Below are 143,865 nucleotides of genomic sequence, written 5' to 3' on the forward strand. Positions count from 1 at the left end.
AATTCTCCGTGATCCCTGGGGTGGAGGCAGGAGGCTCAACAGGGGAAGACGGCTCTGAAATTCATGTGCTTTACGCGTTTCCTTTCTCGGTGGCCCCTTTCTCTGTGCCCCGCTAATCAGCTTTCTTTCACTAAACGCTTTTGGGAAAGCCAAGAGGGAAGGTGTGGGTTTCTGGATAGCATCATCTTCCTCTGATTGATCAAGTCAGCGGAGTGCTTCCCTGCTTCCATTTTGGGACACATTTCTGCCTCTGTGCAGAAGACGGTGCCCTGTTTGCCCCGGGGCCTGGGGGCAAGCTACGCGTCACCGTGTGAAGTAAGGGGTCTTTTCAACCCCAGAGAAGCGAGAGGGATCTCAGAGGCCCAAGCCCAGCCCTCCTGCTCACAGATGACTAGTCCTCCTTCTCTCCAGCCAGCCGCGGTACAGCCTCTTTGCAAGTCAAAGGATGTGCGGAACATTCTGGAGGCAAACTGAAAAGTGCCCGTATTCACACACCATCAGCTTCATGCACGTCAGCCTCAGAGATCTGGCACTTACAGGAAGCAAGCTGCCTGGGCTTTGAAAGTGTCCAACGGCAAGAAAGAGCAAAATGAATGGACTTTTCCGTGCATTTCTCAAGCGAGGACAGTTTCCATTCACCGGTGCCTCCTTCCTTCCTAGAGTCGTCGGCGCCTGTTTTCCTCGGCCGTGCTTTTCCGGTGAAGTCCACACAGCCGTGTGTGTACCGATACCTTTTCTCATTGGAAACAGACTTTAAAAAGGCCAAGGGGGCTACTGACAAAATTAAAGCACCCAGAATAATTCCTCCCTGCTTGTTGCTGAAGCAAATATGCTGATGGTCGGAGTCAACTAAGGAAGCAAGGGACACACGCCCCGAACCCACCCTCCCACCCCCACCAGGCTCTGCAGGCCTCTCCGGATCTCAGGAGCTCCTGGCTGCTTGGAAGTCCCTGGAAATCATGCCCCGGTGTCTCCAGTTCCCACTAGGCACAGGTTCTGGCATGAGTTAAACTTTTACTACTATTTCTAAAGCAAGGAGTCTCTCTTCCGATGGCCAGGCAGAGGAAATAAAGGAGGGGTTTGGGCTCCCCAGGACCCTGGGCATCTGTTCTTCCAGATGCTTCTTTGGCCCCGTGGTCGGGGCTGGGCCCGAGTCTGGGGACAGGATACCCGCTGTTCCAGGGAACAAGGCATGGACAGGCTGTGAGCTGGCACTGTTGGACGGGGCACAGAAAGTCTTGGAGTGCACAGCAGGAGAAGACACGGCGTGGCCCGGCCCCTGCACCGCAAGGGCCCTGGATGTGAGTGAGTTGAGGCTGGGCTAAGGGTCTGGGGGCCTCCTCCTGTGCTCGTGAGGGTCCTTCATCCCCAGGACCTGTGACAGGGACCACCCTGCTAGGGAGGGACTACACCACAAGCCCACCCACGCTGACTGACAGGGAACTTCGGCCCGGCCCCCCACGGCGTTCCCCTGTCCTCTCCCCAGCCCGGGGCCCCCCACTGGTGGGAAAGGGACGTGGAGGCACCAGGCCGCCTGCTCTGGACGCCCTGCCGCGAGCGGGTGGAGAAGTGGAGGGCAGAATCCGCTGGGTTGCCGCACTCACCCCACACAGACGCCCCAGTACGGGTACTCCAGAGGGGGTGCGGGGGGCTGGGGTCTGCCTGCTCGGCGGTCGGCTAGCGGTCCCACAGGTAAGGGTCGCAGACATCCTTCCTACATCAGTCACTAGCCTTTGAAGAAGACAAAGAGAAGGAGGGAGAAAGACCCAGACCCACTCTGGTCCAGCTGGACATCCGTCTCCGGGGAAATGGCAGGTGCTTTCATCGGCCTGCGTTTCCTGCTTGTTTTGCTTTTCTGTGGACCGTGGAATCCAATCATTCATTCATTCATTTATTCACTCGTTCGGCGAATATCTGTCAGGGCCTTCGAGGCAGAAACTGCACGTAAGCCGGGGTGTTCTGGAACATCCCGGGCAGCGACAAGGACAGCGAGGGCTGGTGCACAGAGTTCTGGGTTTGAGACCCTCCCCCAGTGTCAGAAAGGAAGCACGGGCCTCTGGCCCTGGCGAGGGCACGTTCACTAACCAGCACCAGACACCAGGTGGCCGCTAACCGCGGGGAAATTACTGTTTTAATCATTAATTACCAAATAAATGTCACTTTGCTGGTACAATATATGCAGTGATTTCTGTCATAAATTGACATCTGTAAGTCATAAATTGCTTAGTTTTAGCTGCTTTTAATTGCTGCATTTTCCCCAGCTACATGGCGCACGCATTTTGGATGTGGTTCAAACTTCCCTGGCGCTCCGGCGGCTTCTGAGAGCTGGCAATCAATTATGCAAACACTGGGTTCTGAGGGTTCAGCAGCGAGAGGAACGAGCGCCCGCACGCGAGCGTGGGCCTGATCACAGGAAAGAGGACTCTGGGACGCGGGAGGAACACCTTTCATCAGAGAGGCGACCCCAGCCGGTCTTGGAGAAAGCGTCCGTTCCCACCTCTGAAAACGGAAATCAAAGGGAAGTGATGTCTAATAGGCGCGAGAGACCCACACAAGGCGTCTGCATTATTCAGAAACATCCCGGCTTCTTCTGTTTGATTTCAAACAGGCTATTCCTAGAGGAACCTACGGCCCTTTCTGCCCAGAGGCCTAAAAATACACGCCTTTGAGAGCATGACTCGAGTAGTTCAGAATAAAGACGGCTTTTGGAGCGTGGCAGAGAAATGCAGACTTTTCTTCCTCGGAGCACAGAGATGGTCACGGGAGTGCCAGGCTCCCAGGTGCACACGCGTGTGCTTCGGAACCTGTGCTGTCCGCCCTCCCAACACAGGGCCGCTCGTGTGTAAATGAGGTCCTTGCTCGCAGAGGGTCCCTGGAGCCTTGGCAAGTGTACAAACGACGTGCGGAGGCTGGGACTCGTCGCGTGTGGGGCGGGGGCTCTGCTGTCCAGGGAGGCAGGTCTGGGTGGCTCCCGGAGCCCCACAGCACCTGCGGCTCTGTCTCCCTTCCTCTGTCTCTCTGGTCTGTGGGAACAGACCCGGCACCGTCTCTACCTGGGGTCCCAGGTTCTGGAACCCTGCCTGCCCCACTCCGTGCCCCCAGCCCCGGCCAGCGGCCTCCTTCCTGGCTGCTTCCTTGCGGCTCCCGGCCTCTCCCCCGCCTGTACGATCAAGTCCCTGCCTTCAGCCCCCTGTGTTGAAATGCTCAGAGTGGGTTTGTTCTTTCGTTGGGACCCTGAAAGAGCTTCCAATACTCTCTTTCCTAGACTGCACGAGATGAAATTTTCATTCAAAACCCAAGCCCAGAACCTCTGCCTTGTCACCCACGGACCAGCATCCTCCCCCAATACAGGCTGTGACCTGCTGCCATTCCCCTGCAGACTGAGGTCCTTCTGGCTCCGGGCGCCCCCCCAGGGCTCCGCCCCCACCCCATCTACTCACCCGGCCCCTCCCGACCCCGGTGTCCCTGGAAAACCATGCCCCCGGCTGTCCCAAGCACGCAGCTCTCCTGCGCCAGCCAAGCAGGTGGGGTCCGAGCTGGAGCTCAGTCTCTCCTGGTCCCCGCGGCGCCTGGCGCTCTCACCCGCGCTCCTATGGGGTCCTTCCAAACTCCAGCAACACGTCAGGGGTCTGTCTTCGTCTCGTGTCTACAATAAGCTCATAGTTTCCCCATTAAAAACACATGTATCTTGAGGACAGCTTGTGCTCAGTTGTCCTTCTTAACAAGAATGGGGGCTAATAACGAACTGGAAGCCATAAGTGTACTTCTGGGAGCAGATGAGACACTGACGTGGTTGGGGGGGGGGCGGGGAGCAGGTGCACATGTGAGCCCCCGAGGCCCTGTCTCCGTCCTCACTCCATCCTGGCTCCCCAGCTGTGCGGCCTTCCAGGCCCCCACCGCCAGCCCAGAGGAGCCAGGAAACCCGCAACCCAGGCTCGTGCGGGGCACCGCTTCCCGGGAGGGCTTCCTGAGCACCCATGCGGACCGCCCGCCTACGCCCCGGGTCCTGCTTCATGTTTCCTCATAACCATCATCACCTCCTGATGGCACGCGCTCGTGACCGGCTCATCCCGCTAAAGTACAAGTCTTGTGCCTGCCACACACGGTGTTGTCCGGACAAGGCCGGGGGCAAAGTAAAGTGAGGTCCCGAGGGCTCGCCCAGGTCCGAGATCTCCACGGCCTGCGTCCCCCGGGAGCTTTCACACCCTGACCCCTGGCGCCAGGTAAATCAGGTCTGAAGATCCACCAGACGGCACAGCGCCTGCAGCTAATGATGTCGTGTCGCCCACTCCCCGCTGCTGAGAGGGGTGGTCGTATGTTGCCCGCTCTCACCTCAAAACAGTGACACGATTACCAGCAAAGGGGGCTGGAGGGAGCTGTGGAGGTCTTGGGCGCGTCCACGGCCTTGGTGGTGGTGGTGGCTTCGTGGGTGTGTATGTGTCCCCAAACTATCGAGCTGTCTGCATCAAATGTGTACAACTTTTTGTAAGTCGATCGCACGTCAATAAAGTAGTTAAAAAAAAGAAAGAAAGCGCAGCAATATCATATCAACATTCAGCCGAGAAGGATGCAGGTTTTGAGGCCAGCATCCTCTTTGTCGGGGGCTCGGGGGCCCCGCATGGAGATGCCTGTGGTCGTGTTGGGGAGAGGAGACGCTGGTCAGTGAGGCTGCAACAGGAACAGGTTTCGGCTGCTGAATCCTGCAAACGCTTGCTCGCCAAGCTGGTCCTGGCCACGGGCCCGGTTACCACTTCCTGAAAAGCCAATGGGCGTCGTGGGCCCTGTGTTTGCTCGGATCCTGCAAATGGCTCGGAGCAGAGGGTCCCCGAGGCAGAGGTCACCGGCAGAGAGTGTAGCCTGAAGGCCAGAGGACGCTCACTCCATTGTGAATGCCGGCTGTCTCAGAACATGTGTTCCCTCTGCGACGTGGCCAGTGAGATCGGCTAAGCCGATGGTCACTTGGGGCACAAGTGCTGAGTAACAGAGTCTGGTGAGGACCCAGCTGGTGACGGGGCGGGGACAGAAGACTGGCCGGGAGAACAAATTACAATCGGTTACTGCGCGGTTTTGCTGTTTATCTACTACGGATGGTTGAGAAAATGCAAGAACATTCCTAGGATTCTCTGTGGACGGGACACATGTCTTCATCCTGAGGCTACAGGCCTGAGGAAGGGAGACAATGAACACAAGCACTGCCCGCTGGTCTACCATCTACAGCTTGGGGTGGCAGGCCACTGCTGACCATCTCTGCCTCAGTTTCCCCATAGTACAGGGTGAGGTGGGTGTTGGGAGGTTGTCACAAGGCTAGAGAGAGTGTGGGCGATAGTGTCGCTTGCACACGGCTGTCCAGCCCCTGTGCTCACTGTTCTCGAGTCTGTCTTATCAGTTTCCTCCGGCACAAAGAGCTCCTATCCCCCTTCTCCCGCCCCCGAGAGCACCTCGTGCTTCGCGGAACTCCCACCAGCCCAACTTAATCATGCTCTCAACCCCTTTGGCCGCTGAGACCGGAAGACGTAGTTAATGAAAATGCTGAGTGAAAGAGAGATCACTAATACAACGGGGGACTTTGGTCCCCCTTTTCTTGTGCTCACGCGTGCACACATGCAGTCCCCTACCTCCTGCACAAAGTTAAGGTGGGGGGCAGAGAGGAGCTCTTCCTGGGCCTGTAGGACATTACGTTTTGTAAAAACTCATTTTTTCAGAGCAGTTTTAGGTTCACAGCATGGATCTCCCACACCCCCCTGTTCCCACACACCTCAGCCTCCCCCACTATCGACATCCCCACCTGATGGTACGTTTGTCACCAGGGATGAACCCGCACGGACACGTCACTGTCATCTGAGTCTGCGGTTTACGTTAGGGGTCACTCTTGGTCTCGTACATTCTGTGATTTGCAGAAATGTACGGGGACACGCGTCCACCATTCAGGTGTGATAGGGACACCCCTGGGCTGTGCCATTCATCCCCTCCCCCAGCCCTGGCAACCACTCATCTGTTTGCCATCTCTGTGGTTGTGCCTTTTCCAGAGGGTCATAGAGCTGGGGTTCTACTGCGTGGAGCTCCTCAGATTAGCTTCTTTCACTCAGTGATAGGCATTTATGGTTCCCCCACGAATGACATTAAATTTTGATGGCATCGTCATTGGTCTTTTATTTCTGTCATTCTATTAAATCCCGTAGCTTTGTAATAACATCAGTATCTGTTGATTTAGCAACTCCTGACTTTCGTGGGCTGCAGTGTAAATTCAAGATTCCTGTGATCTCAAGCACCTGATTTCAAGAGAACGTGGGCACCAGACCCTCTCGGCCCAAACCTCCTTCTCCCGTCCGTATGACCCACAGAAAACAGCATGCGCGCTCTCCCTGGCCTGCAAGGCTGTCTGCTCTCTGGGCTGGAGAAGATGTCCCCGCCGTCTCCCCAGTGTGCTGACGCCTGGTCTCCCGTCAGAGCCCTTGTGAACACATGAGGCGCTGGCCCTTGCCCTGCACCACGGTCCTTCACCTGCCCCACGATCATTACCTTTGGATCCCTTTATGCGTTACTCTGTCTTCATTATACTGAAACTTCCTGGCTCTATTTTGTGTGTGTTTGGTTTCTATATTTGTTTACGCTCTTGATAGGAACAATCTCATACCCCACAAATGTAACCCTTCTTCCTCCACCACTACAACCCTCTGCCCTTTCTCTGCGTACTTGGTCTACGTCAGCTGTCTCTTCACACCCAGGGATGTGTTTGGAGCTTGTTCGGTGTAACGTAACATATGTGGGGAGAAGACATCGAGGGGAAGGAGAAGGAAGACAGAAAATCCCTGGGGCCACAGAAATAATCACAGAGCACCTTTGAAAGGCCTCTACTTCCTGCCACCCTGGACAGGAGAGGATTTGAACCCTGGGACTTGGGTCACCTACAGTAATGTGCCCTTACTGTGCAGGCTGTCTGTCTGAGGGCGAGCTGCTCGGTTTGTTTCTGTCTTTCTCCATTTCCCACAATTCAGCCGGGATAACTGTACAGTGTATTTGGGGTAGCCCAACGCACTATGGCGTCAAGGCATTGAGAACTAGTCTCTTATCTCCAGGAGCTTCCGGGAGAGAAGAGAAAACTTTCAGTCTCTTGTCTTGGAAAGCTGTAAATTGTGAAAATACTCCCACGCGGGTTGGGGTGCCTGAGGTCTTGTGATGACCTCTGGGGCTCTGCAGAGCCGACCCCCACACCCCCATCTCAGCCACATTCTGGTCAAGAGCATGGAGCCATGATTTCGGGCACCTTCACCTGGATTGTTCTGAGACTGAGAAGGGAGACTCTCACTTCTTCTGTGATTGTTATTCCTCTTCTTGGTGAAATTAGTTTGGTAAAAAGAAACAGAAACTCTGTGCACATGTGTCTGTGCAGATCACTGGAAATATTTAATATTTATTTGTGAGGTTGGTTTGCTTCACATAAAACTTTGACTCTATCCCATATATGTATGGTGGCAGGTTGTTTGGTTGGCTAGGGACAGACCCCACGTACACCCCTCATGTCCATTTCATTTTTACTGGTGTCCCCGTGGCCAGTCTGCAGAGTCCTAGTCTGGACAACGAGTACATCGTCACCTGAGACGTATGTCTTATTTTATTTTATTTTATTATTTAATTTTTTAATGTTTATTTATTTTTGGGAGAGAGAGAGACAGAGCGTGAGCGGGGGAGGGGCAGAGAGAGAGAGGGAGACACAGAATCTGAAGCAGGCTCCAGGCTCTGAGCTGTCAGCACAGAGCCCAACGTGGGGCTCGAACTCACAGGCTATGAGATCATGACCTGAGCCAAAGTCAGATGTTCAGCTGACTGAGCCACCCAGGCACCCTGACATATGTCTCTTTTAAAGCACAGTTCTAAGAAATCGTTCTTTTCTTCTGGAAATTGTGCTTTCTTTCCCCAAGCTGCTGCTCTAAACAGCAGGTGCCTTGGAATCCTGACTGTTCCCTTCACTAGACGTGCACGTAAGTTTTAGCGGCTAGTGGAGAGTTTTCTTGGGGAAGGATAAAGGGTGTTCCTTTTGGTAAACCAGTCACCGGGCATCTTGGTGATGCTTACTTTCCACTAGCAGATGGCTGGCTAACGAAAAGAAATGCAGCTCTAATCGTTAGCCAAAGACTAGTGTCACTTTGTTGGGTTTAGCCGTTTGTGCTCTGAACTGGAAGTTGAAAGACACACACTTTCCACTGATACCTATTCCGTACACGGCCAATTCTGTGGTGTAGGCAGAGCCAATTCGACTGCTAAATTCTTTAATTACACTAACGCTGTTCGTTCTTTTTCTTTAAAATCTGCTTACATAAAAACTATACTCTTTTACATTCTAAAACCTAGTTAACGCCTTAACTTTTCATGAGCATGTAAGGATATGAATATGACTGACTCAAAAACGGTTAAGAGAAGCAGATATATAAATACAAAAGACTCCCATCAGGAAAGAAAATAAATGCCCCGGGGTAGAAGGCACACAATGTCAGTAAGAATTCTTTCTCTCTTAGGCTTTAGAGCTGATGTGTAGAATTGCTGACTTTAGAAAGAGCGGGAGTGAAGGACTAATGCTATCATTAAATCCAGCCATTGTAAGCCTTGGTGATTCAAGACTCTTCTGATAATCGCAAGAAATCTAGGCGTCCCTTCTCGAAAGACAAACCTGACAACTGTGTGTGTACATTTGGAATTCGTTGTCTGGTGTCTTGTAAGCCCACCAAGGACTTCTGAATGTTCTTCTAAGAAAACCTGACACAGCCAGCGCATTCCAGGCTTTCTTTCTTCCAACGTTTGTTAATCCTTGGGCACATCCGCTCCCTAGTGCGGTGCCGTGGATCATGCCGGCCTCCACCTAGACAACAGGAGAGGGTTCCCAAGACCGGGTGCCTTTCCACAGCCTTGGCTTGGCCTTCAGGGTTCCTGAGGTGCCCCTGCTCTGCCCCCTGCCGCCCCTGCTCTCCACGAACAGGTAGCACTCCTCGGGGAGGCACAGAGTGCCCTCAGTTCCTTGCAACTCCCCAGCCCTGCCTCGGCGCCTACGGGGCACTCTCACGAATGCACTCAATGTGACGTGTTAATGAGGTCACTTTTGTCATCCTCACATCTAATGCTTGGCATCTTGGAAGACAGAGTTTCACCCTTGCTTCCCTACACCTGTGTTCCCTGCAAGGACTCATGAATCGTCCCGTGCGTGGCAGGGGCTCAGAGAGCGTTTGCCGAAGGGGTGGTAGCTTCTCAGGGGAGGAAACCAGGTCCCACAGAGGCGGAGTGCCTCATCTGAGTCCAGTGGGGTGGCGGCTGAGCAGACACTCACTGGGGTCTCCGGTTCCTAGAGGCCTGGTGTCTTAATGACACTGCAGATGCCGGCAGTCCCCAGCACAACTCCGGTCTGTACCAGCTCCCAAACCAGAGGTGTGGCACCCACTCTGTTAACGGGACACATAACAGGTTAGAAAGAGCCTCCACCAGGAGAATTATTGATCATATCTCAATGACCGGTGTCACCAGGCCTTAACCTGAGCCATCGCCTACAGAAGCTATTTAAACAAAGCGGGAAACTTTCAACGGAAGTGGCTGGAGCCCAGAGGTAATAGCAGAGGCCGGGGTTTGACTCTGGGTGCACTTTTCTAGAGGAACGCTGGATCAGAAAGTTAATGCTTGGTTGAGTGGGTTCCCTCCAGCAACAGAGAAAAGGGTCCCCGGAACAGCACCTGCGTCAGGGTCTCTGTTTAGAGGGCTCCACGCAAATTCAATGTCATACCAACCAGCTTGGGTGAACTGAACCCCAGAGCGTGTGGTTTTAGTAAAAGGCCCTTTGCCAAGTTACTAGTTTAAAAACTACAAAAGAGAAGGAGGAGGAGGAGGAAGAAGAAGGGAAGAAAGAGAAGAAGGTAAGGGAGGAGGGGGAAGGGAGGAGGGGAGTAAGGACACAACAGGCAGGTGGTCTTCAAGGAGGAGTTACCATGTGACTCTTTCCTGATGAGTTTGAAAGCAAATGCTCAGGAAACGGTATGTGTGATTCGCTAATACCTGGGCCAGACTCCCGAAATGTTGACTTCTGAATCTAAAATGATTTCCTTGGTGTTGGTATGGAAACCAATTTGACAACAAATTATATTTAAAAAAAAAAATGATTTCCTTAAATTTTTTTTATTCTTTATTTTTGAGAGGGAGACAGTGAGACAGAGTGTGAGTGGGGGAGGAACAGGGAGAAAGGGAGACACAGAATCCGAAGAGGAATCCAGGCTCTGAGCTGTCAGCACAGAGCCCGACGCGGGGCTTGAACTTACGAACTGCAAGATCATGACCTGACCCGAAGTCGGACACTTTACTGACTAAGCCACACAGGTGCCCCCATAAAATGATTTCCTTTTTTAAAAACTGATGAACCAGATGGACAAAGCACGCGCGTTAGGGTCACCTTTTATCTCGGAGCCCTATGGCAATTTTAGTCCCCCCAGAGGAATAGGGTACAATTGACCTGATGATCTGGAATGGCTTGCATCAGGAGAGGGGTCAGTGGAAGGAGACGAGAGAGACAGACGGAGATGGACAGAGAGACAGACGGAGACACATACAGGGAGAATTAGATCTTGAATTTATTTACTGGCTCTGCAGGGGCGTCTCCTAACTGCCTCTTACGCGGCTCCACACACACATAGCCTCTCTGGTGACGCCTGGGCAGGCAAAGCGCGGTGACCGCGGGAGCGGCCGTCCCTGTACCGGTGAAGCAAGGCTGGCAGCCAACATCTGTAGAACATAACGAAGCCAACGGCCTCTGGGCCCCCACACTGTCTATTTTTCAGCTGCTAATTTTATTCTTAAATTCTATCCTGATGAGCTGCAGAGGAAGAAGCCTTAGGAAATGAATATTTTTACCTTAGCACCTGTCTCCCTGTTAGAAACTAGATGTATCCGTTTGCCTATCTTTAAATCAGCTAAGGATTTAATTGCCTATAAATCTGACCATTTTTACCTTGGTATTCTAGACACAGGCGTTGTTTTCAAAGAATATCAGATTTCTTTTTCCTTTTTTCCTATGTTGCTGGTTTTGTAAGATACTATGGTCAAGACATTCTTGTAAGTGACTTTTTGAAAGAATGACAGAATTGGGGGCTGCTTGTTTTTTATCCCGTCGGGTTCCACATCCTGCCTTGGGAGACTGGCAATTGCTACTTAAATCAAAAAGGAAGCTAAGAATAATTTACATCATTCGTCGTTGTTTTCTTCCTTGAATAAATTACTAAATCACCACTAAGAACTCCATTTTGGAAATAACAGTTCATTCTGTGCATAAAAACTCACATATTGGTTTTTAGCAGCAAGAATGAGCTTTCTTTTCTCATGCACACATAACTGTATATGTATTTTTACATTACCGTCAAACGTTAGTGTAACACATGCTTTTAGACGCGCCCGCTATGATGTATTCATTAGTGAGATTTTGTTTGTTAGCGGTATTTTTGGATGCCGAGTGGGCCACTGTTCGAAGGGGTTTAAGGTTGGCAGCTGTAGGGCGGGATTTGGTTCCAGACTGATGTTTGGTGACACGTACTGGGAGTGCTTGCTCACCGATCTGGTCCCTGCCCCGGGACTGTCCTGTGTGGGCCTGGTTAGCCATGACTGCCTCATCTCTGACTTTTCTCACACTGCCACGGGAGCCGCCACCCAGTAGGTCCCCGGGGGGATTTTCAGTGACAAGGTAGACATGGCCCTGGGAGACACGTGCTTCCCGGCAGGTTCCAACCACCTTCCTACGGGCGTGTCTCTCTCCAGTTGATGTTGGCAGAGCATTAACTGGTCTTTTCCTGGAGACCCGTTTTGAAGCACTAACTTATCACCTTGGGGAACACAGACACGTGGCGTCACATCTGGGTGCCTATCCTCTGGGTTAGCACATGGGTCGTGACCCATACAAGACAGCGGCCACACTCCCGAAAGGAACGGCCAGACTGGAGCTCAACAGGAGAGGGTGGCACAGGGTGGGGGCAGATGGGGCGAAGGAAGGTGGGAGTGCCGCACTGCTGGGTGATGCCAGCCTCCTGGCGCTCCTGGGAGGATCTGGGGTGCTGCTTTCCTGGAAACATTAGCTGTACGATGTTGGTGACAAAGATGAACAAAGCTGCTGTCATCGTATAATTAAGAAAATCACGTAACAGAGATTCTGGGCCCATAACTCGGAACAAATACCCACTGAGTTTTGGGTGGGAAGTCTGCCTCCCAGATGATACAGGTTTTGGGTCTTCCCAGTTACATGGAATTGAATCAATTCCTTTTATTTATCCCAATAAGTAAGCACTGACTGATGTGAACAAATCTGCATTTCTTTTCTTTCTTTCTTTTTTTGAGTTTATTTGAGAAAGAAAACATGCATGAACAGGGGAGGGGCAGAGAGGGAGGGAGAGAGAGAGAGAATCCCAAGCAGGCTACATGTTGTCAGCACAGAGCCCGATGCGGGGCTCGAACTTGCGAATTGCGAGATCATGACCTGAGCTGAAACCAAGAGTGGGTGGTTTAACCGACTGAGCCACCCAGGTGCCCCCAGAAACCACGTTTCTAAGAATAACGTCCGATGTGCCCCAAATCAAGATACATTTGAAAGAAAGAACACGTCCCAAAATTGCTGCTTCACGGATCCCACCTGTGGGACACGTGTCCATTCCCTGCAGGAGAATCGCACTCGCCCCGTGTGACGACGGGAAGGAACTGGTACTTCAAGAAGATCGTGTATTCGATCTGGCTTTATTTTTTTAAAGCCGGCACAACAGGTTCTGTTTGCGGCTTCATAAACATATTTTCAGAGCGCTTGCTGTAACGTATTCCAGTCCGGCCTGCTTTCGCGGATACTTTCTGTTTACAAATTTAGGAAGAGGACGAGAGGGGAACGTGTACTCTCCAAACCACCACGCCGCTGGGATCTGCCATGTGCTGCCGCTGGAGGTTAACGGGGTTGTGGATACTCTGTCGCCAGCACGTTCTCCAAGGAGCTGCGAAGCCAGGGGTGTGGTGGGGGCCTCACTCTGGGGCCTCTTTCCCTCCGCAGGCTGGGACCACCGTGCTGTCACCTTCCACGCGTGCTGGGGAGAAGAACTGGCAAGTCTCTCCCCGCCTTCCTTTGGGAGGAGGGAAGGAAGACACCAGGCCCTTCTGTTCAAGCCGTGGTTGGTGACGCAGAACCAACCGGGCTATAAACCAGGCACCACGTGACCCCGGAGGGAAACCGAGTCAGCCAGCCTGGGTTCTGATCTGCGCAGCATCCCTTCAGAAGGCCACCCGTGGCCTCGTCTGCCGCCCGCTGAGCCCCCTGTAATCTGTTCCTGCAAACGGGAACTGAGGCCCCCGAAATGTAACGGAAGCAATCGGGGTCTGGCTGGCAGCCCTCCTTCCCGTTCGACCACATCGCTTACCCTCCTGGGGCCCCCGTTCTAAAAAGTCCTCCTTGATGTACTTCCTGGCTGTTTTGTTTTGTTTGGGAACCAACATGTCTTACGTTTGAGCGAGCTCTTGAGAAGAATCGAGATGTGCACGCAGGCAAGGGCAGCCATTGCCATTACCTGGGCTGCCGAAGGGCAAGCCAGGGCCGCTCAAGGTTTTGAAAGGGAGATGAGAGGGCCTTTCCCAAAGGGAGCCCACCTCAGCGTTCCCCAGGACTGTATGTTGGCAACCCGGCCAGGGAAACCCTTCTCTAGCTTGTCCCTGGAGGTAGCCGCTCCTGGACAGGAGGGAGGCTCCCGTGAGACCCGTCCACGCCGGGGAAACCGCGTGCCCAGCAAGACCCAAAATACCACGAAGGCAGCGTCACGCGGACCAGAAGCCCCACGCATGTTCCAGGGGGCTGGTCGACCCAGGAGCAGCACAGGGCAGCCCCCGCGGGGAGGTGTGGGGGCGGGGTGCAGGGCGCCCGGCCAGTCTGGAAGGACAGGAGGGGCCGGAGGCACAAGTGGGTGGGCGGTCAGGAAATGGGGGGTCGAGGGCCCGCCCAGCGCCCTGTCCTGCTCACAGCCGTCAGGCCTGTACCTGTGTGTTCTGTGCTCCGCAAACATTTCCGGGCGAAACAGAGGGGACCCCCCCCCCCCCACTGCTGCAGAGACAAAGGGGCAGCCTGGCTCTGCTTCTGGCTCTGGGGCTGCAGATCTCTGCGAGGACGCCCCCAACCTCCCGCCCCACAACCAGCCTTCTGCTCCCAAAGTCTAAGGCCCATCGTGATCTTGGTTGAAAGAGAGGAAAGAGGTGTCAGTGTACGTGCAAAACAGAGAAAGTTTCCAAGAGGACGGGAGTGGAGGCCTGGTCAGATCTGAGGCGTGAGGACTGCGTGCTCTACAGGGAGGCACCCGGCGTTCCTGAGCGGGGACACCCGGCGTTCCTGAGCGGGGACACCCGGCGTTCCTGGGCGGGGACAGGTGCTGGCCAGAGCTGCGGGGAGGGAAACCGGCCAAGCAGATGCAGGGGAGGAGAGGAAGCAGGGAGACCTTAGGAGGTCGCCGGGGCGGCTGTAACCAGCACCCAGAGCGGGGAGGGGGGGGAGGGCTTAACCACAGACCGGGCGGCTGTAACCGGCACCCCAACCTGGGGGCTCACACAGCGGACAGTTGCTGTCTCCCGTCCTGGAGGCAGGGAGTCCAGGATCTGGGTGTGGGCAGGGTCCCTCCTGAGGCCTCTCTGCTGGACGTGCAGATGCCACCCTCTCTCTGTGTCCTCACGTGGTCGTCCCTCTGTGTGAGTGCGTGTCCTGACTTCTTCTCACAGGGGCACCAGTCATGTTACATTAGGACCTACCTCGTGACCTCATTCTACCTTAATCACCTCTTCAAAGACCCTGTCTCCACATGCAGTCTCATTCTGAGGTGCCGGGGTTAGGGTTCAACACAAGAATGTAGGGGACAGTTTATCTAGGGACAGGTTGTTCCTTACCTGGCACGCAGTGGGAGGGGCCTATACCTGTGGCGTGGAGGGGAAGCCAGGGTTCGGGGGATGTTTTCTGGGCTGCGTACGGATGCCAGGCCGAACACCGCAGGACTGCACTGACAGGCAGGAGAGTAGAACCCCGAGAAAAGTCTGGGAAGTTATATTTTCGCAGGCAACTCGGGTCTCTAGCTTCCTTTTACACATTATTAAACTGAATTGGTTTCGTGGATGAATTAAGATTATTGATAGAGCAGAATGAATCAATGGCAGTAAAACCTTAATAAGTAGTGCTAATTAATTCACCCCTCATGGAGTGGCTTGTCTGGGCTCGGATTTTATGAGGAGAGCGATTCTGCTGTTTTTGTTTTTTCAAAAAAAAAAAAAGAAGAAAGAAAAAAAAAAAGGAAAACTAATATATTCCCCTGGCTGCTTAAGAAGCTGCTATAAATTAATGGCCAGTCTGCTTAGCTCATTAAAAAGGTAGTGGTTTGATTCTGTATTCTCACCGCTGATTATTTTCTGGTGGGGAGAAATGGATGGCTGGCAGGTGCCAGCTCACAGGTGGTAATCACGGGGAATAATGGGTCCTAAAGACGCTGGAGCAGTGCGTTTGGCAGCCGAGAGGTAGGCAGAGGGGGTGGAACCCGCAAGTCGTGTCTGTGTGTGAGTGCCGGCCGGGTCAGCGAGGCCGCTGCACCCGTGCCCGCACCCCCGGTGGCCCGGCTGCGCCTCATCTCCCCCCTCGTCCTGACTGCTATGCACCTGCAGGGGCCGTTCACCGGGGGGTGCCCTCGGGCAGGTGGAGGAGTGTGGCCGGGGAGGCGGTCGTAGTGACCGTGGGAGTCAGGAGAGCTGGGGTTTCCAGACAGGACCCCCAAGACGAGAGGGGCGGCGACAGTGTCGGGAGTGGGGCCAGGGCAGGGCCTTGTGTCTCCCTGACCCACCCCCCTTCCGGCCCCCTGGCACTTCTGCTGGAGACCCTGTTCCTGTCGGAGTGCAGCGCCACGGGGACCAGTCTCTCAGAGCCCCTGGGGCTCTGGGTGCCGTGGAAAGGGAGTGGGTGGGTCCCTCCTACATCCCTCTGGGAAGTTGCTGGAAGGTTCTGGGAGGTGCTGGAAGGTGCTGGAAGGCCCTGGGAGGTGCTGGAAGGTGCTGGGACGTGCTGGAAGGTACTGGAAGGTGTTGGAAGGTGTGGGAAGGCCCTGGAAGGTGCTGGAAGGTTCTGGAATGTCCTGGGAGGCAGTAGAAGGTGCTGGGAGGTTCTGAGAGGTGTTGAAAGGTGTGGGAAAGTGCTGGGAGGCCTGGGAGGTGCCAGAAGGTGCTGGGAGGTGCTGGAAGGCCCTGGGAAGTCCTGGAGGGTGCAGGAAGACACCAAGAGGCCCCGGAGACTACTGTGTTGGGGTTTTACCTGGCATTTTCTGGGCTGTTCCATGGCATGCCGGATGGTGCTAAGGGAAAATGCAGGGCCTGTGTGAATGGTGTTCTAGAAACTCTAGAATCTGGAGTGACCCCTGCTCCTCCAGAGCCTGTGGGGAACTGGTGTGCATGCTGCAGCCCTAGCAGGACCCACTGTGTCCTGCGTTGCATGAAGCTGCTTACCCACAGGCCCCGCTCCCCCTCCTCCCCTCCCCATCTTCAGGAACATGTGGCATGTGGCACTTGGGGAGTTATGTTCCGGGTCACACCCCCAAACGTGAGTTGGGCACTGGACTCAAACGTGGTTTGGGCTCCATTCTGCTACCAAGTACCGTGGGTCCTGGGGCAGTTAAACCCTCTGGGTTTGTCTCCCACTCTGAGATGGGGAGATGGGGGGAGCATTTGCACCAGGAGCTAGGAGGTAAACGAGGTAACCAGCTGAGCCCAGTGTGGGGCTCCGTGAAAGTCTCCCCCGTGGGGTTTGCAAGACGACGCCAGAAAACAGCAATTATAGTATCAGCAAGTTAGCAAAGAGCCTCTTCGTGCAACCAATCATGCGTGAGCACTGAGGCTCCCAGACTTAAATAAAAATGCAGGACGCCCATTTAAAACGAGTTCCAGGCAAACAACAGATAAATTTTAGTAGAAGTACGTTCCTAACGCTCACTCACTCTCCGCGGCAGCTCTGTAGGGATGGAAACCATGACATCCGTTGTAAATGTGAAAACAGCAGCCTAGAAGGTTACCCAACATTCCCCAAAGTGACACAGATAGCTTGTGGCAGAATGGGGACTCAACCCCGGGCCCTCCAAGGAGAGGAAAAAAAGCAGGTTACAAAGCATTATTTAGAGTTTTATCTCAGTTATCAATAAATATTACACAATTTTTTTTGCTAAAATGTTATTTTTCTTCAATGAATATATGTAAATTGTAATGTTCAAACAATTTTTTTTTTAATTTTTTTTTTCCAACGTTTATTTATTTTTAAGACAGAGAGAGACAGAGCATGAACGGGGGAGGGGCAGAGAGAGAGGGAGACACAGAATCGGAAACAGGCTCCAGGCTCTGAGCCATCAGCCCAGAGCCCGACGCGGGGCTCGAACTCACAGACTGCGAGATCGTGACCTGGCTGAAGTCGGACGCTTAACCGACTGCGCCACCCAGGCGCCCCTGTTCAAACAATTTTTAATGTTTATTTATTTTTGAGAGAGAGAGAGAGAGAGAGTGCCAGGTGGAGGAGGGGCAGAGAGAGAGGGAGATACAGAATCGGAAGCAGGCTCCAGGCTCTGAGCTGTCAGCACAGAGCCTGACATGGGGCTGGAACCCATGAACTGAGATCATGACCTGAGCCGAAGTCAGATGCTTAACTGACTGAGCCACCCAGGCATCCCAATCTCATAATATTTTTAAATTAACAAAAAAAAAAAAAAAGAAAAAAAAAGTGAGCTACACAGTTTCGGTTCGTTACTGGCAGCAACTTTGAAATACGTGGAGCGTTTTGTTTTTGCAACAACCTTGAAGTTCAGTTACTTGGCGGTAGGATTTTGCATTGGGTCAAAGATGCTATCACACGGTGTGCGCCCTTTCAGTTGCCCCAGGGACCTTAGTGAGAATGGTTTCCTCCGTGTGCGGAGTGTGTCTCTGGCGGCTGACTCCAGACCCTCTTGTGAGCACGGGGCCCCTCCACGCACGAGGGCACCCACACTCCCTGGTCGCAGCCACTGTAGGACCTGGACCAGGGTGTCCACGGGGACCTAAGCCTGTGGCCAGGCTGAGGGGTTGAGGTGGGCTAGAGGGACTGGGAGCAGAGACAGACGTCGGGCAGCGGAGGGCTCAGAGCCACGATGGCTCCGGACCCGAGCCGGGAGGCCCACAGTGCCCTGAGCTGCCTCAGTTTACACTGCCTTCCAGCCCCCTCTGGCTTGTGTCCCCACAGTGCATCACCTTCTCTGCAGCCCTGAAGAGGCAGAGATGCAGAGAGCTCACTGGACCCTTGTCCCCCCGTCACTGCTGACAGCTGGTGTTTCCCTGTAGACCCAGAGGCCCAAACCGGCAACACACCTGAGACGATGTCTGCTCCCTCAGACCACCGCCTCCGTTAGGCCCCGCTCATGCTTATTTCCACACTTTATTAACAGAAGGTGAAAACAGGGAATTACAGGATACACGTGACCTCAAGTTAATCATCACTTTGTGACCACATCTGAGATGCCGCCATTCAGCGGCCAAGTGTCCGCAATGGACCGCGCGTCCAGTGAAGCGGATTCCTTTGGATTCACGCTGACACAGTCACAGGCACTGAGGCGGACCCCCAAATACTCTCCATCTGGGCGCCAAGCTGCTCAGCACCCTGCTTGTCCACACGGAGCAGAAACCCCTCACGACGAGTGAGATGAAATCTTCAACTCTGCGCTGGCAGAGTTCACCAACGGGGAAGAGTGACAAGACAGGTTCCCTTGGCCGAAGGAAACTGGACTCTGGGGACAGGTCTAATATTCCTACCCGTGTGTCCCCCCCAAATGTGATCTCTGATTTTGCAAACGCTCCTGAACAGGATGGCCTTCCTCTGTTCCGTGTGACATTTCTTCCTGAAACTTCCGACCCTGTCCAGGTGTCTGCGGTAGCCACCCCTCGCTTTGGGACCCTCTCTGGTCACCGACCGACATGCGTCATTCCCTGTTGATAAACACTCTGTCTCCACTCTCAAAGGATCTGCAGTTTGGCGGACCATCTACTACGGAACAACGCATCGTAGTTGCTTAAACTGTTGCCATATTTCCGAAATAGCGGACACCTTGCTCCGCTGTTGGTGTCCCTTCCCTGGTCTTCCTGTCTGAGATGACTAGCTGTGTTAGGTTCACAGCAAGATTGGGTGGAAATATACCCGTATTTCCAGGTTTCTATGTCTGCTTATAGGGGCCTGTCCGCCATCTCCCCTGGGTGCGGGGAGCTTGGGAGTCATGTGGGGCCTTCACCTGATCACAGCACTCCGGATCCAGCCAACCAGGTTCCTGGCGTGACTCCACTTACAGCTGTGACCTTGGACAGGCTCGTAGCCTCAGGAAGTCTGTAAGTTGGAACAACACCTGGGGGTAATTTCGGAGTATCCCCACATGGGTTTATATGTTTGAGTCGAAATGACTCTGTGTGTGTGTGTGTGTGTGTGTGTGTATTTCTTTTTTATTTTCTTAAATTCTTTTTTTTAAATGTTTTTTATGAGAGAGAGACAGAGCACAAACAGGGGAGGAGCACTGAGAGGGAGACACAGAATCCGAAGCAGGCTCCAGGGTCCCAGCTGTCAGCACAGAGCCCGACGCGGGGCTCGAACTCACGGACCGTGAGAGCATGACCTGAGCCGAAGTCGGACGCTCAACCCAGGTGCCCCTATATATTTCTTTTTTTAAATTGAAGTAGAGTTATTGCATTTTGTTCTATTAGGTGCAGGTGTACAATGTATTGATTCGCTAATTCTACCCATCACACAATGCTGACCACAGTAAATACAGCCACCGTTGGCCACCACACAGAGTTAGTACAATATTATTGCCTATGTTTCCTATGCCGTACCTTTCATCCGATTACTTATTTATTTTCTAACTGGAAGTGTGTACCTCTTAATCCCCCTTTTCTATTTCGTCCATCCCCCCCATCCACCCCCACTCTGGCAACCACCAGTTTGTTCCCTGTATTTAAGAGTATGTGGGGTTTTTTTATCTGCTTGTTTTGTTTTCTAGATTTCACAAATAAGCAAAATCGTATGGTATTGGTCTTTCTCTGTTTGATTTATTATACTCTCTTAGCATTAGAGTCTCTAGGTCCATCCATGTCGTTGCAAATGGCAAAATTTCATTCTTTTTTATGGCCATAAATATTCCATTGTGTGTGTATGTATGTATGTTTGTATGTATGTATCTATTCTAAATCTTTGTTATCCATTCGTCTACCAGTGGATATTTCGGTTGTTTCTATAGCTTGGCTATTGTAAGTAATGTTGCTACAAACATAGGGTGCATATATCTTTTCGAATTAGTGTTTTCATTTTCTTTGGGTAAACACCCAGTAGTGAAATTACTGAATCATATAGAAAGTACTATATGAAATTGGTATTTACTATTACTTGCTATTTATTTACTATTTATTACTATTATTTACTATTACTTACTATTACTATTATTTACTATTTACTATTATGAAAATGGTATTTCTATTTTTAAGTTTTTGAGGATTCTCCATGCTGTTTTCCACAGTGGCTGTACCAGTTTGCACCTGTAGCAAGCAGACAGGAAAAAAAAGATAAAAGGGAACCGAATTGGCAAGGAAGAGGTAAAACTGTCACTGTTTTCAGATGACATATTTCTACTATACGTAGAAAACCATTAGACTCCACCGAAAACCTATTAGAACTGATACATGAATTGATCTAAGTTAATAAATCAATGCAGGATGCAAAATCAATCTACAGAAATCTGTTGCATTTCCCTACACTAATAACAAAGTAGCAGAAAATGAAATGAAGAAGGAAATGAAGGAAATGAAGAAAAGAATTCCATTTACAGTTGTACCCAAAAGACTAAAATACCTAGGAATAAATTCAACCATCTGAAAACTGCAAGACAATGATGAAAGAAATCAAGGAGGACACAGACAACCGGAAAGACATTTCATGACCGTGGATTCAGAGAACAAATCCTGGTAAAGTGTCCATACCACTCAGGCCAACCTACAGATTCAATGCAACCCCTGTCAAAGTGCCAACGACATTTAGAACGAATAATCCTAAAATGTGCATGGAACCACAAATGACCCCGAAGAGCCCAAAGCGGAAGAACAGAGCCGAGGCACCACAGTCCCAGATCTCAAGTTATGCTGCAGAGCAGTCGTAATCAAAACAGTGTGGCCCTGGCACAAAATAGATCAGTAGAACAGGAGAGAGTCCAGGGGTAAACTCATGCCTACGCGGTCAGTCCCTCTACCACAAGGGGGCAAGAATGCGTGTACACGGTGGAAAGCGCCGTTCTCCACGCGTAGTTCCTGTACGATGCCCCTGCTGAGAAGCGTCTTAGCCGCCTTCGTGGCCTGAAGCGGAACACCGCCTCCCTCTCGTGGCCCCCCCCCCCCCACCTCGGCCTCAGGGCTTGGTTGACACCCAAGCTGCACCGATGGCCCTTGAACTGAGGTTGGAGATGACCTTGCTCATCAGGCGGCTGTAAAGACCTTGCTGTAGAGGCCGGCAGCCTCTCGAACGAGCGTGGGTCTCATTTGCAGCCTGGACCTGACGCACATGTGGGCCACGGGGACCCATCTCAGCCTCGGGTCCACCCCCGCCACGCCAGCTGCGCTGGGAAACGGCACGCTAGGAAAGCATCACGAAGCCGCTATCAACGGGAGGTGTCACTAGGTCTCAGGCTGGGGCGGGCTCCAGGTCACCACCAGGCTCAGGTGGTGCTTGCCCTTCTCTGAGCCGCGGCGGTGACCCCCACCCGGCTGCGTGGGCCATGCTCTCTGTGGTCCTGACGGACCCTGCATCCCTGCAGGTGTGTGTCCTCTGGGGGGAGTCTGATGGTGTCGGAACTTGTCACCCCATGCAGCCTCTGAGGAACCACGTAGGCCCTTTAGGACAAAATAAACCCATGCATTTATTTACTCCTGATATGTTCTCCTTCACCTGAGAATAGGGACAGTTAGTAAATTGACTGCCAGGTCTGCATGGAAGTTCAGCGGCGGGGCTCCATGGCCCTGGCCCTGCCCCCGGGCACACGGGACTGTATCCTCAGCCTGTGGTTTTCCTCCTCATGAACTGCTCCAAATCCCAGCTCACAGGGAAGCCTGGCCGTCATAAAGCCCAGCTTTGATCAGACCATTTTCATAGGCCGGTGGCCCCGTCATGGCCAGCTCATAACCACGTGTCCGGTCAGGTCTGGCAAAGCGTAAGAGCCCTCCCTGCTCCACTCACCTTACTAATTGTGTGAAAGATCAGCCATGAGCCCCCTTTGAGAGCACACCCCCCCACCCCCCAACCCACGGGCTGAGTCTGTTGCCGGACCACCTTCCCACAGATACGCACTTTGTACTCCTTGTGATCAGTATCACTCTTTTTTCCCAGGAGCTGCTGGGTCCTGTCCTTCATCGTGAAGTAATTGTTGGGTTGTGCATTAACGAAAGGATGATTGATTCGCTAGAATCACAACAAGTGCAGCTTCCTGCCTTAGATCACCACTGATGAAGCCTACGTCCGCTGAGGCCACATTTCGACATCAAATGCTCCGAAAAGTTTGCCTCGCAGGAGGGAAGAGAAAAATGCCACACAATAAGATGGTGTGAGGGTCACCGTCCTACAAAGGTTGGTGGAATTTTATATCCCGACAGGACCAAACATGATCTTGAGCATCTACAGGACTTTACACTTTACAAAGGGCCTTCACGTTTGATCTGTGATTTGGTCCTCACCCCTGCCCGGTGCGGTAGGTAGAACAGCGTTCTGTAGACAAGGGTACAAAGGCCTAAAGAAAGCAAGAGCCTTACCACGATCAAAACTGGAGCCAACAAAGGACCCTGGTGTCCTACCCCCAGGCTGTGATTTTCCATTCCTGCACCAGGTACAAGATAAATGAGGCAGCAAACAGCAGTGGCCAAGGGGACTCGGAGGCCATGCCGGGCCTGCAGGAGTGAGCCGGGAGTCTCGAACCTAAGGGACGTTGGAAGGACGGTCAGCAGCCGCCCAGCTGATTTGACGTGTCTGATCTCGCTTTACTACCAGAGGCGGAGGCCCTCACAAGAGCAGATCAGCACTGGTGGGTATCTACAAGTTCTTGTACAATGGGGCCATTACCCTGATTCCTCGTTGTCCTGCGATCACCTGACTTTCTGGGTCCAGGGGGGTTCCTTCACTCACCACCCACCAGGTGGTGACCAGAAACTTTCTCAGCACCTTCGTCTTTCAAGTGAAAACTGCATTTGGTTTTGCTTGGAAAGCCAGGAAGATGGACCCCCTCCCAAACAGATAATGGATTCCTGGCTTCTCCTTGATTATTTGGTGTCGGTTAAGCAACATAGTCGTTATTATAGTCAGAAGGAAAAAAAAATGTGTTGCACAAATGTGATTTCTATTCAAAAAGTAGCTTGGGTTTGTAAGCAGCAGAAAGGAATACATAAAACCGCTCCTTTATTAACTCGTAAAAATGTGAAACAATAAATAGAAATGAAATACAATGTAATGAAATCAATATATAAGCTGGGGTTGTTTTTAATTATAACTTAAATTAACCAGAGTATCTCTATTGTGGAAGAATTAATTTCCAAAACAAAAATGAAGTCTATAAAAGTATACTCAATTACACTGGGGAATTGCAAATTTTCTGTCTTCTGGCACTCAAAAGATTTTGCTTTAAATTCTGGTTAAAATTATTATAGCTACTTGTATATTCATTTCCCCTACCAAGGGTTCTCATCTCCTTTCTTGTTTACACATAATTTGGCTGTACAATTGGTTTTCCCGTAAGCGATGGTTTTGACCTCAAAAAAAATAATGATTTCTGGTATGAAGCCTCCTGAGTATTAATTGAGTTCTTTGGACCTTCAGGGGTCCCTCTGGCAAGAGAAGGAGCTACTGAAGCTTTATCCTCACCCAGAACGCAGAGGAGCTTGGTTTTATTTGTTTTAATATTTTACTTTCTTGCTTATCTTGGAAAATAATTTTGAAAAACACTGCGTCCACAGAGCTAATAAGGTTTTAGCTAGAAGAAAAAGTTAAGGTGGTTGCACGTGAACGGGGCGGCACATTTGGTGCGTTTTGCTGGGTGGTTTGGTTTTGAGTTTTGCCTTTTATCCGATGACGGGCGCTTACAAAGCAATGGCAGTGAGCGCTGGTGGTCGATGTGCACATACGGAGGTGCAGATTGAGGACGCCCAGTACCTATGCCTTTCTGGTCCCTTAGCTGAACAATTTGGAACCAGACACATTTTTTTTCTGTGCTCACCACTATTAGGACAGGGGAAAATTAGCCTAGCTAATCCTTGCGTCCAGATGATGAGACTGTGGGCCAACTACCATAGTTACCGAGACTGCACTGGCTCACCAAGGCTCACTTCAAGACTCTCCGCATCTGCCAACATATTCTAAGTCCTGAGGTCATGAACTTTGCCCAACCCAAAGCAGGTGGCCGCCCTGCAGGCTCTGCGGGACAGTGAGCTGACCCAGGGCCTGAAACCCTGCAATCCTCCAATGCCCCCAATGCCCCCATGAGACCCTACAGGTAGCATGTCAGGGGGGTGTTCTCTTCTGTAGCAGGTGTAATACACTTAGCTTTGCTTGACCATGAGGTCCTCTTTTGTTTTTTCTGGGGAGTCAGCCACCAACGTCAGAAACCCGATAGGTCAAATAGCGGGTAACCACGTGCAGGTGGCCTCGAAAAAACCCAGCTTGGTAAGGTGGAGGGGGGGAGGCCGGATGGTGTCGGGTTAGGAGGGTTTGCCCGTGAACAGGTAAACACAGCTGCTGGTCAAGGGTCTGGCGTGCCCCACGTCCATCCTTTGGCAGGAAAAATGTCAGTGGGATGAAGGCGGAGAAGATCTTCCTACACACGAGGCCACGTAAGGGAGACAAACACCCAGGGGAGCCGTGGAGGGTGGGCGGGTGGGCACCGAAACGCAGATGCCTATAGCCCCTTCTTCCAGTTCAGCCCCTTCTTCCGCTCAGTCAGCGGACCACACTTTGAGCAGGGGCAGAGGCTGTCTTTCATTCTGATCATCGTACCTTAAGAGACAGACTTGTAAAATTTCACTGTGGCTGTCTGCACGGGCAGCTGGAAGCCTGGGGGATAGGGCAGCCAGGTAGGGCGGGAGCCTTCTGCTCAGTGCACAGAAGATCTGGCAAGAACGTGATTGTGCAGAGCGAGGCCGGGGGAGGAAGGGGCCGAGGCTGTGTAATCTGTGTCCAGGCTGTTGTGTGGGGCTTGGGGGCTGGAACAGAGTGGGGGCCCCAGGAACGTTCCTCCTCTTCCTTCCCCTCCACATTGTCCTGCCTGTGAATATTACAATTCAGTCTGGGGCTTGGCTCGCATCTTCCATGTATCAAAATGGTATTTTGGGGCCGGGCGAGGTGACTACGGTGAGTTAGCTACCCACTAATTCAAGACAAGTTGGAAAGGCCCTCGGAGGCCACCTTGATCACCCGAACACGCATGGAGCACCTAGTGTTTGCTCGGGGCCAGAAAGGACTACGTGGGCAGGTGGTGCTGAGTGGCAGAATGCCTGTCCGGCGGGGAGTCCCAACGGTGGCACCAGGGATCCTGCAGGTGGACCGAGCCCCCGTCAGAGGCCAGCTCTCCCACCCACCCAACACGTAGGAGCTGTTTGTTCCCATCCTGCTGATTTGGTTTTGAATGAACGTAGTGGAAGAAGTCCCCATCATCTTACGGTAACTCAGCCCAGACCAGAGACACTTGGGGAAGAGGGTTCGACGTTGGCACCGGGTGACAGGGCCTCATGTCTCTTCCTGCCATGGGGTCCCCTCCTCGGGCCAAGGCCCCAGCAGACCTGAAACCCTATCTCTCTGTTACATGCTCCAGAAAATAAGAATTACCAAGCACTCTCCTGTTCCTCCAGGTTACACAGTGACTCACCTTTCTTTTCTAAAGCAGCCGACTGGACACTTAACTATCTTCCTGCTTGGGGGACGTCAGCTCTGGACGTCCAAAGCAGAGCAGCTCCGGGGTTTTCCCAGGTTCGGTTAAGAGGAGAAGTGGTGTCCACAGGTGCTCTGACCACACCCCTGACCAGGCTCTCCCTCCTCCCTGTTCCCACGTATCACCTCCCCCCACTTTGCAGACCACGGAGGACGGCCACTCCATCAACCCCTCCATCTACTGTCATTTCCAGCATGAGCTGATGTCCAACTTCAAAGTGTTTTCCTGCCCGCAGCCCAGGCTATGGAAACGCGCGGGGCTCCGGGCCACGGACACCTGCGGATGCCCCGTGGGTGTGCGATCCCACAGTGGGTCTGGGGACGGTTCCCCCAAACTCGTGGGCACAACACTCTGCAGGCATCAAGGAGGACCTGCCAAGATGCTGGGGAGAAGCCACACGTGGGGGGAGGCCAGATGGGATAGTGGGGCCCACGGTGTGCTCATCGCCAAAGGAAGGGAAGCAAGGTCAGTCCCGCCTGAAACTCCTCTGTGGAGACCCAGCTCCTCGCAGCGGCCCCACGGGGTACTCTGAGCATTCGGCTTCCGGAACACGGTGCTGTGGACACACTAGCACCCCCAGACTCTGGGGACTGGGGCCGGCCCAGGAGGTTTGCCCGAAGTGCCTTCTGAGGTGAGGGGCCCCAAGGGTGCCGGCCAGTGCTCTGCCCTGGGTTTTGTGACGGCCACGTCTGCAGCCCAGCGTCATGGGCTTCAGCTTCAGGCAAGGTCAGGCCGTGTGAGGTGGGACCCTCTCTGGCCAGCACGGGGAGGCTCCTTCCGAGAGACCAGGGAGCCCCCGAGGTGCTGGTTTTGTGGGAGAAATAGACCCTCCCCTGGAGAAGAGAGCTTGTTAGTAAACTCAGCAGCAGAAATAAGTTCCCAACCCCGAACTAAGTTCCTGTGGCACGGAACGCTGCACACACCTCTGTTTTACATGGAATATTATGTTCGAAGGCACCAATTACTAATATGTTTCTGAAAATTCCACTGGGATGTTATTTGGCCCATCCTGTCCTCCTTTCTCTCAAATCTGAAAATCTCCCAAGTTCTGGACTCTGGAACCTTTCAAGGGCTGGGATGGCGGACTGTGTCTCTGGATTTTTAGGGACTGGTATCGCCAGGCCAGAAGCTACCGACCCTCAGCCCAACCATCTACCCGCAGCGTGTGTTATAGAAGGTCTAAACCACATGGGGTAGTCGGCGAGTGGTCTCCCCGAGATGCTTCCTTTCGTGGCCTCAAATCCCAGGGCCCTCCAGCTCTCCCATCCACACTCACTGACCGGCGGCCCCTAGATTTAAAGCTTCCCTTCCTTGTCTGTTGATGTCCCTCCTTCCCTCCTTGCTTTGGAAGGTTCCTCGACCTTCCACCTAGGTTGGGAAATGTGTGTGGGGGCTTGTGGCTCAGACTGAGTCACCGGAGGGGAGGACAGAGCCCACCAGGGTAAACGTGGTGGGCCAGTGACTCCATCCTGAGTGTCAGAGATGAGCTCAAATTTCCACCTTGCTATCCCGCATCCGGCGCCCTGTGTGGACAAACGGGGAACCGGCTTCAGGGCTGTCTGGGATGCCACTCCCCTCCCTTCTGTCGTCTCACCTCAAATCGCCTCTTAACGCCCCAGAGGAGGTTCCATCCCTCCCAAGCGCTGCTATGTGTCAGCTCATTATTGTCTACCATTGGCAACTGTTGGCGAGTGTCTGAACCCAAAGATGTTCAGGGCTCCCAGAGCTGGAGTTGTATTTTGGGGGCAGAGGTTTTCCCTGGCGCCTTCTGCAGTCACTCCATGGTCTTGTAGGGTGATGCTGCTCCTTTCTTACCTTCAGTGTCCGAACGATCAGCAGACCCCACTGTGTGCCACTTCCTCTCCCACATTAAATTAACCCCCAGCCTCTGGCTCTGTTTCTCTGTCTCTCTCACCCACATTCGCCAGGAATCCCACCCCATCTTGCCTGATGGCAGGAGGATTGTGTTGTGCTTGTCTGACATGATCCCACATATGCTTCTGCGTGGAAGGCTCCTTAGGGCAGAAACATGGTTCGGCACAATTCCATCCATTATTCAGCAGTCTCTCTGTAGCTCTGGTGTCTTGTAAGTGATAAATTAGTATAATGAAAGAAAACCAGCTTGCCAGTTAGTCTTGGAAAACGAAAGATCAAATTCTTACGCCAACGTTATTCACCTTGCTCGTGGACCTACGACAGAGGGGCGCTCCCAGGCCTCCTGGGAGGGGGTATTCTAGTCTACGTCTGACCCTGTGTATGGGGTATTTCACACCCTCCTGTCTTCATGTTACAGTGGGATTGCTTCACCGCGATCCTGTTTAGGGATGCTCGCGAGAAGATGTTGAGAGCATCAGACACCAGAGGAGAGAAGTAAAATCTTCCATGACAGTAACACACTCAGGCTCTCTTCGGTTCGAAAAGAACCAGCCAGACTCCAAAACCAAGCTGTCTCCCCATGCAGCTTCCTCCGCCAACCTACACACGTTCATTTTCCTCTTGGCGTTCAACGGAGTCAGGCACGCCAGACGCTCGATAGTCTCGATCTTATTTAATTTACATTAAATATCCTCTAGGTAATTTGTAAACAAGGAGTAAACATGAGAAATAAAAATAGTGAGAATAATTTAAAAAATTATTGTGATCTCCAAAGCACGTTCCATTGTATACTACTTCCATGAAATAGTGAGAGCTCACAAGAAGGGAGAGTGTTTTTAAGAGTTTGGAAAAGTCTTCCTTAAGGTGGTTGGTAGATTATCCATTTCTGTGGGCTCTCAGCCATGTCAACATGCCAATGTGAGTGTGTTCACAAGAAAGCTCATTGGGTCCATCTTTGTCTGGCCCCCACTCCTCCCTCTTCTTTCCCAGTGCAGTGCTGGTTTTCTTTCATTATAATAATTTATCACTTACAAGACACCAGAGCTACAGAGAGACTGCTGAATAATGGATGACATTGTGCTGAACCCAGTGCATTCCCAGTGCAGAACAGTTTGGGAAAACTTCACAGGACTAATCGCTTGCCAGAGACCATCATTTGACGACACACAAAATGCTTCCGCAGGCACATCTTGAATAGGACCCCATGGCACCGAGGCTCAGACAGCTGTAGGACACTTGTGTGCAGCAGACCCAGCCTGAACGTTGACCTGTTAAGGTACAGTAAGTGTTGCGTATCTGCTGACCTACAGGCACGCTGTTATTGCAGGGAATGATGTGTCTAGGCATCTACACAGCCACCGTCTTCTTCTTCAGGTCCTCAGGGATGCAGCCGTTTCCATCGTAGCCTCCAAGAGCCAACGCTGTGCACCAAGTTTTGCTGGAAAGGATTGTGAGCTGTTGCTGCTAATTAGTGGTCAGATGGCCCAGACTCTCCGAGTGGGCAGAACACTACACAGTCGAGGCTCCAAGAGCTTCTCAGTGCCCCGGAGTGTGGCACAGGAGCTCTGGCAATACTTCACGAGGCCTTTAGTGCTCCTGGAAACGTTTGTTCATTCTATTGGCCGACCAGAAGGCTCCTTTTCAAAATCAACGTTTAAAACAGCTTAAGCCACCAGAGCAAGAACAAGTAAAAGCTTTGGAAAAGTCCCTAAACAGTCTCAGCTATTTTACAGCTGTATGAGTTTAGATCCTGAAAACCCCGTGAGAGGAGAGTTGCAGAACGTTAGATTTAGGGATCCCGGCTGTCAGCCCCTGCACCATATTGAGGAATCCAAGGCCCCAAAGCGTGGCTTGCCTGTGACAAGCCTGGTCCATCCTTTCGATTGTCCCCTCATCCGGGTGACATTTATGAGCATGTACCACCAATTAAACTTCGCAGGAAGTTGTGGAGAAGCAGTGAAAGATGGTGAGAGACGGTCTTTCCTCAGGGAGCTGGGAGCTGGCGGTGGTGGTGAGTCATTCACGGACACTCCTGCTCAGCGTGGACAGTGTGGTGCCAAGTGCGGTGTGAACATTGCAGAAGAACTCAGGCTTGGGAAATAGGGGAGAGTTTGCAAGGGGAGGTCTCTCATGCAGCTCACCTTTGAGCTTTTCGAGCATGAGTGGAAGGTGGGCGTAAGGACCGCACTCTGACTCACAGGAAGGATGCTATTTAAAGTTGAGAAAGGCTCTTGACCTTGGCCAGTCCGTGCCTGTCCGTGCGGTTGGAGGCACCTAGTGACGGAAGGCATCAGACATCATGACACGGACTCTGGGCTGCCCACACACGAAATCTAAGAATATTTTGGGAGGCGTCATCCCCATCAGAGTTGCATTAGACTAAGTCGTGTGGACAGTGGCCTCGGTGGGTAAGATGGTTGCCTTGGAGCCATAACTGCCGTCAGGGTGGGAGCTGAGGTCCGAAGTTAGTGGTCACTACGGGAATAAGGTGGGTCTGACCTTTGCCTCAGGGTAACACTCTTTTCCTACAACGGTACTCAAGGATCTGATGGTTCTGTGAAGACCCCAGAGGGAGCAGAGAAGGGTTACCATCCAGCCAAGAAGACAAAATTATCCTTAGTGATGCATGTTTAGAACATTTTGGCACTGAGAGGAATTGACTTCAGACTTGGTTATTGGAGATCTACGTCGAGATTAGAGTCACTCTACTTAAAACCTTGAGGGTCTACTTTAGGGGAGCCTTACTGCATAGAACAAACCTCCATGGCTGTCTTGCTTCACTCTCCGGCTTTTGCCTCATTAATGTTCCTTTGAGGTCCCCAACAGTGAGTTGTGCCTGCCCGTGGCTGTGGCATCTTCCTTGGTATCCCTTCAAGATTTGTCCAGACAGGTAGAAGATTTGTCCTTCATTTGACACGCGGCAGTTTGGATTACTGGCTTTTGTGGGCTGCTGAGTTGTGCATATTTTTAGGGCATTTGTCTTCTAAGATTTCGTACTCACAAATAACAACAGAAGTCTGAAATGGCACCCAGTGACAACGATACTCTCAGACAAGAAAGAGAAGTAATAGTGAAAGATTCTAATATCACAACTGTGTTTCTTGTATCACGTGCTCTCAAAAAAATGACAAATTTATCTTGTTTAGGGACAATCAGCTCAAGCCTAAAGAGAAGTTAACTGTATATGATGAGGGATCCTTTTTGCCTCCCTGCAAGGGTTATTGCTCTATAAATGATTTAATAACACTATTCATAACATCAGCAGGTAGGAGAGTAAAAACTGAAACCGGGAAAGAAGTGTTGCTTCACAAATATTCACGTGCTAAGGACTGTGCAGAAGCACAGGGGCAGAAGCCTCACGGACGAGAGCCTGCAGTACAGAAGCCCACCCAGGACAAGCCCTCTGGGCTGTGGGTGGCCCCAGGGGGTGGCCAGTGACGGTAGGGCACCGGTGATGGTGAACACCAGCCTCACCTGTTGCCAGGGCTAAGGGGACAGAAGAGGGTCGCCAGCACCCAAGCACAGCACGACTGGCTGTTGGCGCTGGGCTGAGGGGCCCACGCGGTTCAGGGAGCCGAAAGAACAATTTAACGGCAGGAAGGGACACGGTTCACTGTAGGGCAGCAACCTTGGCCTTTCCCCATTCAACTCCCCGTCTTTGGTGCCAAGCTGGTCTTTTGAAGCCTGAGTGAGTGGAGGGCTGCCTTGACGTGATCGTCTGGATGGCAGTGCCTTCCGTTAAAGGTAAAATGAACTTTGCCCAGTACCGCCAGACCCACGAAGGTCCCCTGGCACCGCTGGCCGCAGAATTAAGGAATCATGATTATATAAGCAAAGAGCATAAAATGATTACGCATTATGCTGACTGTGGCTTTCTTTTGAAGAGTTGTAAGGCTTCATTAAAATCTTACAAATGACAGTAATGAAAGAAAATAAAGCCTTTCAACTCAAGCCCTCTGGGTTCTTTTTTTTTTTTTTTTTTTTTGATATGTGTATTAGCAAAAATAAAGTTGATGTTTAGGCGACTGTGATACAAACTTTTTAAAGTCATCTTGAAAACAATTCCTTATAACCTGATCTTGCTCAACAGTCCACAAGTAGCCACAGAACCCCCCTAGAAACCGGGAGAAAATGCCACGGAACCCCCTAGAAACCAGCGGAAAATGTGGTTAAACGTCCTGCACGTTCAGTGCTGAGCTGCGCCCTGTCTCTCTGTGAGCCGCGTAGATAAAGAAGCCGCCCCGGCGGTGGGGGCTCCACAGGCGACGGAGCAGAAAGGTCTAGGAGGAGGAGGAAAGCTAAGTGGGACGCCATTGTAGGGCCACCGGGAGCCAGCTGCAGGGGAGCGTGGGGCCCAGTGGTCACTCCCTCACGAGGGTCAGAGCCAGCCGTGGCTCCCATAGGGTGGGCCTGCTCAGGAGGCCGGAGCCGAAAGTGGATGGAGTCAGACGGGGGCAGGGACGTCGGCAGCCCACAGGTGGGGACGGTGGAGCCACATCACGGAGCTAGAACCGGGGCCCTCAAAGCCCAGCCCCCCTCTCCCTGTACCGCCCCGTGTGCTGGTTGTGCTGAACGGGGGCAGCGTGTGCAGGCTGGGCTTCGAGAGAGCAGCGGACACGTGGCCTGCAGGGGTGTGTGGGCTCCGTGCTGAACACACCTCTCTTTCCTTTGTCGTGCAGTCAAGCGTAGAACTCACGGGGGTTAACAGAGATCGAAAAACAAATTTTGTTGATAAATTTAGAAAACACATTTTGTGAGCTGATAGCACCTCTTAAACATACAGGTGTACCTTTTCAGCGTTTGCCTTGGTGCTGACCACCCCCCACCCGTTTGACTCGTTCGGTAAAGCGTCCTGGGGTCAGAGGTACGTGGGAAACGGACATCAGGATGCAGTGATGCTCTCACCGTGCTGTCATCAGGGGTGCACCCACAGGCTCAGTTTGCTGGCGTGCAAAGCAAGGATGATAATGACCCAAGTTCATAGGGTCTTGGGAAGATCAAGGGAGAGAAAACACAAAGTGCCTAGTGCGCTGTCTGCCTTAGAAGCGCACAGTAACTCCTGGCGGGATTAACGTTGGTGGTTGTGTTGTGAGCGCCATTATTGCCACGAGGACCTCACGATCCCTACATAATGCATGCACACGCCCCAGACATCGGGGCTGAGGTACAGGGTGTTGGGATGACACGGGGTTTCGGCAGTGTGTGCTCCCAAGGTGACTTTAATTAATATTTTAATACACTATCGTGGTGCCACAAAAGACGTCTGTGGGTTCCTCGGAGGATGTAGCCCTCCCAGACTGACCCTAAAATCCCAGCAGAAAAAAGGCCGACCTACCAAGCTGTCTTGTTGCGTTCTCTATAGTCGATAATAATTACACCAGAAATCATGACTTGAGGTAATGAAAAGCCAACATGCTATACTTTCTCCCAGCCGCTGTTAGCAATCTGTCACTAAGGGGGATGCTAGCTTCGGGACAAATTGTGCCCAAATTTCTGGTTAATGTTTTGAGTTTCTGAGCAGAGGCTACCCCATGAAATGTACATGATAGAATTGATTGACTCATTCTATTGTATTATGATTATATACGTAGTATGTATACGAGGACATACACAAATGCGTGTGCCAGTAGGCTCACAGAAGATGCGTACAAGTTCCCTGGACTCTTCTGTCCCCGCCTGTGAGGAGCTGCTGGTCGTGACATCACGTGACACAAGCAGCCATGGCACAGGGAGACCGGGAAGAGAAGGTCATGTTTAACTGCAGGCAGGTCACGTGTAACAAAGTGGCTGAGAAGTATGAGTCGCAGGAGGTGTACCTGTGTGTGGGGAGAGGTGGCAGCGGGGGATGTCCTGTTGGGGACTGATTCGGGCTTAGTCGCCAGCTCCTAGGAACTGGCGTCGGCAGTATTTCGTGACTGATGGATGGAATGCTGTTCTTTGTTCTACAGACCGATGTGACTATACACACCCAATATGACAGATGCTGAGAGTCAAGCAGGAAACAAACACGAAACTGCACGCTGACGGATGGCTTGGCTTGAAGGAGTCAAAGTTTGCTTCCACTCCCACCTTCTGCCTCCCGACTGTGTGTTTCGCGCAAATTCGGGATCTGTCCGCGCCACGGGCTCCTTATCTCCGACACAGTGAAATCACAGTACCCCCGTCACGGGCATGGGTGCAACACCAGGTCTGAAGCTGCGTGGTTCCCAGAGCGGATTAGCTACAGGTGGTGGCGGTGACCACGAGAACAGCGGCGATAACACACTGCTGTTAGGAGCAACGGCAGGGCCTTATTCAGTCGCAGAGGGTTGATACTAAATACAACTTGTTGGAAGAAACAGTGTCCGGGTGTGTGGAGCCTGCGGTTCGCACGGCCAAATCAGACAGGTTTTCGCTGGCCCCCGGACCGAATGCTGAGAGCAGGAAGCCAGCGCACCTGCTTCCTTCCTCCTCGAAGGTCCTGATGTGGCTCCAATGTCACAGAGGCGCTCCAGAATGGTTCTGAACTTGAGAAACATCACCCTACAGATTTTTGGTGGACGTGTGAATGGTGGCCAGAGCCCAAGGCATCAGTGACCAAATGGTGAATATTGTCACGTACCAGATGGGTACCACCAGGTGGGCGTCAGGTAGGAATCACGTGGGTAACAGGTGCGTGTCAGGTGGGTAAAAGGTGGGTAAAAAGTGGGTTTCAGGTGGGTGTCAGGTGGGTGTAGGTGGGTGTAGGTAGCCATCAGCTGTCGTGCAGGGATTTGTCAATCCTCCTTCAGCACACCTGTCCTCTGCAGGATGGTCTCTCTCACCATCGTGGTCCCTGTTTCCCATCCCAGCATTGTCAGGAGCTGTTGATCTTTTTGAAACAACGTGATTTAAAGCCTCCTTTCTTCACGAACACTCGTCCTCGTCTTCCCACTCTCCAGTCTGCAGTAGTATTCCCTTGCTTCTGACAATCTCACAGCAAGTTAGCTTCTCTCTTGCCAGTATCTACATTTGTATTACATACCTTTTATATTTTGTTTGTCCTCTGTGTGCTTATGTATATTTTACTTGTATGTGTATATGATACAGTTATATGTGTTTGTGTTTTATATTGTATTATTTATGTTTTATATTTGTATTACACGTGCACGTGTCTTATATATATTCATACTTATGTTATGGGTATTTTCATTTTACATTATGCGTAGTGTATGTTTTACTCTGCATCGTAGTTTAAGGCCATGAACTTGGGACTAAGCCCCCTGGACAGGTATCCTGGCTCCTCGCAGGCTCTCTGTGTGACTTTGGCTTTACCTGATGTCTTAGATGTCAGTTTTTCTCATACTCTGGGGATCAGAGGACTCGAGAGTGTGGAATCCCTCACAGAGGCCACGGGCGTCATATCACCCTTTCGGGGTTAACTTTTGTCTCCCACAGATGGTCAGCCTATTGAGGGCAGGCCTGATGTCACTTCTTTTTGCATAAAGCTGGGCTGCCGGACCCACACTGGTGGGGTCAGTAGCTCACAAGGGCCAAGCGCTGGCTGGAGCCGGGGACTCTGGCAGCGAAGGCAGTGTGTCCATCACAAGGACCCCTATCCCAGTGCCCAGGCCACAGGTGGCCGTCCCGGTTTTGGGATCCTTGCGGATGTCTTTCAAAGACAGGTTTGGAAAGGTCATTAATGCAATCCTCATAGATTGCAGTTAGGACGTTCATTCTCGGAAGAAAACTGAGCCAAAGAGAAGAAAAAATCAACTGCAGAGAGAAGTCATTCCCTTCTTAGAAACCGGGGCTCAGAGCAAAGCCGGCGTCCGTACCCGAGCCCCTTCCCGTGGTTAGTTCTGCACCTGCACTGTCTTTGCGCTCATTTCTGCGGGACTTCAATCCCCCAGCGTTTGTTCCCGACAGCCTCCAGACGCAGAGTCACCCCCAGGGAGGGACCTCTGGGACGGTGGAGGGGAAGGGGCTCTTCCTCTGGTCTCTTGGCTTCATCTCTTGACACGTCGGCTCTGTCTCTGGTGACGGTGACAGCCAGGGAGGAAGCGCCAGCCTCTCCGTCACCGGTCGTTAGCACCCGCCAGCCCTGGGCTGGAGAAGCGGACCCGCTCCTGGGCCGTGGCTGCAGGAAGACAGCCGAGGGCCACCGTCAGCGGAAACCCCCGGGGGGAGCCAGCGGAGATAGAGATGAGACATCACAGACAGGAGCGTGGTGACCAACCTGGGGGGCACACAGGCCACGTGTGGGGCAGGTGGCAGCCGTTCTGGCTCGGATGGGCCACGCTGAGGCCAAGGAGATGCTGACGACTCACAGCCCTGGGGGCCGGACGTCCAAGATCAAGATGCCGACAGATTCCATGTCTGGTGGCAGCTGCTCCCTGGGTCAGGGACGGCTTCTCTGGGGCCGGTGAACGCCCTTGGCCTTTCCTCATGATCTCATTTAATCTTTGCGAGAATTTGCTGGAGAAGCGGACCCACTACTGGGCGGCCCCACAGCTGTGGAAAGAAAATCCCCCGACGTGCTCCCTGCAGCCCTTCCCTTGTCTTCCGGGGGAGGCCTGTGAGCCCCCGAGTGTCAGGCGTCTGTCTGCCACCAGTGCCTTGCCCGCGTGTCTGGTGCCGCCGACTCCTCACTTCAGGTGTGCAGCTGACAGGGTCCCTCGCAGATGGGTCCGTTCTCGGGGGTGTGGGATCTCACAGACCGTCACATGCACGGTGACTGCAGACACGTTGACGGTTTCCACCCGTCGCTCTAGCCCCTTCAGGTTACACGGAGTCCAAACAATTCGGTAATTTTCTTAGTGGCAAACGACAGAACAAAACAAGCTGCCATCAGTCAGCCTTCATTCCGAACTTTCCGGATGAGCAGAACAGTGTTCAGATACACCCCAGGCCAGCTCCCTGGGAGCTCACCCCCGAAGTGGCCACAGTGTTGGGGGCTTCTCTGGGGCCGGTGAACGCCCTTGGCGTTTCCTCACGATCTCATTTAATCTTTGCGAGAATTCGTCACTGGTGGCTTGACTTCTGCTGCTTACAGAAGAGGAAGCGACATTGAAGGCTGAGGCCGCCTCCCTGGAAGGGCCCGGGGACAGCAGCTGATGCAGGGGTGAGGCCCCGGAGCCCCAGGCCTCAGCACCTTAGCACGACGGAAACGGAGAATTAGGAAGATAGGACAGTAATCGCTATCTGGTCAGCTCTGCCGCTATTTCTAGAATTAGATGTTTTCGCACAATTTAGGTGGAAAAACACAAAAGACCCAGGGTTTGCAGTATCTTGAGTCCTATATCTGGCATTTACTCGTGCTGTGATTTCGCAGGTGACAACCTCCCGCAACCCTTGGTCCTTTCTCTGCAAAGAGGAGCCATCGCCCAGCTTGCCAGACTCGCCTTCTGCTGAGAACCAAACCGAAGGTTACGTTTCAGTGCCTGTGGTGCAGTAGGTGCCCTCCAGCCGTCACCATTACAGAGTTTTTAAGGGGTCACAATTATCTGAAGGTGGAAATCATGTTTAGAAATTGTTCTTTTAATCGATACCCACCAGTGTCACCGGACAGTCTCAAAGGGGAAGGTGAACGGCCTTCCCTGTGAATCAGGTAACCGGCGAAGTGGCATGTCACTTGAGGTCCAGGGGAGTCTGGTACCGAAAGGGCGTAGGACCACCCGAAGTCTGGCCAGAGTGTGACGTAAGCCTCGAAATTGTTTTGCAGCTTTAGAAAACCAGTCCGCTCGGATTAATTCTGTTTCTGACTCATCTAGTTTGCTCAGAACACCTTGGGGGACCTGGACTGGTGAACTCACGATGATTTCTCCGGTGGATGATGTGGTCCGGTTCTTGTCTCAGCCTGTCCACGTGACGCTGGAAGTGGGGGGCACAGTGCCCACACACCCCTCCTCCCTAGCGGGAGTTTCACATTGCTGGCAAGGGGGGGAAAGTGCTTGAAATACAAAAATGGGGCTTCACATGATACCAGCACAAATCTGTGAAGTTATTCAAGAGCGTTTACCTGGAGAACTTCGTGCAAAAGATTGTACACGCAAATGCACAGACAGAATGCTCTGTAGCGTGTGTATATGTGCGTGTGCAGTATGTGCGTGCATGTGTGTGCGTGCACGTGTGTGCGTGCACATGCAATATATGTGTACGTGTACGTGTGTGTGTGTGTGTGTGTGTGTGTGAGGTGGGTGTGGTGTGAAATGATGTTCCCGACTATCTCTCTCCCCTCTGGTGTCCTGCTTTCAGGGTAACAGGAACAGGCAAGCAGGGGTGGGGAGAACGGTCCTCTTTAGATTCTACAACACGGAAGAAACACTTGGCTTCACTTTCAAAAAACTCTCAGGCAAGATTACTGCTGGAATCAAACAGACACACATACATTATCCACACACATAAATATGTCTGTACGTGTGTACACACGTATGCACGCACATATTTGTGTATATACAAATACATGCGTATATACTGTAGGAGACTAGACCATAAATAAAATAAGCATTATTCTCAGCTGATTATTCTGAGACACAGCAAACACAGGAGAAGCTCTGAAGGCAGAGAGCAAGTGACACTTGGAAGGTAAATTTGCGTTTATAAAGGAAATCTCCTGTCTGTAAGAGTGTCCCCTCTCCACCTGCAGAAGGTACAGGGTGCCTAAGTCAGGAGACTCTTATCCTTGGAGGAAGCGGAACTTAGGCTGCAAAACAACTTAGGCTTGTTTCCTGGGCTCTCCTGGTGGCCTCCCCCCACTAGCCTCCCCAGACCCTTCTTCCTCTTCAGCTAAAGATGGTGCTGGAGCCCGAGACCCAGCCACCTCCCTGAGTGGCCCCTCCTGCACGGGAGGGAGGGAGTGGCCCCGGTGTAGACAAGATGTGCATGTTAATCCACTTCTGTGTTTTCCACTTGTTAATCTGTCTTTTGTTACAGGGGCCCCAGCTGAGAACCTAGAGAGACAGACGAAAAACAGTGTCCTTCCCATCAATGCACAAGTGCACACACACACACACACACACACACACACACACTTCTGTCACACTAAAGGTCAAAGCTAATTTTAATAATGGCAACTGGCATCATATTAGGGGTCACGTAGGGGGGCCTGTGGACAAGGAAGATGAGGCTGGTCCATGCTAACCCCAAGGTGAGACGGGCATCTTGTTAGTAGTGTCAGCTAAGATCCTTGCTGGAACAGCGTTGGGGTGGCATGTGAACACATGAGACAGGTTTTATTAATTTTTAAGCAGCTTGTTGCTTAAACTGTCTTTTCTCACGCGGAACTATGTAGTACCTTTTCCTGATTGCTAGCCTCAAAAGGAAAGAACCTGAATGAACGTATTGACTGTACATTGATCCTTACCTCTTGTTAGACTATTGTTCTTGTGTGGTCACTCCTCATTAATGAATGAAAATGGCAGACTAGTTAAGGTACCAATAGAGTAGATGGTGTGTCGTGTTTGGGTCTGGATTCAAAGGTCACCCAACACTTCTAGCGACACTTTGGTGAGCAGGTTTGTACACACCCAGCTCTAACACTACAGTTCCCTCTGGATTTTATCATTTGTGCTTCGCTGAGGAAGCGTGGCATTTTTTGTCTGCTTGTCCTGCCATCCTAGCTAGAACTCAGAAGGCTGAGCTAGGAAAAAGGGCAAAATATTATGGCCGGAGAATTCAGAGGCGTATTTTCCCGCAATTATTTTTGTAATAGCAGAATAAACCCATTTATATAATGGAGTTATACTAATAAATAGCATATTACACTTCCTGCTGGGAAAATGACTTAGAGATAATGGGAGCCCGATCTATATAAAAACCAGGCAGAAGAAGCCGTTTCCCGACGGATTTCCAGGGGAAAACTAATCGGCTGTTCAGATTCTTCCTCCAGGTCTAGTGCTCGCTGGCAAACCCAGCTCTGTGTCTGTGACCTCAGGGTCCCCGTCCGCCGCATCGCGTCAGCTGGCGGTTCGGAGCGGACCCTCAGAGGTCTGCTGGCTCCTAATTTAGCCTGGGCTTCTGATCATTTGCAGACACCAGTGTAAGGATGTCATTGTCCCCTTGTATTAGAGACACCGCAGGGTGGGGCACGGACGTCTGCATGACACCTGTTGGCTCTTTCTAGCGTGTCAGTTCTGATTCGGGTTCATGTTCAGGGAGAAGTCCCCTCTGGGGAAAACGGCCAGTAAAATGCCCAGGGCGGTCACCTCACAGGGGCGGCCTGGCGCCTGAGGAGGGACAGTGCCCGTGCTGGTCAAGGGTTCTTTGCTCACACATCCTGCATTGACTTGTACTTTATTGTTAACATGTGCAGGTTCTATTAGGGTGAAGAAAATACACCTTCTGAGAATCATAGTAATTTTTGGCTAACGTAAGTATTTTCTCAAACAATCTATGCCCAGCGTGGTGACTATGGTTAATGACTCTGTACTGCGTACTTGAAGTTTGCCCAGAGGGAACGTCCCCAGTGCTCTCAACACGCTGGAAAAATAAGAAAGGAAACTGTGTGAGGTGATGGAGGTGTTAATTAGCTTGATTGTGAGGATCGCTTCACGGGGGAGACGCGTGTCCAGCCATCGTGTTGTGCTCCCCGCGCATATACAGGTCTTGTCAGTTTTGCCTCCATAAAGCTGGGAAAAATAGCAATGTGGGCACTACCGTCCAAGGGTGCAAAGATTCCCAACACGGAAAGAGGTCTCACCTCGGAGAAGACTGGAGGTTTGGCTCCAGCCGGCTCAGGAACGGGACCGGCACTGCCTGGGGCTCCGTGAGGACCCCGACCCTGTGTGAGGGCGAGGGCTTGGGAGGAAGGGAGGTGCCTGACCCGGCCAGTCCTGCAGCTGTCTCCAGCTAAGGCACAGGGTTGCAGGGTCCCCTGGGAGCTCACTAGAAATGTGGCTCTGGGCCCCCACCTCCTGATCTCGAGGCCCCCTCCCTCCCCAGGAAAACGCACAGCCCGGAAAGGGGGTTGAGGGGCGGACAGGTTAGAGCCAGTAGCTGGGCTGGGGCGAGATGCACCCCCAGCTGGACACCCCACAGTCCAGGCAGACAGAATGGCAGAGAAGGGGCAGGTCCTTTCTGGCTGCAAACGTGCTCCCTCCGAGTCTGAGGCTGAGAGGTGGCCAGAGGGGCTCAGAGAAGGAGCTAGGGGGGCAGGCAGGCAGGACCCCGTCTCTCTGGGGAGGAGCAGGAGGGAGCTGGGCTCTGGAAGTGCATCACGAACATGCTGGCCGGAGGAACTGGGCTCGGGCTGCGGAGGCCTCCAGGAGGGGACATGTGTGTCTGTCTGGGACAAAATGTGGGCAGACAGACCAGGACTGCTGACAGAGGGTGAATCCCTCCATGGTCAGCTTGATTAAAGTGCCTTCCGGGGGGCGGTGAGAGTTGTGGACTTAGAAACAAAATGAAACAACAAGAAACTGGAGAAGAGGTAAAAGCCAACACATGCTATTTTGTAGATATACCCCCAACGGGCCGTTGGTGACAGCGGCGGGCCTGGAAAGGCGTGGTGAGGAATGGCAGGTCACATGGTCTCCGGCCCCTCCGTGAGGTGACATTCGGGTGGAAAGAGCTCCTGATGGGCGAGTGGTCTGCCCGGACAGACGGAGCCCGAGCTGAGCAGAATGTAAGCAACCGAGCCCAGCTGGCTCCCGAGGTGCCGACCGGTCGGTCACCCCAGGTTCATGCCTCGCGTGTGCCGCGTGGGTCAGACTGTGGGGCCCTGGAAGGAGGTGGCACGGTCTCTCCCGCCAAGCGCCTTGCCTTCAGTTGGTGAGATGGGGCAGAGGGCGCGTTACGACAGTAAGTGGGCGTCCACAGGGTGGCCTGAGAGAGCGGGGACACAGCGGGAGGAAGAGCAGTGACAGCATTTTCCATGCATCCCACTGTTAATGTCACGGAGTCATGCTGACTGGGTCCCCCTCGTCCCCCAAAGCTGATGAAGAGTCAGTGTGTCTGTGCTCAGCATCACCACTTGTCCCAGAGAATTTACATTGTAGTTACCAGCAGGAAATACAGGATATGCTGTTTGGAAAGGTGCCTCCATGGTCTCTCTAGGGAGGGAGGGAGGGGGGGAGGAGCGGGAGGAGGGAGGAGGGGACAGGAGATGGAGTGGGAGGGGGGAGAAGGGAGGAGGGAGGGGGAGGAGGAGGAAGAAGGGAGGAGGGAGAGGAGGGAGGAGGAGGTAGAGGGAGGGGAGAGATGGAGGGGGAGAGGGGTGGAGGAGGGTGGAGGAAGGGAGGGGAGAAGAGGATGGGGGGTGGAGATGGAGTGGGAGGGGGAGGAGGGAGGAGGGAGGAGGAGGGGGAGGGAGGAGAAAAGGGGAGGGGGAGATGGAGGTGGAGAGGGGTGAGGGGGGAGAAGGGAGGGGAGAAGGGGATGGTGGGTGGAGATGTAGTGGCAGGGGAGAGGAGGAGGAAGGAGGGAGGAGGGGGGAGGAGATGGAGTGGGTGGGAGAGGAGGGGGGAGGAGATGGAGTGGGTGGGGGAGGAGGGAGGAGGGGGGAGGAGGGAAAGAGAAGGGTAGAGGGAGGAGGAGGAAGGAAGGAGTAAGAAAAGGAGGAGGAGGGAAAAAGGAGGGAAAGGAGGGGGGAGGAAGAGGGAAAGGGGAGGGAGGGGGAGGCAGGAGAGGGGGAGGAAGGGGAAGGAAGGGAGGAGGGAGGGAGGAGAAGAGAGGAGGAAAGAGGAGGAAGGGAGAAGGAGGGGGGAGGAGGGAGAAGACCAGGGGAGAGGGTGGAGATGGAGGGGGAGGGGGAGGAGGGGGGAAGAGGGAAGGAGGAGGGTAGAGGGAGGAGGAGGAAGGAAGGAGTAAGAAGAAGGAGGAGGAGGGAGAAAGGAGGGAGAAGGAGGGGGGAGGAGGGAGAGGGAGAGGGGAGGGAAGGGGAGGCGGGAAGGGGAGGAGGGAGGGGAAGGAAAGGAGAAGGAGGAGGAAAGAGGAGGGAGGGAGAAGGGGGGAGGAGGGAGGGGGAGGGCAAAGGAGAAGGAGTACTAAAACCTCCTCACTGGCCACATGCCCCACTGCTTTGTCTCAAGCCTGCTTAGCAGTGTGGACAGTGCCTGCAATCCTGTCACATATCATATACGAGTCTGGATCGCGCCTGAGTAGTGGTGCCCCCGTCACTTGTTGGGGCGCACGCGGATAACACAGGAGGCCAGAGGGAGGACAAAACGTGCAGGTTAACGGAAGAGCCTGGAAACCCCCAGGAGAGCTGCGGGGGGAGGTGCGGCCTGGGGACGCGCTCTCCTCCCCCTGGAGCCTGACCTCGGCTCCCAGGAGCGCCCGTCCCGGATTTGCTCAGGTCACAAGCGGGATGGAAATGAGCTGTGCGGCTGCTTCACACGTCCGCGTTTAATAGACTTTTTTCCACTGATAAAAGACCGCTAATGAGTTCATTTTCAAGCTATTAAATTGGCTATAATAGCTAGTTCTACTGATGATTGCTGGAGACCCGCTGGTCACACTGGGTTTCGTCCCGTGTTAACCGTTGCTGGCCTGGTGCTGTCACCCGCAGCTTGGAGGTGGGGCGCCCCCGGCCGCCTCTGTGCCTGCGCCCCACCTCCCCGCGTCTGGGCACTGGTAATACGGCTAAATCATTTCAGTCCTTCTCAGAAATCTCAGGCGCAGTGTCGGCGTGCTGTGCCGTGCGGAGGACGGTTCAGTATCGCGCTTAATATGCCGGCTTGCGCGCCCTCTGGACAGGGCGCTTAAAAAGACAAATCTGGGGGCCTCTGCTGCCTTCCTGGGAAGGGCCTGGAAAGGAGGCTTCATTTCCATCTTCACTGGCACGCGAAAGCCCACGGGTGTGGCTACAATCCACAGGCTAGGCTGGTGTGGACACCAGCACCGTTGTGTGGGAAATGAGTCTGTCCCCCTGTGTCCAGAGTCATTACAAGGCGTGCAGTTAGTGAATAGCCTCTCCAGGTGTCCGGCTTAAATACACTTCTCCGGCGTTTAAAGGCAAGTAATTAATAGTGGGGTTGCACACAGCCTCAGTCTGCCCTTTTCATTATGAGTGTCGCAGGGCGCCTTCAGGTTGGCGCCTAATGCATCCGTTTATTATAATTTTGTTTTTAGCTATTTAAGCAGAGGTGCCCGGAGACCTTCAAGCTTGGGCAGCCACCAGCTGAATTGGATTGCTGAAAAATTTTTTTTATGATTACTGCCTGTTTTCCTTTTTAAGATTGTTTTATTAGGAGGGGCCCAACAGGTCAGAGGCGTTAAATTGCACAGTGATAAACTGTAATGTGCAGCAATTAATGGCTGCAGGCTCATTCCAAATTGGCTCGCGGCTGTGGGTCACCTCGGGTCGCCTGGCTGGCTCAGGTGGGGGCGGGAAGCTGTCTGGGGATGAGCGCCGTGAGCGGTGCGGGTCCCGTCAAGGCCCCTCTGAGCCGGGGCTGGACACACGTCTGGGCGGAGCCGGGTGGGGCTGACTGATTCGGGCTCACAAAGGAACCCCCCAAGTGCGGCTTCCCTTCATGTAGCACAAAGCTTTCTGCCGCCCAGGCTAGAACGGACATCGGTGGTCACGTGTCCACATGCACAGGGAGGCAGCAGCCCCGAGGGTTTTGGGCAGGGAATGAGACGCACGGCTCATCTGTCTGGCCCTGGGCTGGCCGGTTCTCGCCACTCACTCGAGGTCCTCTCCTGGTTTCGCGCACGGCCTCCCAGCAGCCCCGCTGCACCCCCGCCGCACCCCTGCCCTGTCGCCACTCTCTCCAGCGCCATGCTCTCCCTGCGCACAGGGTTCACACGGCCCCAGGGGATTGTGCCTCTCAGTAACAGGTTCCTAGGTGTCCCCCTGCCCCGAACCATGAGAGGCTCCGTGACGGGGCCAGAAACACGCTCCATCCACCTCCTTTCTGTCCTCCCAACGTGGTGCCCTGCTCTCCACAGACATTCGGTATACATCTTTGCAAAGAAGGGAAGACGGTCATTTTTAGGAATGGAAGACAAACATGTCTGGTCAAAGGAGCTGAGAAAAGGGTCAAATGAGAATAGATTATGTGGGGTCGAGACAAAGAGTTTACTTGTTTATGGTCAACTGAGTCCGCAGAGCTGTTCAAGGTCTACCCCGTGGGAGGGGGGGGGCTCAGTTCTTAGAGACCCTCCGTCTTCCGGTGATCTGCTGGACCCCACTGGGGCCAAGAGTGCAGCGAGGTCAAGAGCTCTTTGTCTGTCCTGGTGACAGGGTCCCTGAACACAGTGCACGCTCATTCACTTGGGGATGTTTTCCCCAAACGTACGATAAAGATTCAAGGATAAGAGCAACGAAACACCAACTGTGATAAAGCCAGGCAGGAATCCTTCAAGCATGAAACCACCCCGGCCACTGAGGCCACAGCCCACTCAAGCTGCCATCACGCCAGACTCCTCCAGCCCCTTCGCTCTTATAATCTCCTGGTAGGGACACGCAGCACCAGGCCTAGTCTCTTAACAAACGGCACACTCACGGCACAGTCTTACCAACCAGTCTCCGTGCTGCACACTGGACTCCAGACCTTGCCCATCTCCTTACCAAAAGTTTGCACTTTTTGGCCAACGCCTCACCGTTCCCGCGCCCCCGGCCCCGGCCGCCGCCAGCCCGCTCTCTGCTTCTGTGACTCTGTTTTATTTTGCACGTGCCAATGGGATCATGCCGCATTTGTCTCCCTGTGACTCCCCCCCCGCAACACAATGCCCTCGACCATCATCCTGGTTGGTGCATGTGTCAGGATTCCCTTCTTCTTCTTCTTCTTCTTTTTTTTTTTTTTTGTGGCTGAACAATATTCCATCATGTTTTCCTGAATTTTCTTTATCCACTCATCCGTCAGTGGACACCTGGGTTGTTTCTATGTCTGGACCGTTGTAGACAGTGCTGCTATAAACATACGGGAGCAGATACCTTCTCAAGGTACGATTTAAAATCTTTCGATATAGGGGCGCCTAGGTGGCGCAGTCGGTTAAGCGTCCGACTTCAGCCAGGTCACGATCTCGCGGTCCGTGAGTTCGAGCCCCGCGTCAGGCTCTGGGCTGATGGCTCAGAGCCTGGAGCCTGTTTCCGATTCTGTGTCTCCCTCTCTCTCTGCCCCTCCCCCGTTCATGCTCTGTCTCTCTCTGTCCCAAAAATAAATAAATGTTGAAAAAAAAATTTAAAAAAAAATAAAATCTTTCGATATATACTCATAAATGGAATTATATGGTTTCATGGGTGTATACTTATCCCCAAACTCATTGGGTTGTATGTATTAAACAAGCAGTTTTTATGTGTTATCCTTGTTTATTTATAAAGCTGTAAAATTCTAAAACCCACAGGCACTGGACAGATGGGGAAGGCCAACCTTTCTCCATGAAAGGCTGAGAAAAGTCATACCCTGCTGATTCTCACTAAGTCCATTTTCGAGACCCAGATACAACGACCTCATGTTAAAAGTAGCTGATCTTTCCTTTTCTCTTTGGACCTTCAGAGAGCTGAAGGCCCATAAATCAGCTGGCACTCCCGGCCGCTGCTAAACTCGGTGCTATTTGGCTACCCTTTCAACGTACTCTCAGAACAAATAATTTAAGATGTTAGACAGTAGCAGTATATTTGGTCCAGGGGGGAAATTCACTCCTATTCCTTTGGAAATCACCTGTCGGGATGATATTCTCTTTCCAATAATTGATTTTCTCCCCTTGCAGCTTTACCAGTCAAGACCTACATCACCCAAGACCCCATTGTCCTGCATGTCAATCCAACGGGGGCCTTCCCGGGGAAGAACTTTGCTTCCTTCTGTAACCTCCCCCGTCCTGCCCCACATGCACCCCAGTCATTCTCCTCCGTCCTTGGAAACAAGACTGTCCTGTGACATCCTAAGACAGGAATATGACATGTGCATTAGGCTGAAGGAAGAGAAAAAAAATTTTTTTTTTTGCCTTTGGTGTAATTTCAGCCCAGATACAGGATTCATTTCAGACGACCTTAGCTCAAGGTGACTTGATATATTTTTCTGGCAAGAGATTTTTCTTGAATCTCTCTCATCCACTCGTTCCCTTCTGGGAGGAATCCTTGCACGGGTTAAACAAATTAATCATTCTATAAATAAATAAACAGACAAACAAATGAGGTGGCTCTGGGTCCACCATCACTGCACATGCGGGCTCTTCCCTATGCTGGGGCCCTTTTTCTTTTTCCGCTCTGGGCTGCACGATGCCCGTCTCCCAACATCACAAGAAATTGAGAAGGGTCACACATCAAAGGGTGACAAGGCCTGTTGAGATGCCTCAATCAGAACCTCTGCAAATCGGAAAGGTCTTCCCAGGACTTCACTCAATGACTCTTTCCCTCTTCAGGGACCAGCGGGGGTCTTTCTCTTAGGTAATTCCCATCTGTTCGCTAGGCTTTTCAAGGTATCACCTGTGGCACCTGCTGCAGGCTGGGTTCCAGGAGGCGGGCTCTGAGACAGGGGTCTGCATGCCCTATGGGTCTCAGGAAGGCTCTGAGGTCCACATGCTGGGATGATGAAGGAAGCAGGAGTGGGGAGTGGGCTGTAGGGCATCCCGCGGGGGGCCACAGAGTCCCGAAGTGGAGTGAGGGGCCGAGGGGGTCACCTGCTTCTGCACCAACCCCTCCTCTGCCTCCAGGCAAGGCAGCTCTCTATCAAGCTGTCAACCTTCTGGGAGCTGGGGGCACGCCCTAGCGTCCAACAGAATAACCACTGGTCAAAACCGGCAAAGAATTAGAAGACGTCGTTAAATTTTGCTGACTTGGAACCAGTGCTAGCAATTGCTCGAGCCCTCACCCATCATCGGTACTGTTCGGCCCCACGACTCCACCACGACGAGCTCCTATGACTGTGCTCATTAACAGAGGAGGACATCAGGCCTGCGAGATGGTGGGTAACTGGTCAACACCACGGGCCAGTATTGCAGCCCTCGTGGGTGTGAACTTGGAGATGACACTATTAACCGCTGGATTCTCCTGCCCGAGGCTCTGCACTGAGGCCAGAGGTCAGTCAGCATGCCACGGCCCTTGGCTGAAACCCGCCAGCCGCCTGTTTGGTTTTGATTCGAGTGTGTGCGTGTGCGTGTGATTTGTGTATTTATTTTCTCACCCATAAGCTAACAATGTTTCTTACATTTTTGAGTGGTTGCATTACAATTTTTTTTAATATTTATTTATTTTGAGAGAGACAGAGCACGAGCAGGGGAGGGGCAGAGAGAGAGAGGGAGACACAGACATGAAGCAGGCTCCGGACTCTGAGCTGTCAGCACAGAGCCCGACTCGGGGCTCGAACTCACAAGCCGCGAGACCGTGACCTGGGCCGAAGTTGGATGCTCAACCGACTGAGCCACCCAGGCGCCCAAGTAGTTGCATTTTAAAAGGTTACCTGAGTACCTACATGATATCCTGATTTTGCCCCTTGACCTGCAAAGCCTGAACTACTGACTGGCTTTGAGGACAAGTTTGCTGGACACTTTTAAACTCTGGGCTTCTAGTGGTTGGTAGCTGAAAGGTATTTTATTCTAAGTTAAAGGAGTCTCTGAAGTTTTGACGGGGGGCCACTGGTGGTGAGGTGGGAGGAGGTTAACACTCACCCAACTTTAGGATGTTAGAGGTCATCTATCTCAGCCATGTTGATTAAAGGACTTTTGGCAAATCTAGAATTACTACTTGGAACTACACAGGGTCTAATGTATATGCCAGAGATAAAAACGACTCTGCTGTCACACTCCTATCTCAAGAGGAAGGATGTGTGGAAGGAGAAATCCTCAAGGAAAGGCACTTAAAATGAATCTCTTAATAGCACGGTTCTTGGGAATCTTTGGGGCAAAACTGGTCCTATGTGTCCTGGGTACTGGTCCACTGAGTTACCTAAAACCATTCATGAAAAGTTGTTTTAAGCAGAAGTGCAAATTTTACGAATATTCCACAGGACGTCTTCACAAATTTTTCCTATTCTTTTCCTCCTGACTCTCTGGAAGCCGCTACCCATGTGGACATTCTTTAGCCCCAGAGTTATTCGTGGTTTCACAGTGAAACTTGAAAGTCTGCTGTAGCAGTCGTCTGGGATAATTTGTTTACAATTTCAAGGAGCGAGGTGCAGCGCCCCCGAAAACAAAAGGGACTTTTAAAGCAGGTGTTCGTTTTTTAACGGGTGTTGATTTGTGCAATCCATTAGCGCTCTATGTATCGGGGTTTATGTGCCGCAATCTTGTTCGTCCACGAGGTGAACTTTGACTGGCACTTACCTGTGGGTGCAGTCTTCAAAGGTGGAGTCGGGTAGACACATTTCCTATGAGCTGGTTTCTGCCGCTTTGTGATGAGAACACGGTGCCCTGGTGAACAAAGCCAGCAGCCAGATAAGCCGCACCATGTGCTTTATTGGGCCCGAGTGCAGCAAGCCAGTGGTTAACGATGCTTAGGAGCTTGGGCAGAGTCAAGGATTTTACTTCTCCGGGCTTACAAATTTGATTACTATAGAGTACAAAGCCATTAAAAATATGACCTTTCTATTTTTCACACCTTGGCACAAAGCCCGATAATAACTTTGTTTGACTTGGTTAGTAGGATAGAGCGCTTATTCAGATGGAAATAGAGTGACTTTTCTTTACTGGAAATTACACCTTGAAGTCGAAATGTCCATCATCGATGTGGCACACAGACAGACCCATTAATTCAGGCCTGAAAGCAGCCAGAGCCAGCAAAGGGGCTGTAGAACCTTCCGTCTTCTCGAGGGGAAGTAGAACCTTCTGTCTTCTCGAGGGGAAATGTTTAGTTTTCAGCAAATGTCAGCCATTTAAAATTATAATAGGAAAAACTACTGTGTTAGAACAAGTAGAGTATAAAAAGTTGATTAGATTATATTATCAGAATATCAAAACGTGGCTTCATTGCAGCCTTAAAAGTAAATAAATAATACTTTCTCCTTAAGCCACTGCCTTCCCTTTGGGACTTTTAAACTAAGCCGAGAAAGTACACTTGGATACATCAGTCCAGGTTTTAATTTGAACGTTATAAAATTTTTAAAAAAGCAGATTTTATTTTCCTAATTAATAGATCAGTTTTTGAAAGCAAGGGAAACCTGAAGTGTTGCTATTAGGTTTACAATCAGTGAAAAAATATTGGGATTTTTGTTGTCCGGTGTGAGTAGGAGAAGAAAAATAGGTTTCCCCAATGTGCATATGTAGGGAGAAAGTGTGTGTGTTTCAGGATTTTGTGGAATAAGTTTATAAAAATGCCCTTTTTTTTCTGGGTGCAAGCAAATACCAGGTCTCGAGGTCTCCATCACAGAAAGAAACTTTGCAGTAGGAGCGGAGCACGAGCCTCTTTCTGTCTCTGTCTACTGAGGTGGGTGTGTGGCAGGTTGGTTAAGAAGAACAAAAAAGTACTTTTTTCCAAGGCCTAATATTTTATTTTTATTTTATTTTTTTGCTATTGGAAAATGACCAAACTTGACATGGTGAAGGGGGGGGTGGTGCAGGGGAGAGTTCTGGAATGATCAGAAGGCGCGCCATGCCCTCCAGGTCCCCTCTGCGCTCTCTCTGCCCCTTGTGGCCCACGTCCGTGGATTTGCCCTCCCGTCCTGCCGCACTGTGCCTGCGGCGGCACAGGTGCACCCAGCATGTCTGCCCACGGCCAGGCCCTGCATCACCTCTGACCGTGGAAATGTTGCTCAGACAGACCCAGGACTGTCACTGCTCATCTGCGCTTCCCTAGGACGCGTCATTGAATGGACACTCAGGGCCAGGGGTGTGTGCCGTCTCCCTCAGAAAAGGGAAGTGTGGAAGGGGCGTGTGCCCCCTCGCTGTCACACCTCACTTCGAGGACTTTTCCTCACCCCACAACCCTGGGAGTGGAGGGTTGGAAGTGCTGGTGGCAAAGGAGTTTGCCTGTACCAGAGATCATGGCCAAGGTTTCTTTAGGACGCTAAGATGTTTCCGACTCCTCAGTCCCTGGAGCATTTGTCAGAGAAGAGGTCATTGTTCTGAGAGCCTGAATCCATCCATGTAGACACTGGGGTGCTCCCATCTGGCAGGGCTGGGTGCTGATGTTGGGAACACAGAATTCACCAGCACTACAGCATCCATTGCGTCTGTCATTGGGAACCTGTGGCCACCCAGGAAGGACAGACCACCAAGGACGGGATCCTGTGGGGGTGAAGATTCGGGCCACCCTACCAGTTATAGTTCAAGTCTCACCAGCTGGGGGGGGGGGTGGCAAAGTGTAAGGGAAACGTTACAAATCTGGTGGCAGAGGAAAGAGACAAGTCCACGTGTAGGCTTTGCAATCTGCTTCAGAAGTGGAGAGTGTGGCAGCTGCAGTTTAAGCTGATCAATTATACTTTGCCCCCATTTTTCTTGCCACATTGTAGGGAAGACATTGATGGCAGATTACATGTCAACGGAGGAGTGCAGTGCAAGTGTAAAATCATCATTCAAAAATACCTGAGGCTGATGGAACTCTGGGCTTCTCTTGGGGTCGAAAACTTGAATGTTTAATCCAGGAAACAACAGTAACAACGACAACAACAAGCTAATGAGGGTGGGAAGAAATGAGCAGTGCTGGGGGCTGTCCACCTGCCTGTCCAGATGCTTTCTCCACTGGTTGGCTCTGCTCCTGTCCTGGCAAACTGATCTCCGAGGGTCACCTCACCTCTGGGTTCCATTGGCTTCAAGCAGTCAGCATTATGGGCCCATTTCAGAACATGGGAGGACAGACTTTCTCACTGGTCTTTGTTCAGCACTTGCTATGTTCCTCCTTCTGAGACACTGGCTTCCCCCTGGATGGCTCTTCTCCCTCAGCAATAGAGCTCCCTGAGTTCAGGTAACACTGCCTCCCTTCCCCTGAAGCAATGGCTCCCATCTGTCACGTGTTCTGGATGGTTCGCCATTCCCGTTAGGCCCCCTGACATTTACATCTCCTTGTTTATCCCTTAGAGAATGCCCCATTGCCTGCCCAAACCAACACACCTAACTTCCAGTCTTTGTTCTAACTTGTGCCTACAGGCCAATCATGTAATTGCTCTGTAAATTTGAAGGAAAATGGACTTATGTAGGAGCCGTTTTTAAATTTGAGACCTTATGATTCTAGCTTTATTTTAAAAATACCCATCACCATTACTATCATTGCTTTATTGTCACTCGACCACTGGAAATTATAATTGGTGGATTTTAAATTTTTATTGTTTATCAGGCATTTAAACAGTCTTGTAGGGACGCCTGGGTGGCTCAGTCGGTTAAGCGGCCGACTTCGGCTCAGGTCATGATCTCGCGGTCTGTGAGTTCGAGCCCCACGTCGGGCTCTGTGCTGACAGCTCAGAGCCTGGAGCCTGTTTCAGATTCTGTGTCTCCCTCTCTCTGATCCTCCCCCGTTCATGCTCTGTCTCTGTCTCAAAAATAAATAAACGTTAAAAAAAATTAAAAAAAGATTAAAAAAAAGTCTTGTAGTACTGAAAGACTGAAGAGAAGATTCTATTGATCAAGAGAATGCATGTATGCTTAGGAAATGCTGATATGGTCAACCATAGAAAAATTTGTTCTTATTTCTCAAAATAATCTTTACCTCAAAACAATTCATTTTTTTCCTAGGTATCAATGCCACTAAAATTTACATTTAAGTCACAAATGATGCCACATACCAAGGTGACTAATAGTTATTCAATGAATTAGATAAAAAAAAAATAAGGTTTTGTTTTAGTAGAGAGAACATTGCATCAGGTCCAATAACAACAACAACAAAAAATTAAAACCACTAAAAATGAATAGCAGGCAGGACTTCTGGCAATGGTCAGCTTAGGAGGTAATCAAATCCTCTCCTCAGAAAGCAACTATAAAACTGCCTGCCCCCCATACCCCGATGTTGGTGGAGGTTCTTCCAGGCTAGGACAAGCTGTGAAGACCTGGAGCCCCTTGGCTCTACTCAGTGGCTCACTTGCTTTGGAACAATGGATGATGTGAAACAGTCAACAAAGGAATTAAAGTAGCACTTTCAATCATTCAAAGAGAGATCTGAGGAACAGCAACAACAAAAGGCAAGAGACAAATGGAAAATAGCAAAATAGCACAAGTAAATCCAGCCATATCAATAATTTCATTAAATATAAATGGTCTAATCACCCAAATAAAAAGGCAGGGATAATCAGATCAGATGAATAAGGATTTAAATATAAGCTGATACAAGATACACACCATAGAGTCAAATAAGTTAAAAGACAAAAGAATGAAAAAATAAATACCATGCAAACAGGATCCCTAAGAAAGCTACAGTTATTACTATATTACTAATTGATAGAAGAATTCAGTGGAAATTGGCAAGTATAGAGGAATTAAATGACGGTATAAACCAACTTAACCTATGTGACATATATAGACATTCTGCGTAATGACTGTGAGTTCATATTCTTTTCAAATACAAATGGAACATTTTACAGAATAGACAGTGTGCTAGGCTATAAAACAAATTTCAATAAATTTAAGAGGATAGAATCCATATAAAATATGTTCTCTGACCACAATAGAATAGAAATCAACAAGAGAAAAAAAAATCTGGGAAATCCCCAAATAATTAGAAATCCAACAATGCACTTCTGAATAACCCATGGATTAGTGAAGAAATTACAAGGGAAATTAGAAAATATTTTGAAGTGAATGAAAGGAAAAGTATCACATTGATAGTTTTAAACACTTCTATCAAGACAGAAGAAAGTTTTCAAATCAGAAGCCAAACTTCCACCTAAAGAAAATAGAAGAGGCAGAGCAAAATAAAGTCAAACAGAATAAAGATTAGCGCAGAAATCAATGAAATAGAAAATGAACAAAAATCAAACAATATTGACAAGTCTTTAGAGAGACTGATCAAGGAAAAAAGACAAAATCCACAAATCACTGAAATCAAGAATGAAAGAAGGGACATTAACACCAATATATAGAAATTAAAAGGATCACAAAGGAATGTAATGAACATCTTTGCTTTCAAAATGAGACAATTTAGATGAAATGGAGTAATTCCTGTAAATGCACACATTTCCAAAAGTGATTAAACAAGGAATAGAAAATCTGAATAAACCTGTGACAAGTAACAAAATTAAATTGATCATTAAAAATATCTTTCCACAAAGAAAAGCCTAGGTTCAGATGGTAACACTAGTGAACATATTAAATATTTAAAGAAGAAATAATAGCCATTTTCCACAAAGACTTTCAGAAAATCGAGGAGGAAGAAGCAACTATCACCTCATTCAATGGTTCCAATGTTTACTGATGCCCCGCACAGAGATAGGACAAAAAAGAAAACTAGAGACCAACATCCCCCATGAGTATGGATGCAAAAACTATAAATAAAATATTATCAGACTGAATCCTGCACCGTATAAAGAGGCTATATATCAAAACCAGGTGAGATTTATGCTTGTAATGCAAAGGTGGCTTGAAATACGAAAATCAATTCATGTGATGCACCATATTAATCAAATAAAGGTCAATAATTGATTACCGCAATAAATGCAGAAAAAAGTATTTGGCAAAATCCAATACCCGTTCATGAGAAAAATCTCTCAGCAACTATGAGTAGAACAGAACTTTGTCAATTTGAAAAAGAGCATATATGAAACCCACCTCTAATGTCATAGTTTATCACGAATGATTGAATGCTTTCCCATAAGGGCAAGACCAAGGAAGGGATGTCCACTTTCACATTATATTCAACATTATATTGCTGGTTCCAGTTAGTGGGATAAGCACAAAGAAGCAAACAAACAGCAACCAAACCAACCAATCAATCAATAAATCCAGGTGTCCACATAGAAAGAAAGAAATAAAACTGTTTGGGGCGCCTGAGTGGCTCAGTTGGTTGAGCATCTGACTTTGGCTCAGGTCATGATCTCACGGTTCGTGGGTTCAAGCCCCACATCAGGCTCTGTGCTGACAGCTCAGAGCCTGGATCCTGCTTCAGGTTCTGTGTTTCCCTCTCTCTCTCTCTCTCTGCCCTCCCCTGCCTGCGTGCGTGCTCTCTCTCTCTCCAAAATAAATAAGTAAACATTAAAAAAAACCCTGTTTATTTGCAAATGGCAGTATTGTCTATGTAGAAAACCTAATGGAATTGATAGAAAAAAATACCAGAACTAATAAGTGATTTTTGCAAGATTATAGAACACAGGATTAATAATAGGCGCATCAAGTGTGTTTTTATATGCCCATAATAATCTCTGTTTATAAGAGCAACAAAAATAATTAGGAAGAAATTTAACAGAAGAAGGGCAAGACTTGCATACCGGAAGCTACAAAACACTGCTAAGAGAAATGAAAGGAGATCTAAGTAAATAAAGAGATATTTCATGCTTGTGGATTAAAAGACTCAATAATGTCAAAACAACAATTCTTCCCAATCTGATCTATGGATTCAGTGCAAAATCCCTCTCAAATCCCAGAACGCTTGTTTCTTTTTTTGCAGAAAGTGACAAGCTGATTCTAAAATGTATATGGAAACGCAAGGGATGTAATTGTCAAAACAATTCTGGGGGCGCCTGGGTGGCTCAGTTGGTTGAGCGTCCGACTTCAGCTCAGGTCACGATCTCGCGGTCCATGAGTTTGAGCCCCGCGTCGGGCTCTGTGCTGACAGCTCGGAGCCTGGAGCCTGCTTCCGATTCTGTGTCTCCCTCTCTCTCTGCCCCTCCCCCATTCATGCTCTGTCTCTCTCTGTCTCAAAAATAAACATTAAAAAAAAAATAAAAAAAACCAATTCTGTAAAATAAGAACAAAGTTGGAAAAGTTACACTAACTGATTTCAAACTTACTATAAAGGCACAGTAATCTAGGTTAATTGAACAGTATTGAGGGTTCATGAATAAATATTTACATTTATGGGAAACTAATTTCTACAAATGTGCCAAGGCAATTCAACAGGGAAAGGACAGTGTTTTCAACAGATGGTTCTGGGATAGTTATATGATCACATGCAAAGAAATGTACTGAGACCCTTACCTCATACCATACACAAATATCATCTCAAGATGGATCATAGACCTAAAGATAATAGCTAAAAATTAAAAAAAAAATTAATAGTAAAAAAAATATTAAAACATAGTAGAAAAACTTCATTAGTTTGAACTTGGCAAATAATTCTTAGACACAACACAAAAGCATTATCCTTAAAAGGAAAATCTTAAAATTAGACTTCATCAAAATTCGAAACTTTCAAGCTTCAAAAAAACACCAATAAGGTAATGAAAAGATAAGCTTCAGGGGCGCCTGGGTGGCTCAGTCGGTTAAGCGTCCGACTTCAGCTCAGGTCATGATCTCACGGTCCATGAGTTCAAGCCCCGCGTCGGGCTCTGTGCTGACAGCTCGGAGCCTGGAGCCTGCTTCAGATTCTGTGTCTCCCTCTCTCTCTGACCCTCCCCCATTCATGCTCTGTCTCTCTCTGTCTCAAAGATAAATAAACATTAAAAAAAATAAAAAAAATAAAAGATAAGCTTCAAATGGGGAGGAAACATTTTGGTATTTCCTATCATATTTGATAAAGGATTTTATCCAGAATACATAAATAATCTTACAACTCAATAATGAGAAGACAAAATCCGGTAAAAAATCAGTAAAATTTTGAGTCGTGATTCCACCAACGATGACATACAGAAAGCAGATAAGAACATGAAACGATGCTTAATGTCATTAGTCATTAGGGAAATGCAAATAAAACCATAATAAGATAAAGCTACTCTCCCAGTAGAATAACTCTGATTAAAAAGACAAAAGACACCGAGTATTGGCTGGAACGTGCAGATGCTGGAATCCTCACATATTGCAGTTGGGAATCTAAAAATGCACAGCTACTTTGGAAAACGGTTTGGTACCTTCTGAAATAGTTAAACGTGTTCTTGCCACCGAGCCCAGTAATTCCACACCTAGGAATCTGCCAAGGGACCTGGAAGCATGTGGCTGTCTTGAGATATGAAAGGGAGTGTCCGCAGAGGCGCTGTTCATTACAGACCAGAGCTGGAGTCAACGTGAATGTCCATCAACCGTGAGGGGTAAGCCAAAGGTGGTATATCCATACCATGGAACACCACTCGGCCGCTAGGAAGGGTGAACTTGTGCTGTAGCATAGATGAGTCTCAGACACATGCCGGAGGAAAGCCGTTAGAAGGAAAACACTGCATAGTGCCTGATTCTATTCATACGAAATGTCCAGAAGAGGCAAATACGGACAGAAAGTGGATTAGGGGTTGTGTAGGGCTGAGGCCGGGCATGGGGATTTACTGCGAGTGGGCACGAAGGAGCTTCCCGAGTCAGCGATGACCTACAACTGGTGGTGATGGCTGTTCAACTCTATACATTTCCTAAAATAATTAGCATGTAAATGACATCTCAGCAACCCTGCAACGCATAAATGACAGTCTCCGTGGTTTGTATTTCACCACTCGAATTCCACTCACTGTATTTTACTCAAGCAAGGATGTACACAGTGATATTTTGGGAACATTTTTGTTACAAAGCCAGATTTCGCATAGCCCACTCGAGCCTGCATTTTTCTTACTCACCACAGAATTCCATTCTCGGCACCAAATCCCACCCCTCCTCAGGCTTCCCTGTGTGCAGTGCTCATGCACAGTGAGTGATTTCTCCCTGGAACCTGTTTCACCCTCATTACCTGCTCTGTCATTAGTGAATAAGCAATTTTAGGTCACATTTCCTGCCGTGTGTATGGATTTCGTGTCTCCTTGAGTAGAATGGAAGTCCCCCACCGAGTGCGAACCAGGACTAGGCTTTCTTTACCCTTAAGAGTATCCGGGGGGGGGGGGGGAGGAAGTCTCGTTCTAGCAACCAGCTAATATTTGTAAAGCACGGCATGACATCCACTCCTCAAACAACCCGGCCAGGTTTACACTATCCTTCCCTCATCTAGTGCCTGATGTTAACGAGGGAAAGCACGGGAAATGATCTGCCCATGGTAACTCAGCTGGTCGAAAATGGACTCGGGGTAAGAATCCAGACAGCCTACAGTTTTCACCATTAAAGACCATTTCGGATTCTCCCCACCTTTTCTGACGGAACCACAGGCACTTCTCGCCTTTTTCCAGCGCGGCTTTCCAACTGGTGATTTGAATCACAGCAACCACACACATTATCGTGTGTCCTGCCCTCCTGTCTGCGGATGCGGGCGCGGGCAGTCAGGGAACCCCTGGTTTTCCAGACGGTGCTGACAGTTCTCAGTGTGGAGAAGCACACACACACTGGTGAAGCGTATAATCACAGACCAAGCGAATCCTCACGAGGTTACGACAATTCCCCACCTTGGAAAATAACTTTGATTGATATGTTTTTAAGAGACTGACATATGTAGCTCTTTATTAAAAAAATTATTAAATAACTCCTTGAAATGAAAAAGGCCGTCATGTAATTCATAGTTAGGCACTGCATGACAGCATAATTATTCATTACCAAGATGCAGGAGCGAAACGGCTTCTAATTTCATCTTCAGAGTCTGGAAAGGCAAGAAAGTACTTTTTTTTTTTTTTTTCAACGTTTATTTATTTTTGGGACAGAGAGGGACAGAGCACGAACGGGGGAGGGGCAGAGAGAGAGGGAGACACAGAACCGGAAACAGGCTCCAGGCTCCGAGCCATCAGCCCAGAGCCCGACGCGGGGCTCGAACTCCCGGACCGCGAGATCGTGACCTGGCTGAAGTCGGACGCTCAGCCGACTGCGCCCCCCAGGCGCCCCAAGAAAGTACTTTAAAAGGAAGTAAACTATGAAGAGAAGCCAGCTTTTGTAAGTGCTTCAGGTTTTTCTTGATTCAGAATAAAAGATCTAGAGGCAAATGACAGGTGACAGGCTATCTGTACTCAAGAAGAGGCAAGCGACCAATTAAAATAACATGTATCTCAATAAAAATAAAATAAAAAAATACGCATGGAGAGAGGCTTCCAGTGCTTTATTCCCACTGTTGACAATGTTTTGAGCCCTCTGGAAAAATGTGAATTTATGTGTACCTGTTCCGAATTGGCAAAATGCCTCTGTGAATTATTCAGAGTTAATGATGAGTCCTGAGATCTGAATCCCGAGAGACGTTTTCCTAGCTCGTTTTCTGTGATACAAAACGGAGTCTGTCGTAAGATAGCACAGTTTACGGACTTAACTCAGGTGCTGCGTCGAGCGGTTACACCGAGGCTCAGTCATCCCCTTTGCCCTCATCTGAGGGACCCTTGTTCATGAGTAACTAGGATATAGGCGGTCAGTGTAAAATCCAGACCAAATGACCCCTCACGAGTGGGTGAGGTGGCTTAGGGCTGGGCCAGCAGGGACCAGCTTACAGGGACTTTGATCTGGACCTCGGGTCGTGGGCAACAGGGAGGGCTGGCTCTGTGTTCTAGGATTACGTTGTGGGGTCCTGGAGTGGCACGCTATGGGGGTTCCACTTGCTTCTTTATGAATCAGGGAGCCACGAAGACTTTTGAGGCGTCATCAAATTGTTATTTAGCAAGACTAAACTGGGGCAAGATTTGGGGCTGAGAAACGCCTTATTGACAATCAGCGAGAAGGGGTGATGCTCGAGCATAGCCTTGGGTGCTTTGGGCCCCCATGGCCCAGTTCAAGTGTCTTAAAGGTCTCAAAAGGTCCTCCCAAGCTCGACCTCTGGTTTAAACTCTCCGTTTCTTCCCTGATCCCCAGCTGCCGTGCTCCTCACACTGCGAGGCCGGCTGGAGGGCTGTTCCTGCACCCCGGCTCCCGCCGGGCTCCCCGTTCCCCACCCTTTCCGTGCTCGCTCTCCTGGCTGGGTAGCAATCCTCCCTGGATTTCCAGCACGACCCCACACCTGGCCTGCTGTCTTCCGGTTGTCCTGACCTTCAGGTGTGACTCCCCTCCTGCCTGCCTGACCCTTCTCCTCCACCTGTGACTGTCTACTGCGCAGGGCTGTCTGCGCACGCGGGAGTTTGCAGCCATCACATGGGCAGACCAAATTCAACTCACAACTGCCAGTCTCTCGGGGTATTTTGCGGCCCAACCTGGGCTCGGCAGGGAAGAATGACCTAGATGGCTTGCTGGGGCCATCGGGAAAGTGGCGGGGTGGCCAGAGGCTTCCCGGATGTCCGTCATTGCTGTGACCAGTTACACGTATTCACAAAGTAGCCTGTGGATTCTGGACCTGCCCGACCATGCATCCCAGTAACGAGATTCAAGTGTGTGTTCTGCCTATTTATGTCTGTTCTCATTCATCCAAGTCCGCGGTGTGCCTCCCCCTAATGACTTCCTCTCCCTGCCGCGGCCTGCCTCCCCTGCTCGCCTAATGTGCTCCGGCCCACCGGTGTCCCGGTCCCCACGTGCCTGGTCTCCACACACGTGTGACGGGCACTCGGCTCGCCCTGAAGTGGGTTGTTGGCTCTGCAAAGACCGGGCCGGGCTCATCCATTTTCATAACTGGACGTGCGCAAGAAGGGGTTGACGAGCTTCAGATTGATTGATCTATTCAGAGGTTGCTTTTCTAGCCACAGTTACTGAGGATTCGAATCCCGGAAGACTGTGTCACAGAACTTGAGACATGACAGGACTCTGGTGAGCACAGGGCACCTGACTGCATTTCGGGAGGAGGACTGATCCACACTCTTAAGATTGCCTTCCTTTCTGACAGAACCCCTACCAGCTCTGTGTCTTGACTGCCTTTCTGTCTTCACTTCTGTTCTGTCTCAGCCCTTCTCATGTGCGCGGGAGGGTGAAGGGCACAGCCCAGGGTCTAGTGACATGACTTTGACTTTACACTTAACTCTCAGACTTCGTGCGGACTCTCACTTGAAGTATAAAGGCACCAGCCTTTTAGTAGTGAACCCTCGTGTGGACGTTTAGCCGCACACGCAAACACTGTGGCCGTGCAATCTAAACTTCCTAGATTTCTGCTGGAATTGGCTTGTGTGGCGCACTCGTCCCAGGAGACGAAGAATCCCAGAGGTTGCCTGTTGGACAAGATGAGTATGTGGTGTGTGGGGGGGTCTCCTCCCACCTCCTCCGCCTACTGCTCCTCTTGCCATGCCTTCTGTCTGTCCCATCAATCGCCTGTCCCCCCTACACTAAGAAAATAAGGTGAAGCTGCCCGAAACGCACATTTCTTCTCCACGAGGCACCAGCTACAGTGCTGGAAACACGCCGAGACCGGGTTGTGGCCCAAACACCCCGTCCCTGCAGGCGTCTCCCTCCTCTGCCCTGCGTCCCTCTCGCGGGTCCACGTTTCTCCCTCTCCGTGCGCTCACTTCCATTTGCCCTCGTCACCCTGCATGGTTACTAACATGTACATTCCATGTTGCGTCTCTAACACATGTGGATACGTGATAGACAGTGGAATTATAGCAGCATAAACCTGTCCCCTTCCACCAACCTGTGCTCACCTGGAACGCGGACCCTGTGCCCCAGAGCTCTGTCCCCACCCCTCTGGCCTCCCCACCTTGCTTCCTTGCTGGGTCCCTGGAGGGCGGTGCCTTACCCTAGGTTGGGCTTACTCAGTCGTCTATGTGAGGAGGCACGTGTCTGGAACTGACAAGTGTGGACTACATTTAACATGACACTAATTTACTATCGTTGGTTTTCTTTCTTTTTTAAAAATTTTATTTATTTTTTTGAGTGAGAGAGTGAGTGGGGGAGGGGCAGAGAGAGAGAGAGAGAGACCGACAGAGAATCCAAAGTGGGCGATGACAGCAGACAGCCCGATGCGGGGCTCAAACTCACAAACCGTAAGATCATGACCTGAGCCGGAGCAGACACTTAGCCCGTGGGTGCCCTGCCATATTGGTTTTCATCAATCACGTTAGTCAGCCTGTTGAGAGCAAAAAAAGTGAGTTGCGCAGGGCCATTCATCGCGAGGCACTAGGCGTCTCTATGTCCACGTGCTGGTTGCCTCCAGGCTGGAATTCTCCAGGCCAGGCCAGTTATGTATGGCGGGTATGCTACTGCCTCTGGAAAAGCTCTCCACAATGGCCGGGACTGGCCGCTGAACTTGCTGGAACCCCCTGGGGTGCTAAGCTTGAAGGCTCTGTGAGGTGTCGTGGGGCGTAGAGCAGGGGCACCAGGTGGCAACGGCCATGAAGCGGAGAAATCCCGCCACCTAGCTGCCCACCCAGCACCCCCGCAAACACTTCCTGGGTCAGCTCGGACCTTCTTCCTGTGACTGGGATGGCCATCAGTCCGCTGTCTGTGTGTGGCCGCGTGGGACCCCGCGGGGAGGTCAGAGGCCCTGTGGACTCTCCGGGACGTGGCCACCGTTGGAGAGCACCGGCGAGCAGGGGCGAGAGTGAACACATTAGGAAACAGTGTTCCCAGCCTTCCTTCTGCTCCTCTTGATACGCTTAGGGGGGAAGATGCACTTGGCGCACACGTCGTAAAGGACCAGCGGGGCCTCATCAGTGCTTTATGATAACCGAGCGTAAATCCTCGGCGCGATGGGTCCTTCCGTGATTAATTGCGTTCTGCCGACATTAGGCTGCGTTATTATCAGCTGCTTGCTAGGCTGTTAATTATTGTTGTGTGGCTCTAAGGAATGTTTTCAAAACATTTTGGAATTCTGCTGCAGTGAGGGCACGGGGAGGGATTTAATAAGGCACTGTTCTACATCAGAAAGACAAACAGATATTCTAAAACAGGAGAATAATTTAATTACAGCTTTCCCCCCTAAGCTATTGCTGACAAAAATGTATTTCTAACATTCCACCGAATGGCGGTGGTGCGTCTCAGCCGCCCTGGATTCCAGTTCGGTTCCGTGCACGGGAGGGACGGAATCGCGCAGCGGCACGGGAGGCAGCCAGACGGAGGGGAGTGAGTTCCAGTCCTGACGGATCCTTACTCTTCCAACCGGGTGCCACTGCTGGCCCCGCCGTAGACTGAAGGGGCACAGGAGGACGTTGCTGGGGCGTCTACTTCTCTTCTGCAAATAACGCGCAAATCAAACTGCCTCCACGGCTGTCCCCGGCTCTGCCTCGTGCTGGACATTGGCGCTCTGGCTGCCCGGGGCTGTCGTCCACACGTCCAGCTGCCCCACTGGTGCTCCTGGCGGTTGGAGCTTCCACCCCAGATCAGCCCGTGCTTCTCCGTTTCACGGCAGAGCCGGGCAAGCAGCCAGAGTTTTGTTTCGTTTCACGAGGGCCTCGGAGACCGGGGTGGGTACAAAGTACGGCAGGAAAGTGCAGGATGTTTATGTTCTCGGGGCTTCACTGTGGGCCAGATGGAGGCCGCCATCCTTGAAATGGGAAGTTCCTTCATGAGGAAACACATCAGAACCCGCACCAGCTCCCCACGAGCGCGTTCTCTCCAGTGTCCCTGAGTGATGCACGCTCCTCTGTATTTAGCAAGTTTTGTCTTCAAATCTTCATCTTCTTTGTTCACACGAGAAAGCTAGGCTCTGAGACCACGACGGCAAAGCTGCCCCCTGGTCCGTGCGGCACTGGGGAGATGGCTGGCTCCCCCGGGGTTCTTCCCGTGGCCTTTACACCCCAAACAATGTTTCTATTTTTAAAAAGATTTTTTAATGGCCAAGTTTTATAATTTTTTTAGGTTCATTTATTTATTTTGAGAAAGAGAGAGAGCAGGAGAGGGGCACACAAAGGGGGGGAGAGAGAGAGAGAGAGAGAGAGAGAGAGAGAGAGAGAGAGAGAGAGAATCCCAAGAAGCTAAGCTGGCAGCACAGAGCTGGATGCAGGGCTCGAACTCACGAACCGTGAAATCACGACCTGAGCTGAAATCAAGAATCAGACACTTGACCCACTGAGCCACCCAGGTGCCCTTCTTAAAATGTATTTTTTTTCTGAACAACTTTTCTAGAACAGCCGTGGGTCATTTAGAACCATCATGCTCTGGCGTCCACAATGGGTCCTAATGGATCTTCTCTACCTTTACTTCCTCTTCCCACCCAGCCAGCCCCACCAGGTGCCAGCGCCTCACGAGTAGCCACAGACGTCCATGTATTCGTGTCTGGGTTATTACAGCCACGTTATGTCCGCGTCCTCTCTCTGCCCCTCCACGCGGGTCCAGTCCCTTCCTCCTCCGGACAGCTGTTCTGTCCCAGAGGGCCGCCTCTCTTCTCCAAACCCCTCGGGGCTTGGGATCTGAGACACACACGACAGCACAACATAAGTTCTCTCCAAGGACTCTGGGAGGGGAGAGGTTGGGAGACACGGCCAGGTTGTGTCTAGCGGCCCCGGAAGGAACCACGGGAGCTGTTTCTGAGCCGCCTCCTGTGAATCCCATGGGGGTTGTTAGCCCAGTAGCCCGGCTCCCAACACTGGATGAAACAAACTCCGAGGAGGGCGTCGGGTGTGAGGGTGACACCGGGGTCAGGACAGAGGGGCTGACCTCACCTGTCCAGCCTCCGTCCCTTGGGCGTGCATCTTGCAGCCACTGCTCCTCCTGGGGCTGCCGTCCACGTGGAGGAGGTGGCCAGGCAGGAGTAGGAGGCCCTCACTTTCTCTTACGTGTCACAAGTGCTCACCACGGGCCTGCCTTGGGCACCGAGTGCTCCAGGTCGATGTGTGAGACAGGCGGGGCTCCCGTTCCGGTGGGAGGGGGCACAAATGCAGAGCTACTTTCACATGGTGAGGAGGAAACAGCATACGGAGGGGCAGGGGAGGTGGGCGCACGGGGGGGGGCTCACGCTATCGTCTGTCTCGTGTCCGGGCGCGTCCCGGGACAGGAGGGTGCCCCCTCTTGGCGGTGCGGGGAGGAAACTCAGTCCGAGGAGACGGGGCATCTGTGCTTTAGAACACAGGGGCGACCTGCTCTTTACTCTTGGTCAACTACTGGGTCCTCACTCGTCCACAGCAACTCCGGTCTGGGGGTGGCGGAAGTGCTTTGTCCGTGTGCAGAAGCCGCGAATTGGGCATCCGTCAGCCTGTATTCCCACAGATGCCACGTGTGGGATTCTCGATTTACCCGACACCTGACCCAGCACTCGCACAGGTCAGGCTCCGGCCAGGCTGGGAGGGGTCCACCCTGTCTCCCTTCCTCCGCCCCGTAGTGCTTCTTGAGCACCTGCTGCCCCAGGCCCTGGGACTCTGGGACGGTGGGGAGCAGGGCACTCACGGTCCCTGCCCCCCGTGCCCTTCCCGTTAGGCCGCCCGGAGGGCTGCAGGAAGGTTCCGTTCCTAGTGAGCTTGCGGTCTGGATGTAGAGCCAGCTGGCCTCATTCCGACGCCACATAACCCTTCGGACGCACTGTGTCAGAACACAGCAAAGTGCCCCTACCACGTAGCACGCTGAGCAGTGGCACAAGAGGGGCGGGGTCGGGAGGGGAATGGGCGGGATACGTCATTTACATGGGGATTTGTGACAGCGATAGTGGGGTTTAATCAGATTATTATAGTTGTTTTGGAGGACATTTCGTGTCACAGAAATTGTATAAAAATTACTGTCTCCCTTAAAATTCAGTTTCCGCTTCTGAAACTGCTACCGAAAGGGGTCGCCGAGCACGTCTTGGGGAGGAGCTGGCCACACCTGTGGTCCCAGAGAAACGTGTCCATTTTTGCAGAGAAAAGTGGAATCTGCAGGGGCAGGACTGAAAGGCTTTTAATGCAACGCTGCTTATCTGCAAAGTTGTAAATCTTAGAAACGTAACTGCTTTTAGCAAATATCTGAGCTTCTCCTTCCAATCGCTCGCACACACGATGCACGTGCACACTCCGGCACACTCACGCAGGCCAGGATAACCCAGAGTGCCAGCACTTGTGCACACGACTGGTCCTACGCAGGGGCCGTGGGGCTGAGTCGTAGCGGGCTGTGGAGACCAGGCTGGTGGGCTTGGGTGGGAGATAACTGACCCCAGACCCTGAGAAGTCGGGTCTCACAGCAAACCCTCCCTGACCTTCAGGGCATGTGCTGTAGACACAGCACGGGACTCTCAGACAGTCCCTTCGTGCCGTCACGGAATGACACAAGACCTCACCCCTCCCCGTGATCTGTACGTTTCCTCTGCCTCCCTGAGCGGCCACGTGGCTCTGCTTCCTGGGGCCACAGCGACACACACCATGCCAGGCATCGCCTCGCTGAGCTCCTGCTCCGTCCTCCCTCCCCGCCCGTGTCACCACCAAGCACAGTCCCCTAAGTGTGTCCCCTCCTCCCTCCACACCTGTTACGTGTGAACACACGTGTGACCACGCCTGCTCTGCTGTCAGATTGCAAATGACCAGTTACTGCCCTCAACGTACCAGCCAAAACTTCAACCCAACAGTGACGAAACTCGAGTTTAGCATGTTATATTGTGAAATTGGGGCACAGACACGGCACATCAGAGACGCCTGGTACAAGAAAAGCAACGATGTCAGGGATGCTTCTGAAATTCTCCATGGCACGTAACGGAAGTGATCTCGAACGCCTGGTCATTGTCAACCCTGGTCCTCTAGGACGGGGACCTAGCAGTGACCTTCCACGGTCAGACGGCGCACAGCCTGCTGGCCCCAAACCAGGGACATCCTTCCGCCTGGCCAGCCCTCCTGCCCAGGAAGGACTGTCTTCTGAGATTTGCAGGTTATTATTACTTCAGTTGTGGACAGTGGTTGGAGCCGGTTCTGCCGGAAGAGCGACACGGCTGCACTTAATTTATGTTTACCACAATATTTCGAATTCCTTCCTCCCTGAGATGCTTTAAAGGGGTGCATGCATGTGTAATAATAGTATTTTGATTGAATTCATTTCAATACCAGAACAGCCGATACTGGTTAACTGAAAGCAATATAAATGTGCAAGTACTCATCAATAATCCACCTTTAAGTAGTTCTAGCAAGCTTCTCATAAAAACCAGTAGTTACACTCCAAAACAAATGCTTCTTAATCTTTCTCGTCTGTGTTCAGTAATCCGCTCAGTGCCACAGCTAGACGCAGTAAGCGAACCAATGTATATTTGTGGAAGTTACAAAGTGTGGGTAAAGCCCCGGAAAGTGGGTATGAACCCAAACATTCCTCCGGGATCCTACACATACGAACTAAAAGCAGTGTATCTGTAAACCTGGAAGACCGGAATGTACCATGAAAGAGTTTATGGCATGTTTACAGTTTTGCATTTATCTTAACACTGACACCTCCGGTTATATCACCCACGGTTGCTGAGGTTAAAAAATATACAAAATTGTAAGAGGTTATCCCGAGACACGTCATCTCCATTCATTATTTAAACCACGTCCTAGGGTGCAACGTTCACACGTGGATTCGTTCAGTAACAGGATTTGGGAACCTGTCCGTCCGCAAGGTGCGGGGGATGAATTAGTGAGCTCGGTGGTGATCTACCCAGCACTCGGCAGGTGCACGTCACACACAACTTACACGTCATCCGAGGGGCGTCCGTCCGAGACGGGGTGAGCCTCCCGGTCACATTCCCTGTGCTCGCCAAAAAGCCCTTATGTCAGATTTGCCTTTGGAGAGCACCAAGCTAGAGACCCAGCTCAGACGTCCCTACCTCTGAAATTTCCAGAGGGAAAATCCTGCCTACGCTGTCCGCCGAGACTCATTCAGGGCGGCGTCCCTGCCCTGAAAGCCCCACTCCTCCTCCCGCAAGTGTATTTCCTCCCGGAGCAGAAACAGCTGGCCGTGCGTCTCTCCCAGAATTAAAACTCATCGTTAGGCTGCTCTCCCCATCTCTCTGCATTTCTCACGGGGGGATTCTGGTGCCTTTCATCTTCCCTCACATTTCCCTCAAAAAAGACTGTGGTTTTCTCTGAACCTCTCTCCGTTTTCATCTCCGGACGGTTCTTGGTGTTGGTATCAAAGCACCACTCCACTCACCCGGAGGCCTCTCAGCCAGCACGCAAGCTATCAAGCACGCCGTCGTGAGGAAGCCCGGAGTTAGTGGAAATAAATAAAGGCTGCTGAGTTGTGTACAAATCGCTGCCTCGAGGTCCACGCGTGGGAATTTGCGCACTTTCCCCAGGGAAAGAGCACGAGTTTGGAGCCCTGCTGCTCCTTCTTAAATATAATTTTAGATTAGGTAGTGGCCTCCAGCATAAATAATATGAGAAAGAGCTCATCAGGAGCACGAGGACCAAGCGGGGCCAGACGGGAGAGAGGCCCCAAAAGAAACGGGTAAGCGCTGGCTCGGTTGCTTAGAAAGCGCGGAAGGGAATGGATGGTGTCCGTTTACCGCGGGGAGGCGCTCACGTCGGAGCTGCTGGAGACGTGGGCATGAGCTCGCGTCAACACCACCCCCCCCCCCGTCAGAAAACCCCGGGGGGGCACCATTTGAACTCACTCAATTTGAACATTTCCAACCAACAATGTTTGGTTACTTTTGTTTAACTTTTGGTGCTACAAGGCCCAGCCTTTCCCCCTGACCACTGCCATTGTGACTTCATGTTCTTTCAAGGTATGTTGAGATCTCTGAGGAGGCGTTCCCAGCATGACAGAGCGGAGCAGGGCGCCACTGAGCGAGGCCTTTTGCTCCGAACCCTGGAGAGGCTTTTGCGAATGCCTCTCCAACCGGAAACAGCAGATACCGCCAGCGAAGGCGTGCGCCCTGTTTCTAGAGAATTCTTCCACTTCTACACGGGGCCCGTCCAGGAGCAGGAAAGAGCAGAACTTTCACGGATTGTGCTTCTACAATTGTCGTCCTATAAGGGTGCGCCTCTCCTGGATCAGAGCTGTGACCGCACAGAGCTGCCGGCATCGGGCCACCCGTCGGGAAGTACCCGTCTGGTGAAACCCAGTACGCCCTTGAGAAAGCAAACACGTGCTTCTCTTGGGTAGACGGTGAAGAGATTTTGTCAAGTAATTACACTCAATGTAGAGCTTTCAAGGTTTCGAGTATTTCCATAAACTGCCTCATTTTTCCCATGACACTAAAGAGTGAAGCGGAGTCCATGGCAGAATGTAGGGGACACATTACCACAAGCTAACCTCACGTCCTCCGTTAGGATGGTCTTCAGTACGACTGGTATCCCACCAGAGGACGTGGGTATAATCTTGGTGTCATTCCTGAATCGCATTTTCCTATGATGATGCGCTAATAATCACTGTCAGTGATTTGCCTCCTTACTCAGCTGGCACGTCAGAGGACGTGGAGGAACGTCAGAGGAACGTCAGAGCACGTTCCAGTGAAGTGAGCCGCGTTCCGGTCCGGGATGCCTCCTAACACACTTCGACTACTTTTCTGAAGCTATTTGGATCCATTGCCAGATGGAAAAATAGAAATTAAAATGGCAAATTTGTGTGTCTGGCTTTGAACGAAAACCAACAAATATTTTTACATGATGAGCAGGGAGAGTGGAACTCTTTCCACCAGCAGATAAAACCTTTGAGGTTTGGGGGCGGAACGGGTCTTTGGTGACCCTGGTCACTGTTCTTAAGCTGGAGGGGACTTGTACAACAATGGAAAGTTTCCTTTCCTCCTTCCATGGTATTTCTTGAATTACCCTGTCAAGTTCCACACCCAATGAGAATGAAACAACTTTTAATCATTCTGGGAGAGAAGGGAGACAGATGTAGATATTACACTTCAATATATGGAAATAGCCTTGGAATGTCATTAACTTTTGAATTAACAATGAGCCTTGATTGTTTGAGAAAAGGTGACATATTTCCCCATTTAGAGTTTGGGACAAGAAGTTAATTTAAATGCCAAAAGTACATATATTTGAGCAACTTGATGTCAAATAAATCTTTTAGCATTAATATAAAAATGGCACTTATGAAAGCTATAATGGATATTGCTAACGGCATGCTTTCTTAAACAGTTTTACTCAATCGAGACCTTATAAAGCGGAGTCTATTGTTCTACTTCATTAGTATTTTTTCCAGGCCAATTATGGGAAAGGAATTATATTTTGAGCTACCATTTCTCAAGCGTTGACTATGGGGTGAACATTATTCGTTATGTCCCAGCTGCATTACACAGCTTCTTACAACCCTGTTGAGCAGCAGATCATTTTACTGTTACCAGTTCCCGGGTCGGTAACTGAGACTTTGGACCCAGTATTCCTTCTGAGGTCACACATGCCATGAACTGTGGCTCCTGGTCCAGCCTGTTCTCCTGGAAGCTTCCAGAGCCAGGGCACAGCTCCTCTGTTGGCTCGATGTCTACAAGGCCAAGTGGTTAGACTGATACTAAGCCAAGAGAAGAGCTGCCAGCCTCTAAGCATCTTCTATGTGCCTAACACGGTTTCTTGGTGTTCTGGTGTTTCTAATTCCTGTACACATCTTGCAGGTGATAATGGGTCCCCCTTTTTGGAATCAAATTGAGAAACTTCACTGACTTGCCCACAGTCACGCAGTTTGCCAGTTGGGAAGGAGGGGTCTCAGGAAACTTCTGTTTTGGAGAATTGGGTCAATTATCCTTCATTACAGTCAAGCTTTTTGCAGCTGGGGTAGCAACAACCTTAAAAGTGCATTCAGTAGTGTCAGAAAGGTCTAGAAGAGTGGGAGGAGCCATGGCCCCATGGACAACACGGTCTCCCTTCCCTCTGCCCCCGCACACAGTTCCCTGGGGCTGGTTGGTTGGGACAGCTCAGAGCTAGTGCTGTGGTTGCTGGCTGGCTGGAGAAGCCGTCCCTACAGCCGTGGGGGGTCCTGGGAGATGCCGTTAGCTTTGGTCAGAGCTGGTATTTTTTCTCCCTGGTTGCCTTCCGGAACCATGTGGCCCCTGGACTAAGCATTTCTCATCAATGATCAACGATCATCAACGTGAGGAAATATTCGCCCTACACTGAAAAGAGAAAGCTCTGGGTACCACATCTGACTTCTGCCAATGCCCCAGATTATAGAACATTAGGAGCCCCCAGGAGCAGGGTCAGATCCTCAGATTTGCCCTTGGGACAAGGTGGCCTTCAATGCGGCCCCTTCATAGTGAACCTCAGACCCCACAGGGCACCATGTTTGACAGGGTCAGAAGAACAAGTCACTCACTGTTCACAAATGTTTGGATGCCATTGGCCCAAGGCACATTAGCTATGCTTACATACCTTCAGTGGTGGGGAACTCACCGCCCCCACGGTGCCTTTCCTCTTTCTCCCAAGGAAACCTATCCTGTCTGTAGGCAGTTTTTGAACATTGTTCTTCTGCAGAAATTCAGCTTAAGTGTCTTGAATTTTATGTTTGATGGTCATGGTCTAAGTCCTCAGATGGCCAGGATTAAATTTAAGCTCTCTGCCAGGGCTCAGTTTTTAAGGATGACAAGCTGGATGGGGGAGATTCCTTTTCCCTTTCAATGGTGATGTTGCAAGCAGACTGCTGAAAGGTACCAGATGAGCAAAAACACACACCTCTGCTGTTTGGTAAAGGTTAAAGGCAGGCGTCAGACCTTGCGGCCCATCATGGCTAAGGGGCTCAGGTGGCCCATTAACATTTTGACTTGAATGGCGAGGAAACAGAATCGAGCGAGACAGTAGCAAGGGCGGCTTCTCAGAACCACATGTGGAAGCCGACCCGGACCTTCCGCGGATAAAGCGCCGGGCGGAAGTGAGCACTGTTGTTGGCTGGAGGCTCACACGGCTGTCTGACCACCGTGTGCGTCTGTCCAGTGTGCATTACCCGTAGTTTCGCACACACGCGTGCCTGCTACCCGCAACTATTTTATGGGACGTCCTCGGAAACAGCACTGAGCTGTAGCATGACACGCTTTCCGCTTTTGTGTGTCAGGTGAAGAATACATCAGTGAGAAAAATTACTTTTTACGAGGAGACTGATGGCAGAAAGTAAGGTTTAGTAATAGAAAGTGGAGAGCGTGAGAGGGGACTTCCAAGCGAGACAGCACCGCGAACGGCTCACACGCTGTTCACCCCCACCTGACTAAAATAGCAAGATCCTGAAATGCATTCCTAGCCAACGGATACTGTGAACTCAGAAAATGTTCAGCTTCTAGGGGAAAAAAATGGTTTCTCTCCTCATTCTTAGACGCTCTTGCTGAAAGGTAAGAATCAGCCACATTCAGAAAAGTTTCAATAAACCCCCAAAAAACCATTCAAAGACACAAAAATGCCCGTCGTTAATGCGGAAGCCGCGAGTTACCAGTGTGGGCACTTGTGATGTTATTTGTCGCCTGATATAAAATAATTCGCTTAAAAAAAGTCTTAGGGCACCTAAATCTAAATCTGGCGTTGTTAAGGAATGAGATACCCCCAAAAGAGCTGTAAAAGCCAATAAATTTCAATCAGAGCAACGCTAGGAACTGGTTTTGCTCATGTCTGGCCTCTGCTTGCAAACCTGGAGTAGCCGAGTTCATTGGAAAGTCCTAGAAGCCAATGGTGTGGGCTGCACATAGTGTTGTTGAGGCCACAGTGTGGTTTTCAAAGGAAAGGAAAGCCTGAAGCTTCTCTCTAGGACATGGGAGCTATCGGATTCTGGAGTGAGAATCACAGGGAAAAGAGCAGGCTGAGCTACATTGCATCAGCTCTCGGGAGGTGTGGGTCTGGGATGTGGCAGTTTCCTCATGTTCCTCACATCTTTGTTTTGAAAGCACTTCCCGGGGGGCGCCTGGGTGGCGCAGTCGGTTAAGCGTCCGACTTCAGCTCAGGTCACGATCTTGCGGTCCGCGAGTTCGAGCCCCGCGTCAGGCTCTGGGCTGATGGCTCGGAGCCTGGAGCCTGCTTCGGATTCTGTGTCTCCCTCTCTCTCTGCCCCTCCCCCGTTCATGCTGTGTCTCTCTCTGTCTCAAAAATAAAGGTTAAAAAAAAAATTAATTGAAAGCACTTCCCGGGACAATTCTGGCCCCAGATGCATCTGGGCTCCTGCTAATTAAGCAGCCAAGGACCTGCCTCATTCTGCTTCCCTAATCAGCCTGCTAAAGCAATTTCTCTGTAAATGGTTACGTATCATTATGCACTTCACCTCGTATGTGCAAATTTGACATTTATGATTTGCCCCTGATTTGTTTTTTTTTTTTTTTTGACCAGAAATCTTGTTCCCCGTTTCGCTGTCATTCATGACATCTTTTTGATAATTTGGTCCTAAAGCTCAGAAATCAAAATCGGAACTTGCATGAGATCAGAAACTCACAAAGGACGTAGACTTTGTACGTATTCTTTCAAAGACACTCAGAGCCGTGCTTGGTACAGGGCAGGAACTGAGCAATGACAATCAGCTCGTATCTGTCAACCATGAATGCTCTTGCAACCAGTGAGCTTGGCCTTTGAGAAGGCATGTGGACCCTCTCAGTGTCCGTGTCTGTGTGAACAAACATACCAGCTGTGTGGACATGCCAGCTAAATACTGGTAAAAACCATCAAAAGCTAAAGGGAGCCACATACACATTTTGGCAAATTTATCTAAGTATTTATTTATTATAATTAAGAATTCCTCAGTTCTCATTTCCCAAATCATATATTACTGCCAATCAGACCATTGGATCAGAACAAAAACACGGTATTGATATAATTTATTCTAAAGTAGACAAAATCAAGGGGAAACACATTGATTAGAGCCGGCCTGCCTCCAATAAATACAATGTACCTTGGAGTTTTCAAAACATCAGATTAGCTCAAGACTGTCCCCCATGAACACGCACACACTCATGGACCCCCGCTCCCCCAGTCTCCTAGCCAGAACCTCGGGGACACTCTGGGGGAGTTCCTCTAAATCCAGGAGAATGCCATCCTGCTTGGCCCCTCATTCACTCAGTTATCAACAATGTCAGCATTAACTGGTCACCACTGCGTGCAAGCCCGCTGCTAAGAGGCAACCCTCCAAATCAACAAGGGCATGGGAACTCTTCCCCACTGTACAGATCAGGAAACTGAGGCCATGGACTTGGAATTTAAAACTCAACTCTAATAAACTCTAACACATCCGCTTCACCCAATGTGCAGATCTAAAGTAAGACATGCCCTAAAATACAGCAAAAAAACAGAGTATAAAACACAGTCCTGTGTGTAGCGCATTGATAATTAAAAACAATTTAATTTTATTTATTTTGAGAAACAAGGAGAAAGCATAAGTGGGAGAGGGTCAGAGAGAAGTAGAGGCAGAATCCCAAGCAGGCTCTGCAGCATCAGCCCAGAGCCCGATGCGGGGCTTGAACTCATGAGCCGTGAGATCACGACCTGAGCCGAGATCAAGAGTTGGACGCTTAACAGAATGAGCTACCCAGGTGCCCTGAGCAATGAATGATTTTTTAAGTGGAGGTACTGAACTCTCCCTTTTGTGGGGTTTTTGATATAAAGTCTTTGCATATAAACTTAGCCATGTAGGGATCGAAGGTTAGTGGCCCTTCTCGCCCTCACTCACTCACCACGTTGTCTTATGCTGAATCTGTTAGATTCTCTCAGACCAGAGAACAGGGCCGGGTCACCAGGAGGGGGGCTTATCGATTACATAGTGATTTTAGTTCCCAAACCCAGTGCCTGCCTCCTCACGGGAGGTGAACAAATGCGTGAGTGAGGTACAGGAGGAGCCCATGAGCTCCTGGAGAGCAGGGGAGACCAGGAGGCATCTCCACGGGCTGCCTCCATGGGCGTCAGCACCACGGACAGCTCTCCAGGCCCCGGCTACCTCTCCAGTCCTCCCGTCCTACCATTTCTGCTGAGAAGAGGCACCCTGGAAAACTCTGCAGAGACCCAGCCTCACATCACCAAGCCCGATTCCGAGAAGGATTGGGAGGCAGAGAGTGGCAGTGAAGAGGCGCCCGAAAACTTTCCCGCGAGGGGCTGGGTGCTGCCCTGGCTGCGGAAGGTGCCCTCCTGAGCTTCATTGCCCGGGCTTCATTACACACGCGATGGTCTCTGCTCCCCTGGGCGCAGGAGACACCCACAGGACTCCAGGTTACCTGAAAGGCGGGGGTGGGAACAGCAAATGCAGGGAGCCGCGGCATCCGTTATGCCGTTTACACAGGCCGAGGATAAATGATCCACTCCCTGCGTCAACCACAAAGAGCTCAACACAATTTTTAAATGCAGGAAGTATTTCTCCGGGGCTTTGATATTTTCTTCCTGCGGGCTGCAGCAGCATTTGCAATGGTGCCAAGCCACGCCGCCGCTGATTTACTGCGCTGGGAGCAGCACTCCATCAACGTCCCCTGGCTGCCACCGCCACCAAGCTCTCCCTGTCCCCGGGCATCTTGCTTACAGAAGAAAATTATTCACTTGCTTGTATGTTACATGCAAAACAAACTATTTTTAGCTGCCTACATCTATCACCTCACTTGGCCATCGCGGCTCGGGTGGGGGCGCGGAGGGAAGAAGGACAAAGGAGCAGCAGAGCTCAAGCTTTTCCTTGAAAAAGCAAAGTGAGCACACGCTGGTGGTGACACGGGTTATCATAGGCAGTGACAGAGAAATGTGGGGCTGTTCCAGCTGCTGTCACGAGAGCTTTGTCTTGTCCTGCCGGGCGCCAGCCTGGAGTGGACAGCCCGTGATAACGCTGCTGTGCCTGGAATTTTTCTTGCCTGTACAAGAGGAGCAGCACACAGCTCCCCGCGCTGGATGGTCTCACACTTTTACAAAGGGCGGGGAGCCTTTGAAATGACTTTTTGGGTCAAGTGATAGGTGGCGTTGACATCACACTTCTCTTTTTGAGGTTCGGGGTTTCCGTCTCGTGCTGTTGACGTTAAAGCGTAGGACAGGAGAGGGGGCCCAGAGACTCTCCAAGTGCGACTTGGTCGGGCTAATTTTTTCAGAAGTGCATGTAATGTTTATGCAAACAGGCCCACAGAAGATGGAAACCCAGTGTGGGATTCCAGTTTCTGGTCATGTAAGATCTTCACATGGTTACTGGATGTATAAAAATCAGATATTTGGCAAAAAATCCCAACACGTGGGAAATTTGCTCCAGAAAAGAGTTGTCTGCAGGGGCTGAGGAAGGGATGGTAGGGGACCCACTCGGTGTGAACCAACCATCCCTCCCCTAAGTCTGCTTGGGGTTCAGCTCACTGGGTTGGTGCTAAAGTCTCAGGCGGGGCCGAACCAACAGAGAGCGCTTGAGGACGCCCTCGCCGACGGGTCAGATGCACTCAGGGTGGGAGATGCGCGGATCTGCAGACCCCGGAGAGGGCTCAGCCTGGGGAGCTCCCGCTGCCCCCATCAATGCCCCTGGGTGGCAACAGACGGTAGAAGAGGCCCATGTAGCCACCTTCCAGACAATAGCCTCACACCTGTGTCCTTGAAAGAGTAAGGAGATACACAGACCTGAAGACCAAGTCAGGTCACAGCAGTTTCCTGACCTGGTCTGAGGACATTCTCAAACCAAAGTAAAACTCACACCAGGATCTGTGTGCACGTCCACATAACCGGTGGAAAGACCTGTGGAAGACTCTGTGACTTCTGGTTCAGCTCTTGGGGGGTCCCAGACCTGCTCATTCTCCACCCCGACAATGCCACGCGGCTAGCGTCCCTGCCCATCGTCCCCGCGATGCCCAACACCAACGCTCACCATCTCTTCCCTTCCCAGAAGCACCTTTTCCCCACTCCTCATCATCCTTCACGCATCCAGTTTATTGGCTCACAAATGCAGCCACTGTAGCCCATGTCCTGTGAGCGTATGGGGCCTCCATCCCGGCCTCTAGCGGGAACGACAGACAACAGACACACGATTACAACCGTGAGAAGCGTCGGGAAAGACATCGCGAGGACTTCCAGCCTTGGCACCCAGCCTCGCGCAAGGAGGTCGCACCCGAGCAGAAGTGACACTTGTGCTGACTTGGTATGGATGAGTGAGGGCTTTCCCATAGGGCAGATCCAAATTTAGTGACATGGCCTAAATTCTCTGCAAATCATGGGTCCCGCGTTACCAGCCTGACCTGGGTCAGCCCTTTCCTGCTGCCCCTCGTCGCACAACAGCAGGTGGCCCGAGCCTCCGGCCCTCCGCATGGCTGAGGCTGCACCGGTCCTGAGGGGCTTTGTCTGGCTCTGGTGCTGCCCACGCACATTTGTACACCACGTGTGTCCAGAAACAGTGGACGTGAGTCCTGCTGTGCAAGAAGGAAGGAGACAGATGTTCAAAAAATGTTCTCAAGGGCTTTGGATGCTAATTAGTGTTGGGAGAGGGGCTTGTCTTCGAGGCTGGCGGTGGCGGGGGTGTTGATGGCCCGGAGGACTCTCCCTGCAGGTAGCGAGGCCCCTGAGACTCTGCTTCTGAGCCCACTTGCAGGCAGAGGACCTCCAACCCCTGGTCACACGGGCAGTGGCGCTCTGGAATCTGGACTCGAGGGCGCTGATGTCAGCAACTGCTTCTCGCTCAGTGCTCTGTCCATTTCTAAATTCTCTGCTGGTTTGCCATCTGCCAGTGACCCTCACCTTCCCTCTCTGTTGTGTGTGTGTGTGGCAGGGGGGCACGCGCTGTATACTTTGAAGAGCTGTGGGCTTGCCTGGACGCCACAGAGGTGTGCAGGGGTGACTGCTCGTCCCGCCGCTGCCCGCGAGCCTAACCGGCAGGAGCTGAGGGCCCAGGCAGCCGTGCAGGGCCGGGACGGGGGAAGGCCCGCGGTTCTGGGGAGGAGAAAACCGCGCGCCTGTTACCTTCAGCATGCCCGTGATTTCCGCGGTCACTGCTAATGTTATTTATGGCAGCTTCATGTTCCTTTTGAGGCATAATTAGAAAAGATAAATAACTCTAGAGCCCCTCGCCAAAGATAAATGGACAGGCTGAGGCTTTCTCACTTCGATGCCTATTTCAGAAACCTTCAGAAGGAAGAAAGGTGTCTGTAGAAACTTTGCAGAAAAACATGGTAAGATTGCAGAAATCACTTGCCTTCTCCTGTAACTGGTCCCGTGTGAACAAAGAGAGATATTCCGTCCTATTTACGTTGGGTGCATCAGAACTGCAAGTCCTAATATATGAAGCTGAGATACCATTAAGCCGATGCAGAAAATTCTAGGTGCATATGTACATGTCTTCTCCAAGAGGAATAATTTAGGGAAGTTGGGGCTTAAAGACGCACCGCTTTGTTAGCAGAAAGCTTAGAAACAAATACTTTTACAGTTTTAAAAAGCTTCTGTTACCCTTTTTCCTTCCTTCCTTCCTTCCTTCCTTCCCTTCCCTTCCCTTCCTTTCCTCCCTCCCTCCCTCCTCCTTCTTTTTCTTTCTTTCTTCTTTCTTTTTTTCTTTCTTTCTCTCTTTCCTTCTATTTCTCTCTTTCCTTTTCTTTCTTTCTTTCTCTCTTTCTTTCTTTCTTTCTTTCTTTTCTTCCTTCTCTCTCTCTCTCTCTTTCAGGAACGTGTGACATTTCTCTGGCCTTCTGAGCTCGTGCAGATGATTACATGGGGCTGACACCGTGTCTGCCTTGCTCTCTCCCCTTTGCTCTCTGAAGTCATCCCTCTTCCTCAGCAGCACCCGCTTCAAAGGAGGATTCATCTCCAACCTTTGTCACAAAACCAGGCACAAATCGGCTTTCTTCAGCTGGACGCTCCGGGACAAGGGCGGGGCATACGTGCCTCTTCCCGCAACCCCAGGGCCGCTGCCTGGACCGAAGTCATTCAGACTGGCCCAGGGACACGCTAGGAACCAGGGAACAGCTTATTTCAAAAATGTATTTTTCTAGGAAATATTTGTTTGGCTTTTCCTCATGCTCGTTTTACAAAATAAACACACTTTGCTTAAAATCACCACTGCGTCTTCCCTCCCTGATCTATTAACTGAGAAAACAAATCTGTGGCCAAGACTGGGTCTGCATCGATCTGCAACCTAGGCTTGTGGCCCTCCTGGGAACATCTGCTCACAGCCAGCCTCTGATGCTGTCTGAGTTCTTTCTGTTTTACACACATACACAGAAGCTACACCTATAGTTACGATGACTAACCAGATCTAATAATGATGAAACCATCATCTCAGAGGCAAAAGGGACCACCCGTTACTGAGTGATTTTGTATGTCACCTGTGCTAAAAGCATCTTGTAGCCACTGGGCTGTGGAGTCAGCACCACGGCCCCATGGTGGGCACAGCCCTATTCATAGAGGAAACTCAGGCGTGGCGTGCTTACGCGGCGGGTGCCGTGTCTGGCAGGTCGTGAGTGGTGGTGTGTGACCTCTTCACCACGGGCTGTCATAGCACTGCGTAAGGATGTTGTCATAGGCGGTACTTAGGGCAGTCTCCAGAAGACAGGTGCTCGGACGAAGCCCAGAGGGCCCCAGATACACAGGCACTAGGTCGTAGACCTAGCTCTCAGATCTAAACTGAACCACATCGACCTGAGCCCTTCCCATCCACACGTGATTAGGTCAACCTCATCTGCCTGTAAGGGACAAATTTCAGGAAAAGGAGACTTTCTCTTACGAGATTTTCCAATGTTGGGCATCCCCACACACAGGAAGGGGTCTTCTGTCCCCTGTGCACACCCCTTGTCCTCTACCATATTTTCCCAACCATTTCCTGTTTCCCAACCATTCTCGCCCAAGAGCGTCTCCCTTCTCTGGGGTCCGTCGCTCACCTGGCAGCTGACGTGTGCCCCATATTTTGTTAATGTGGATTTTTGTGGCTTCCAGATTGTTTACGCGTGATACAGGCCCATTGAAGGAATTCTAATTTGCTGATGACTTTGCCAGAAATAATGCTGTGACCTGGGTCAGACTGCTCATGCGGGTTTGGCAGGACGAGTGCCCTGGGGCCGGTGGGGGGGTCACCCTAACCTGTCCTGGCTTCTCCTCCAGCCTCTGGCTCACTGACCCGCTGATTCACTTCGTTTCTGCTGTACCATCGTAAAAAGGACGTATCGACACGGGCCAGATAGCCTCTTAGGTTCTACCAAAGTTCTCGGATCTGCGAGCTGCGCAAATCGCTCCCCAAGTCACCTAAGACCGTATCTGAGAGTGTGCGGCTGCAGACCCACTGTGGGGGCAGCGTTCCGAGGACCTCGCGAGGACGCAGGGAGGAGGTGTTTATCAGCTCTTGTGGTGGCGCAGCCGACCTCCCCACGCGTGGGCTGGACCGTGTCCGCAGTACCGTACCCTCGTGTGGCGACAGATACAGACACAGACTCTCTCTGAGGGACTCTGCGGATCAAGTACTGGGGGACGATTCAAACAGTGTTTATTTGCTGGTGCTGTCGTTTCATGCGGGGGGCTCACCCTGCAGATTCTGTGGTAGCTGCTTTGGGAGCATGCGCACCCCTGTCCCACCTCCTCTGCTGAGGCAGCTGGTTAAGGGACAGCGCCACACGCGGGGGTTTGTGGGCTTACAGATCTATGTTTTCTGTGAGGAGAGAAGCCCTGAGGTCTCCAGAAGCCCCTCCCGCCCCCGGCCAATCCACTTAAAGAGGAAGAGAGCGCTGGGTGTGCAATGGGACGCGTTTTTGTCAGCATCCGCATCCCGAGAAGGTAGAAACACCCGGACAAGGTGCTTGACAGGCTGAGTATTTTAGGGCTTGTGATAACCGAAAAGACACAAAGACGACAAGAATACGGAAGCAGCCTCGTGAACACAGCTGGGTAAGCAGATCTGAAAACCGCAACATAAAATCGCAAGTTTTCCCCAAGTCTTACTGTGTGGACTTCGTAGGGCCCCCCGACACAGAAGCGTCGGGTGCTGGCCCAGCACGCAAAGCCCCTGCTCTCGGCCCACACAGGTCTCGCTGCTGTGTCCCTTAGTCTCTTCAATCACACGGGTGTCTCCCCACCTGACCGTCAGCAAAGACCCTTCAGGGTGTGGAGGTCTAGTCCCCTGCAGCCTGCCCCTGAGGGCACATGGGGGCCGGACTTCTGCTGCACAGCTGGAGGGGGGAGTGTGGTGTGCTTGAAAAAGACACACGTGCCTCGGAGACTAATTGCCCTGGGACGTGCTCCTGTATGGGGGAAGGCCACCAGCAATGCTGACAGGTACAGCCGCCTAAATTCTGTGTGTGCGTGGGTGCATGTGTGTGCACGTGTGTGTGTGTGTGCATGTGCGCGCACATGCATGTGTGTCAGTTTGTGCATGTATGCGGTGTGTGCACGTGTGCGCACAAGTGTGCACGCGTGCACATGTGTGTATATGTGTGCACGAGTGTGTGCACGTGTACCTGTATGTGAGTGTGCATGTGTGCGAATGCATGTGTGCGTGCATGTGAGTGTGTCATGAGTGTGTGTGCATGTGTGTGTGTGCACGTGTGTGTGCATGTGTAGTGTGTGCACGTGTGCCCACGTATGTGTGTGCCTATGTGTGTGAGCATGTGCATGTGTGCGGGTGTGCATATGTGAGATTGTGTGTGCATGCACATGTGCGTGTGTGTGCATGTGCACGTGTGAGCATGTTCATGTGGGCGTGTGCATGTGTGCGCATGCACGTGTTTTTGTGTGCATGTGTGCATGTATGCATGCAAACACATGTGCACTTGTGTGTGCATATGTGCGTGTGCATGTGCGGGCATATGCACGTGTTTGTGTGTGGATGTGTGTGCATGTGCACGTGTGCACATGGGCACGTGTGCATCTGTGCACACGTGCACGTGTACTGTGTGCGTGTGCATATGTGCATGTGTGTATGTATGTGTGTGCATGTGTGTGTGAGCGTGTGCAGGTGTGCGGGTGTGCATATGTGAGCATGTGTGTGCATGCACATGTGCATGTGTGCATGTGTGTGCATGTGTGCGTGTGAGCGTGTTCATGTGGGTGTGTGCATGTGTGCACACGCACATGTTGGTGCGTGCATGTGTGTGTGCATGCAAGCACATGTGCACTTGCGTGTGCATGTGTGCATGTGCGGGCGTATGCATTTGTGTGTGCATGTGTGTGCATGTGTGTATGCACGTGTTTGTGTGTGCATGTGCGTGTGTGAGCGTGTGCATGTGTACGTGTGAGCGTGTGTGTGGGGAGCAGCTCGTCACCGTGCTAGGACTGGCTGACAGGACAATATCCGCCCGACCTTCAGAAGCCCTCTCTCCCTGGATGAGGCCATCTCGCGGATGCTGGGGCTGGGTGTCTGTCCCTGGTGTCAAGGTGACCCACACACCTGCCGCACACGTGCAGCCACTCACACGTGGAACAGGTTGCTCGGCTGCGCCTGGCTTTGGGGTGCCAGCGTGCGGTCAGTGGCCGCAGGGTGACAAATTGCCTCTCTGCCGGCGTTGGAGCTGTGACAGTCCTCGCCACAGCCCCCTCCAGATGGGCCTAATTAAACTATTAGCCAATGAGCGAGTCTGACGGCTCCATTAGCAACCCTCCTGTGCTCGCACAAACAGCCCAGGACGAGCGTCCTTCCAGGAGCCGCGCCGGGCTCGCCTGCGTGTGCAGACCTTGCAGAGACGCCTGGGCCCCTGCCTGGCAGGTCCCTGAGACCCGCACGCAGCCGTGGGTGGGGAGGGGGTTCAGCTGCAGCCCGCTGCCCAGCGTGGCCACAGTCTCTTCTCCCGGTGGGCCCCTTCTTAGGAACATGGATGCTGGTACCTTGTTAACTAGATGCACGTCTCCCAACACAGAGAAACTACGGACAGACGTCGTCATTCGTAACTGTTGACACAGTAGATGGGGCACCTGGGTCGCTCAGTTAAGTGTCCGACTTTGGCTCAGGTCATGATCTCGCCGTCCACGAGTTCGAGCCCCGCGTCGGGCTCTGTGCTGACCGCTCGGAGCCTGGACGGAGCCCGCTTCGGATTCTGTGTCTCCCTCTCTCTGCCCCTTCCCCGCTCACGCTCTGTCTCTCCCTGTCTCTCAAAAATAAACATTTTAAAAATGTAAACATTGCCACAGTAGAGACCCCACTTTCTGCGTAGCGAGTGACAATGTCAGGAGCAAAGCGGGCGTCTGATCCAGAGCTCGCTAGGCCTGGGCCGCATCCATCTAAAGAGGAAGTGGGCGCTCGATCTCACCTCTCCCAGGAGCCTAAAGCAGACAGCTGCACAGGAGCAGAGAGTTAATGGCAGTCGCAAGGGGCTGGGGGTGCAGAAACAGGGAGACGCTGGCCCAGGGGCACCGACCTCCAGTTATCAGATGAGCAAGTTGGGGACCTCACGTCCTGCACGTGACTCTGGTGGACAGCGCGGGGCTGCCTGAGCAGATCCGTGTTCCGTGTTCTTACGGGAAAACCATCGCCACCGCCACCACCGCCATCACCAATGGGCTGCGGGGAACTTTGGGAGGGGAGGGGCATGTCCGCGGCCTTGGTGGCAGGGATGGTTCTGCTCACCCCAGACTCACCAAGTGGTCTGCCTTAAATACAGGCAACGCTTTTACACGTCAGTCGCACCTCAGCTCGGCTGTACAAGATTAGAAGAAGACAAACGAATAAATACTACAGAGACACGGGGCCTGCCGTGGTCTGTGCTGGTTTTCCTTTATGTCTTAGGAGCTCTGCCCTCTGGCTGTCCTCGGAGGGTCCCTCCTCAACCCTAGCGCTCCCGCCGGGAGAACGCAGCCCGCCGGCAGTGGGGGACACGCGCTCTGTCTCATCCTTCCTTTTAAATGTTATCTTAGGAAACAGTCAGTTGGAAATGCCAGTTCTTGAGAAACAATCAAGAAAAATAAAGATAAAAAGCACAAGGTTAGTGACATGCGGTGAGTTAACGATAACACACTACGAATAAAATGGATTTAAATGCGAATGGACAGTCCCGTCGACATGCCATTGAGGTCACGGCAGCTCCCGTGGCGAGCGGGGCCCTGTACTTGACTGGTTTCAGTGCGTTCTGGCTGGTACCGGTTTCCCTGATGTTCCAGGAGAGGACGGAACGCTCTGTCACCTGCCCACTGTCCCTGGGAAGGGCCACTTATCCCCCCCCCCTCCCCCCGCTCTAGCCCAGACCGGAAAGCACAGCCACTGGCAATGATGGTGTCAGGCCACTAAGGGCCTTCGCTTCCCTGAAGCATCCCTGAGCACGGACTGTTCACCTGGTCTCTGGGGACACAGCCCTGAGCAGAAGGGACAGACCGTTTCCACCCTGCATGCCCCTCAGGCTGGCTCTGGGGTCACCCTCAGTGGTTGGGGCCACTCTGTGCCCAGGCTCGAGCCTTTCCGTTTTGTGTTCTTTTCTTCCCCGCTGACCTGTGCTCCCAAGGGAGGATCAGTGAGTTATAAATACCCAACTTTGTTCTACGGTGTTGTTCTCTTAACAGAGTGATCTTTTACACAGAAGGAACGTCTATGGACAGTAATCATCACTTGACGGGGTTGGTGTTATGATTATGTTATTGTCCGTTCCTTCCCTTCTGCCCCTGGGGATGGACCTTTCTCTCTTCTGTTTCTCTGTGGGCCTTTTCAGTCCTCGTGAAATCAAACCTTCTCAGGCTGGCTTCCCTAGCCCTGGACAGCATCACCACCACGAGCTATTTATTACCTGTTTTTTGTAAGGACTAAGTGCTGCTAAATCCCACTGCCCGTTTTCCCTCTAGGGGACTCCCTTCCTAGCTTCCCCTCTGTTTTAGTGCTACTAAGGATTTGTGCCTGACACGGAAAGGCTCTTCTTTGCCTGGCTTGTTCTGACCCGTCTTGCAAGACCGACGTCCCCCAGGACATGCTATCCCACCCTTTGGATGACGGGGACCCCGTCCTCTACGATGGGGGGGGGTGACAACCCTTGTCTCCATCACTTGGCCACACAGTGCTTGCGAATGCTCATGTGGAGTCTGCCCGCAGGCGGGACCTGTCGCCGCATGCGAGTGAGGGGCTGAGCCGTGATGGGAAGCAGGCCATGCAGGGGACCCCGCGGGCACCTGCCTGGGCCTCGAGACAGATGGGAAAGGTGGTGGGGAGGGGCGGTGCCCGGAGGGTGCTGGCAGGGACAAGGGGACACGCAGTGGGGGGCCACAGTGGGGCTCTGCCAGGAGGGTCTAGCAGTGAACCTTCATGCGATGTCCCTCCTGTCTTCAGACGAGCCCACGGTGGGTATGTGGGCTCCATGTGCCTGCCCGGTCTTGTCCTCAACAAAATACTGTTGAATTCCTCTGAATTCAGGACCGGTCCAAGGCCATGCACATAACAGTTTCAGCAAATCCTGATAGATTGAATTGATTATAAGGAATTGATTTCCTTAGCCTTTGAAACCGAAGAGCCTGACACGGGGCTCGATCTCAGGAACTGAGAGATCGTGACCTGAGCCGAAATCAAGAGTCAACCGCTCAACCGGGGCGAGCCAGCCAGGCGCCCCGGGATGAGTGAGTTTTGGTTTGGCTCTCAGCCAACAAGCAGTGCGTTTAGTGCCCCATTCGTGCTCACGGACGACAAAGAAGCAAGCCAGGGTGGCCACCCTCTGAAGGCTCGCTGCCGCCTGAGACGAGGCCGCATGCGCCTTCGGGATATGAGACGGCGCCACGATAGTGGGTAGCGGTCTGCACACATGCTGCTGGGCGAAGCCTGGAATCTCAATCCACTGGCTCCGCCCAGATGCTGGCCACACGTCAGGTCCAGGTGGGGAGGCGCGTGAAAACAGGGACAAAGAATTAATGACCAGCACCCTGACCACGCTAACTGGCCGCCCGGGAATGCCTGTCACACACCTCCACCCGCAGGGCAGGTCCCAGGCCCGCCCTGGCAGGACCAGCCCAGCAGGGAAACGGAGGCGGGCTGCTCCCAGAGACGCTGCTGCTCTCGCTTAGACAGGCTTAGACACCCATAGTCTTGCCCGTTTACACGGTGGTCTGTATCTTCCCTTCTTCTCTCTCTCTTTCCCGTGGGGGGTTCCCCAACCCCCAGCTTCCCCAGGAAACTCCCCGGCTCTCCCCTCGTGAAACCCTTGAGCGGGAAAGCCCCAGCTGGTGTCTGCTTCTGAGACCCTGGCCAGCTCTCCGCCGTCTGCTCCCCCCTGCCACACCCCCACTCAGGACGCCCCGTCCCTCCCGCTGCTTCCCCTAAACCTCAGTTCTCCCTGACCACTGCCTCCCTTCGTGCCCCAGCCTCCATATGCTTCCCAATCAGCCCAGAGCCTCCCCCAGGGCACCCCACCTCTCCGAGCCCCTCACTCCCCGGCGGCCACCTGTCCCCAGGGCACCCCACCTCTCCGAGCCCCTCACTCCCCGGCGGCCACCTGTCCCCAGGGCACCCCCCCTCTCCGAGCCCCTCACTCCCCGGCGGCCACCTGTCCCCAGGGCACCCCCCCTCTCCGAGCCCCTCGCTCCCCGGCGGCCACCTGTCCCCAGGGCACCCCCCCTCTCCGAGCCCCTCGCTCCCCGGCGGCCACCTGTCCCCAGGGCACCCCACCTCTCCGAGCCCCTCGCTCCCCGGCGGCCACCTGTCCCCAGGGCACCCCACCTCTCCGAGCCCCTCACTCCCCGGCGGCCACCTGTCCCCAGGGCACCCCACCTCTCCGAGCCCCCACTCCCCGGCGGCCACCTGTCCCCAGGGCCCCCCACCTCATCCGAGCCCCTCACATCCCCGGCGGCCACCTGTCCCCAGGGCACACCCCCCTCTCCGAGCCCCTCGCTCCCCGCGGCCACCTGTCCCCAGGGCACCCCCCCTCTCCGAGCCCCTCGCTCCCCGGCGGCACCTGTCCCCAGGGCACCCCACCTCTCCGAGCCCCTCGCTCCCCGGCGGCCACCTGTCCCCAGGGCACCCCACCTCTCCGAGCCCCTCGCTCCCCGGCGGCCACCTGTCCCCAGGGCACCCCACCTCTCCGAGCCCCTCGCTCCCCGGCGGCCACCTGTCCCCAGGGCACCCCACCTCTCCGAGCCCCTCACTTCCCCGGCGGCCACCTGTCCCAGGGCACCCCCCCTCTCCGAGCCCCTCACTCCCGGCGGCCACCTGTCCCCAGGGCACCCCCCCTCTCCGAGCCCCTCACTCCCCTGCGGCCACCTGTCCCCAGGGCACCCCCCCTCTCAATGAGCCCCTCACTCCCCGGCGGCACCTGTCCCCAAGGGCACCCCCCCTCTCCGAGCCCCTCACTCCCCGGCGGCCACTGTCCCCGGGGCACCCCCCCTCTCCGAGCCCCTCACTCCCCGGTGGCCACCTGTCCCCAGGGCACCCCCCCTCTCCGAGCCCCTCACTCCCCGGCGGCCACCTGTCCCCAGGGCACCCCCCCTCTCCGAGCCCCTCACTCCCCGGCGGCCACCTGTCCCCAGGGCACCCCCCCTCTCCGAGCCCCTCACTCCCCGGCGGCCACCTGTCCCCAGGGCACCCCCCCCCCCTCCGAGCCCCTCACTCCCCGGCGGCCACCTGTCCCCAGGGCACCCCCCCTCTCCGAGCCCCTCACTCCCCGGCGGCCACCTGTCCCCCGGGCACCCCCCCTCTCCGAGCCCCTCACTCCCCGGCGGCCACCTGTCCCCAGGGCATCCCCCCTCTCCGAGCCCCTCACTCCCCGGCGGCCACCTCACTCCACTTGTCCAAGCCTCAACTTGACCCTTTGGAAATCTGTCAGATGGTTTGGCTGCCTAAACCCTGCAAAGGCTCTCCGTGCTGTTCAGAACAGGAGCCACTGGACCTCACAGTGTCCTTTAGGGACCTGCGTGGACTGTCCACGCCCCACACCCCACCCCTCTGCCCCATTGTCTCCCATTGGGTCCCACAGTGTGCCGGCCTCTGCCCCCTGTCTACCCCCCATGCTCCCCTGGGCCAGCTGTCACCTCCTCCCCGTCCTTGCTGAGACCTCGCTGTTCCCCAGGGCTGCCTGCCACACCTCAGGCTTGAATCCCTCCGTCCCTGTCCCCCGACCCCTGCCGGCTCCCCCCAGGTGACACAGCCCTCCACACACTTGTTCTTGCTCGTGGCTTGTCTCCTCAGGGACACGAGTCCCACGAGGGCAGGGCTCCCGTTTTGTCCAGGGAAGCGTCCTGATGCGGGTTGCTCCTGATGCCCTGGGCACCCAGGGAATGGAGCCTACTCTTACCAGGGCAGCTGGTGGCCACGGCAGTGCCCCCGACTCACAGTGACCCTGCTGAAGGACAGTTACTCGGGCGACGGCAAGCCCAGCCGGTTGCTCGGAGACTGTTGCCCCCCTTTCCTCCCACTGCACACATGCCCTCGGCCAAGCCCAGCTCTCACCGTGGCCCCACCTGTCCACGTGAGCCACCCGCTGTGACACTCTGGGGTTGGCGGATCCATGAGTGCCGGGCCTGGTCCCTCATTCGCTTACGGGGTGACGCTTCCCCACGGCGACAGAGATGGCGCTGGAAGGACAGGGTTCCCAAGAGGACTGCCCTGATCTTGGGGGCACAGGTGCAGCGGACAGAGGGCAGGAGGGGCCTTCGGGCCAGCGAGGCACGTCTGGATGGCAGCTGTCCTCCCAGGCCTTGTCTAGGGGCTTTCTCGGGCTCTTGGACTGTCAGTCTGGCCGCTCTGTCCGTGACCAACCGTCATAGTCCCGAGAGAGAGTGCTAGAACTGGAGGTGTTCTGAGGACAGCGCTGCAGAATTCGGGGCCCTTTGGAAACCCCCAGGCCTGAAGGGACCTTGACACCCTCATTCGCCACCTGGGCCGAAGGAAGCACCGAGTTGAACTGTTCTCAGACGAGCCTTGCCGGGGGTCTCTGCGGGGCTCCTGGAGCCCATGACAAGTGAGCACTTAATCCGTAAGCTGCAAACACCTTGCCACGCACACTTAATTATAACGAATTTGCTATCGATCGGCCATTTATTCTAACGGGACCATTGCAGAAGTGTCCTGCGTGTTTGACCCTGGAGACAGAGGGGTGCTGACCTCTCTCCTACTTTCACGCATACTCTTCTCTAGGTCAAAGTGCATTCTGATTGGCTCTAGAGGGGGTGTGCAAGACCACAGGAGGGAAAGGGGAATTAGCAAAACAACAGGTGCAGGCTGGAGAGTGAAAAGTCGGGCCGTTCAGGAAACCAGGGCTGGGCTCTGACGTCCGCACGGGGACTGCAGGCTTCTGAATGCTTCCGGTGGTATCTCTGGTCCCACGTGGTCTTCTGGGGGTCAAAGCAGCTCTCCCGGGGTGGGGGAGGAGGTCTATCTTTCATGTCCCTGTTCTCACACATTACATGCAAGCTTGCGAGTTATGGGGTTTCGAGAGAAGCCGCGAGCCCCCCTGGGCAAGGTGTGAATCACTCACATACGATGCGAATCTCGTCTGTCTACTTCATCTGCATAAAATTATGTATGAATGTAGTTCTTCAGGTAACTGAAATGAACCCATTTGAGAGTAAGTTCTGTATACAATTTAAGCATTTTTATTAATATATTCCTGGGTCATTTTACTTAGCTTCCCTGACTTTTTAAAGAGAAGACGCATAATGATGTAACCTTTTTAAGGCACATGATCACCCATGTGGGTATTAACTAATATCCTGCAAAGTAATTTAAAATAATTCCCTTTGGGTTAATAGAGTGTTCAGAACAATTTACGCTTATCTGAGGGTCCCAGACATCCTCAGATCCCGGGACCCCCAGACTTTACTGTCTCCAACACCTGTTAGCTGCCATGATCCAGACAGAGGCAGAGATGAAGGGAGGGAGGTGATACCCAGACACACAAACGTCTGTGCCTCCCTCTGTTATAAAGAGTGCACCCTGGGACTCCTGGGGGGCTCAGTCGGTTGAGCGTCCGACTTCGGCTCAGGTCATGATCTTGTGGTTTGTCGGTTCAAGCCACGTGTCAGGCTCTGTGCTGACAGCTTAGAGCCTGGAGCCTGCTTGGGATTCTGTGTCTCCCTCTCTCTCTGTTCCTCCCCTGCTTGTGCTCTGTTTTTCTCTCTCTCTCTCAAAAATAAACAAACGTTTAAAAAATTTTAAAAAATGAAGTGTGCACCCTTGTGAACGACATATCCTTGATTTCACAAAAGGCCTTGACCCTTAACACTGGGTTCTTAAGGTTTGCAAGCCAGCTGTGGGGCACCTGACCTGAGCCTTGAACTTGGCTCTGTCCCAGAAGACAGTTTCTTCAGGCTACTGTGGACTGTGCTCGCTGGGGTCAGATTAACTGTGATGATTGTAAGAACATTTTAAAGCAAGGTGCTGGTCGTGGGGGCGTATGTTTAAGTGGTTCTCAAGGCGGGGTTCTCCCGCAGCTCAGAGGACGCCAGCGGGCTTCGGGGGTCACTGCTGCGCCCAGAAGGGAGGCGTCGGAAGAGGCTAGAGAAAAGGGCACGGTCGCTAAGAAGCAAGACGCTGTAAGACAAAGGGCTTAGAAACTCCCTCTTCCCAAAGCAATGCGTTCCCTGGCTTGTTGCTTTGTTGTGTTTTTGGTCAGAGGTGCCCGCGGAGCTCGGGGTCCCTGTCTGACGCCCGCGTCCCCCACGCCGCTCGCGGCACAGAGCGCCCACCAGCAGGGTATGGAAGAGGTCGTCCAGTTCTGCACCTCTAGGTGCCAAATTTCTTCAGATCTAGACTTCCGAAAAATATGAAAGGAGTGAGATGTTATTAATCAAAGCTCAACGGTATTTCTCAGCTTCAATAAGCTGTTTCTGGTCGTGCTTCAGACTTTAATTAACGGTTTCCTCACTGCACAAGGAAGTGCGCCTCAGCCCTGGAGACGGCAAGGGAAGCTCTCGGAATCTGAAAACCCGTGTTCCTCCGTGTTTAAAATTCCTTTCCTCTTTTAGCGCCTCAGTAAGAGTAACTCCCCCTGTTCATCTTATTGACAAGTTTCAAATAATTTCTTCTCTCCTCGGCCTTAGCTTCCGACAGGTCACGGAGACTGGACACCGTGACCGTCCTTCCAAAACCACAGCCGCCGGGGCAGACGTCCCGGATCCAGCCCAAGGTGACAGACCCGTCCTTTACCGGAAGCAGTTACCAAGTGACAAGTGTCAGAAGGCTTCCCAGGGCTTGAGCACGGTGTCTCCTGTGCTGCGGGATTCCAGACGCAGAGAGACTCTGTCAGGAAAAGCGCCTTGGCTTAGAGGACGTCCTGGAAACACAGAGAGGTCCCTGGAAGCCCTGAGGTGCCATCTGTGTGTGCGCGCGTGTGCATGTGTGTGTGCTCTCTGCCTGTCTGTCTGTCTCTGTCTCCCTCTCTGGCTCTCTCCCTCTCCCTCTCTGTCTCTGTCTCTTTCTGGCTCTGTCTCTCTATCTCTGGCTCTTTCTCTCTGTCTCTGCCTCTGCCTCTATCTATCTCTCTGTCTCTGGCTCTCCCCCTCTCTGTCTCTCTCCCTGTCCCTCTCTTTCCCTCTCCGTCTCTCGCTCTCTGCACCTCTGCTGGCTCCCTGTGGCCCACTCTGGTGACGAGGGTCTGGGAGCCGCCTGGCCCCCGGCAGCTTTGCACAGGCCGCAGCCGTGAACCTGCCTGACGTCTGTGACGGAGGTCCCTTGTGTCGGTGCGGTGACGGGAACGCGTTCGCGTCGGGCCCTGGGAGCCTCGTCTCCTGCACCGTTTCACCGTTTCAGGTTCAGCTGGTGTCGTTCGTGCCGTTATCTCGTGGAATCACCGAATTCCCTCTTCTCTGTCTGAACTGCCACGGCGCTAGCCAAGTGGGGAGAAAAGGGTCCTCGGAGCTTGATTTTCTTCCCAGACGCCATGGTTCTGTTCAATTGAATTCACTCAAGTTGTGGTTAACATAAACACCACAGACAGTAGGACATGTCAAATTAGCAGCTTTGCGAATCTCCTGTTAATTGTCAGCCTAATTAAAAAATTGCTAATTATAATGTTTATAACTTCAAATAACTGCTCAGCTATAAAGTACGGCCTGTCAGGTGTAAACAGGGGACCGGAGGGAAAAAAATCAATCGACATCTGTTAATTTATCAGCGGCACAACACCAAATTGAAAAATGGATCGCCTATTGTACCGTAAATCTGCGTTGCGATAAAGAGACCAATTCATCGAACACCTGCTTAATAAATGATAATGGCCGTCTTTGCCAGCCCGCCCCCGGGCGTCTCTGCTGATAAATCCCCATCCCGCCTGGAACCGTACACGGAGCAGATCTCCAGGAGGCAGAGCCCTGAGACAAGGTCCCCTGTTCACCAGGCAGTCGGCCCCGCAACTTGACTGAAGAAAATCATGTTGACACTCGGTGCTGTGCAAAATTAAGAATAGAAGAACCTCAAACATACACAGACATGCGCATCCAGGTGGGAAGAGTCGGGGGGATCTCTTCCCTGAAAGAAGCCTGCAGCTCTGGGGCCCCCACAGCTCACTCCCTTTCGTCCCAGTTCCCGGAGCATCGCTACCTGCCCGACGCCGTGGACCAGGAGGCGGGAACAGCCAACGCCAGACTCCAAGATCTGTGTGCTTCTGTCTCCCCCTTTCTGGCCCTTTGTAGACGAGCCCACAGGCCTCCGCACAGCGCTGCCCCCCTCCAGGTCACGCGGCCACACTCTGCTCCCTGACCCTCCCAGGTGCGTTGTCTCTGCCGGGGTCCTGATGACTTCCCAGGGTGGGGGCCTCCCGCCTTACCCGCCCGCTTCCCCGTGCCGCACCCCGACCCTCACCGTCACCCACACCGGCCCCTTCTCCCTCCCACGATGCACGCCAAGTTTCCTGACCTCCCTGGAAGAAAATCCCAGGTGGATGCTCACCAATCCTTCAGCAAGCGCGGGGACGTTGTCTACTCCTGACTCAGCAGACGTTTACCGAGAGCTTACTCCTTGTGGGGGTTGGCAAAGGTGACCAGTGTCCTGACCTCAGCCCACCGGTGGATTAAATCTGGGAGGAGGCGGTCAGCTGTGTCCTCCTCGAGTAGCAAAGACCTAGAAAGTCTTTCCTGGCCTCGCATGGTCGGCGAACGGGGGCCTGGTCGGGGCCCAGACGCAGGGTTGGGGTGTCTCATGATCATGTTTTCCCTGCATTTCCTGGACCCGCCCTTTGGACCCGACCCTCGGAGGAGGGGGTGTGCCAGTGGCCAAGGGCAAGGCCCCCGTGCCTCCCAGTATCTGCACTTGGGGCTTGAACTTGGGGGCTGAGCTCACGGTCGGCCCCTCCTTTCTTCAGTCCTGCACACCAGTCCTGCCAGGTCATGTCGCTGGGTCACAGTGGGGCACTGTCTGCTGGTCTGCACCCCGAGCTGGAGGAGGGGAGCTCCGTGTCCCTGCCCTACCAGCCCCTCGTCCCACCTCCCCCATCAGCAGGGAGAATGAGTGAGGGCGACCGTTCTCCTTTTCTTCTTCCCTTTGCGGATGCCTCAGCACCTGTCCCTACACAGCAGGTGCGGGGAAGCTCTGAGGGGCCCGGGGCCCAGCCAGGAGAGGCGCCGCCCCTCGGACAAGCCCCCTCACACAGCGGGCATCCGAACAGAGGGAGGCTCGTTCGCAGAGAGCGACGTTCAGTGAGCAGACACCCACCAGCTGTGGTGCGCTCGTGTCCTTCCGGAACATCTATCGGGTAGCATCCCAATCACTCCCATCTACAGGTGACACATGCTGGGTGTTTACGTCCCTAAATCTCCTGAGTGGAAAGGTAGGGACATTTGGGGTCTTGTCTCCATTTCCACCAAACCACGTGGCTTCGGGGGAGGGGCTAAGGGAGGGGGGATGATGCTCTGGTTTGTCACCACTTGTGCGTGGTGAGAGGAATAGCCGCTCAAACGTGTCCACACTCCGGTCCCCGACACCCGAAGGTATCACCTTATGTGGCCAGAGGGGCTTTGCAGATAGGACTAAGGTGACCGAGTCTGAAAGGGGAGGTGCCCAGATTAGCCGGTGGGCCTGACCTAATCGCCGTCAGAGCCAGGCAAAGACCTTTCTCTCACTCGAGTCAGAGACGCAGGGGGTTCCAGGCATGGAGGAGGACTGCTGCAGGGGCCACGGAGGTCGTGGGAAGGAATCCATTCCGCTGCTCCCAGGAGCAAAGACTGGTCCCCTTGTGTGGGGCTCAGCCCTGCAGCCTGGAGGAACCAGATCCAAAGAGTGGAATGAGCTGGGTGGGGGGCAAGCTGGCTGGCTGGCTGGCCCAGTCGTGTCCATGGACTGTGGGGCGATAAATGGCTTGTTTAAGGTGCTAAGTGGGTGACGATCTTTCTGCCGCAGCAGAAGCTAGAACACGTCCATTTCTTGCCCAGGAAGCCGCGAGATCTGGGTGGCAGCTCCTCACGGTGCCCTGGGCTCTGTGCTCAATGGCAGCCCCCTGAAATCCATTGCTTCCAGATAGCCAAAGAAGGAAGAAGGGCCCAGGCCCAGGTCCCACCCAGGAGCAGCCTCATGGCCACACTGGGACACCAGGCCGGAAGCGAGTCCCAGCCACACGGCCACCCGGGGGCAGAAAGCTCGCTCGGCAGGAGATGGGCATCGCTCAGCGGACACCTGACCCTGTCCCAGACGGAGGCATCCTGGATGTCTACTCGGGGACGTTTGCACACGTAAAGACCGTGCACATGAGCAAGAGTGAGTTGCTGACCCAGTGGGACGGAGCAGCCCATGCTGGGCAAGGGCACAGTCAGCATCTATGGTGGGCACGTACCTGGGGCAAAGCCGAGCTTAGATTCATGCACAACACATGGGATTGGTTGCCATGTTCTGTGTAAGTATTGGACAAAATCAGTTAATAAACTCTCATAGTGTGTAATTAAAGTGTTCAATGGACCATTTTTTAGGGCAGTTCTGGGTTTACAGAGAAAGTGGGCAGAAAGTACAGACGCTTCCATATGCTCTGTGTCCCCTCGCGCATCTTGCCAGTGTGACGATACGGGAAACAATACGGATGCGTCATTATTAATAAATTTACACTTGGGTTCATTGCTGGTGTTGTCCAGGTCTAAGGGGTTTGGATGAAAACATATCTCCCGCCTGAGCCTCATCCAGAGTACTTTTCAGCCCTAAAAGTCCTCTGTGCTCCCCCTGCTCATCCCCTCCCCCAGCCCTGGCGACCACTGGCCCACCAGTTGTGCCTTTTCCGGCGTGTCATAGAGCTGGACTCACACGGTATGGAACCTCCTCAAATAGGCTTCCTTCACTCGATAATACGCATTTAAGTTTCCGCCACGTCTTTCCGTGGTGTGATAGCTCATTTCTTCTCATCCCTGAACAATGGTCCTCTGTCTGGAGGGACCAAGTTTATTCGTCCTCCCCCTGCTGAGGGACGTCCCACTTGTCTCCGAGCTCCGGCGGTTATGAGTAACGCTGCTGCAAACATCCGTGTGCCCGTTTTGCGGTGGACACATGTTTTCAACTTTTTGGGTAAATACAAAGGGCTGTGATTGCCGGATCGAGCGGTAAGCGTGGGCTTGGCCTTTTGAGAAACCCCCAAGCTGTCCTCCACCATGGCGGGGCCATCCCCCATTCCCAGCAGCCAGCACTGAGAGGTCCTCCTGCCGTCCTTCCAAGACCTGCACAAAGCTGATCCCTATTAAGCTGTCTTCGGGGTCAGAGAACATCATCTTACCAATGACCCTCGTCCCCTACTGGGCCCACGCCAGGTGCGAGGTGTTTGATAGTATTGCCTCCCGTAGCGATCTTGGCGGACGGCCGCACGCGCTCTATTACCTAACTTTACAACAATCACAACCGGGAAAGACAGGAAGTCGAAATTCCGATGCAACTGACTCTGGGGCCCACGTCCGCCCGGGTGGCCTCTCTGTGCCACATCAGCATCACTCCCGTCTGACATGGCATCTGGAGCTCTTTCAGGGGCAGCTCTGTGCCCAGCTGAGCTGTGTGGGCCTCACTGCTCAGAATGAGACCAGAGAAGAAACAGAGACAAGGGAAATGAAGAAAACAGATCATTCTTGGGAGGCCACAAAGCCAAAACAAAACAAAACAACAAAAGCCCAAAACCCAATCACAGAATACGAGGTTTATCGTGCGTTCACCTTGACCAGGTGGACAGAGGCCTGTGTCTTGTCATCAAAAGTGCATGAGATGCCAGCACGTCTCAGACCGAGGGCCCCTCATCTCCCAGGGAAGCAGTGGAATCACAATTACAAAAAGAAAAGCTTAGGTCATTGCTAACTTCTGATTTGAACATCTTTAATTTCGGCCATTTCCCCTGGCTCCTTTGCTCACTGCCCTAGATCTTTCTTTAATATTTAAAACTCTGCATAACAGTTCATATTAAACCTTCGCCAGTGTTTTCAGATGATTCAAAAAGCACACAGGGCAGGGTCGTGTGCAGACGACGCACTTGGTCACAAGGTTCAGGGAACCCCCCTAAGCCTTGGATGTGAGGCGTTCACACAGGGTCTGGGGAACGTGTGTTTGCGTAGAGTCCGGAGCGGACCTCAGAGGTTACCTCATCTAACACACTGATTTCCAGCAAGCTGCCCAAAGTTCAGAGGCGGAGTAGCTTGGCTGGCCCCTCGCCTGGAGTGCCAGTGGGTCAATGGCTGCACCTGCCCCCTGCCAGGGGACCATGGACGGTGAAGAAAGTGCCAGAAGCTATGAGGTAGCACAGGGGACTCAAACCCCTCTGTCCCGAGGGAATCCATCGCAGAGAAATGTGGAGCGAGTGTCTGGCTGGGGTGGAAGGGAGGGGCTCTGGGAAGCTCCCCAGAGAGCAGACTCTTCTAAGGGGCTCTGCTTCCCCGAGAGAGGGCCCCAGCAGCAGCAGTGAGGCTCCTACGGGCTCCTTCGATTTGCAGAACCTCAGGCTCACCCCGGGCAGACCTCCCTGCCCAGAACTCGGGCGAGCGAGCGGGTGGAGAGCGTCTCAGGTCAGAGCACAGCACAGGTGACATCACGGGCCTGGAATCCACGGCCGCCCACCGGGGACTCCCAGGAAGAGGGACACACCGAGGCCCGAGATGGAGGTTGCAGGGTGAGGATTTCCCAGGGAATGTGACCCCTAGATGCACGGGCCCTGAAGCAGCTCAGCCTCAGCACACAGCAGCGATGACTTAGGTCCCAGCAGCCACGTGCAGAGGCGGGGACACAGGCTTACTGTATCAGGAAGGGACATGGCGAGTTAGGACAGGGCAGGACGGCGGGGAAGGGGGAGGAGCCGGACGAGGAGGTGGGAGGGCCACCCGCCCCGCATGGGATCCGCGGGGGGGCCTTCCGTGCAGCTGCCTGCACAGTGGCACTCTCGTGGCTCCAGCCCACCCTGCATCAGAAGCTCAGGGGCAGAGTCTACCGGCTGCCTGGCCTCCGGGGCCTGGCCCCAGGAGGGGCTCGGAGCCTGGCAGCCCGTCGCCTGGGACGAGGATGGAAGACTGTCCCCCGATCAGCATTTCCCGACTTCTTCTTCCCGTTTCCAGAAGAGCCCCATTTCCGAGGACCCCCACACCTCCCGGTTCCGTCTTCCGGGGGGTTCCGTGATCTGCCCCAGCTCTGGTGCCATGTCCTTCTCAGTCAAAGGACGCCTTCGGCCCGAAGGACAACTTCAAAAGTAGTGTCAGAAGCGGCCTCGTCAATAACTCAGTTCTGAAACGTTTATTCCAGATCTGGTCTTTAGCACACTGCTTTGTTGTGTTTTGCAAAGGCCCCTGAGCCCTGGGGGTGTCTGATTCACGGGGAGGCGTAGTGCACAAACGAGTCTCCATTGTGTTGAACTAATGTTTTCAAGAGTCTGGGACTGTGGACTCTGAAATGACCCTGTTGTAATCTATTAAAAATACAGGTGTTTTTTTTTTAGTTATTGTTATTATAGAATTAACGTCTGTATTAGCAGTTGAGTTCAGGAAATGGTTTTGCATGAGTGGTAGATACGTTTGTGTGAGAAATTATTTGCCTAGATTGTCCCAAACGGAATTTCATCTGAAATCGTAGATTTCACAATCTTGTCTCATTGGAAAGTTCAAGATAATAAATCAAACATCAAGTTAAATGTCACATGATAATCAGTCAGGTACTGTGAGCTTAGACCTAAGATCCCTCTGACTCTCCCTCTCTCTCTCTTTTCTTTAGGTAATCGGGACGGAAGCACATATTTTACGAGGGTCGTAAAACATGGGAATGTTTCATTTAGCTATTTTTATTTTTTTTTAATTTTATTTATTTATTTATTTATTTATTTTTTATTTTTTGGGACAGAGAGAGACAGAGCATGAACGGGAGAGGGGCAGAGAGAGAGGGAGACACAGAATCGGAAACAGGCTCCAGGCTCCGAGCCATCAGCCCAGAGCCCGACGCGGGGCTCGAACTCACGGACCGCGAGATCGTGACCTGGCTGAAGTCGACGCTTAACCGACTGCGCCACCCGGGCGCCCCTCATTTAGCTATTTTTAAAGGACTGTACAGACATTCAAATTTGGTATGTTTAAGCTGAATGCATATATCAGACAGTGTAAGTAACACTGCACACCCAGTTACGAATGGGGTTCTTTGTAAACATCCTTGCTAATAAAAACATTTTCATTTTGTAGATAATACCAGAGATAGTCCCAGGAAAATAAATCATGCATTTATAAACAGCAATTGCTCAAAAGAAGCAAACTAAGCAATTTCCCCACTCCCTCTCCACTGGAACCGAGCGATCCCTGTTTCCACAGCTGAATATTCAAAGGGTTGTTTACCATAATTGGGAGACACTTGACAGTTAAAGTAGCCCACATTTAGCAGGCTTCAAAATAGGCCCTAAATTATTTGTTGCAAGCCCTTTGCATAAATAAGCAAGAGTGCTGTTCAATTGTCCCACAAAGCTACAAATTAGAGGCATTTTGGGGTTATCCTGAGTGGTTTCTGAACGCGATGATAAAATTCTGATTTTTTTTTTTTTGTATCCGTCTGCTTCTTGAGCTGCAAGGGTATTCTCTCTCCAGTTCAGTAACCTTTCAGGAAAACAGTCCTGGAGCAGAAAACTGGAAGCCCCCCGGAGGGACCGGCCCTGCCCGTGTGGCCCTGAGGGCGGCGTGCTGGCCTGACACGTGAGGTCGGTCCTCCCCCTCGAGGAGGGCTCTGCCCTGGCCAGGCTTTGCTTCTGGTTTGACTGAGAGTCCTGCTGAGCTGTGTGCAGAGAAGCCCCACCCGGCCGTGACCGCCAGCCAGGCCGCTCTGCGCTGAGCCTGGGCGCCTACTCAGCTCCTCCGGGGAATTTTCCGTGGCTCCCACCCTCCGTGCGGTAGTCTCGGTGAGGTCTTCCTTGCCGGCTCTCCTGGCCGGGCGGGACTTTTCTCTCACACAGCTCTGGCTTGCTGCAATTCAGCTGTGAGGATGACAGAGCTTATCCCTAAATGATGTGTGAAGGTCACAGTAAACTTGGCACAGTTTAGACCCTCGCTTGTGCTGTTAGTTCAGCGGAAAGCCCCTCAGATGCGTATCTGGAGACAACGTACCCGTGTTTCAGGTTGACATCCAAAAGCTTGGATTCGTGGCATCCAAGCTCTAATACACTCACAGCTGTGGGTTATAGAGGCAGCAGAATGTCCGTGGGGCACCCTCACAGTAGGGAGAGCACCCATCCGTCGGCACACGGCTCGGGGAAGGCCAGGGTAGGATCTCAGAGACCGAAGAACCATCTGGGCTGTAGAACTGGGAGGCGATCGTGTCTACAGGTTTCAAGAGGTGAGATTCACGTCGATCTGAGAGCCAGTTTTTCCTGAGTAGTCTCCGTCTCGTAGGACAGATTGATTTCTCTCTCTGACGTTTTTTCATGCGTGCAATAAGGCATTTCAGTCCCTTAGACGGATTTTCAGATTTTTAAAATCCGACAATCTCCCGCATTTTGCTGCCTAACAAGGGAGACTGGACACAGCCGGACATCTCTGGTATGTTCAGGAGACACGTCTCTGAGAGCTCCTGACAGCAGAGGTCTCACCACGTGGGACCCAGTCGGTGAGACTGCCCCCGTGTCGTGGCCCTGGGAAGGCCAGGGGAACGGCCACTTGATTTTTATCCAGGTGGGGTCAGTCACGCCTGCTTACCCTCGCTGGCTCCCTGACGCACAGCCAGCGGAGGAACGGGGAAGGGGGCAGGTGCTTTCTAGTCCCCGGCTTTGCGGCAGGGGGAGATCTATCCTGCTGAGCCCGAGGAGGGAGTAGGAGGAAACGGTGGACGTGTTTCCTGTGAGGTGGCCGGATTGTCCCAGAGGGTGGTGGGTGAGATTTGTCCCAGATGGTGGCGGGGACACAGATTCTAAGCAGGAAATGGAGGTCCCTGTTGGCTGCCGTAGGGGGCCCCCCTCACCCGCCCCTCATCCCTCGCGTGTGGGAAGCCCACACGTTGTGCAGACACACACACAGACCAAAGGAGCACGCGGATGTCTGGTAGTATCCAGCCCCAGGGCTCAGCGCCTGGACACGTCTCCGGTTCGGGGCAGGGAAGGTGCAGCCGTGGCGACGCTCAACCCTTCGGATGCGGCCCAGTTGGGAGACCAACCCAGGACCGGCCAACCGTTCGTCCTCCTCTGTTGGCCCCACACGTGTGGCCGTGATTGTTATATTGTGTGCATCGCTGTGGGTCAAGAAGTTCACATTTGGGAGGTTTTGTGTGGCTGGTGACGTATCTGAGTTTCTTCTATAGCGTGGAGTTGTACGGGCAGCACCTGGAACAAAGGTCTTCGGCAGGGGGCGGGGGGGGGTGCTGAATCTAGCCATACGTGGATTTCGCTTGGGCCACATTATTGTTAAAAATTTTAAATTATTTGTCGGTTTGAAAACTAGGAAGTTTTGCATTAAGATTGGGGTTATCGGTCTCCCCTCAAAGAGCAGAAGGTGTGTGCCCTGGGGTCCCGGGTGCCCTCCCCCGTCGACTGCTCCGGGCCTGTCCCGCTTGGCTCACGTCTGGGGCCCACCTGGAAGCCCGCAGCAAGTTCAAGGCCTCCCATCGTGGCCGAGGCCTCGGGCTTCATAAATGCCCCCCGGGTCCTATGTACAGAGCTGGGGTCAGACTGCAGGTGTCCTGAATCACCCAGAGGGTTTCGCTTCTTGACATGTGTCCAGGTGATTAGGCAAGGGTTGTGGCAAAAAGTCCCACACAGCGGTTTTCAGACAACGGGAAACTCAGATGTCGGGGAAGGGCAGGAGCCGTGGAATGCGGGAGCCGCAGATAAATGGGAATCACATTTACTGCACGTCTGCTGAATGAGTCGGCTACACAGCTCAGCCTTCTTCTCATTTTGATGTTTAAATGGAATTCCAGATTCTTTGTATGGAAGGAAAACGAAGGGTCAAGCGCGGGTCATTTCATCTCTCTGCCGTGCATCCACTTCTCCAATACGATTTTCCAGGCCTGCTGTCCGTCCCCACGGCTCCTTTAGTTTCTCCTCTTGCGGGGTGCTGAGCCTGGTCTGGGGGTGCCGAGGACCCTGGGAAGGCCCCGCTGGCGGCCCTCTCCACGCTCACGCTGTCCTGTGTCAGACTCCCGCAAGCCCGTGGTCTGTCTCTCGTGACTGAGGCCTCGCGAGAGAGGCTTCGGTGCTGGGGCCCCCGGAGAGGGTGCGTTCTTGTTGGTGAAACCGTGGCACTGGGCAGAGCCAGCCTGGATGGGTCAGAGGCTGAGTTTGGTAGCGAACTGAGAATATTTGGAAGGAGTCGCCCATTGTACTGGTCTGGGCCTTCTGATCACACGCGCCGCAAGGCTTAGGGGTTTGTACCAGACGCAACACTGGCCCAAGCGGAACAGAGCCAGCCCGCCCCATCCGGGGGGCGTACGCATGCCCTTCTCTGGACCTCCCTGTCCCCTTGGTCACCACCATCGGCATGCACTGTCAGATCGTATTCTCAGGCGCTCACATCCCTCCCTAGACCGCCCCATATGAACCAGGCCCGGTATCTGAACCCCAGGGGTTACCCAATAGATCTGTGTCACTAGACTGAATGCCAATCTGCCCAAGTATTAACGTTATCTTGCACTAAAGTACCGAAACCTGCCAGATATAAAGAGTTCAAGGCAGTGCCTATGTGCTACAGTGCACGTCCTGGCCCAGTCATTCTCGGGAAGTGATTACAGGCGAGTGTGATCATTTCCTTGGGACTTTCCTTGCCCCGTTTGTAGGATAAAGTCAACAGCAGTGTCTGTTTTTAGGGCTTTCGTGTGGATTGAGTTAGTATTTGTAAACCACTTAGAATATGTGTTAAGTGTACGATGTGAAGGCAGACAACGTGTTAATAATCTGAATACGGTTCGGCGGGGGGGGGGAGACTTCCCAGCCGCTGCCATTGGAAGGAGCGGAGTGTGAGGCGTGAGGGAAGAGGGAAGGCATTTAGGAACGACCTGTTGGCCGGCTGCCCAGAAACGAGGTCTTATGTGTGAGTGCTTTTCATAACGTTTTCTCTTTCCCTACTTCAGAACAAACGATTCTTTGAAAGATCCATTTTTTTTAAACCCTCCATGTTAGAAAATTGCCGAGGGCGATGGCCCCAGGCAGCTTCAAATGCGTGCGTGCTAAGTTTCTCCCGCGAGAACGACTTTTATGCTGAATTTCAGTGACTCGGCTACATTCACTGGCACTGGTGGCGTTTGGCTTTGTGAATTCGCTTGGTTGGCGTTTTGAAAGGTTTTAGTGGCGTTCCGCTTTTCAGCAGGTGACGCTTGTCATAATATGGATTTGACCAATACGGAGCTGGCTTGCAGTACGAAGTCTGAGCCAAAAGTTGGTACAACCTCATGTGGAATTGTGACGTTTGGGATTTGATGAACTGCACGGGGAGCGCCGGCCTGAACCCTGCGGTTATTTGTGGCATGCCCTTTGTCCGCGTGTCAGTTGGAAAGGTTAAGGAGCGCATGTGGGTTTTGATTTCTAGCCTCTGGGTCATTCCATGATACATGTGCTCGACGCGACCCTAAGCTCAGTCCCGCTCCCTGACCAGCCACAAGTGGAGAAAGGAGGGAAGCGTAGCCGCAGGAAGTCCGCTACTTGAAAACAAACCGGGGACATTTGAAATCCTTCAAACCAACAAGTCTCTCTGAACCTTCTTCCTCCATCTGTACAGTGGCATCAGAAGCACAGGGCTGGGTTTGGGATTCAGGGCGCGTGGACCAATTCTCACTCGGAAGCTCCCGATCTAGAAGCGGTCACGGCACTTGGAGGCAGCGTCCTCATCTGAACCAACGGTCATGGCAGTGATACCACTTCTGGAGGGCCCCCTGCGAGCAGTACCACGGCACAGCGTGCGCTCGGTAGGCGCTCACTGAGCGGGAAAGGACCATGGGCTCTGGCCGCCTGGGGCGTCTGTCCTGGAGAAAGTAGGTGTCCCAGGCTGCAGACAGCTGGACTCCGCTTTGAGTGGCAGCTCGGGGAGTGGATCCGACAGCTCTGAGTCCTAAACGTGGAACCGAATGCACATTCTTGGGAGCCTAGCGACTGGCCCCATCGGATGAGGACGTGCACCAGGGGATGTGTGCGCACACAGCTCCCTTCGGCAGAACGCTGCACGTCTGCCTGGGTTTCTGACTCTCGAATCACGGCCTGGTGGGCAGGTGCATCTGGGCTACAGGATGCTGGGACACGAATGCCATTCGGAGGCCCGAGAGAGGTGTCATACCTAATGCACCAGGCACACGTCACTGGGGAGGAATTAAGGAGTCACTGAAACACTGCTCGTGACACAGAGGCCGGGGAGTCCCTTCAGGGCCCGAACGGAGCCTCTTCTGTGCTGGGCTCACGGACCATAGGCTCTAACCCCCCTGGGCTGCTGTGCCCACGGTCAAGGCTTCCTTGGATGAGCTCCAGCATGTGACCATTGACTTTTATAGACTTAGGTGTTTTTGTTAAAAGCTCATGAAAATTTTACGGTGAGATCATATGGTGATCTTGAAAGCATCATATGGTGCTTTCAAGCACACACGGACACAACATTCAAAGAAAAATAGCTCATTTGTTTTAATAATGTATCTCAGAATTACCTATGACCATATTAGCTGGTAAACGGTCTGTGGGTTCTCCTTCCTCTTTCTACTCCAACTGTTTGGGAGTTTAGGGAGAAGGAACCAGAAGGTCTTAGGAGCATTTCAGGGATTATTTTTAAAACTCTCGGGACCCTGCTTTCTCTGACATCCTTGGTCCTTATTCCAATTTATTATTATTATGTTTAAGATGAAAAGAGTATTTGCTAAATGAAGCAATGGCCACAGAGGCTGGGGAGAGGTCAGGACCAGTCACGGGCCATCAGGAGGACTGGGGCACACCCCTCTCTTCTTGAACCTTTTTTCTTCCCCTTTCCCGAGTGAGAGCCCCTGTGCCCTGTTCTGGAAACGCACCCAGGGCCGGGCAGATGCACCTTGCATTTGGCCACTGGGGGCAGGGGAAAGAGGACTGGACGTGGGGGAGGCGTCATCGCCAGTGGGTCACCACCCACGGCCAGGGACCCCGCTGTGCTGCCCGAGTGCGGGGTTCTGCTCCCCAAGGCCGCCTCGACGCCCCTGAGCACAGCACACCCAAGACTCAAGTCTGGTAAACGGGGGTTTTAACAGGGACGGACGGACCTGTAAGCTCTTTCCAAAAGACGCCCTCGACGCCCCTTCATTCTGTCTCTCTCCGGAAAAGGCAAGACGTGTCTCAATGCGTTTATTTCTGATTTCTATTGACAGAACAAAAACATAGAGGGGCGCCCGTTCGGGGTCAGAAGCTTCCCGTCGGGGTTCAGAGCAGAGTCCCCGCTGTGCTTCTCCAGGCTCACTGTTCCGGTTTATCCCAGAGCCTGTCTCTTGAGGTTAGGATGAGTGATGTTTGTCCTGTTATGTTATGCCTGTTATGTTAGAGAGAGCACGAGCCCAAGCAGTGTCGTGGCAGAGAGAGACAGAACGGGCTGGGGAGGGGCACAGAGAGAGAGAGGATCCCAAGCAGACTCCACGCTCAGCGCAGAGCCCAACGTGGGGCCCGATCTCAGCACCCGGGATCACGACCTGAGCCGAGATCCAGAGTCTGCCTTTCAGCGGACTGAGCCCCCCAGGCGCCCCTGTTCTGGTTTCTTCACGTGAGTTTGTTGTTCGGGTCTTTGGAGTAACGTTGCAGGTGTGACCACTCAGCGCTTGAGCGACACGGGGTTTTTAGGATTGAAACACTGAAATGGGAGCGCAGAGGCCTGACCTGTTTCCTCGGTGACAGGATGCGCTGGAAGGAGCGATGGTGGGCGGGTTTCTTTCCGGCTCCCGTAGGAGGGGAGACCGAGGCAGCGGGGGGCCTGCAGGTGGAGGTGCCCAGGGGGCAGCACAGATGGGGCCCCCCCACCAGCAGCGCTGGGCGGGTCTCCAGCCGCCAATCCCTGGTTCGCAGCACCAGGGGGGTGGCTGAGCCCCGGCCCCAGTGGGGTTCGTTCCCACCTTTTGAGAACCTCAGCCAGACCCGCGCGGTCCTGGCAGATGGCCCCCAGCCTTCTGAATCACCATCACGTCCCCCACCACCCGCCTCCCACCCCAGACCTGTCCCCCCCGGCCAGACCCTGCGTGCCAGGCCCCCCTCGGCCTCTCCAGGGTCCCAGCTCCGTGCGCTCTGTATTTCTATTTATTCTTTGTGAACAACACGGACACGACGGCACGTAAGCACCACGCGGTTCTGAGCGCAGGGGCTCCTGCCTCCATTAAACATGCCCAGGGGGGCCGGGAAAGCTGGGGGGCTGCTGGAGGGGGGGGGACAGGGTCAGCACCCAGGAGCGCAGGGCGTGTTGTGGGAGGTGGGGGGCCCTGCCTGAGGCCAGAGTCCCAGCCCTGGAGAGGGCCTGTCCCCTCCGTCCGCCCTCTGCTGGGAGCCGCACAGGTACTCTCGTCTGTGGGACCTCCGGGGGTGGGGGTGGGGCGGGGTCAGCGGTCCGCAGCCACCTTCGAACCCAGAACGAGACATGGACCTTGGGTGGTCTGCCCACCGGAGCCCCTCTTGGCAGGTTCAGGGGCTTGGTGGGAGGGGCTCGTCCCCTCTCTCCCGTGGGGACATCCCGCTGTAACACCGCCCACCCCTCGCATCATGGCTGCTTCCATATCTGAACCTTCCTCTTCTCCACTGACGTCTCTCCAAGTGGCTTGTTCCCTGCATGTCCCTCACTGTCTGGGCCATCCAGAGCTGCTGTGTGTCCCTGCTCTCCTCGGCCAGTGCCCCCAGGCTGGCCCCATCACTGCCCCCCAGGCCTGTCCCCAGAGCCGGCCCCTGGAGCTGTTCCCAGTGCTGCCTCCCAGAGGTGTCCTCCTTCACTGGCCCCCATCACTGTCCTCCAGAGCTGCCCCCCAGAGCCTCCCTACTGAGCTGAGGTCAGTGGCACCCACACAGCAAGGGGGGACAGTTTTCTGTGTGTCTGGCAGCTACATGCCCCCTGAATGTGGACACGGGTTGTTCCCCCACAGCCCCAAGCAGTCACGATTTGGGGCAGCTCTAAGACTGGGGGGGGGCACACCCTGTGCCACACTTCTGGGGAGGCAGCTTCCACAACAAATATGGGACACTGGCCCTTTCATTTCTGCAGAGAGAACTCAGGCCACCGGAAGATGAAAGGCAGAGGGGACGGTCCTTGTCACTTATCCTTAGAGGCAGGGCGGCCCGCGTCCCAGGTTGCCCGGGACAGTCCCAGTTTACGCCTATTGTCCCCGTGTCAGTATTAATAGCGCCTTCTTTCACTTTGAAGAGTGCCCTGGTTTGGATGATAAACCATGTGAGCTCCCTGTTTGGAGGAGGCCTGTGGCGTGAGCACCGCACCACGGGTCCTTCTTTCCCTCGGCCCTGCAGCCGCCATACAGTCCTTTCCAGGCAGAGCTAATCAGAGCTGCGTGTGTGTAGAACGACTAACGAGAGACTGACTCTGGTGCTATTATTTTGGCTGGAAATCTGTGCTGAGCGAACGGCTGACTGCCGTCCAGGTGACAGGACATCGCTCAGCGCAGCTCCTGGACCCTTAAACTCTCATTTCGTGTGACCTGGTTAATTGAGGCATTTTTATGTTAATGCCTCACCACGGCCACCGAGGGGAAGGCTTCCGTGGCAAGACTGAGATCACTCTCCACCCCTGCCACTCTCCAGTCCAGACTTTAGAGCCAGATTGTTCTAGCTTGCATTCGCGTGGAAGCCATGGTTCAATTACCTGTTATCTAACGGGCTCTGCACCGTGCAAACCCCAGACACCTGCCACGTGGACGACCGCGTGGATCTGTGTTTCCTGAGTCACAGGAGCTACCGGCCTTATTTTCTGCTTGATGCTTCCCCCTTCTCCCCTTGTGAACGCTCCAAGGTAGGAATGTCCCCCTGCACCTGTGCCAGCCGAAGGCAGGTGCACTGGCCAGCAAGGCACCCAGCAACCTTGCCAGACACAGTCCAGACGCTGAGCCCAGCCCTCCAGATGTTCCACACTGTTGCACCCTCTCTGTTTTCTTTTTTTAAAGTTTGTTTATTTATTTGGGGGGGGTAATGCATGCGTGTGCATGAGCAGGAGAGGGGCAGAGAGAGAGAGAGGGAGACAGAGAATCCCAAGCAGGCTCCATGCTGTCAGCACAAAGCTCAATGTGGGGCTCGAACTCAGGAACCATGAGATCATGACCCGAGCCGAAATCAAGAGTCGGACGCTTAACCGACTGAGCCCCCGCCAGGCGCCCAGCCCCTTCTCGGTTTTCTTAAAGCTCATAATCTATGCTTTCCTTCTTGTGCAAAATCCACAATCCAGACAAACTGGTTGGTGCTCTGGTCTTTTCTGGGACCTGCTTCTCCACATTCCACTCCCGACTCTGCCGTCTTCCGATGGTGTTTACACCCTTCATCTTCCCATCTCCAGACCTGCCCGTCGACATCCCGTGCACACAGAGGGACCAGCCCGGCTGTCTCCGGTCCCTGGACCTGGCCGGACGCGACAGATCACTGTGTCTGCGTGCACTTTCAAGAGCAGGGAGGCAGCCTACTGTCATCTCCCAGCAGCGGACGCACCAAAGACTCCCCATAAGGACGCCTTGAGTGAGGGCAGAGGGGGGCGAAGCTTACTGCCCTTCAGGGGAAGGTCCGTCTCTGTCTGTGACCTCCTCCCACAGCCCCTGGTGACTCCGCATCAGCGTCCACTAGGGGCACGTCAGGAGAAAGCAGTTCTCTGCCAGAAGGGGCAGTTCTGGGCCAGGCCAGCATCAGGGTGAGATCTCAGGATGCGGGAACATAGGTTGAAAATAAAAACTCTTGTGTTCCGTGAACTCTGTGAGTGGGGATTGTATCTCACTGATCATATAGTAATCCTTTCCTTTCCCCCCGGAAGAACACAGTGTTCCCACGCATCTATCTGGTGAAGCCCGAGTGTCTGAGATGCCAGGGTTTGGAATCCCGCTGGGGTCACGACGTAAAGATGCCACAGGGGCATGGAGGAACCTCAGGCCTCAGGGCGTCGGGAGAAAACTGCAACGGCCCCATCTCGCAAATAAAGCGCAAGCTTCCGATGAGCTTGACTTACATAAATAGATCAGCTGCTTTGTGTTGCTGAGGGAGGAAACATTTTACAATGGTTTTCCCGTCCAGGTCACGTTGGCCAGAATGGACTTCTCTCCAATCTGTTTTCTCCAGGCCAGAGCACGTGCCATGTGACTTCTCGTGTTCCTTTTCCCGGCAACTTGCATGAGAAAATTCCCAAAGAAATAACATGGTGGCCGTCTCTAACGCCTTCCCCTCTGCTACAGGAAAGTCTGGAACTTAAGGACTAAGAGTAATACAGCTAAAAAAAGACAAGAAAAAAAAAAGACCTAAACCAGGAATTAGGACACACAGATTCCAGCCCTCAGTCTGCAATAAATTATCTGTGGCTTTGGGCAAATTGTTTGGCCTCAGGGTCATCGTAACCACCCCAGAAAATGAGGTGATGGAATCACACCATCCTGTGATTCTCCAGAGAGGTGACGCTCCCTGGGGCCCCACACCACCGACAGCCACCCAACCCGTCTTCAGTGGGGGCGGAGCATATTTATGTCATGTGCAGAATACCCTCCCGGCCCCCAAATCCTAAGTGAAAGACAACAAAGCAGACAGGCCATTCAGGGTCAGAGGCGCCACACCGGGCACGTAGGAGTCTGTCCAGAGGGCAGATCCCAGGTTAAGTGTCCCCACCGCAACACAACATGGTAAAGTTCAGGGAGAAAAGACGGACAGACGTGAGGACGGTGCTGCAGAGACTGAGCAGTGGGTTAGCTGAGGGTCTGGTTTCCCTGCAGTGCTTTCTGGGAGCCGCTGAGCAGCAACCAGAATCTGCCAAACGGGCGATAAATGAAGGAAGCAGCTCGGAGAGCAGCTCGTGTCTTAAGGAGAAATACATTCACAGACAGCATCATCTGAAGGTCTGGCTTAGAAACCAACCGGTCACACAAGCAGACGGAAACGATCCCACAACAAAACACCGAAAAGCACCACCCAGCGCTAGGCAGTTATTGTGCTTTAGCCCCTAGGCTGCTCACTGTCCCCCCGGGTGCCCTGGCGCTCAGCGAGGTCGGCCACATGTCTGCATGCCGACCTCGTCTCCAAGTCCAGGCCGTTCCAGATGTGCTCCTTAGGGCTCACAACGTGCTGTGAGCGCTCACGGCCGCCTCGGCACGTGGGGGGACGCATATCCCCCTAACACGGTCCACCAAGGGCATCTCCCAGGGGATGGGGTGAGAACACTGGACATGATATTCAAAGGGCATGTATTTACTAAACCAGAGGAACATTCGGGTCAGTGGGTCATGATGACATTTTGATGCTGAGGCTCTCTGTGCTCATCTTCAGAGCAAGGGTCACGGAAGGGGTGTGCTGTGCTGGCCAGCAGCTGGGACAACTCTTCAACGTGGAGGTCCACCATTTAGGGCCACAAAAGGAAAAGACTATGGAATTGGATTTAAGAAGCATATTGTTGTCCAACGTTGCAATTAATTATAGGTTTATTTGAGTGGAAACGGGTGATGGACACTATATACATAATTTCGTATGTTTTCATAACTGTCTTACAGGGTATCCATCATTCCTCGTTCAAAGATGAGGACTGGACATTGTACGAGGTCCCATAACTGGAAATGTGTGGCATGAGAACTCCTACAGAGGCACGTCTGACCCCAAATGCCATTCACCATCCAATTCTGATACATGCCTCTCTTGGTTCTAAATCAAACTTATTTCTGAGAACATTAACATTGTGTCTTACATAGATCCCCAACCGACCAAGCCGCTGACTTTTGGGTTGTGATTCTAGAAGGAGGGAGAGGGAGAGGAAAAGAAGGGAGCCATGAGTTGACCCACATTAACGACCCACATAACTTGTCTCCGAGAAAGGAGCAGGAGCGATCCTTCATCTAGATTCGGCGAGCCCTCCCCCACCAGAGGGCCACTGCAGATGAGCGCCAGGGAGAGGTAGGCACCCGGGGTGTGCTCCCCCACGAGGCCACGGAGCCGACCTGCTGAGAAGCAGAAGTGGGATCGGCTCCGTCACAGGGCCGCTTGTGTCTTTGGGCTCGGGACAGGCCAGGGGGACATACTTCACGTTTAACGTCATCAGTACCTTAGCATGGGTTCAACACAGATCATGGCAACACGTCTTACTGGCTTAGGTGCACACAACCGTCATGTTTTGAAATGGAAGAGGATAGAGAGAAAAAGACATCCTCAGAAACCGTGGTGTGGAGACAATAGCTCTGTTTGGACGAGCAGGAGACGCAGGCAAGATGACAAATGACGCCGGAAGACGGGGAAACGCCGCGAGGCGGGCGGCGGCTGATGGCTTCTGCAGACAGTGCTTCCTCGAGGCCAGGAGACTCTGAGCTGGCCTGTTCTCTCTTCCTTCAATGTTCATTTATTTTTTTCTTGGTGAGAGAGAGACCGAGTGAGTGCGTGTGCACGTGAGTGGAGGAGGGGCAGAGAGAGAGGGAGACACAGAATCGGAAGCAGGCTCCAGGCTCTGAGCCATCAGCACAGAGCCCGATGCAGCACTCGAACCCACAAACCGTGAGATCATGACCTGAGCCGAAGTCAGATGCTCAACTGACTGAGCCCCCAGGGGCCCCTTGAAAAGCCTTTCTAGGGAGGAGTCAGGTTGGTGAGAAGCACCTCTGTCTGTGCACCAGGGCCCTAGACCTTCAGTGGGAGCCGGTGGGACCCGTGGGACCCTCTTAAAAGGGAACAAGTACATTTCCAGACTCTAAACAGCACAACTTAATGAATTTAAATATGAGAAGTAAATCTCTGATTCTCTGCAGCCCAGACACCGAGTCCTCTATGCATTCCATGGTCTGGAGTCAAAAACACTGTCCTGTTGAAATCTATGACAGAAAAATAGGGTTCTTTCTGAGGGATATATATAAATATTTTTTTTTTTTGAGAAGACAGTGAAAAACTAAAGACATGTTTCTCAGCTACTAAAAGATTAAAAAAAAAAAAAGTCCAGAACTTCTAAGAAACCCTAAAAATATTTTCTGGAACTCAAAGAAGCAGTAAATGCAAAGCGTTTGTCATGAGATTCAAAAAGCTGAATTTTGTACTGAAAAAATGTCTGTACATATGTATGTACGTATCCCTCTCAATGGAAACGTGAGTGGAATATAACAGTGGCCCGAGGACACTTTCCCTAAGACATTTCGGTTTCAGACATCACCAGAAATAAGCCTGAGAACATCAGTTTCAGACAGAAAGCTCTAGATTTCCCTCTTCTCTTGTTCCTCCACCGGAGGTTTACGTATCTGTGTGCTTTTTAACCACTCCTGTGCCGAACATTCTGGGTTGCGTTATACACTCTGAGCGGCGGCGCTGACCCCGGACTCAGGGGAAGTGTTCAGACCTGAGCCCACTTCCCTGTGAGCACACTGCAGTGCCCGACGTGAGGCCTCCTGGGCCAGAAGGCGCTCACGGGATGAATTGCGCGCGACGCGCGTGGACTGAAGAGATCCTAGGACAAGGTACTGTATTTGTCTCCAACTCCTTAATCCTTGAGAAAATTCAGAATGCTCTCTGGAACGCATTTCAATAAATTCTAATATCCTTATACAACTGCACCGGATACACGACTCAAAGCACTTGTTACATATTTGCTTTCTATTTTAGAAAGTGGGCTAACCTCGTCACCTCTGCGTGCAGCAGAAATTGAACAGAGAAAGGGAGGAAGATTCTGCAGTGTTTTAAACTATAAATACCCGCACCTCTTCAGAACAGGCGCACATCTGGGGAGCCCCGCACAGGCTCCTGGCAGCTGCAGCAAGGTCCCCGATGGGCACCATGGCACAGAGTGTGGATGCCTCCGGGCGCCCTTGAAGCCTGGCTGGTGGCGGGTGGGACGGGGGCCCCCGGGGCCGGCGGGGAGGGGCTGGCAGGGGCCTGGCCCGCCTCCGAGTGGCACCCGCCCAGTGACACCCAGCCCCAGGCCCCCTCAAGGCTGTTCAACCTTCACGGGATTACCTCTCCGAAGCTTTTTTCCGTTTTAATCAGATCAGGCCAGAAAGAAAAAACACTGGGAGCGAAATGAACCTCGGTATCTGAGGGCTATTAGACTTTCCTCCCGTCTCGTAGAATCGTGTTCACGAAGACCGGAACAGAAACCGACTGGAAGCTGGTTAGTCGGGCCGAATGCTTCTACTGGCGGACTCGAGCTGTGGCCGGGGCATCGATCCGCCCGCGGGGCCGTTCCTGTGGGCCGTGCAGGTAGTTGAGTGAAATAAATGGCTTGGTTATAAACTGGTTGGAATTAATCAATTGAGTCGACAAAGGGAGACGCTGTGCCGGGAAGTTAGGACCAAATAGGTTTAAAGTAATCATAGTTTGAGAGATACAGCTGCTGCGAGGTTTTGCAATCATGGAATTGATGAGCAGTTAATTTGCGTGAAACTAGGAAAAGGTCTAATGGCACCGAGGTGATAAGAGACCCAGGCTGCAGGGCGCCGAGGGCTCCATCAATCTTGTGTGAATGGCTGGGTGTTCGGCATGCGGCTGGGGACACACGGGACCTGGGGTGGGGTGGCCCCGGCCGTCATCAGCACCCGCGCCTGGCTCCGTGGGTTGTCCCGAGATGCACACCTCACGCTGACAATTCAGCTGTGCCCACGATAAGGTCGCGGGGTCCCAGACCGTTACCCAGAGGGCACAGTCACTGCAATAATGACCACTATGAGTATTGCTACAGTGTTAACGTCTGTACCCAAAACCCCAAGCAATAAATACATCGGACCTTGACATTTGAACATTCCAGCTGGTTAATCGCGATCAAAGTCTGAAATGAAGACGTGCTTATCATTTGTCACGTATGTTTCTGTCCTACCGCCTGCTCTCTGTGCATTGAACACACCCAAGCCCCAGGGTCGGACTCCCTGCCACCTCCCAGCCCCGTCACCTCGGTGCCAGGCTCTGGGCTCCGGAATGAAGCCTCCCTTCTCCCGCATCTGTTTGTAAAGGAAGAGTGTCCTGAAATACAGAGTGGCCTAGGAAGCCATCTGCATATTCTTGTCACAGCCCTTGGGTTGGACCGAGACCAGTGAGCAAAATCCATTATATCACAGAGCTCGCCTAAGAGGAAGAAAGCTGCTGAACGTAGTAATCAACACAAAATAAATAACAACAAACCGTCATATTAGTAAAGCTGCTAAAATTCTCAGGTTTAAACTTGGACTCTCTAGGGCACTCGGGTGGCTCAGTCAGTTAAGTGTCTACTTTGTCTCAGGTCATGATCTCAGGGTCCGTGGGTTCAAGTTCCGCGTCAGGCTCTGGGCTGACAGCTCAGAGCCTGGAAACTACTTTGGATTCTGTGTCTCCCTCTCTCTCTCTGCCCCTCCCCCGCTCGCACTCTGTCTCTCTCTCTCTCTCTCTCTCAAAAATGAATAATCATTAAAAAAATTAAAAAATTAAAAAAATAAACTTTGGCACTATAAAAACACCTCACCCTTCACCTTGATTGATCTCGTAGGACAGAATTCATACAATATGTTTGTAATAATAATTATAGCGTGCACTGAATTATTTAAACAATAATAGAATTCTCTTTGTAAGAGGACATGTTTGTGTCGAGGATGTTCCCACAGAGCTTGAAGACGGGGGTTCGCGGCTGGACTCTGGGTGATGGCGAGCGGCCACGGACCGTCAGGAATTGTGACGGGACACCTGGGTCAGAGAGGCGGTGCCGTTTGCCTGCACAGTTTCCAGATGAATGACGTCTGAGCACGAAAATGTTAAAGTTACTAGTGCATGTAAAGTGACAGTTCTAAATAGAACAGTTTAAATGTTTGCGTGTCACATATGTCATTTAGATTCACAGCCTACTTTTAAAAAGGCTCCCAGCAGCTGGCACTTTGTTTATCGTATCGTGATTCTCTTCAAGCACATGGGAGAAGAACGTCTCAAAGACAGAATCCTTTTAAACAAAACAGCGTGACTTGCTGTCGCTACCACGAAAACCCCAAGACACCAGGCTGTCTGACTGTGTGGCCGGGAGGCTGGGACGCAGGGGCAGCTCCGAATCGCAGACCGGCCTGCCCTGCCCCTCCCGACAGGGTGCCCTGGGCTCTCCCTTACAAGCCCCCAGGGGCTGCAGCGTGGGCCCCCGGGGGCCACCCTTGGCGGCCTCGCCCACTGGCCCCTCCACCCTTCCAACACTCACTTCAGGTGGAGTCCGGGTCTGAGCTCCTGGACTCTGGCGTGGGCAGCACAGGGCTGAACGCCGCCCTCCAGCCCGAGCCTTCCTCCGGGCAGCCCGTGGACGCTGAGCTCCTGCTGCAGGGCTGCGTCTTTCCGGGAAGAGCGCGTGCCTCCTGGGACACGGCGCACACCATGGGCTTAGAAAAGACCACAGTGGAGCGAGAGCAGCAGACCCCTCTGGAGCCTCCACACCTGTCTTCCTTCTCCCTAAACCGCCTCATGTCAGTCCTGCTTCCTCAGTCTACCCGCCACCCCCCCAACCAAAGAACTGAGGGCGACTACTCATTAAACAAATGGGCTTAGAAATAAAAGGTAATTTAGTATTTTTTTTATTTATTAAAAAAGTTTTTTTTTAACGTTTATTTTTGAGAGAGAGAGAGGGGGAGAGACAGAGCACGAGCAGGGGAGGGGCAGAGAGAGAGGGAGACCCAGAATCCGAAGCGGGCTCCAGGCTCCGAGCGGTCAGCACAGAGCCCGACGCGGGGCTCGAACCCACGAACCGCGAGAGCCTGACCTGAGCCGAAGTCGGACGCTCACCAGACTGAGCCCCCCATGCGCCCCTAGACATAAAAGGTAATTTAATTTGCTGGTTCAGTCTGAGAGGGAAATTGTGGCACAGATTAGCACTGACCCTCGCTCAACCTTGTTGCATTGGCCACGAGCCCTTCCCGACATTATGTTACAGAAGCTTTCGTGAGCTTCTGTACATTTCTACTCATTACCAAAGTTGAGGGATGCAGAATTCTTTAAAAATATTTTAAAGTCAAAAAGTGTGATAACTTGCGCACAAAGAATATATAAAGAACACACATGCGGAAAGTCAGGCACCTTGTGTCCCCCGTACCCCTCGCCCTGGAAACAACGTCGACAGCATTGAGTCCCTTCCCCGGAGGCCTTTATGACACAGGGTCATCTGGACGCACAGGACACACGGGGCACGTGGACTGGGTGCCCGTAATTCCTGTGACCGCCTCCTCCTGGCCGGCATCCAGCGTTGGCGCCCACAAGCAAAGCGGCAGCAAACACCCTCACGCAGACCCTCGTTTCTTGCCCGCGCGCCTGTGTGCACAGATACAAGCTCACGTAGGTTAAGATGCAACTATTGAGTCACAGGTTAACATGGATTTTGAACGTGGGTGGAGGTAAGTCAACCACCGAGCTACATTCACAACATAGGGTAGGCGGGGGCGCCTGGGGGGCTCAGTCGGTCAAGCGTCTGACGTCGGCTCAGGTCATGATCTCCCAGTTCGTGACTTTGAGCCCCGCATCAGGCTCTGTGCTGACAGCTCGGAGCCTAGAGCTGCTTCGGATTCTGTGTCTCCCCCTCTCTCTGCCCCTCTCCCGCTCGCTCTTTATCTCTCTCTCAAAAATAAACATTAAAAAATTATAAAAAAACAATAGGGTAGGTGTCTCTTTTCCTACTTCTCTAAAGTGTTTTTTGAAAAACCCCAATGGGAAACCCCACCATTAAAGAAACAATGGTTTTAGAAAGAAAGAAGGTTCCCTGGCGAAGCCCGCTTACCTAAGGCGGATACCAAACCCATGGTGGGTATGAGGAAAACAGAATATCGCGTGCTAATGTACTGGTTATTTTGGGACAAAGGCGCTACGAAAAAGCCAAATGAAGGGAGAGATTAATTTCCACAGAGAATTCCCGAATTCACGGCTAACGCCACAGGGCTGTGTTGCAGCTCTCAGGAACATGAGCGATGCTGAAGTTTAACTAATGATAGTTCCCTGCGAAAGAAACAGTAGCAGAAAGCCTTGTTTTGATATCCAATTAAATGTGAACAAGCTGTTTTGAATGTTAGCAACTTACAACATGTCTGCTTCAGGATATTAAACACAAATGGTCACGTGATGGTGGGTTACGGCCGATCCCCAGCTCTGGCGTTAGATCAGAGCCCTGCAGACCGCGTGGTGAGGGTGGGGTCCCCAGACAGAGTGGCGGAGCTCCAAATACCCCTATTCAACGGCATGTTCCAGAATGTTCCACATGGTGGACCTCGCCCCTGTTCTCATGCCCCCGTCCAGACCCACCGTGCCGTGTCTCCCACCCCCACAAACACGTGCACAGGCGCTTGCTCTCTCCAGTGTCTCGCACTTCCTCCCCGACCCCCCCCCCCCACCATCTCTGTCCACGCAGCCACCAGAGGAGCTCTCCTAGAAGCACATCCCATCCTGGCATGTTCTGTCCCTACCTGCCACCTCCCACCCCATCCCGTGCCCCTGTCCGTCCAGATGCACCTGCCCCGGACACTCTGGCTGAACTGTGCCTTCCCCAGATTTGAATGCTGAAGCCCTAACCCCCAGGACCTCAGAATGCGATCACGTTTGGAGACAGGTTCTTTAGGGCGGCAGGTAGGGCAAATGAGGTCACGAGGGTGGGCCCAGGTCCTAATAAGAAGAGGAATTTAGGACGCAGACACACACAGACTGACCATGTGTGAGGACACGGGGAGGAAACTCTGCACACCCGGGAGAGAGGCTTCGGGAGGACCCAGCCCTGACCTCGCCCGGATCCCGGGCTGCCAGCCTCCGGGACGTGGGACCCTGAGTATCTGTTGCGTGAGCCCCGAGTGTGGGGCGCTTGTTATGGGGACCCGAGCCGACTGACACACCGGAGTCTTACTGCTCACGCTTGCTGTGTCTCTGCGCTCAGAGCCCTAATTCTTGTAGATCTCATAGGCTAATACGAGAAAATTATGTAAAACATCTCACTTGCGAAGTTCCACATTGGCTACATGTTGGGAGAATAATGCTTGAATATATTGGGCTATGTAAGGTTACTGCTGAAAGGAAAACGCTCTTAATGTGGCTGCTGGGAACGTTTCCGTTGCTACCGTGTCCCCGCGCACAGACGGCGTTGGGGGGGACGTTGGGGAGGGTTTCGGTTAGTATATTAGTGGAGACTAGAGCAGATTCACGCTGCCACAAGACTCTTGAGCTCATGAAGCTGGTTCTCAAAGCACCCACCTCCTCTGTCCACCTGCCTCCCTTCACGTTTATCCCCATCCCTCCAGAGTCCCAGGCCTCTGTCTCTGGAAGACTCCCCATCGGCAGACTGGATGCGGCCATGGCTGGGCTGCCGCTCCCCTGCAGGAGGGGGCTAGCTCGCTGAGGCGTCTGCTCAGCCTCTTGTCTCTAATTAGGGGACAGTTAGCTTTGTTTCCTGTGGGGAGTTAGCTGTGGGGAGTGAGGGGAGCCTTTGTAACGATCCATGCCTGGGTGGGTCCCCATTTTCTCCTTGGAGAACCTGAGCTCTGGGAACATGAGTGGCCAGGCTGCCCGCAGCCCAATCCTGCTTGGCTGTTGTGATGCTACAAGGTGGGGCCGGAGATGCAGAGGAACCAGAACAGCCCCATGAATCAGTCTCCTTCATTCTTGTTACCTTCGCCATGTCATAAAAAGACAAAAATATAACTCAAAACAATAACCTGGCGTAGCCAAATGAATGAGGGATTTGTTGTTGTTGTTGTTGGGTATCATTTAGTATCCACTCACTTTGAAACGACATGCATGATTGTTTTTAGATGAAAAAAAAAAAGTAGAATCACCAGTAATAAAATTCTTATAAATTATACTGAACCCCATTCATTCTCTAACATCTCTGACTTGTGGACCAGGGAGTACGTGTGTCACAGCCAATGTGCTAATGGCATAGCCTCCTTTGGACACAGTGACCCGAGGCCATCACTGCAGAGGAAAGATGGATAGAGGCTTAAATTAAAAGAAAAATCATCTCAAATTTCTGGAGTAGCCTAATTGAGAAAATAGAGGAAAAATACTACCTTGTTTCAAGTTTCCCTTTTTAAAATAATTTTTTAAATGTTTATTCATTTTTGGGAGAGAGAGACACATATCCTGAGTGGGGGAGGGGCAGAGAGAGAGGGAGACACAGAATCCGAAGCAGCCTCCAGGCTCCGAGCTGTCAGCACAGAGCCCGACGCGGGGCTCGAACCCACGGACCGTGAGATCATGACCTGAGCCGAAGTCGGAGGCTTAACTGACTGAGCCACCCAGGCGTCCCAACTTTGAAAATTGTTTTAAAGATCACTAAGCCGTTGTGGTCTCTCCTCCAAGAGGCTGGAGATCCAGGGATAACACCTGCCCCCAGAGGGTTTCCCAAAGTGTGTGCCCTGAGGTCCTCACCCCAGAGCAGCTCGCTGCGCAGAGAAGCAATTCTTTAGAAGACCCTCGGGAGGGTGTGTGCCCTTCTTTACAGAAGGGCTTCCTGGCTCACCTTCTGCTTCATAATCTAGTGTATACGGCACGCAGATTCCTCATGTTGACTCGACTACTTTTAGAACAGTTACATTTTTGTCTGGATTTAATTCCAAAGAGTGTTTCTTTAAAATATTCTGTTCTCTTTGATTTCATGTGTTATCTACAAGGAAATATTGATTAAGGTTCACTTCTTGGTGTGAAATTCCAAGCTTTTGAAATCGATATACTTGTGAATAGCAAGCATATGCTTCATATATGCATTGGAATAGCACGATATTTAGCTAATTCATTGTCTTGCAAACTGTCAGGTACAATACGCAATTACTCTTTTGTGGGGGTCAATGGAGTATACATAATGTATGTGCTTATCTTGTCTCCTGGATGCTGATTTTTACCTTTTATTTGGTCTTTAACTGAACACAAAATGGGCTTTAGGGGCTCTGTGCACAGACCACCCACAAGAGCTAACTGCACTCTTGTCGCTGGGACTCAATCTGCCTGCAGAACCCCGTGAGACGAATGCAGGGTGATGTTTCTGGGGGCGGGGCACAGGGTCTACTATTCTGAGGTTTGGTGAACCAGACTCATCGTACACTTGGCCAGTGTGTGGAATCTCAATGAACGTTCAGACTGATCCTTCCGAATGAAGACGTTTTGGGTAGAGGGAACTGTAAGGAGGGCGCTGGCCGGACAGGCCAAGGGCGCCCACGTTTTTAGCCCGTCTTTTGAAAGTGGCCGTGGCGCCACGGCAGGAGGGGGCGGCACAGAGGTGGGTGCAGAGTGAGGGGAGGGTCGTGGGTTTCCACTTGGCCATCATCCTGTGGTGGAGTCTTTATGTGGGGTCAGGAGAGACGGACGGACATGTGTGTGTGGAAGGCAGAGGAGTGTGTCCGGAGGGCTCCCCTCAGGTGAAGCTGCCGGACGGAGGGCGCATCGGCCTCACTCCTGCACCTTCTCTGCTCTCCGGGTCACCCTCCTTTCCATCGTCTCTGCTTCAACCTGAGGACGGATCTCCACCGCCTTGGCAGGTGCCTCTCGGATGGCTGTCCCATCCCATCCCGTTAACACACCCCACGTGTTTGGTAGGCAGGTGCTATGGCTGGAAAATCTCCAGTGACTCGGGGTGAGTACACTTTCTCCTGGGCTCACGGTTCTTCCATCAGAGGGGGTGACAAGCCATTCGTCCAGTGGGAACAGAGCCCCAAGCGGCCAGGGCAGCCGGAGAGGTCCTGGAAGACTTGAGTTGTGTCTTGGAAAAGAACGCAAACTCTGTGCTCTACTCTACAGTGTGGGAAGTGTTTCCAAGGAGCCTCCCCCAGCACATGTACACACAGATACTCAGCACACCGCTATTCCACAATGCGGTGCTTATCTTTGGGGTTTACACAACTTTTAGCCCACGGCCACATGCGTGCTGGGGTACAGGTTCCAAAGTCTGGGAAAAGCAGCTCTGTGAGCACCCACACTTAGCTACTCCCCTTCTCCTGGACCAGTCAAGCTGTCCCCGTGCAAACGCCAGTCTGCTCGGTGGCCACATCTACTGACCGGCATCCTTCGGCTTCCCGAGCCTTGTGACGACCTCGCGTCTCACCCACCCTGTCATGATGGGATATGGTGACTTCAAAATAGAAACGGAGACTCTTCATAGAGTTTCGTATTGATTCATTTCCTTTCATCTCCTCCAAGATACTATAAAAAATCCAAGAGCAGCAGATGACATTTTGGGGCGGGGAGGTAGCCCAAACCATAGGGGGCCGATAAGTCTTTCCTAAATTAGACAGACCTGAATCAGTCAGATGTCAGAGTTCAGAATATTTGTATTCTTAATATTTTATCTGTTGCTTCTTTGTCTTTCCTATGAATAACCCAAGTCACTTACTTTCCCCCGGGGCCAAAGCCACCCCTGGTAAGCAGGTGGGAGCGGGGGGACACGGGCCGTTGCTGGCCGCCCAGGGCAGGGAGAGGGGCTGGGGGCTCCGGGTCTCACTCCGTCCTCGTCAGCCCCTCCTCGAAGGGAGGCTCGGTAGCAGCTCCCCGAGGTGGGTCCCCACCCTCTGGGGTGCTGTGAGCTCAGCGCCGTCCTCCAGGGAAGGGCAGGTCTCATTTCTCGTCAGAACAGCCACATGCTGTTCGCCCTGGAACAGCCTCCAGCCAGCGTTCCAGTTGGGAACCGGGAATAGGTACAAGTGAAACCTTGACTGAAAGCGTAATTTCTCATGTTGGAAAAAGGCACAACTACGTGTCTCATGAAAGAGTGGTTGAAAGGGAGCAGAGGGTTGGAAAATACGGTTGGTCGTAATCAGATAGTGAAGCCACAGATTGTTAAAGGGGAAAATGACCTCTTGTCCTCTGTCTCTGTCTCTCTCCCCCTCATTTGACCAAGGTTGATAGCGGAGTCATTTGAGACAAGAGAGGTCATCGGGTAGGGACTTGTGTGCCCACACCTGCAGCACGTGACAACCCCACCCAGTTGGGAGACCGGAAGCTTCTGACACATCCCTCCACCCCAAGTGGCGCATGCGGCTCTGGGGGACGGAACAGGACCAGGAGAAAAAGTACAAGAGTGGGGGTCAGGCTCCGAGCCCAGGGCCGATGACAGCCCTCACTTAATGGTGACTGGAAATGCACAGTGACGTTTCTCTAGGTCACCGGGACTGAGACCCCGACATCTGGTAGGATAAACATACCTGTTCGGAGAGTTTGATACCCAAGCCCCCACAAAAGCAGTGAGGCCTTTATACACAAGGCCTTCATCGCGAGGGCGATTAAGTCTCGTGGCCCGCTTTGTAAAAGGAACACGTTTGAAATAAAGTAAATCAGTGATGGCAGCGGATAAGGAGCTCGTCAGGTATGGTTTCAGAGGAGGCCGAGGGGCGTCGGAGAGAGGCAAGGGGGCCCAGCCCCCGCCCGTCTCCTCTCGCGAGGCGGCTGGGGCCGAACCCGCTGGCACTGCGACAGGACCCCGCGGGACCTCGGGGGGCCCAGGGAGCAGGGTTTCTTGTGCAGGCCCCGTCCCGTGTCCCCCCTCCCCTCGCACAGAACCTCACCCCTGCAACTATTTCTCTGCACGCTAAGGCCCCGACTGGCCAAATGGTGGCTGCAAATCCCCCGGGGGAATCCCTCCGTCCCCACACCCTCTGACCCCGTGACCGTCTCCTGCTAGAGCCCCATGAGATGCTCTGCCTGGGCTCCTCCAGCCGCCGGCCCTGTCGTGGGGTACGCGCTCACGCAGGCAGTGCCCGGGGTTGCGTTTCCCCCACGGGCTTCAGGCAGGGTCTGTTGGCTGACACCCGCCCGTGCCCGCCCGTTAGAAGGCTGTTTGTGAACGTGAGGGTGGTTCTGGAAAGCAGACTAAGGCAGGATGCAAGGTTTGAGCCACTGGGTACAACGTTACAAGCCTGGAGAAAAGACTCTGTGCCAAAGTACTGGCCGCTGTCCCCTCTCAGGGAGGGACTTTCCTGCATCTTCACAGATTTCTGCAACGGGCCTTCAGGAATTTCACCGTCAGACGCAAACCAAACCAAATGCACCTGGAGTGATTTGGGACGTGGGATGGGGAGTCGCACGGGGAAGTACAGGCATTCATTGAGCAGTCACGGTATTTATGAAGCACTTGCTGGATGCCGGACCCGTCCTAGGTTCTCGAGATCCAGTCGGCAAAAGGCGAGTGAACACTCCTCCCTCTGGTGGCATAGAGAATGTTCAGGGGTGGAGAGAGGGGCAGGTGCGGGGGGCTGAGGGCTGCAGCCAGATGGGGCGCCCAGGGAATGTCTCCCCGAGAAAGCGATATTCACTTCAGGACCCAGAGGGAGTGTGGAGACAGAGCCACGTGGCCCTCTGGAGGAAGGACGTCTCAGGCAGAGGCAAGGGCCCACACACAGGTCTGGAGGCCTGGAGAGTGTGGGGGTTGGTGAGCGGGGTGGTTGGAGGAGGGGAGGCGGGGCCCCCCGAGGGTTTTTAGGTGAGAAAAATGAGATCATGGGAGTATGTAGAGCAGAGTCATCCAAGAGGGAAGGGAAATGTGGTGAAATAGGAGACGAAGGAAGGATTGTGGAGTGTGAGGTACCCCGGGAGCGTCTCCCTTACACACGGAAGGGAGAGGATTTTGTATCAGATTGATAGAATGAAAGAAACTAGCTGCTTGGCATAATCAGGAAAATTAAAAATAATTAATAGGAGATTTTGCCCGAATTTTTTATCTTATAATGTTACTTCATCAGCCTCGTCAGATTTTCAATGCCCACCGGATCTGACAGTCACCATCACGCAGGAGCATTTCACTTAAAGCAGGATCCGGCCGGCTTCGGGCCACCAGACACATCTGTCCACCAATTGTCATCCACCAGCTTACAAACCAGGTCCGAGGTTTGCCAAGCGCACCCACACGCGGGCAGCCGGTGGCTGTGAAAATCCCACGTGGCGCTCAGCAGAAGCCAGGGTAAGACAGGAAACCATCGTGGACTTTTTTGTTTGTTACTGTCTGTTGCCGTGTGACAAATCACCTCAAAACTCAGCAGCTTAGAAACAAACACTACCACAAAGAAACGGCAGTCAGAAGAGCGTGCTGCCGGTGTAAAGACAGGTGTAGACCGATGGGACAGAGAGCCTAGAAATAAACGCTCGCCTGCATAGATGGCCATGACTTTTGACAGAGGAGCCCCACAACTCAACGGGGCAGGGACAGTCCCTTCCGCAGACGTGGCTGGGGAAATGGCATCTCCGTGTGCAAAAGAATGAAGTTGGACCCCTAGCTTATGCCACATATAAAAATGAACTCAAAGTGAATAAAAAACCCAAATGTGAGCCCTAATATGAAAATCTTAGAAGAACGCCTAGGGGGAAAGCTTCGTGACATTCGATTTGGTGATAATTTCTTGGATGTGACACCAAAAGCACGGGAGACAGATGTAAACTTGGACAAATTGGACTCTTTAACATTTAAAAATTTCTGTGCATCGAAGGACACAGTCAACAGAGTGAAAAGGCAGTCTGTGGAGTGAGAGAGCATATTGCAAATCAGAGGTCTGATGAGTTAGCATCCAAATACATAAAGATCGCCTACAAGTCAACAACAACAAAACAAACGCCCTGATTAAAAAACGGGCAAAGGACTTGAATAGACATTTCCCCAGAGAAGACACACAAATGACCAACAAGCACATGAAAATATGTTCAACATCCCCACTCACCAGGGAAGTGCAATTCGAAGCCACAATGAGATACTGTGTCACACCCACTGGGATGGCTGCCATCAAAAACAAAAACAGGAACAAAACCAGAAAATAACAAGTACTAGAGAAGACATGAAGAAATTAAATCCCTTGTGCACTGCTGGTGGGATCACAAAATGATGCAGCCACTATGGAAGACAGAACGGGAATGCCTAAAAAAATTAAAAATGGAATTATTACATGACCTGGCAATTTCACTTTTGGGTCTTTTTCCTGAAGAATTGGAAGCAAGAGTTCAGATATTTGTACACCGTGTTCATCGGTGCATTATGTACAAGATCTAAGAGGCTCCCATCAGTGGACAAATAGATAAACCAAATGGGGTGTATGCAAACAATGGAACATTATGCAGCCTTTAAAAGGAAATAAATGCTGACACCCGCTGCGACACACATGGTCCTTGAGGACATTATTCTCAGGCACACAGAACACAAATACCGTGTGGTTCCGCTCATGAGAGCTACTCAGCGCAGTCTGATTCATGGAAGTAGAGGGTAGAATAGTGACTACCAGGGGCAGGAAAGAACACGGGTAGTTTCGCATCTCCTGGGGGCTGGGAATCTGTGAGGAGGTGCTTCTGCTGGGCTCTCTCCCAAGGCTGTACCTGGAGATGGGACCGAGGGGCACCTGCATCTACCGTGCACGCCTCTCCTCGGAGCAGCCTTGGGAAGGCAGCCACGGAATAAGAGCGAGGGCCAAGCCAGATGGAAGGCTCGGTCGCCCTGTCACCTCATCTCAGAAGTGGCTGCCCGTGGCCTTTGTCAGATTCTATTCACCAGAAGTGAGGCACTAGACCTTCCAGCCACACTCAAGGGTGTTTGGGTGTGGGAGGGTGTTACATGACATGTTTGTCCTTGACTTCTAGTGCACGGCATGACCGTTTCTCTCTGTTGTTCACTGTGGGTATCTAGTGTGGGGGGAAGGCAGCGGATGAAGACATGACCTGCTTAGTCACTGTAATATACTCTTGACTGTGGTTTTAGGCATGATATTTGGTACTGTAGATAGTGTGTGCGTTTTCTTGTGGGACAACGCCATCGAAAATTGTTGTTTTTACAACAAGCAAGGCAACTTTAATAATGTAAGACAAATGTTGTAGAAAACACCGGTCTCATGCCTGCTCAGTGCTCTCTTTTCTGGGTAGAGCACCCCATTGATACCTTGGTAAGCTCTTCCTCCTTCATTCTGAGGGTGTCTTATTCCCGTAAACTAATCTGATTCTTTGTCCAAAAGACCAGAGGCACGTGGGCTCCGTGCGATGACAGAAACACCCTAGACTGACTGCCTACGGTAGCTGCCAAGAGCCACCTCCGGTACTGGTTATTAGTATTGTGCTCTACTTGCTTACCTCCAGCTTTTTTTTTTTTTTTTTTTTTTTTTTTTAACGTTTATTTATTTTTGGGACAGAGAGAGACAGAGCATGAACGGGGGCGGGGCAGAGAGAGAGGGAGACACAGAATCGGAAACAGGCTCCAGGCTCCGAGCCATCAGCCCAGAGCCTGACGCGGGGCTCGAACTCACGGACCGCAAGATCGTGACCTGGCTGAAGTCGGACGCTTAACCGACTGCGCCACCCAGGCGCCCCGCTTACCTCCAGCTTTGATCTCATTACCCACCCAGCACATTTCCAATAAATTATTCACTAAAGTTTCTCAGATCTGACTTACGGTGCTTGCAAACAAAGAAGCTAACTCAATACAGATGCCTCCTCTGTGCTAGGTACCGTGCTGGGCATCAGGAACCCCAGGATGAAAGATCCAGCATTTGGAGGAGCTCCCAGCCCAGTAGGGGAGACAACACACAGAAGAATAATTAGAACACAAGGTGGTAAATCCCATAAAGCAAGTGCCCCAGTTGTGTTCTGTGACTTTGGAGAGTCAACAGAATATTTTAACCAAGAATCGGTAATTAGATTAAATCCCAAGAGAAGGAACAGAGAAGAGAAGTGGTAGAACAAAGAATGTCCCAGAAGAAGGAACAGAATGAAAATTACTTATGGTCCAGGACTGGATTTTTTTTTCTTTCTGTTTCATTTATTGACGCATTTGCTACGCCTGGCCACATACTGGCATTGGAGGACTATCTGATAAATGCACCAGGGCACAGGGGCACCAGAACCTGTGTGGTTGGGCGAGGGTGACAGGGGATAAGGCTGGGGAGGGGCAGCTGGATCAAAGCATGCAGACCAGTGCTATGGGTTTGGAGTGAGGTTCAGAGGTTGGGGGGACCACTGAGGATTTTGAATCAACAGAGTGACATGATTAACTGTGTTCTTTATTGGTTAAGTTCGTGAATAGCATAGAGGGCAAGTCTGGAGGGGGATTCCATTTAGGAAGTGCCCATGATGATCCATGTGACATAGTTTGAAATAACAGCATTCCACAGACAATGCATTCTCCCAATCTCAACTGAATGCTCCTTTAACGGCTGAAAACCAGAGGCTCTCGTGGTCAAGCAGCCACCAGATCAAGGAGCCGAGTTTCAGTCTGTGCCTTTGTGATTCCGGGACCCAGTCTTAACCACAATGCCTTCCTGGCGAAACACTGAGGAAAGCCTCAACCAGGCCAGTGGCAACCAGAATGGCGGAGAGGAGGGGTTTTAGGGATGATTAGGGTCCCAGCAGCAAGATGAGCATGAAGCTTCTGAGAAAAGGGAATTTAGCGGGACCTAAATGATTTCTTGTGACTGTCCTATGGGTCCCCCACACTCCTTTGCCTACTGTGATCTGGCCACTGGCTGGTCACTCTGCGGGTCGGGTCGGATGCTCCAGCTTAGCCCTCACGTGTCCACTTCTAGATCACCCTCTGTTTTCTCTGTCACTTAACTCAGTGGTTCACTCAGGTGGAGATGGTGAGGGTGTGGACAGCTGAGCCCCAGTTCCCGGAGGTGCTGAATCCACACATCCACTGGCCAAAGGGTGATAGAAATCTTTTTGATTTGTTTCATTGATGTACAAGAATAAAAAAAAAAACAACACTTGAAATCCCATTATTTCATTAAAAATTAAAGGATGCATTAGAATGGTTTTTCCATTATTTAATTAAAAATTAATTTTCCAAACTTCTGCAGAGTTGGAATGGCTTTGGCTTGATGGCCATCTAGATTTAATAAAATAGTGATTTCAAAGCTTTTTTGGCCGAGAGGGTGGCTGTGTCGGAAGGGTGGAGCCTGGGTTCTGTGTTGAGCCCATGGCCATCCTGTGCAGATTCCGTGGCTGGGGAGGGTGGATGGGGTTTGGAAGAATTGCTGGGAGGATGGATGTGGCCAAGGGTTGTGGATGGGCTCGCTGTGGCTGAGCCCTTTGGGAAGCACGGGGCAGGAGCAGGGGACCAGTCGCTGGGAGAGAGCTGGGTGCACGGGCTGGGAGGTGCTGAGTGCAGCGAATGCACTGCGTAGCAGCCTAAAGCGCGGAGTGTTCTGAAGGGGAGCAGGGGACTGTTTCGAGGGACACTGGTTGAGAATAAGATGGTTAAATTGATGTATAACTTGCCCTAAAATGCAGGGTGTGGCAATTGAGGGGATTCCTTCATTTCAATAACCTCCACTTTTGGGTGGTTTTATGTAGGTCACAACCTAGAGCTATTCTTTCAGAGAAACGCGAGCCTCTCTCAGGATTTCCCGCTCAAGCGTTCTAGCTGGCAACCAGCTCCGTTGTCGGCATCTTGGAGGGACAGCAAGACGTGTTGACTAGAGTTTGTTTGGAAGTCGTTGGAATTGTGAGACCAAATTTTGAGTTCATTTTCTTTCTCTTCACAATTCTTCCTTAGATATTATAGGATCAGAAAGTTACCAAACAGGGACGCCTGGGTGGCTCGGTCGGTTCAGCATCCAACTCTAGATTTCGGCTCAGGTCATGATCTCACGGTTCGTGGTTCGAACCCCACGTCAGGCTCTGTGCTGGTTGTGCAGAGGCTGCCTGGAATTCTCTCTTCCTCTCTCTGCCTCTTCCCCACTCACACTCTCTATCTCTCTCTCTAAAAATAAATAAATAAACTTTAAAAAAAGAGGAAGTTACAGAACATTTCCTGGCAGTATTTCACTGCTTTCATGCCTGATTTTTAAATGCATATTTACCATTTTATTTTACTTTTTATTCTTCATCGGAGCTTCTGGCCCACACTGATGCTTAACCAGCCATTAGTTTTTATTAGTCAAGGCAAGACGGATGACACCAATATGAGCAGCGAAACATGCTGACCTGCTTTTACGGATGAAAAGGAAGAACTCACAGGCCTGCTACCTTTCTACTTTGTCTCTTTTAGCTAGGTTATTTACTTTGTGAAAATGCTGGTGCTTTTTCTACTTCCTCTGGAAATGTAGGCGGCTCTTTTCTTCTCCTAAATGGGGCTATGGACCAATGTCCAAGTATGCTCATTGCATTGTTACATCACCTCACTTGCCACTCTGAAGCCATCACGTGCCTCATGGCAGGGTGAGAAATGGGTACTGAAAGCATAGGGAGTCAGGGGAAGGTGGAGTAAGAGCACACAGGGTAGGTGTCCCCACCCCAAAATCTGACCTTTCTTGCTTGCGTTTCTTGTGGGCTTGTCTTCATCCTGGAAGCCAAGAGAAGGCAAGCCACAGGTATTTATGTATTTTGGTAATACACTGCACTGTGGTCTTTTTTCCTTCTCAAGACCGTGATCCAAGGGATGACCCAGCAGCAGTATTTCAGTTCCTAGCGGCCCTCCAAGAAAACGGCCCCACTCTTCCAGAAACCTAGTGCGGTGTCTCCAGACCTTCCAGCGTATGAGGGCACAGCTTTACATGGTGATTTGCAGGATCAGGTTCCTCAGATACTGTCCTTGCTGCCATAGCTCTGGTTCCATTAAATAAACACACCCTGAGGAACTAGCCAGAAATACAACACTCACCAGAAAGGCATGGTTTTAGTAAGAGACCATTCAGGTTGGGATGGACACCATCTCCTCTGGAATGATGCACAGCGGAACATGGCAGACTACAGAGCTCCCACAGCCAAGCTTCCTCCCAGGGCCTCCGATGCTGCACCTCATGTTCCCCTCTCTCCACACCCTACCCCTACATGCACTACACTCACCTGGGGAAGTTTAGGGTTTTTCTTATTTCATCAAATGGGTAACAAATTATTTCCATTGAAACAAATATCACTTCCAAAGACACTCTCTTCCTCACAGGATTCCGTTTTGGGAGCTTCCTTCTCCATATCTCCCAGAGTCCTACACCACTTCATACTCAATGCTCGCAAGCCCAGTTGGCTGTTGGCCTTCCTACACCACATTCTTTTAGTGCTTTCGCTTCATATCTACCTCACCTGAGGCACTGAGGGGATGCTCTAAGAGGGAGGAAGGAACATATGTGCACCACAGTTCTTCAACTTCTCATTACCCCCATTTTCTAGAATCTTCTTCCTCCTATAAACACGTGCGTTGCCCAGTGATGCCTCACTTTAATCTTTGATTTGACATCTGTTCAGCCCTTGTGCTCTCCTCATACCGTATTTTTTTCATATCATTGTTTTTACTCAGTTTCATAATCCTGTTTTTTTTTCCAGCTTTCAAATCTTCTGATTTGGGACATGAACTTCATTATTTTATTAAAAGGTTGTTGTTTGAACACTGTTCCAGAGGCCCAGTGTCTCACTTTGGAATGGCAGAGTTGAGTCAAGTACACATGCAAACATAGTTGACTTAGTTTGCCAACCTTGAGTTTTCCAAAAGAAACATTTCATCATCTCCTCTGGTTATAAACTAAGTAGACGTGTGTCTCAGAAGACTGGCATTAAACCAGGACAAAGGTTCTGGTTTTTACAGAAACACAGAATTCAGGCTTTCCCCTGGTTTATCTCCACCTGTAGAGGAAACCAGGACCAGCCTACACATGTGGAGGGGCAGGGAACTCTAAACATCTTCAGCGTTCCACAAGTATTGAAGTTGAAGACTTAGGTCTCTTTGGGAAAAGTGACACATTGATTCGTGCTCACCTTAGGGAAGATACAAGATCTGGAAACCAAACGGCTCATAGAAATTCTATCTGGGGTTCTATATGGCACAGGCTTCCTTGGCCCCCTTGGGATTCCTGTTTCTCAGCGGCAGAGATTCTAATTTAACTTTCTATCCTCCAGTGCCTTGTAAGGAAACAGGGAGATTATTGAAACTGAGGGAAAAGCCTGTGTATTAGCGGTGACATGAGAAGATAGAAGGAGGCAAAGAGAAGGGACATTGGACTCCCAAGGCCAAACTACCCAAACCAAGCTTTGGTCTGGAAAGCACAGCCTGTCCCTCAAAGATGTAGTGATGTGTTCGTTTAAGCAGTAGGCAGCAATACAGATTGGCTTTGACTGTATGAATATCAAATTTGCATGGAAAGGAAAGTATGACTGTGTTTACATCTTCCCTGCTCAGACCCTGCAGGAAGGTACTGTTCGGCAAACACTGCCGGTCAAGACTCATCCTTGTAAGATGGCAACGGAGAACACATACATATTGCATGATTCTACTTCTCCCTGACTTTTGGAATAATTGTTTTTACAACTTTACTGGGGTATAATTGATAGACAAAGAATTGCACATCCTTAATGTGTACAATTTGATGAGTTTAGGCATAAATAGAGATATCTGACACTTCCCGAAGTTTTTTTTCCTTATTTTCCTGTGGTTTGTGGTGTGTGTGTGTGTGTGTGTGTGTGTGTGTGAACATAACATAAGATCTGCTCCCCTAACCAATTTTTAAGTGCACGCTGTACTGTTAAGTCCAGGCTCTATGTTGTGCAGCAGACACCCCCACCTTGCTCATCTTGCACGACTGAAATGTTATGCCCATTGAACAACGTCTCCCATTTCCCGTACCCCCCAGGCCCTGGTAGCCATTGTCATGATCTCCACTTGTGTGAACTTGACCATTTTAGATACCTCACATAAGTGCAATCACGTACTATTTGTCCTTCTGAGACTGGCTTTTTGCACTTAGCATAATGTCTGTGTTGTTGAAAGTGGCAGGATTTCTTTTCTTTTAAGGCTGAACATAAAATTCCAACTCATTCTAAGATATGGATCTTTTTCATATCTTTGTGCAAGATGCGGGGGAAAATATCTCTTCGCAATCCCAATTTTATTTTTTTAAGGATATATACCCAGAAGTGAGATTGTTTACATTAATCAGTGGTGAAAACTGGAAGCTTTTCTTTTAAGATCAGGAAGAAGACAAGGATGCCCACTCTTACCACTTCTATTCAACAAAGTGTGTAAGACCTAGCCAGATAAATTAGTCAAGAAAAAGAAATAAAAGAAATCTAAATCAGAAAGGAAGAAGTAAAATGGTCTATACTTGCAGATGATATGATCTTATGTTTAGAAAACCCTGAAGACTCCACAGAAAATAATTGCTGAACATATACGTTTAGTAGAGTTGCAGGATACAAAACCAACATACAAAAATTGGTTTATATCTATACACAATCACTGAACCATCTGAAAAGGGAACTAAGAAAACAATCCTCTTTACTATAACATCAAAAAGAATAAGACATTTAGAAGTTTATAAGAAAAAAAACGAAGGAGGTGAAAGATTTGCACACTGAAAACTACAAAACACCTGTGAAAGAAATCAAAGGAGATTTAAATAAATGGAAAGACATCCCATGTTCATGGATTGAAAGACTTAATATTGTTAGAAAGTTCATACTTCCCAAAGCAATCTACAGATTCAATGCTATCCCCACCAACGTCTCAATAGCATATATTTTTGGAAATAGAAAAGACCATTCTAAAATTCATGTGAAACTGTAGAAGACCCCAGATAGCCAAATCAATTTAGAGAAAAATAGACAAAGCTGGAGGCATCGCACTTCCAATTTCAAAATATATTACAAAGGTGCAGTAGTTAAAGCAATATGACACTGGCATAAAGGCACACACATATACTGATGGGACTGGATAAAAAGCCCACGGATAAACCCAAACATATAGTCAATGATCTTTGACAAGAGAGCCAAGAATACACAAGGGGTAAAGGGCAGTCTCTTCAACAAATGGTGTTGGGAAATCTAGATAAATCACATGAAAAATAAAATAAAATACAGTTGAGCATTTATTTACATAAAAAGCACAGACTACAAAAGTAAAAACATGCAAGCAGTACTCCGTAAAACTAAAAAGCTTCTGCACAGCAAAGAAGACAATCAAGGAAAGGGAAAAGGCAACCCATAGAATGGGAGAAAATATTTGCAAACCGTACAACTGAGAAGGGGTTAATTCCAAAGTATATAAAGAGTTCCTCCAACTCAATAACAGAAAACAAATAACTTGATTTAAAAATGAGCAAAGGACTTAACAGACACTTTTTCCAGTAAAGACATACAGATGGGCAACAGGCATATGCAAAAGTACTCAACGTCAGCAATCGTCAGGGAAATGCAAATCAAAGCCACAGTGACATGTCACCCCACACCTCTTACAATGGCTATCTTAAAAAAACCAAAACAACAAGTATTGGCGAGGATGGGGAAGAAAGAAGAACCCTCTTGCGCTGTTGGTGGGAATGCAAACTGGTGCAGCCGCTGTGGAGAACGGTGTGGAGGTGTCTCAAAAAACAGAGCTGCCAAAATGTTGCTTGGTTATACCATTTCAGGAAGAAAGCATTAGCTTGGGAGGCAGTCTGGTGTCATGGGAAAAGTGCAGGTTCAAGCTCTCTTTTGGCCATATTTTATATCATTTTAAGACCTGAGTTTTCTTTCCTGCAAAACAGAAATAAGAACATCTACCTCCTTGGGTTATTGTAAAGATTCAGTGAGATGATGTGCACATGCTAGGCAGTAAGTGATCACGAATATCAAAATCTTTCTTCCTTCTTCTTATGCAGCCACTTATGAGTCACTTATGCAATCAACCCATCAGCCTGTGAGCCACACCAAGGAACACCCAACGCTGTGGGCAAATCTGGGCATGGGCACAGGGAATGCTGCATGAAAACACATAGGAGGAGCGTGTGATGGTAGATGGAGGAAATGACTGAGGTTAGGGAAGGAGGAGGGCATCGAGCAGAACATTTTAAACATGGAGGAGTGAGGAAGGGTGGTCTCAGATCTGGATGGACGTTTTCACCCTCAACCTCTTTGCACAACTAGCTCTTAAACTACGAGTGGCCATCCGTGGGAGTTTCTTGCTCCTGTGCTAAATAATTGTGTGCAGACTGGAGACCTGCTTTGAACCCATCATCCAGTGGTTTATTGATCAGTATTATAAGGCGATAGTTTAGACTTTCTACAAATTGCTACGATATTTGCTTTGACAAGTTGCAAGTGTACCTTGCCCAGACTAAAGAAAGCTGCTGTTTGGCCATGTAAAATTGGAAATATGTCTTCTCCGTGCCCTGTCCAACATATCTTAATAAAATAGAGAAAGAATCCAACATTTTCCTTGCCATAGAGTCTAACTTCCAGGTTTATTAGCCCTTTGCTGCTAGTGAATCTTACTTGGATTTAAGTTCTAATAAGCAAAGAGGAAGGTGTGTGTAAGATTTGTTGACTGCTGATCATGACATTGATGCTGCTTGTTTTTCTTTCTTGTTGTATTTTATTTTTATTTTTCATACTATTTTTATTTTGAGCTGTTTTCATCTAGGGGAAGCTATATTATGTTTTTATTGGAAGGAAGGACTCTCAATATCTAGCAGGTGATGTGGGCTCCCCAGAGACAAAAAATTCCGAAAGTATCTTCAAAGACAGAAATACAGAGTCGGGAGAACGCCAACGACGCTGCACACTCTTTGGTGTTTTCTGTCACAATATGTATGATTGCACACCTGGTTCTTCCAGGGGAGACCTGGAGGTGTCCGTATGGTCATCGCCTCCCTTTACCTCACCCAGACCATTACCTCAGCAGCTCGGCTGTGTTATTGAGACATTTCAGCGTGAAATTTGTTTTTCCTCACTGAACTTTAAGCAGAATTTCAAGTGCCAAGTCTCCAAAGCCAAGTGGGGCTATTAAGAGATAATTACTAATTATGCTAATTTGAGAAGTAGCTGCCTTTTCCTTCCCTGGTCATTTTACGTGCAGCTCTCCAGAGACAGCGGTCCCCTCCGTGTGCTAATCACCTTCCCTCCGAGGTCCTCGGTGGAGGACGATGTGTCCTGAACCTCCACACCCTAGTCTGGGAAGGTTTATAGTCCATCAGAAAGTGAGGCAGGACTGGAGATCTTCTAGGACAGTCAATGTCCTCGTCATTGGTGATTTATGCTACTTATTAATTTGTCCCATGACAGAAATATTTATTGTCCTTCATACTCAGACCAGAAGAGTACATTTAATTTCTGATATATGTCTATTTTTCCCTCATCATCTCTGAATCTTGGTAATAAATCCTAAATATCTGAGTCCTCGGTAGTGTCGCGTCTGGTGGCGAATTCAGCACTATGGGCTTCATGGGTCTTGGATAATTATCACCCTTTCTCCTAAAAAGTTACTGTTTAGAAGAAAAATAAGTCATGCATCTCTGGGTTTGATGCGGATCACATACACATTGCATCTGTAATCGGCACACACCCGTGCACGTGAAACTGGCACATGGCGTGGTGGACGAATGGGCACGAGGTGATATTGGAAAATTCAACCGTCAGGTGGGTGTTGGCGAGGCGCCTTCGTCCCCAAGGGAGTGGGGGCACTTGCTTACCTGGTAAACTCGGGAGGCCTGATGGCGTCATCTGTCACTCTTCCACGGGCGGGAGCCCAAGGAAGACGTAGGGTCACCTGTCCTTGGGTACCTACCTCCCTGTCTCCTACCATAGCTCAGGCCACACTCCCACCTTCAGCCTTGTTTTTATTGGCCATGAAACCCATACTGGGACTTCCACTTTGCTCCTTACACCACTTCTCTACCTGTTCAGACCAGCAAGGGGCAGGAGCAGGGCTTTCAATGCGCTCTCAAAATGCTTGCAAGGACTGCTGCAGTGTAGACACAGCCAAACTAATGGAGCCAAGTGAGGAAAGTCAATGTGTCCTGCACAGGGCATGTTGCTGCTTGGAAGTCAGTTCTTGCAAACCCTCGGGGCACACTCAGCCAGCGGCTGGGCAGTACGATCACCTGATGCCTGGCCAGTCCAGAGGACACGAGGTCCCCGAAACAGGCCGGGGGCACCTAACCCCACGCTGAGTGACTCCAGGACATCAGCCAGCTCCGGGCTACGGCCAGGCTGGATCTGACTGTGCCTGCTTCCTGTTCCTTCTGAGGAGAGCTCGCGTTGCCACTTTCCCAGTGAGAAGGCAGTGAGGCGCTGGCTGACACTCCCAGTGTGGCTGGTATTGGCGGGGGGCCGTGAACACATCTGGGAGCACTGACTGCGGGCACAGGCGTCATTGCCTGTCCTTTGATGGACAGTGAATCCTCACATGACTGTGCTGAGGTTCCCTAAGCTTGACAAAGCGAGGCGACAGTGATCAGCAATTTGGAGACGGTTCTTACCCGTCTACCAGCTGTGTGATCTCAGGTGGGCTACATAACTTCTCGGGAACCGAGTCTTGTCTTGAGCTACAGATTCCAGTGAATGGGGCTGTGACCATCGCTGGGGCCTCGAAACTGATGGGTGATGCCTTTTCAGGAAGATAACTGATAAAGGGTTTCCTCTTTATCTGTTTGATTGTAGATTTACATGTGTAACTTCTGCCTTTGTAAGGAATAGAGTGTCGGCTCTGACATTTCTAGATCATTCCAGATGGTGGTAGACTTCTCACAGCTGCCTAGAATTTAATATGACTCTGAATTGTGTTTTCACGCCTCCAGAAGAGTCCTGATAAAAAAAAGTGGAGCTTAATTACCTTCTCTGGGTGCTTTATCCGTGCAACGTTAGATTGGTGCTTAGTGTTTATTTTCAGGACTTTCAAACTGCCCATTATTTGTTTTGCTCAAACCTCACCCGTTAAAAAAATAAATCTCCAAATTATGTATGCCTCAGGTCCATTAAGACAATTCACAAAACAATAATGTTCTAAGCAGTATCTAAAACAGATGTTCCAAATTCATGCCCCTAAGTTCCTCCAGGACAGAAGCCTAAGTGACAATGACTATTTTTTAACTTATAACTGAATCTTTGCACAGCTTCTGACACACAGGTGTTCAGAACAGTTGCTTTATAGTGACCGGCTATTTCCAAACAGAAATATGATATTTATTCATCACGTGAAAATTAATATTTGGGGGAAGAATTCACACAGCTCTTATGCAGGCAAACATCACATATTTTTGATAAGACTCCGTTTCATATAAAGGTAAGAAATCGCCAAGTGTATTACAGTTTTCATCCCGTTCTTTTCTTTTTCTGCGTATACGCTCTGCATGAGGAAGCAGGTGCAGGAAAGCACGCGATGGGAGCATCTCGTGTGGTTCCTGTGTGGAGAGCCAGTGGCTGCCTGTGGGGTGGGAACTGAGGGCGCTGGGAAGGCTCCCTTTTACCTCATCCAGAAAGATCCCTCTTGGTCTTGCCGTGGGTGACTAACACCACATTATAAGATTGCATCAGTAAAATCTCTTTTCTTACTAACAGGCAAGGCCCTCAGATGTGACAACATAATTTTCATTGTTTATGCTTCCTTGTGAAAGGGTATCCGATGGTTTCTGATGTCAGCTGGGTGACATGAGGTATTAAGAGAGACCAGTTGGAGAAAGAAAGTCTAGTGGGAAGGAGATGGGTAGAGTCAGGCCCCAGGCCGCAAGATCTCAGACTGAAGGCCCAGGACACCTGGGAGGCAGACACGCCTGGAGAGGTTGGTGGGTGACGTGGGGCCGCCATGGGAACTTGGCTGACCTGTTTCAGAAAAGCTTTAAGCTGAATGGCACAGAGTCCCCAGTAAAATATTCAGTGTCCCCGGCCAGCACTCACCCTAGGCACAGAACTGTCTCAGCCACGTGGGGAATTGGGAAAGAAAACTACATTGGGCCATGTCGACCTTAGGGTTCCACAATTGGACGAGTGCAGGATATGGAGCCCGGGGAAGGAACAGGACGCTCAGACACATAAACACAATCACAGAAACGCAGAGCCCATGTGTGTGAAATATCCATAGCCCGACGGTGCTACACGGTGTTTCTCAGGAGGTTTCTGGTGGGGTTTACGGAGCATTTTAAGGGCCTAAATCCTCTTTTGTTTGGCCAAAATGACATGGGAATTGAGCATCTCAGGTGAGGCTCTCTGTGAAGAGACTGTGAGTCAGCCTCAGCGTCTTGTGTGCAGAGGTCTGTTGGACGAGGATGTGGACCAGAATTCGATCTACGTGCACCGAGCGAATTCTCTCGGAGGCGAGGCTAGTGCCGCGGGTCTCACAGGGACACGAAGGGATGGGGTCACGCCCTTTGTCTCTTTCAAGCCAGCCAGCCATGTGGGATACCTACTTGCTTCCACAGGAAACAGAGAAAGCTGAGGCAGGGCGCACAGGACACGTGCGCACCATAGAAAGACAACTACCGCGCAAGTTCACGTCAGGGCCGGTGCTCGGTCAGCCAGTGGTTTACGGAATGTGTTCCCTGGAGTTCTGAGGGCTTGCAAAGCTTAGTTCTTTCTTTTGCATGAGAAGACTCCATGTGATTTCAGTTAAAAAATGTTCCATCGCTTAGAAAACATTTGATGAGAGTCGGCAGGACGATGTGTGTGTAAAAACCTTAAGAGAAGGAAGGTTTTCTTTGAGCTAGGATGGCGGTTAAAAAAAAAAAAAAAAAAGGAAAATTTAAGCACTTCCTATATAAAATTGTAGGCCAGGATTTGGAAGCATTAGAGGTCAGCGTCCCAGGTTGACACTGCCCTGGGAGGAGGGGAGGTCATACAATGCAGGTTGCGTCTGAGATGGACCCAGGGAAGCACTTGGTCAGCTGAGGGGTGAGTGTCTCCATCGAGAAGCCGGCCCGAGGAGCAGACAGAATGGAGACACAGTCTTTTGAAAGCTAAATGCTGACCTTGGTGTCACTTACTAAAAACTAAAGCTAAAATAATTCACCTGACAAGCATTTCTGACCCGCACGGAGCCTGGCTTGCCAGGCGTGCATTCGGAATGTAAAAATGGTATCCTCAATAGTCAGCCTGAAATGGTAAACACTAGGTGTGGGTCCTAACTCACTTCTTACATTTTGTATTTAATGACATGGATTGGATGTACCCCCTCCTGCCATACCAGCCTTGATGGCCCTGACGTCACCATGCCAGCCTGAACGGTATGAGGTGGCCCCACGAAGACCGTCAGCTCCTTCAGACGCTGGGCGCACATTTTAGAACTGGCTCTGTGTGGACGCTCCATCAGAACCAGCTGATTAAAAACCAGAGGCTTCGTTGAAACCTTAATGAAGTCCTTTTATAACCATAATATCCAATTAGTTACATATGCTCTCATATGTTCCTGAGTCAGATAACCTAATTTTTTTCTTCCTGTGGTTTCACAACCCAGTTCATTGCTTTTATTAGAAAATAAGAAGTCTGCGGTATGGCTCTTTATGTTTCCTTTTTTTTTTGCCTTGGCTACCAGGAAGCCCAGTACTTTGCCTAATGCTCGATAGTCATATCATCCCCCCCAATTCTTCCATTCATTTTGGGAGTGTATTTTCATTTGCAAAGGTTCACTGTATCTTTCTTTTATGGTAATCACATAATTTTCTTCTGGAAAGTACGCGAGGCTTAAGGGAAAAATAAAAATCACTACATGCATTTTTTTGCTATATGAATAATTGATTTTGTTTAACTGATTGGGAAACTTCCAAGGTTACTTCTTATTAAAATGTAACAACATAATTCTTTTAAAACTGTGGGTGACAATTGACCCCAAAGAGCTAGGAAACGTGGGAACATGCAGGTATTGTGATGCTGAACAGGAATAACATCCGTGAGCTGGGGGGGGGGGGTGACCCAGTCGGTGGCTCACCACCCGCTTCTCAACAGTGTGTTTCATTTTGGCCTTGCTCTATTATTTGAAAAGGATTCCAAAAAGAAAATAATGATAGTTCTTATTTATAAGCAGTTGAAACTAAACAGATTAGTTTTAAGCAAAAAGAGCATTTACTGGAAATAGAGAGGGGATTCATAGAGCAGACAGAGGTAGGGGGAAACGGAGGAAAGTAAGAGGTGTTCCGGAAGGTTCCAGAGGTCGGTGGCAGGACAGCGAGGCCAGAAGCCTCCATTACCACTGACCTCCCCCCTCTTCCAGTTGATGGACCAAGCTCTGAACACCTTGCTGGACAATCATGAGCGTTAGCTCAGGGTTACGCTTCGCGGAGGCCCCTCCCCATCCGACATCCACGTGTGTGTCTGTTCCAGTGCGCGCGGATGTGAGGCCGTGGGCCATCTGGCTTCCCCATCAGGAAGGTGGCTTCGATTCTGAGCAGACTCTAGAAAATAACCCTAAATCTGATAGATAGTCGTCTAATATGGCTGGTGACAGTAATAAAGAAGGTGTTAATGGGTCTAAAACTTATGGTTCTTAGGAAGAAAACAGAAGGCTTAGATAAATTAAAAATCGTAATACAGATTGCTTAGTAGCAGATTCCATTGTGAAGGAGGCAGTGGAAATGTTCAGTGATGCTCAATTATTTGGGCATTTCTTAAACTCTATCCCAGGGAATGCTAATGTTAAGTGAGACTTTAATGTACGGTCCCCAAAAGTTAAGTTTAAAATCTTACACCAAAAATAAAATAAAATAAAATAAAATAAAATAAAATAAAATAAAATAACATAAAATAAAATAAAATGAAATAAGTTATACTGCATGTTTCTCCCTGCCTTGGATATTATCAATAAGTACTAGCCCTGAGAAGTCCTGTAGTAAAACAACTCGTTAAATTTATAAAGATCAAAATATCCCAAGCTTTTTTTTAAAGGCATCCTGAATGTTGCATGAATCTCCCCGTTTTACTTTACCCCCGTTCCATGGAGAAATGACCTGTGATAAAATATTGGCAGATTCAGGAGTCACAAATCTCTGAATTTATCTCTTATGGATGTCAAGGGTCTACTGGAGAGAATATTATAATACAATATTAATTACTTGAAAAATCCAGAAAATACCCCTAAATTCACATATGCCCTGGGGGACTGTCCGGTGTACCCAGTCCTGTTAGGGCCCCTGCAGGACGGACAGACGGTGCCACTGAGATTCCTGACTGAACGCGTTTCCTCAGACACATTCCCATCATCCTGTCTGTGAGCCGCCCGTCCTCTTGAAGGACAGGAAGCCGGCCTCATGACGCAGGGATACAAAGCCGCATTGCCCATGTCTCTGCCGGATTTCCTTCGGTTTTGATTTTGGAAGTGTTCTGAGCTCTTCTCATTTGAAGGCACAGATCAGGCTCATTTCTCAGTGATTTTGGGGCAGGGACATCAACGTGTACATGTGATGGGGGTTGATGTCTGGTCCAGGATCCCCTGGTGTCAGGCCGCAGTGTGACAAAGGGCAGATCTGGGGCCCGGGGGCAGTGACACCCTACGGTGGCACCCCCTGACTGTGGGCGTGCTGCCCTACAGGTGGTCCCCCGTTATTGCATGGCTCTCTGCTGTTGCCCCATTCTGAGACTGTGCTTTAGAAACGATTCCCATCCCCCCCAGTATGCATGCACACTTAGCATGGTTTCCAGCTGGTTTTGTGAAAACCATCAAAACATTAAATGCTGTATTGGACAAGTATAAAGCAGGAACATCGAAGCCACAAATGTATGAATAATATAGCTCAGGAAAATGTCACAAAAAAAGGGAAAGAGAAAAGAATGCCTTGAGGTGGGGAGGCCTCTGATTATTTAGTAGAATGGTAATAATATTTGGTGTTGTGACTTTAACTACCTTGATCTAGAAGCTTCTGAGAACCAAACAGGCATTGTTTCCAATCACCACTCACTACGGATGGACATGGGCCCTACCTTGGCCCACCTGTACACGTAACTGTCCTTGTCAAGAAATCACTAGTAGAGGGGCGTCTGGGGTGCTCAATCGGTTGACCATCCGATCCTTGATTTTAGCTCAGGTCATGAGCCAGGGGTCATGGGATTGGGCTCTGTGCTGAGCACAGAGCCTCCTTGGGATTCCCTCTCTCTCATTCTGCCCCTCCCCTGCTTGCTCTCTCTCTCTCTCTCTCTCTCTCTCTAAAATAATGATAAAAAGGAAGCCATTGGTGGAGGCTTGATAGTCCATTTAGAGCAAATTTTGGGACAGCAACTAATGTAACAGTGAAAAGAGGAGGGAGTAGTATAAAAGACAAGTACACAGCCTGTGTATTTATTGTTCTTTTTTTAACTCGCTTGTGCCTAGTGCCTTGCCAGCCCGTGTTCAGTGTGGAGGCGTCTATTTGCAAGGTTATCAGAAGGTTTAAGGCATCTGTTACCTTTTCTCAAATGAGTCCACATTATCCATTTGATGTTCCTGTTGCCTTGACGAAAACGATCCCACAAACACCACACCCCTGTGAAGCTGGACCAGACGTGCGGTTGTCATAGCCAAGTGCAAAGTCAGTGCACGTCTGGGTGAAGGTAGAGGGGGTTCGTGAACAAACCACACTTTCAAACTCAAGCCTTGTCTTCTTGTCAGCTTGGAGGGACCTCGGCCACGAAGACTGACCAGGACCACAACTGATTCATTATTATTCAACTTGTGTAAAGAATTCGAGTCACTTAAAGCAACAACAACAATAACAACAAAGCAACAAAGAGAAGGAAATGAACCAGAATATTACAAGAGGTAAAAGTTTACTGTGTGTTTTAGGGCCAAATAAATGTTAATGTTGATATAAAGAATTCAGAAAGAACAAGTATTAAAAATTAACTTTAAAAACATAAGCTTATTATCAGAGTGTTTTCTAAATTTGCCCGTGCAGCATTTTCATCTGGCAAGGTTACAGTTACATCCCGGGATTCCGGGACCTGGCTTTGCTGTTTCCATACTTGTAACACGAAGGGGGCAGAGACACGGTTACGCACACATTTGAAGTCACTCAGATTAGGAGCAACTCTGGTTGTAAATCGACCGGGACTTGGAAGACATTTTTACAAATAAGGAAATTTAGGCACTGGTATCACGCCAGCGGGGAAGTTCACAAAAGCCCAGTGAAGCTGATGTACCGTGTGCCATGCGTAAGCCGAGACCCTTGCGTGATACCGGTGAGACGCTTCGCCTGTGGTAGACTGGGCTCCGTGCCCCAGACTCAAGGCCCCTCCACTGAGAGGCGGCCTGTACTCTATCTTGCTCGGCTCTTCCCTTGTCCCTGTTCCGGAAATGGAGCCTCCCTCTGTCCAGGTAACCGAAAATCTCTGCTCGGTCCTCTGTGTGCCCTACCTTCAGGCCTGAGGGGACTTCCCAACCTTATTTCTGGAGAAAAGGGATTGAGGTTCATTGGCCTGCTTAAAAACTTTTTTTTAATGTCTCTGAGAGACAGAGCGTCAGCAGGAGAGGGGTAGAGAGAGAGGGGGACACAGAATCCGAGGCAGGCTCCAGGCTCTGAGCTGTCGGCACGGAGCCTGACGCGGGACTTGAACTTGTGAACTGTGAGATCATGACCTGAGCCGAAGTCTGACGCTTAAACTACTGAGCCACCCAGGCACCCCTCATTGGCCCTTTTTAAATCCAAGTACCAAGAATTGGTGATTTTCTTACAGAGGAATTAAAGAAAACGACAACAGAGATCCTACCTGTGTGTGTTTATGTAAAGTGATTTTGTAAATAAGATTTGGAACAGATGGGGAGAGTGATTTCAGTCAACTTGTGTGTATATATCGTCCTCCGCGTTAGCATCCGTTGGCTACGTCGCGGGAGCGTGGAGTGCTTCCTCATGAGGGCCACGGTCATTTGACTGCTTTGTTTCGGGGTTCGTGTTTCCAGAGTCGGTCCTCACAGGGTGGGCTCAGACGTCCTATTGACTATTCTGTACCCAAATTTGTTTCTGGAATCCAGGTGTCATCTATTTACTCAGGGAATTTAAAACAGGGCCGATATGTTTACCTGCGGCTTCCGCTTGATTTTGACTTCGTTTCTCCAGCACAGAACCTGAGCCAGTTCAATCTAGGAAATTGGAACAGTAAACTTATCCTTTACGCATGAGAGTAGATGAAACATATTCTGTTCACAAACACACAGAAACACACAAAGTAACGCAGAACATTTTCATGTTGAATCCAGATGTGGAATAACCAAAAAAGTGTGTTTAAATCTGAGGAACTCATTTTATGGTATTCAAACCTAGCTCCAGCATTTCACTGAATGAACAGTATGTTTTATTTTCATTGCACACTGTTAACTAACTTGAATATCACAACAAAAAAGGGCTCGTGTAGACTTATCTTCCCGTGTATGGTGTTGTGAATTTACAGCAGGCTGGGTTCTCTTTTCTCTATTTGTCTTTTGAGAGAGAGAATTTAAAACGTCCTCACTTCTAATCTTATTTCAATGTGTTCCTTAAATATCTTGCCTTATGCAACAACTCATGTTTGTTTTGGAACTGAATAGCCGTGCTGTATAGACATCTGAAAACTAAACATGCTGATGTCTGAGTTTGTTCAACCATCTCTACAGTTTCCTTTAATCTTCAAATCAGAAAATTGTGTTACTGACACCACTTAAGCAAATGAACGTGCAGTGGAAGATATATAGACATAAATATTTGCATATATGTGTATTTACATATATACAAACACATCCACACACACACTCATTAAGACATTGTGCGCTGGTTTCACGGTGAAAATGGCAAGTACCAGCCTCTCCCTGGCGCCCTTGCTGTCACGGCTCTGTGTCACAGCTCTTATGGGCACCGGTGACACAGCCTCTGAGGAGTTTCCGCAGGGGAATCCCAGGTGGCAGGGAGCTCCACGGGGCCCGGAGAAGACGGGGTCCGGTGCTCTGCCCACCCTTGCCCTGGAAGCCCCTGCTTCCAGGGGCCTGCCCTCCCACGACAGCCTCTCTGTGCCGATGTGTCCAACTCTACCCCGGGATGGAGACTTTCTCAGCACGAGCACCTGAGGACCCAAGGTCCTGGGCTCCCGGGCCGGCTCTTTCAGTCTGGAGCTTCCTGGACTGCTGCTCATCCCTTTGGGTCCTACTTCTCTCATCCACCAAACGAAGACAGTGTTGGGGCGTCTGGAGGCTCAGTCAGTTGAGCGTCCGACTTCTGCTCGTTCGGGTCACGATCTCACAGTTTGTGAGTTCAAGCCCCGCTTTGGGCTCACTACTGTCAGCACAGAACCCACTTTGGATCCTCTGTCTCCCTCTGTCTGCCCCTCACCTGCTTTCGTTCTCTCTCTCTCTCTCTCTCAAATAAATAAATAAATATTAAAAAAAAAAACCAAGATGATGTTGAGTTCACGATACCTGACGGTCCCCTTTACGTCCCGATAAGAAAAGTTTATCACTGATCCTACTCCAGTTGGAAGAAGTGTGGTCAGTCAGGGGTGAAAATGACCTTCCCCACTCACGCTTCTTAGAATCATGCCCGTTCACCCCACCTGTACCTAGAAATGAGGATCTTCAGAGGGGCAGGAAAGCATGAGACGGGGCAGAATAAGGTAAAACTCCCTCAAGTTTGTACCATCATATTGGGGGACAACACAACATGAATGATAATTGAGAAAAAAATTCTGGGCATCATTTAATCACATCTGAAGCTGGTCCAATTCTGCAAGCAGATCGTC

General features: G+C 51.5%; 1 non-coding gene across 1 annotated transcript; it reads left to right on the plus strand.

Annotated features, from left to right (window-relative positions):
* Nucleotides 1-54,626: 54,626 nt before the first annotated feature.
* TRNAQ-UUG lies at nt 54,627-54,711 on the plus strand. The gene has a single exon. It is a non-coding gene; the product is annotated as a tRNA-Gln (tRNA).
* The last annotated feature ends 89,154 nt before the right edge of the window (nt 54,712-143,865 follow it).

This window comes from Lynx canadensis, chromosome B4, assembly GCF_007474595.2.
Source record: "Lynx canadensis isolate LIC74 chromosome B4, mLynCan4.pri.v2, whole genome shotgun sequence".
Lineage (NCBI taxonomy): Eukaryota > Metazoa > Chordata > Mammalia > Carnivora > Felidae > Lynx > Lynx canadensis.